This window comes from Anolis carolinensis, chromosome 1 (assembly GCF_035594765.1).
Source record: "Anolis carolinensis isolate JA03-04 chromosome 1, rAnoCar3.1.pri, whole genome shotgun sequence".
NCBI classification, from domain to species: Eukaryota; Metazoa; Chordata; class Lepidosauria; order Squamata; family Dactyloidae; genus Anolis; species Anolis carolinensis.
The window spans coordinates 158014825-158127137 of record NC_085841.1 but is presented as its reverse complement, the minus strand read 5'-3'; the positions used below and the strand labels follow the sequence as shown (position 1 = coordinate 158127137).

General features: G+C 40.9%; 3 protein-coding genes across 3 annotated transcripts; 1 reads left to right on the top strand and 2 right to left on the bottom strand.

Annotated features, from left to right (window-relative positions):
• Nucleotides 1-1270: 1270 nt before the first annotated feature.
• setdb2 (SET domain bifurcated histone lysine methyltransferase 2) lies at nt 1271-46848 on the top strand. Its single transcript, XM_062959871.1, has 24 exons — nt 1271-1468; nt 2455-2577; nt 3498-3563; nt 4107-4206; nt 5725-6285; nt 7347-7466; nt 8400-8569; nt 9484-9688; nt 11249-11345; nt 14244-14340; nt 17315-17616; nt 19398-19486; nt 21767-21881; nt 24724-24936; nt 32703-32819; nt 33962-34069; nt 36198-36331; nt 40754-40931; nt 41361-41433; nt 42202-42266; nt 42818-42884; nt 43646-43768; nt 44347-44418; nt 45397-46848. Exons 1-24 carry the CDS (start codon nt 1462-1464, stop codon nt 45534-45536), a joined length of 3342 nt encoding a protein of 1113 aa, XP_062815941.1. The 5' UTR covers nt 1271-1461; the 3' UTR covers nt 45537-46848.
• Nucleotides 46849-47809: 961 nt separating this feature from the next.
• On the bottom strand, nt 47810-88900 carry rcbtb1 (RCC1 and BTB domain containing protein 1). Its single transcript, XM_003215317.3, has 12 exons — nt 88749-88900; nt 81880-82082; nt 79328-79478; nt 75969-76135; nt 73418-73576; nt 67837-67944; nt 65824-65966; nt 57272-57462; nt 54665-54791; nt 52542-52693; nt 51170-51300; nt 47810-48959 (listed from the first exon to the last, which is right to left on the bottom strand). Exons 2-12 carry the CDS (start codon nt 82000-82002, stop codon nt 48819-48821), a joined length of 1593 nt encoding a protein of 530 aa, XP_003215365.1. The 5' UTR covers nt 82003-82082; nt 88749-88900; the 3' UTR covers nt 47810-48818.
• Nucleotides 88901-98719: 9819 nt separating this feature from the next.
• Nucleotides 98720-107056, bottom strand: ebpl (EBP like). Its single transcript, XM_003215352.4, has 4 exons — nt 106846-107056; nt 104861-104930; nt 100628-100766; nt 98720-99418 (listed from the first exon to the last, which is right to left on the bottom strand). Exons 1-4 carry the CDS (start codon nt 107023-107025, stop codon nt 99181-99183), a joined length of 627 nt encoding a protein of 208 aa, XP_003215400.3. The 5' UTR covers nt 107026-107056; the 3' UTR covers nt 98720-99180.
• Between the last annotated feature and the right edge of the window lie 5257 nt (nt 107057-112313).

The window sequence follows — 112313 nt, the reverse complement described above, 5'->3', positions numbered from 1 at the left end:
AATATTATTATTAATAATAAAACTTTATTTATATCCTGCCCTATCTCCCCAAGGGGACTCAGGCCGGTTTACAACAGATATCAGCAAACATTTAATGCCATGAGAAGCTGAACAATGACAAAAAATAACCAACCCCCAAAACCCAAAAATAAATTCACATCTACATCAAAAATAATAACACATTATACTGCAACATTACTAGTAATATTAAATGTAATATATAATATATAATTATCATATTATAATATATTATTATGCTGTACTATATTAGAATCATAGAATCACAGAGTTGGATGAGACCTCAGTGGGCCATCCAGTCCAACCCCCTGCCAAGAAGCAGGGAAATCTCATTCAAAGCATCCCACAAATGGCCACCCAGCCTCTGCTTAAAAGTCCTCGAAGGAGCCTCTACCACACTCTACAGCAGAGAGTTCCATTGCTGAACAGCTCGCACAGTGAGGAAGTTCTTCCTAATGTTCAGGTGGAATCTCCTTTCCTGCTGTTTGAAGCAGTTGTTCCGCATCCTAGTTTCCTGGGCTGCAGAAAACAAGCTCGCTTCCTCTTCCCTATGACTTCCCATCATGTCTCCTCTCAGCCTCTCTTATTATACCACAATATATTTAATACACTACCACTGCATTATACTATTACAGTAGAGTCTCGCTTATCCAACGTTCTGGATTATCCAACACATTTTTGAAGTCAATGTTTTCAATGTATTGTGATATTTTGGTGCTATATTCGTAAATACAGTAATTACTATATAGCATTACTGCATATTGAACTACTTTTTCTGTCAAATTTGTTGTATAACATGATGTTTTGGTGCTTAATTTGTAAAATCATAAACTAATTTGATGTTTAATAGGCTTTTCCTTAATGCCTCCTTATTATCCAACATATTCGCATATCCAACATTCTGCTGGCCCGTTTATGTTGGATAAGTGAGATTCTACTGTAGTATTATATATTTTACCATATCATAAGTTGTAGCATATCCAGTAAACAATATATTCTATTGCAACATGATTAATATTACTGCAAAATATTAATATTACAGAAAACTCACAGCAGCCCAATTACAGGCCAATCAAAATGCTATGGCATCCTGGCAGTTGTAGTTTGGGGAGGCCCAGCACTTTTTTTGGCACAGCAGGCCAAACACCCTAGCAACGACCATAAGTTCCCTGTGGCGTGTCGTCACTTCCGGCAAAAAAAAGCCTGCCTCCCAGGCGGTGATTTCCTCTTTCATTGCGACGTCGGCTGCCTTGAAACAGAACCCTAGGCTCTAGCTGAGGAACAAAGCCCGCTAATCCTGGGACGCATGCGCAGTAGGAAGCCGAGGAGGGCCGCGCCTGCGCAGTTGGGGTCGAGTTCGCCTTGGTCGGGCTGCTTGCTGTGGTGTCGCTGTCCCGAGACTAAACCGGGGTGAAAGGGAGGCCCACAGCCGGATGGGGCGCCATGGAAGGTAGCGTGAGCCGCGCCTACCGGATTCAAACTGCGTTACGTAGTAATGTAGATGGGGGTTGGGACTAAACTCTAGCTGAGGCTGAAGGCCCACTGTCCTGGAGAGGCTTTACTGCCATTGAGTTGCTGTGAGTTTTCCAGGCAGGATGGCCATGTGCCAGAAACAGTCTCACCTGACGTTTCGCCCACATCTGTGGCAGGCATCCTCAGAGATTGTGAGGTCTGTTGGAAACTCGGCAAGTGGGGTTCATATATCTGTGGAATGTTCTTGTCTGCCTGAGGCAGATGCGAATGTTGCAATTGGTCAGCTTGATTAGCATTGAATAACCTTGCAGCTTCAAAGCCTGGCTGCTTCCTGCCAGGGGGAATCCTTTGCTGGGAGGTGTTAGCTGGCCCTGATTGTTTCCTGTCAGGAATTCCCCTGTTTTCAGTGTTCTTTATTTAGTCCCGATTTTAGAGTTTTTTAATACTGTACTTGTATCCAGATTTTGTTCATTTTCATGGTTTTCCCCCTTCTGTTGAAATCGTCCACATGCCTGTGGATTTCAATGGCTTCTCTGTGTAGTCTGACATGATAGTTGTTAGAGTGGTCCAGCATTTCCGTATTCTCAAATCATATGCTGTGTCCAGGTTTGTTCATCAAATGCTCTGCTAAGGCTGACTTCTCTGCATGAGTTACTCAGCAGTGTGTTTCATGTTTCTTGATTCTTGTCTGGATTCATGTCTGGATTCGAGAGGAATTCCATACTGCAAATCCCATAATCCCTGGGCCATTCTCCCCCAAACCAGGTCATTGGGGGTCTGTGTGCCAAGTTTGGTCCAGGTCCACCATTCATGGGGCTTGCAGTGGTCTGTGGAAGTCAGAGCCCTGGTCAGAAAAATACATCGTTGCCCACATACAAAGAAACATACAAACATTGATTATTATTACTTTATATAGATATGTATTCTAATTTTAAAATGTCTAAATAATGTCTTTGAAAACAGTTGATGCAAAACTATTCTGGAGTCATTTGGATAGCAACACGGTGGATTTGATGTTTGAACGACTGCAAAGAGTGCTGTTGTCTCTGCAGCAGAAAATCAAGGATGGAACTGCAACCGAGGAAGGTTTGAAATTTTTATTAAAAAAAACAAACAAACAGTTGTTTTACCGCTGTTTGAACTGGATTATATGAATCTATACTGACATGTAATCCAGTTCAAAGCAGATAATCTGGATTTTATATGGCAGTGTAGAAGGGGCCTCTGTGTCTGTTACCCTTCCTGTATTCTTATCAGTTCAGGTGCAAACAGGACTCTCCTTCGTTTCTCACACTTTAGTTCCCATATAACAAATATCTAACAGAATAGTATACATATAAAGTTTTATGTCTCACTCTATGCCCCACAATCAACAGATCCATGCCCTTGATGGTGATATTTATGGCATGACTCCTAGGGGGTCATGACAAGCAGTGGGGCTGAAGTTAGTGTGGTGGAAAGGGCAAAAGCTACAAATGAAGGATCCAAAGATGCCGCCATCCTGACAAGACGTCGGGACAGAGGAGGGATCCATGCCTCCCCATCATCCACCATATTAGGGGCAGCTATAAAATATTGAGAAGAAGCTCTCAGCCATAGGGGATAATTGGCAGAAGGGGTTTTGAAGTTTCATAATCCTCCTTTACAAGGGGATGCATTTGGATCATAGAAAACGCTCTAGCCCCAAATAATTGCCGCTCAAAAAACTCTGGTTCTCTGGAAGATAAGAGAGTATGCAAATTGGGAAAACTTTGCAGTGTTTTGATACAGCTAGAATTTCCTTCTTGTAGAGACAGGAATTCATTTTGGTAAAAAAAATTATAGATCTGTGTATTGACTACTTGACCCATTTCAGATAGCTTTATATCAGATAGATTCTACTATATGTTAGGAACAGCAGCAGTACAAATGTGGAGTGTCTATTACCTCATAATAATATGTTAATCATTTTAAAATCTCTTTTTAATGTTGATTTTAAACATTATTTTGGACTGTCTTTTCAACAGAATGCTGCCAAGCTTTTGCATTTATACAACAAGTGGATATGACTGACATCTTACCTCTGACAAATGGTAGGAAAGAGTTTCTTTGCTCTGTATTGGGTGCCTGCTTGTCACTTTCTCTGTCAGAAGAAAACACAATGTATTAGGAAGAGTTACCATTCTCAAATATTGTAGTTGTACTTTTCTGATTTCTTTTCTGCAAGGGGACAACTACAGTTGAGCCAGACATAACATTATTTTTCATTTTTAGACTGTTCTATTAACTCTCACTGCCTGACTGAGAAGAATATTTTTCTTTCTTTCTGTTAGAGTCTGTACTCTTTGAGGGGATGGGGATTTTAACCTTTGGCTTTCTGTTTTTGGCATGCTTGCATACTTTTGCATACTTCCATTATAAACATTGTAAACATTCATGCTGCTAACAGCATATTGAAAGGAAAAGATTATTCTTTGGCAGGCAGTGAGAAGTACTCAAGCAATATTCCTGATTTAAGGTTCTTGTTTTATTTGTGTTCAAACATATTTGTAATAGCGTAGGATGTCTTATTGTGAGAGTTCTTAATTGTAATCTAACATTTCCCATGCTAAAGTTTGCATGTCTTCTCTTCAAAGTAAATGTTGCTTCTGATGAAGATATTCAGAATTGCGAACTTGATTTGCATTCTTCTCCCTCAAGTGGAGTTAGAGAAGATCCTGGAAATGTTTTTTCTTTGTGAGTATAAAATTATAAATATTATACTTTTATTCCTTAGCAGTTTAGACTCTTTATCTATAAAGTAGCACCAATAACATAAACTAGAGCTTTGTAGTTGGAGACTGACTGGCATTGCGAAGCCAGAAGATAGTTTTCCTCATCACCACATGCTCATCTGTCTGCTCTGCCCATTCGCTCTCCTCAGTGTGCCTTCCTGACTGAGCTGGTGAATCCCCTGTAGGTTATTGTTAACGCAGCACAAATGGGATGAAGCATGCATATTACCAATATTTCTGTTCAGGGACCCAATTAGGTTTTCCCCAGCTGTGTAGATAGATCCTGTCAGGGAGGCTTTTCCCCTGTTATATAAATTGGTCTGCCTTTTCCCCCCTCCCAAAAAAAACCCCTGGAAATGAATTTGGTGCATAGGAGGATCTGCATAGGAATAATAATAATAATGGTTTATTTATACCCTAACACCATCTCCCATAGGGACTTGAGCGGCTTACAAAATAGCACGTACTGGTGCCATACAAACATAAAATGCAATACATCAACATTACCATTAATGACAATATTTTAGCAAGGCTAGATGAAACTGTTCCCTTTCCTTCAACAGAATTATCTTGTTTTCACAGTTGTACAGTAGAGTCCCACTTATCCAACACTCGCTTATCCAACGTTCTGGATTATCCAATGCATTTTTGTAGTCAATGTTTTCAATACATTGTGATATTTTGGTGCTAAATTCGTAAATACAGTAATTACTACATAGTATTACTGTGTATTGAACTACTTTTTCTGTCAAATTTGTTGTATAACATGATGTTTTGGTGCTTAATTTGTAAAATCATAGCCTAATTTGATGTTTAATAAGCTTTTCCTTAATCCCTCCCAATTATCCAACATATTTGCTTATCCAACATTCTGCCGGCCCGTTTATGTTGGATAAGTGAGACTCTACTGTACTTATATCCATTGTAACACACATCTAGCTTTTCCAGTTCTTAGATCAGGTTCAGGATCAGAACCTTCTTGAAAAGCTCACTTGAGTTCATCGAAATATGGAGAAGGAATGGACCACTGGAATCAGTGAACAATTGTATTTTTAAATGCCGTTTTTCATTGCATAATAGTCGCCATTCTATAATAGTCACACCCCTATTTTTGGGGTCCCGCTTTTGGTATATTTGTTTTCCTCACAAAATAGTCACACCCTGCCCGTCTGCCTCTTGGAGCAGGTCCCTAGCTCTGAGCGCCAGGCATACAGGCGCATGAAGGCCTGAGAGGTAGGAGGCTTCTCTTGGCTGCTGCAACCTTCAGGAGGCTTTTTAGCTCTGGCCGACAGACCCACATGTTGGCAGGGAAGGTACCATGGGCCTCTAATTTTTCACCACATAATAGTCACACCATCCTCTTCGAAGGGGGGAAAAGGGCAAAACTGTGATTATTATGTGGTGAAATACTGTAAATCTAAGCAATTTATTAGGTGCCTGATCCTTTTGTTTTCTTCAACTCTTGCATGTGTGATTCCAGTGGAAGAATGGAGACAAATGAAGTGTTGTCTTCAAGGAGTAAAAGAATGCTAACCGGAAAGGCGTCAAAGGTTCCATATCAAGCTCATACCTGCTCAAAAAATTGTCTTGCCAAAAGGCCATGGAACTCATATAAGGGCGAGAACCCTCTTTGCCTGCCACTGCTGTGTCATTTCCAGAGGAGGCACGCAAAACCCGATGCTGTCTTCAAGTCGCATGATGTGATGTACAGAGCTCCTTGTGGAAAGACTCTGAGAAATTTCCAAGATGTGCAGAAATATTTGTTTCAAACAGAATGCAACTTTTTATTTTTAGATCACTTTTCCTTCAATACCTATGTGCAGGTGTTTAGAAACACACCTAGTCATCAATCGTGTGAATTTGATTTTGATATCAGTAAAGGTGTTGAGACGGTACCAGTTTCTTTCTGTAATGATATAGACCACAGTCAGCTGCCTTATTTTAAATATCGGAAGACTTCATGGCCACATGGATACTTCCTGAACAATTTCTCCAGCACTTTCCTTGACTCATGCAGCTGCACCGATGGCTGCATCGACAGGTAAGGATTTGGGATTTACCGGAGAGCATTTTAAAGTACGCTGAACTAGGTATTCATTCATTATTGAGCAGATCAGTATGAAGCTTTCCATCTGCAGATAAGCATCTTTGTACTGGCAAATGCAGACCATGTGCCTAATTTCTACCCATTAGAATTCCTGCATAGTTTTTATTTAATGCATTTTAGCTGTTTAAATTTTTATTATGGTTTCAATGTTTATTTAATATGTTTAATTTTTTTTACATTTTTTGGTTTTGCTATTATGAGTTTTGATTGAAGTTGTTTTATGTACTGTTTGATTTGGCTGTATTATTTTTATGGCATTAAATATTTGCCATTCTTGTTTAGAAACTGCCCTGAGTCCCTTAGGGGAGATAGAGCGGGCTATAAATAACATTATTTATTATTTATAATACTTGTAATTGAAATCGACAACTAAGACATGTCCTGGATCTGATCTAAAGGGTAATATCCCACTAGCATAGTTTCTGAACTAACTGTCTCTAGAAAATACTTTGTGAACATATGCAGAAATATCCCATCTTGTTTCCCCATGCAACAGGAAGACTTTGGTTTTAATCTTATTATTGATGCTAACTAAAGTGGATCCCTTGAATCAGTTTCTGATTACCTATTCAATCAATGATTTACTAGAGCTGTTTTAGTTTGGAGTAACTCATAGGATTCAGGCCTGTGTTTACTCTATGCAATCCTACCCTTCCTCTGCATGTGTGAATACAGCACAAGAGAGTGGAATGGAATTGTGAGTTTTGCTCAGTGGGAGGAGAGCCACAGTGCTTATCTGACTGGCTAAAATTCTTTGTAGAACAAGCAATAGATTCCATGGTGTTAAGAACCTGAAAACATCCTAATAGCTAAATTGAAAGTAAATCCATTGTGATTGTTCAGTTCACCAAAAATTCAACTTAATTGCCTGGGGAAATGTTTAAACAGCCTACTCAGTACAACTGAAAATTTTAAACCTGTGTCCATAGAGTAAATGAGCCACATTCCTTTATTGCATATTCTTATTCCCACTAGATCTGCTATATGCTTTCTAGGACAAAATGTGCCTGCCTGCGTCTTACTGAGAGAAAGTGCCATGAAGTGTCAGATTCTTCAGGAAAGGGAAAATTCATTGGCTATCGTTACAAAAGGCTGGATGAACCAGTTCCTAGCGGGTAAGGAAATTTAGGGTTTATTTTAGATTTAGGATTATTTATATTAGTTATTTCACTGGATTCATACGCTCTAGTAGTTGCCTGGTGTGGTGCTCTGCTTTATATTAGGTTATGGTATGAAATTGGGAGGTATGTAGTTTTTCAATTACAGCGAAACAGGTATATATCTGAAGGCAACAAATGTCATTAAATATGCAATTCTTGTGTGCTTCTGTTTTAAAAGATTTTATATAGTGAGACCCCATATCTATGAGGGGTATGTTCATGAAATCATAGAGGAAATGGGAAACTAGGGATAATAACAAACCCTATTGAAATGAACAGCTTCTGCTGGAAGGAATTTGCTAGGGCCAGCAAATATCTGTTTGCTGGAGGTGTCTACGGACGACGCTGGCTCTTCGGCTTAGAAATGGAGATGAGCACCAACCCCCAGAGTTGGTCACAACTGGACTTAACGTTAGGGGAAAACCTTTACCTCTACCTATGTACCAATCTCATTCTTGGCTCCAGTTTCATGTAATCTTAACACTTGAAACTTGATATGAATGCTAAGGAGATCCTGGGAGTATGCAGCTTGGGCTTCTTTTATCTGTTTGTAACATGCAGTACTAGGTGACAAATCTAACCAGCATAAAGGAAATAGCTTTCAAGCCTGAACTATTAACATCTCCAGAGTGCCTGCAGGGAGTATGAACAAAGGAAAGGTTGAGTAATCCATGCGGGGATGATACAGAAGAGGAATCCCTGTTTCCAGAGTTTACACTGGCCACATGAGAATTGTGTTCCAAGTCACGTAATGCAGCTTGGTTCTTCAGCTTTCTAGGTATAATCATGCAATCAGCCCTTTGCCCTGAACTATGTATGAATGAATATTCATTCTGTCTTGGTTCCCTAACTAGAAGGCACATTCATTGTCTCTTTACTTTTTTTCAGAATTTACGAGTGCAGCTTGTTGTGTACCTGTGACAAGAGCATGTGCCAGAACAGATTAGTGCAGCATGGTCTTCAAGAGCGGCTCCAGGTTTTCAACACCGAAAAGAAGGGCTGGGGGGTCCGTTGCCTTGATGATATTGACAAAGGGACGTTTGTTTGTACGTACTCAGGTAAAACAAAACTTGTCCAAAAAAGAATGGAAATCAGTATTTTAATTTAACAGGCAAAAGAAAAAACTACATAGCAGTTGCAGGATATAAACTGAAGAAAACGTTCAGGTTAGTTCATGTTCTCAGGGAGTGTGTTGATACCCATTGCTTATTCTGACATAGGCCTTTGTGTGACCAAATCCCAGACTGAAGACCAGATAATTGCTCTTTAAACTCAAAGATAGAAGTAAAGCTTGTACAGAAGTAATGCTTGTATAAAATATCTATACCTCAAATTTCTTGGAGACATTTTCTTGAATTGTTGATATATATTATTTAGCCTCCCTCCATGGTATTCAATACATCCTGAAAATTTACACGTTTTCATGAGACTGTTCATTCATTTTTTAATGTTTATTAATCTCTTTATTGTTTAATTTACAAAATTGTGTGAGTACTTTGGGCCCCCCAGGGCATGTAGAAATCACAATGTTATTTTTGGTGGCCAAGTTTCACTTTGAAATTGAGAGTCACTTAATCAGGCACTAGGCTGAAAGGCATTGCGTAGTATATCTTCAACATATTACAAGAATGTGCCCGTTTTTTTGTACTACTCCTAATCTTATGGTTATATTTCACTCTATTGCCCCATTTTTGCCTCCAGCCAGTTGGCTGTCAGCACTAGACTTCAGTAAATAGAAGGACTCATGATTCAGATTCAGATTTAATTTAAGAATTTCTTCAAACAGAATATAAGCATGCAAATGTGCTTTGTACAAGCAATGGGGACATGTCCTAATAGTAAATGCTGTTTATATCAGGAATGTGTTTTGTGTCCATGCTGCCCTTAGCATTGTCTGTTTCACTGCAGATATGTTGATTGTTTTGTAAAGCTACAGAAATACACTGTTTCAAAAATTATTGTTATATTCTAGGCAGACTGATGAACAGAAATGAATCTTGGCAAGTAAAGGATGGTGATGGAGATGATGATAAAGAGGAGGATGCAGAGAATAGTAACGGGAGCAACAACTTACTTTCAATTAAAATAGAAGCTGTCTGTTCTGATTCACAGACTGAACTTAACCAAACTGGGATGCAAAAATATTTGCATGTAAAACCTGAAGATCAGCCAGATATGTAAGTAAATGTTACAATTTTAAGATTTCTTCATTTGTGTGAAAACTTATTGTAACTGTTCAAGCTGTCTCTGAACCACTGAACAAAATAAAGTTAGAAAGAGTAGTGGAGCTTTGATCCTTGTGCAAAAAAGTATGCTGGGTCAAAGGGGCGCTCTTGTACTGGTTTCCCAATGCCAGTGATGCTATTTTTTGGTCCTTGGTTTACCACAATAGAAACCGAAGGTCTTGCCTAGCTCTTTGCTATTATTGGCTTAAGCAGATGTGTTATCATTACTTGAGTGAAAAAACATCATCTCTAAACCTGGATGTTTCCTGCTTACCATCTAGCAGTAAACATCTCAAAGTTACTTGAGAGAGTTTTAGTTGTTCCTGTAAGCTATGGATTATCTAAAATCAGAGAGATAATGTCTCCCTAGATATTTTTCCATTGTAATTCTCATAGTGCGTTATTGTGAGCTGCCCTGATTATGGCTGATGGGGATTGTAGCCAAAAAAGGACCAGAGTTGCCTACCCCTCATCCATGTCCATTCCAGATCTGTGTTACAACTCAGTTTCTTATGGGTTATCTTTAGCAGAAGAGGGATAATGGGAACATGACACAGTCCTTATTGTTCAGCAGTTTTTGATATCACTGACTATGGCATTTTATTGGATTGATCTGTTGAGTTTTAAGCTAGATTTTGGAGGCAGGGACTGGCAACTATTGGGGGTATTAGCCCTGCATTGGACTTTATTTATTTATTTATTTATCTATTTACAGCATTTATATTCCGCCCTTCTCACCCCGAAGGGGACTCAGGGCAGATCACATTACACATATAGGCAAACATTCAATGCCTTTTAACATAGAACAAAGACAAGACAAACATAGGCTCCGAGCGGGCCTCGAACTCATGACCTCCTGGTCACAGTGATTCATTGCAGCTAATTGCAGCTGGCTTGCTCTCCTGCCTGCGCCACAGCCCGGGCGCAGGCGGGATACCCCCCTCAGCATGCAACTTCCATTTCCAAAACTTAAACTTATTCTGAAAATTAAAACTTTTTATTGAATTGATCCTAATACTCCATTTTTTTCTGTATATGAGGTAACAGATAACAAATTTATTCAAAATGAAAACTAATATTAATGTGGCTGATAAACTTTGTCTCCAAATCAGGAATTGTGTTGCTAATTTCAGAAGTTTCTGTCTTACAAACGTTTTGTAAAATACTACATAAAGAATGTACTTTGTACTTTTGAAACCGAACAATCTGATAAGTGGGTTGTTGTATGTTTTCCGGGCTGTATGGCCATGTTCCAGAAGTATTCTCTCCTGACATTTCGCCCACATCTATGGCAGGCATCCTCAGAGGTACCGCACGCCTCTGAGGATGCCTGCCATAGATGTGGGCGAAACGTCAGGAGAGAATATTTCTGGAACATGGCCATACAGCCCGGAAAAAATACAACAATCCTGTGATCCCAGCCATGAAAGCCTTCGACAACACAATCTGTTAAGTATCTTTAAAAAACCTACTTCATGGTGTCTTTTTTAATATATTGTAATTTCTTATCAGAATTCAGAACTCCAGCTACAAAAAGCGTTGGCATAACCAAACTGTCAAAAGGCCAGAAACCAGAACATCTATTCTTCAGCGTCACCGGAGACAACTAGTAAACATTTCAGATTTATTTTTAAGTCTTTCCTGTGAACCTTTCACTGAATTCCAGAATGCTTGTCTAATTGTTTCAATTAATCTTGTTCTGATTTGGTATCAAGAAAGTTGGCAGGATAATGGGATCCGACACTAATAACAAATTATCATACCGTTCCTTTGACTCCCCCCATCTCCCCCATACGGGGTATACTCTAAGCAACACATGGGTCTCTCCTTCAGCAATAATAGAATCATAGAGTTGGAAGGGACCACATGGGCCATGTAGTCCAACCCCCTGCCATGCAGGAAAATCCACAATCAAAGCACCCTCAATAGCAGACTCCATAGCAGTTTCACTGCTGAACAGCTCTTAAAGACAGGAAGTTTTTCCTAATATTTAGGTGGAATTTCCTTTCCTGTCATTTGATAAAATGGAAAAGGGGGTGGCAGTGGCAAAGATCAAATCAAGCAGCGCCAATGAGATTTACTTTAGCATGGCTTTTTGTAGATATTGAATCTGCAGCTTTGTGGGCTAATATCCATGGAAGCTCATGCTATAATGAGTCAATTTGAAAATTGCTGCTTAATTTTTTCATCTTTTGCTACATTTTCTTTTCGTATAGGACATGCTAATACTGGGGCAAAATTAAGATCAGCTGATCATTTTAAAATTCTTTTATCACCTTTCAAGACAAATATTTTTTTAAACCTGTACATAAATAATTCTACTTATGTTCTTTTAAAACTGATCATATTTCCAAGTGATGCTATATCTATATATATAAAAGAGTGATGGCATCACGGCAATTCACAAAACAACAAAAGTACAGGCCCCCCAACCTCAAAATTTGACAACACAACCCATCATCCACGCCTCAAGGTTGATACAACAAAAAGAAAAGAAAAAGAAAGTCCTAATTAGAGGGAGAGCAATAATTTTTTTTATCCAATTGCTGCCAGTTTAGAGGGCTAATCTCTGCCCACTTGGTTGCCTAGCAACCAGCCAAGGGACAGCCAGGTTTCAGTTAGGGGACAGGCAGATTTAGGCCTCACTTAGACTTCTTCCACAGATTATCTAATTTGCACTGGATTATATGGCAGTGTAGACTCAAGGCCCTTCAACACAGCTATATAACCCATTTATAATCTTATATTATCTGCTTTACACTGGATTATCTTGACTCCACACTGCCATATAATCCACTTCAGTGTGCATTTTATACAACTGTGAAGAAGGGGCCTCAGATAATCCAGTTCTAAGCAGATAATTTAAGATTATCAATATACAGTAGAGTCTCACTTATCCAACGTAAACAGGCCGGCAGGATAAGTGAATATGTTGGATAATAAGAAGGGATTCAGGAAAAGCCAATTAAACATCAAATTAGGTAATCGTTTTACAAATTAAGCACCAAAACATCATGTTATACAACAAATTTGACAGAAAAAGTAGTTCCATGCGCAGTAATGCTATGTAGTATTTACAGTAGAGTCTCACTTATCCAACACTCACTTATCCAACGTTCTGGATTATCCAATGCATTTTTGTAGTCAATGCTTTCAATATATCGTGATATTTTGGTGCTAAATTCATAAATACAGTAATTACTATATAGCATTACTGTGTACTGAACTACTTTTTCTGACAAATTTGTTGTCTAACATGATGTTTTGGTGCTTCATTTGTAAAATCATAACTTAATTTGATGTTTAATAGGGTTATCCTTAATTCCTCATTATCCAACATATTCGCTTATCCAACGTTCTGCCGGCCCGTTTATGTTGGATAAGTGAGACTCTACTGTACTGTATTTACAAATTTACCACTAAAATATCACAATGAATTTAAAACACTGACTACAAAAACATTGATTATGAAAAGGCAGACGCGTTGGATAATCCAGAACATTGTATAAGCGAATGTTGGATAAGTGAGATTCTTCTTTAATATGAAATAATTACTGGGATAGAATAATGCAGAACAATATAATCTCTAAAACCAGGACAGTAAATAAACAGGGGAATTCCACACAGGAAACAATCAGGGCCAGCTAACACCTCCCAACAAAGTATTCCCATCATCAAAGTCTGGCAAATCCTGTTTTCTCAGGGCCACAGACAGTAGAAGCACATAAAATATTGCAAACAACACCACTCTGAAAACAAGGGAATTTCAGACAGGAACAATCAGGGCCAGCTAACACCTCCCAACAAAAAATTCACTCAGGGAGGAAACAGCCAGGCTTTAAAGCTGCAAGGCCATTACATCCTAATCATTTGCAGCATTCATACTTGCCTCCAACAAAAAAAAAAAAAACCAATCAGAAATATTGTATATTCACAACCTTTAGGAAATAATATCCCCTGATGGCGCAGCGTGTTAAAGCGCTGAGCTGCTGAACTTCTGGACCGAAAGGCCACTGGTTTGAATTGGGGAGCGGAGAGAGCCCCCACTGTTAGCCCCAGCTTCTGCCAACCCAGAACTTCAAAAACATGCAAATGTGAGTGCATCAATAGGTACTGCTCCGGCGGGAAGGTAACGCCGCTCCATGTAGTCATCCCACATGACCTTGGAGGAGTCTACGGACAACGCCGGCTCTTCGGCTTAGAAATGGAGATGAGCACCAACCTCCAGAGTAAGACACGACTGGACTTAATGTCTGGGGAAAACCTTTACCCTTGACCTTAACTACCACCAATTCCTCAATACTTTATTTCCCAGACCACCAGACTTCGCCACAGCAACGCGTGGCCGGGCACAGCTAGTTGTAATATAAAAGGCATTGGCTTGTTTACTCTCACTCTGCCACAGTAAACTCACAAGTTCAGTATACTCTCACGGAATTCAAGAAAAAACAAACCTGTCAGTATCTGTCAAAGCACAAATGTAGGTGATGAATCTTTTTCTTTGAAGGGTATTGCTGATGCCAGCTCAGATGAAGATGTGAGTGCTGAGTGCCAGAAACCAGTAAGGAGAGGAGTGACTGCTACAACCCCAAAAGGACATGAAAGTAATGTTGCCATTCTAAGTTTCGTACATAATTACGTAGCTTACAGAGGCTGCCAGCCTTTTTTTGATCCTCAAACAAATTTGAAATATGTCTAGGACACTACGGAAATGATTATAAGAAAATTTGTTTTTCCTGTAGCAAAGTTGGATGTAGACAGCTCCCTTCTTTCTTTCCCTGCCATCTTTTTTGTTTGTGTGGCTGCATCTTTCCATCTAGCTCCACCTCCACCCTTTCTTTTTCTTTCTCAGTCATTCCTCCTCACACCAGCACAGAGTTCTCTCTCCATTTCTTTCTAGCTTCCATCTCTTTCTCTTACTTCAATCTCCTAAGCCAGTGGTTCTCAACCTGGGGTCCCCATATGTTTTTGGCCTACAATTCCAAGAAATTCTAGCCAGTTTACCATCTGTTAGGATTTCTGGGATGTGTCAGAGTAAATCTCTCCACAACAATGGGACCATACTGCATTCCCAGCCGCAAACAGTGCTGCTATTGGCAAAAATACAGCTGAACATTGACAGCAGCACATCAGGTTCATCCTTCCCTAGGAATGCAGTATGGTCCCATTGTTATGGAGAGATTTACTCTGACTCAGATATTCGTAGTGTTTGGGCCTTATTGGTTCAGTATCAGCATCTGATATTTATGAATACTTTCCCAATCACTTAATTATTATTTTTCTATACTTCATTCATATCTATATATATAAAAGAGTGATGGCATCACGGCGATGGACAAAACAACAAATCTACAGCTCCCCCAAACTCTAAAATTGGCAACGCAATCCATCATCCCCGCCTCCAGTAAGATACAACATAATCAAACAAAAAACACAATCACAACACCAAAAAAACACAACAGGCAATCTGCGCACGCGCAGAAACACAGTCCTCCCAACTCTTTCCGCGCGCGCGCACACACACAGAACCGTTCCCCTCCCTCCCTCTCTTGCACCTCCTCCACCGCCGAAGCCAGGGACTCTGCAGGAGAAGGCACATCTCCGCCTCACGAGGCTGAGCTCCCCATCCTCGAATCGGGAGTTCTACTCCAAAACACTCGGAGGGCCTAAGCCGACCCTTCCCTGCCCTCACCTCTCGCCTGGAAAACAAAAAGGTCCCTCCCTCGGGACCTTCCTGGTTTTTGCCGCCAACACTGTCATTGCCGCGCCAGGCACTTCTGGGAAAGGGAGTCCTGCCTCTCTCCCTCTGTGTGGAGGGGCAGCCTTTCCCACCCCTTTCTCTTCCTCTCGGGCCTGCAGCGGCGGACGAGCACCACGTTGCCCGCCTTCCTGGCCCGGTTCCCCTCCTCCTCCTCGCCGCTGCTCAGGCCTCCTCCTGTCCTCCGCGGGAAGAACATGGAGGCCGGCATCGGGAAGCGCGGAGGCGGGGAGGAAGCCGCGACGCCCCAGGCCTGCGCCTCCACTGGAGCCCGCTCTTGCCTGGCCTACAACCCACCACCACACCGGCGCCACCTCCGGTAGGAGGGGAAGGGCCGGGATTGAGGGGCAAAGGGGAAGGGCAGACCTCACCCCGCCACGCCTCCCGCCTGGCCCCTGAGCACGTACAGAGCGCCTTCTCCTCTTCTCTTATTTACCCTTTTCCAGGGCCCGGGGGATGGCGCAAACGCCTTCCTTGCAAAATTATAAATATACAGTAGAATCTCACTTATCCAACATAAACATCCCAGCACAACATTGCATAACTGAATATGTTGGATAATAAGAACGGATTCAGGAAATCCCAAATAAACATCAAATTAGGGAATCATTATACAAATTAACCACCAAAACATCATGTTATACAACAAATTTGACAGAAAAAGTATCACAATTTAAAACACTGAATACACAAAAATTGACTACTAAAACGCAGACTACATTGGATAATCCAGAACATTGCATTACCAAATGTTGGATAACTGAGATTCTACTGTAAGATGAAATAATTACTGTGGTGCAGTAATACACAACAATATAATCTCTACAATCACAACACTAAATAAACAACACCACTCTGAAAACGGGAATTCCAGACAGGAAACAATCAGGGCCAGCTAACACCTCCCAACAAAGTATTCCCATCGCCAAAGTCTGGCAAATCCTCTGTTTTCTGAGGGTCACAGACAGTAGAAGCACATAAAATATCACACACAACACCACTCTGAAAACAAGGAAATTCCAGAGAGGAAACAATCACGGCCAGCTAACACCTCCCAACAAAAAATTCACTCAGGGAGGAAACAGCCAGGCTTTAAAGCTACAAGGTCATTACATGCTAATCATTTTTCCTAATTGCAGCATTCATACTTCCCTCCAACAGACAAAAACAATCAAAAATATTGTATATTCACAACCTTACGAAAATAATACCCCTGATGGTGCAGCGTGTTAAAGCGCTGAGCTGCTAAACTTCTGGACCGAAAGGTTGCAGGTTTGAATTCGAGGAACAGACAGAGCCCCCACTGTTAGCCCCAACTTCTCCCAACCCTAAAGTTCAAAAACATTCAAATGAGAGTAGATGAATAGGTACCACTCCAGCGGAAAGGTTACGGTACTCCATGCAGTCATACCACATGACCTTGGAGGAGTCTACGGACAACGCCAGCTCTTCAAGCTTACAAATAGAGATAACCACTAACCCCCAAAGTCGGACACGACTGGACTTAATGTCAGGGGAAAACGTTTACTCTTTACCTTAACTACCACCAATTCCTCAATACTTTATTTCCCATACCACCAGACTTCGCCACAGCAACGCGTGGCCGGGCACAGCTAGTTTACTATAAATAAGGAAGTGAAGGTGTGATTTTTTTAAGTCAGTGTGACTTCTGGAGGAGTTTGGCCTGCTATTAGTTTGTTTGTTTACTGTCTTTCCTGCATCCTAGCAAGGGACTCTATGCTAGGACATAAAATTCATCTAAGTAATTAGATGCATGGTGTTCATTGACCTCATACCATCTTGATATGTTTATTTAACAGATCTACATTTAGAGGTCGGAGAACTTGTGAATCCTGTACAGCCCAAAGTTAATACAGACCACCATGCAGGGAATCCTCTTTCCATTGCTGCTTTGAACAGCACACCACCTGTGCAGGATGAAAAGCAATGCAGAGACTTACTTTGGACTGGTAATGCATGCACAGAAGAGCTTGGGAGGGGCAAATGGGAATCTTTTCAAAATGAGGAAGCAATGGAAGATGATGAATCACAGCTAAAGGCCAAGGAGGTTCCTTATTTGCTGGATGCCACTAGAGAAGGCAATGTGGGCCGATTTCTTAATGTAAGTAATAGAGTTTAAAAATAGATAAATATTGATAAAAGTTGCAACATGACTTTCACGTCAGGTGTCAAGCTCTTGAACATATGCAGTCTTCAGTACTTGTATCCATTCTCCAGCATTGTGCTTATCCTGTTCCTTCTCTCCTTCTGTGGGTTGGTTTTTCAATTTTTATTGACTTTTGTTAACTTAAAATTTTAAACACAAATAATAGAAACAATTAAGTCAGACTTATGATGATGTCACATTAGCATTTTCAAGTGGAGGTGCCTACTTTCCTATCCTGTGGTTGCCTCTTGCAGAATTCTGGGAAATATAGTTTAGGGCGGAACCTTTGAAATTCTCAGCCAGAGAGGTCCTTGGCTCCTTAAACTACATTTCCACACAGCTAATGTGATAAGGTCATTAGCTGCATCTTAGTGCATGTAATTATGTACAGTAGAGTCTCGCTTATCCGACATAAACGGGCCAGCAGAACATTGGATAAGCAAAAATGCTGGATAATAAGGAGGGATTAGGGAAAAGCCTATTAAACATCAAATTACATTATGATTTTACAAATTAAGACCAAAACATCATGTTTTACAACAAATTGACAGAAAATGCAGTTCAGTACATGGTAACATTATGTAGTAATTACTGTATTTACGAATTTAGCATCAAAACATTGCAATGTATTGAAAACATTGACTACTAAAACTTTGACTACTAAAACATTAACCACAAATAAAGATAGAATTGCATAAAATGAACTTACAGTAACAACACTGTGAGAAGTTAAATCCGTAAAAAATTTAGTCTTTGATGCCTAGAGAAAGAGCTGTGGATCTGGGCAGGAGGCAGACTGCGTTGAATAATGCAGAACGTTGGATAAGTGAAGGTTGGATAAGCGAGACTCTACTGTATCTTCATAGCTCATTGTTATTTACCCAGTAGTTTTAGAAATATGTTAATGATCTAAAATGGATAAAATTTCTGTCAATTGAGTTCTGGCATACAAATAATAATTAGCGCTGCTGATTCTTATTTGAAAGCCTGGCCCCACAACCAAGTTTTAACCTTCCTACGGAAGGATAGGAGGGAGGGAGCCTCCCTGACTTCACTGGGGAGGGCGTTCCATAGGCGGGGAGCCACTACTGAAAAGGCCCTGTCTCTCGTCCCCATCAGCTGCACCTGTGAGGCTGACGGGACCGTGAGCAGGGCCTCATGATGATCTTAAGCTTCGAGATGGGTTGTAGCCTGTAAGAGTTATCATGGGAAAAAGGTGTCGCCACTAAAACTTTATCACTAATCCTTGTTTCCATGACAATGCACAATTTTCAAAATCCAAATGTTACAGGGACAGAAAGTGAGGTGAAATCTTCTGAACAGGGGCACAGACAGCAAAACAAACACTGCAGGGGTGTTAACCATATATATAGGGAGAGAGTTACACTTCAAAAATGTACCTATTCTGACTTACATACAAATTTAGTTTAAGAACAAACCTACAGAACCTATCTTGTTTATAACCCAGGAACTACTTGTATAGTATACTGACCTTACTTCTCAGTAATAGGCGTCACATTGACAAGCATATTCATATGCCAGACAGAAAAAAATACTCAGTGGTGGCTCATTCAGTAAGGGTGTGCATGTGTGGGTTGTGTGTAGCCTTGGAGCAAATTACAAGCCCAGAATATATGTCAGATCAAAATAGAATTATATAAATTTGGACAAGAAAGTGTGTCACAGGAAAATCAGGTCCTTCCATTTTAACTTTCCTGCATTTCTTTTGTTTATAGCACAGCTGCTCCCCAAATCTCTTTGTACAGAGTGTATTTGTAGAGACCCACAACAGAAATTTCCCATGGGTGGCTTTCTTCACAAACAGGTTTGAGATATTTTTATGCTGTATACTAGAAATAATCCCATGAGTTAAAGTATGTGACTAGTTAGAAATACTATAGAAAACCAAACACTGGCCCTATGGTCTTCTTATGCTGCAGAACGCAGCACACTGTTTAGTATTACTGCTCAACCATTTTGTTCTGTCCTTGGGACCATTAGAACGGCCTTGTTATCAAAGCTCCAGGGCAGTAATAATGTGCTACCAAGACTATAGAAAATGCTGATGTATCTATACAATTAGGGAGGTGAAGTCATGTGCCTGGCCAGTTGAAATACCTCCAAACTTTTCTGATTTTTAAGGGATTGCAGATAGTTTCTCTATCCTCCTGTGCATGATCCCCAGCAGGAAGAACTTGCCTGAATGAGATGAACCATAGACTTGTGGTTTCTTTCTTAATTTTGGTTAAGAGAACAAGTCATGGCAACAGCTGCTTAAAACATTTTCTTTCTAGTGCCAGTGGCATTTATCTTCCAAACGTATTTGAGTGCAAGTATTAATCATGCTTTTACTATCATAATTCTGGATAACCAACTGTTTTAAAATCTTCGTTATCTCTAAATTTGTGTACAAAAAATACCTTTTTAATATTATCATTTGTTTAATATAGAATGTATACTCTGTGCATGTTTTACTACCAGTATTTCATACATGATAAAGGAACTTATGTATTCAGAAAAAATATATATGACAAAATGTTCTCCATCCAGCTGGAAATGATCTCCAACTTTTATCTCACATATCAGCAGACAGAGACTGAAATATGATACTATTACAGTAGTAGTAGTAGTAATAATAATAATAATAATAATAATAATAATAATAATAACTTTATTTTTATACCCCGCCTCTATCTCCCCAAAGGGGACTCAGGGCGGCTTACATGGGGCCAAGCCCGAATAAAAACAATAGCAATATAAAACACAACAATAGACAAAAAACATGCACAATTATAAAAATTTAAACATTAGCCAGTAAAAACAAAGGACAAGAGCTAATAAAAACATGGATTAAAACGGAGAGGTTGTAAAAGTAGACTGGGTAACCTTCACTTATCCAACGTTCTGTATTATCCAACGCAATCCGCCTTTTAGTAGTCAATGTTTTTGTAGTCAATGTTTTCAATACATTGCGCTGTTTTGGTGCTAAATTCATAAATACAGTAATTACTACATAACGTTACCATGTATTAAACTGCTTTTTTTGTTAGTTTGTTGTAAATCATGATGTATTGGTGCTTAATTTGTAAAATCATAACGTAATTTGATGTTTAATAGGATTTTCCTTAATCCCTCCTTATTATCCAGCATTTTTGCTTATCCAATGTTCTGCCAGCCCGTTTATGTTGGATAAATGAGACTACTGTATTATTATTATTTATACACTGCCTTTCTCCCCATGGGAACTTAAAGCAGCGAACAATCCCACACTTAGTCAAATTTAAAAAGCGCAATACAAAAATGTTAAAACAATTAAATAATACAGTATGAATTAAGATAAAAAACAGATTAAAATATTAAACATACACTTTGAATAGCTTTTCACACTCAAAGTCCCCCTAAATCCATCCACACCTCCCCAAAGCCTGCTCCTTACCCTTCCCCAAATACCTGCTGGCAGAAGAAGGTCTTGATACCCTACAAGCCCTTCAGCCTCTTCTTTCTCCAAATGATATGTGTTTTGGTCATGTCGTAAAAGTGCTTCTGTGCATATAAATAATGTCTGTCCCCCATAATAGCGGTGGGGACCCTGGTGCCATGCAGGTGGGGTTTTTTTACAACAGACTCCACTAGCATAGTGAGAGGTGAGGGTTTAGGAGAGTTGGGCACCTTCTACACTCCTAGATAAATCCAGATTATTTGCTTTGAACTGTATTATATGGCAGTGTAGACTCATATAATCCAGTTCTAAGAAGATAATGTGGATTATCTGCTTTGATACTCTGGATTATATAACAGTGTAGAAAGGGCCTTGGATTCAAAATGCTAGGTTGCCTATTCCTGTCTTAGGCCCCTTCTACACTGCTAGATAATCCCGTTCAAAGCAGATTATCTCGTATATGGCAATGTAGAAGGGGCCTTAGATTAACTTCAGTTACTATCTACACCTGAGATGATGAAATGAGTTAATTGGGACTCTCTGAAAGTAAGGAATGAAACCTCTACTTTTGACATCCTTGCATTAAAATTGACTACACAAAAAGTAATTGCAGTTGGTCTTTAAGTATCACTATTTTATTAACTATGTGATTTATTTGCTTCCTAGGCATGTAAAAGCTGGAACTGAACTCACATGGGATTATGGTTATGAAGCTGGAAGTATGCCCGAAATAGAAACACCCTGTTACTGCAAGGCTCTGAAGTGCAGGAAAAAAATACTATAGAATCTCTTAGTCCAGATTCACAAGAAGTTCACATTCTGTGGGCCAGTTGACATGATCACATGTTTCTAGAGGTGATAGCATGTATCACATGGGAGCTTGGCTGTGATATCAAAAGGTCACATTTTATAAACTTCAGGAAGTTACTCTTAATTATACTTTTTAAAATAAAGGCACCTTATTCATATTACAAAAATGGCAGTGACTTGATTCACTTCTTCATGGACTGAAAGATTCCAACAAAAGACACAATCTCTTGAGAAGAGTGTTTAATTTTATATAACTGCTCACATACAAGCATTTTAAATTACTCTCTATAACATCACAGCTAGTTGCCTAATCCTGGCTCAAATATGTAGTCCATCTAAACTAACACAGATTGAGTGTCCTTTATCTGAAATGCTTGGGATTAGAATTGTCTTGGATTTCATTTTTGAATTTTGGAATACCCGAAATTGCACATCCATAGAGAATGAAGATGATATTGAAGTCTAAACAAAATACATTTATGTTTGGTATACATATGATATACATCTTATATACGTAGCTTAAATGTACAGGCAATCCCCAGGTTACAAACAAGATAGGTTCTTTTGGTTTGTTCTTAAGTTGAATGTGTATGTAAGTCCGAACAGGGACATTTTTAAGTGTAACTCCAACCGTGTGTGTGTGTGTAAGCTTTGGATTGCATAGGGAAGGTTTAACACCCCTGTAGCATTTTTTATTTTTGCTGTCTGTGCCCCTGTTCAGTAGATTTCACCTCCCTTTCTGTCCCTGTGATAATTGGATTTTACAGAATGTGGCTTGTTGTAGAAACAAGGATTGGTGAGAAAACTTCAGTGGAGACACCTTTTCCCTTTTGAGGGGTAGATTTCTCTCACTTCCTGTTGTCTCACCCCCTGTTCTTAACTATAAGTCATTTGTAAGTAGGATGTTTGTACAAAATTCCAGATGCTTGGCCTAACTCTTGATTGGCAGCTTTGGAACTCTAGCGGTTCAGACATGTTTCTTTCCTAACCCGACCCAGAGATCTGTAATAGCCTTCTATTCAAATATTCACTACACCTGATCTTTAAATTCTGAATGAGGCAAGATTAGGTTAGCATTTAAAAATATTGTGCAAGTACCTTCACTGCTGCCATATTACTCTCGCTGTTGAAATAATAGCTAGGGTTGCCAGTTTGCTGCTGAACCAGGCTTAACGTTCTGGCTAATAATCAGGAAAGCTTAAAATATGTTGTCAAAGGCTTTCATATGGCGGTGTGGGAGGGCTGTGAATCCACAGTGCCATGTAATCCAGTTCAATGTGGATTTTATACAGCTGTGGAGAAGAGGCCTCGCGGAGCTGGATTTTTCTCATGGAATGGCTGCCTTTTGCAGTTGAACCTGCAGCTGATTCGCCTACAACAACAGAGAAGATTTTCTTTGAACTATATGGCAATGTAGGCTCATAGAGAAGAGAATGATGCTGGAGAAAATGGACGGAAAAAGGGTCGGCCAAGGGCAAGATGGATGGATGGTATAGAATCAGAATCATAGAATCGTAGAGTTGGAAGAGACCTCACAGGCCGTCCAGTCCAACCCCCTGCAAGAAGCAGGAAATCGCATTCAAAGCACCCCCAACAGATGGCCATCCAGCCTCTGCTTAAAAGCCTCCAAAGAAGGAGCCTCCACCACACTCCAGGGCAGAGAGTTCCAGTGCCGAACAGCTCTCACAGTGAGAAAGTTTTTCCTGATGTTCAGGTGGAATCTCCTTTCCTGAAGTTTAAAGCCATTGTTCCATGTCCTAGTCTGCAGGGCAGCAGAAAACAAGCTTGCTCCCTCCTCCCTATGACTTCCTCTCACATATTTGTACATGACTATCATGTGTCTTCTCACCCTTCTCTTCTGCAAGCTAAACATGCCCAGCTCTTCATAGGGCTTGTTCTCCAGACCCTTAATCATTTTAGTCGCCCTCCTTGAAGTGACTGGCTTGACCTTGAAAGAGCTGGGGGCGGTGACAGCCAACAGGGAGCTCTGGTGTAGCCTAGTCCATGAGGTCACGAGGGGTCGGAAGCGACTGCACAAATAAACAACAGGCTCATATAATACGGTTCCAAGTAGATAATGTGGATTTTATTTATTTTTGTATTGGTCGCAACAGTAGCAAATTGAGAATACAGTTATATTCGAGCTATGGCTCGAGCTGTGGCGCAGGCTGGAGAGCAGCTGCAATTAATCACTGCAATGAATCACTCTGACCGGGAGGTCATGAGTTACGAGGTCATGGCCTGCTTGGAGCCATGTTTGTCTTGTCTTTGTTCTATGTTAAAAGGCATTGAATGTTTGCCTATATGTGTAATGTGATCCGCCCTGAGTCCCCTTCGGGGTGAGAAGGGCGGAATATAAATGCCATAAATAATAATAATAATAATAATAATAATAATAATAATAATAATAATAATAAGGTATGGAAAAAAACCAAGGTCAAAAAATTGCCCTTATATTAAATTTCTATTGACCAGAGTGCCTCTGGTGTCGCTGTAAGAAGATTCTCCATTGTGCATGTGGAATTATCATCTTTGATAATCTGGATTAGCAATGTAGAAGGGGCCCTTGACTCAAGTATTCCTAAGTATTCCTGCTTTAGACCCCTTCTGCACTGCTATATAATCCAGATTATCAAGACAGACAATCCAGATTGTTGTCTTTGAACTGGATTATATGAGTCTACACTGCCATGTAATGCAGTTCAAAGCAATTCAGATGGATTTTATCCGGCAGTAGAAGGGGCCGCAGAGTTTGAGTGCTTTGAATGTGATTTTCCTGCTTCTTGTCAGAATGGGGTTGGCCTGGATGGTCTCTTCCAACTCTAGGATTTTATGAGTCTGGCTGCTATTTGCATCACCAAAAGGGATGCTGGGGCTCCACTGGGAGCAATTCTGGTGGGGAGGAGCGTGGTGACGTCAGACGCAGGTCCCTTCTCCTGCCGCGCATGCGTGGTAAACCCGCGGACGTCATTAGTCCGGCGCGAAGATCCCTGGCTGCCGTTGAGCTTCTGCTTTCCAGGAAAACGGTAAGGCGTGAGGAGGGAAGGCGTTAAGGAGGGCAGCCGGGCAGCCTGGGTGCTGCTTCTGTTGTGAACAAGCCCCGCGAAAGGCCAGTGTGGTGCTAGCTCGGCCACGGAAACCCACTGGGTGGCCTCTGTCGGGTCACACTCTCTGAGCCTCGGAGGAAGGCAAAAGCCAAACGTCCTCTGAAAAAACCCGAGGGGGAAAAGGCCAGGAGCGAAGTCCCAAAAAGGAGTGTCTTCCTTCCAGGCCCGACTGAGGTGGAACAGGAAAGGCAGCGCGTCCAAGTTTCACTTTCGCTTCAGCCTCACTTTCCCCAAGTCTGAGGGCCCTTCCATACATAGAAGGAAATGGGTTCCCTGGAACTGCAAAGACAAGTATCCACTGTTATAGCAATACAGCAATTTTTGAATGTTATTAAGCCTAGATTTAGTTCAATGCATCAATATGAATACAAAAACATTGCTATACAGTAAAACAAAGGACTGTTACATTTACAGTTAAAAGAATAATTTTCTCAAAAGATGAATGGACTCCTCTTATATATAATTACTAGCTGTGCTCGGCCACGCGTTGCTGTGGCGAAGTATGGTGGTATGGGAAATAAAGTATTGAGGAATTGGTGGTAGTTAAGGTCAAGGGTAAAGGTTTTCCCCAGACATCAAGTCCAGTCGTGTCTTACTCTGGAGGTTGGTGCTCATCTCCATTTCTAAGCCGAAGAGCCGGCGTTGTCCGTAGACTCCTCCAAGGTCATGTGGGATGACTACATGGAGTGGCGTTACCTTCCCGCCGGAGCAGTACCTATTGATGCACTCACATTTGCATGTTTTTGAACTTCTGGGTTGGCAGAAGCTGGAGCTAACAGTGGGGGCTCTCTCCGCTCCCCCAATTCAAACCTGTGGCCTTTCGGTCCAGAAGTTCAGCAGCTCAGCGCTTTAACACGCTGCGCCATCAGGGGATATTATTTCCTAAAGGTTGTGAATATACAATATTTCTGATTGGTTTTTTTTGTTTGTTGGAGGCAAGTATGAATGCTGCAATTAGGAAAAATGATTAGGATGTAATGGCCTTGCAGCTTTAAAGCCTGGCTGTTTCCACCCTGAGTGAATTTTTTGTTGGGAGGTGTTAGCTGGCCCTGATTGTTTCCTGTCTGGAATTCCCTTGTTTTCAGAGTGGTGTTGTTTGCGATATTTTATGTGCTTCTACTGTCTGTGGCCCTGAGAAAACAGAGGATTTTCCAGACTTTGATGATGGAAATACTTTGTTGGGAGGTGTTAGCTGGCCCTGATTGTTTCCTGTCTGGAATACCCTTGTTTTCAGAGTGATGTTGTTTGCGATATTTTATGTGCTTCTACTGGCTGTGGCCCTGAGAAAACAGGATTTGCCAGACTTTGATGATGGGAATACTTTGTTGGGAGGTGTTAGCTGGCCCTGATTGTTTCCTGTGTGGAATTCCCCTGTTTATTTACTGTCCTGGTTTTAGAGATATTGTTCTGCATTATTCTATCCCAGTAATTATTTCATATTAAAGAAGAATCTCACTTATCCAACATTCGCTTATACAATGTTCTGGATTATCCAACGCAGTCTGCCTTTTCATAATCAATGTTTTTATAGTCAGTGTTTTAAATTCATTGTGATATTTTAGTGGTAAATTTGTAAATACAGTACAGTAGAGTCTCACTTATCCAACATAAACGGGCCGGCAGAACGTTGGATAAGCGAATATGTTGGATAATGAGGAATTAAGGATAACCCTATTAAACATCAAATTAAGTTATGATTTTAGAAATTAAGCACCAAAACATCATGTTAGACAACAAATTTGTCAGAAAAAGTAGTTCAGTACACAGTAATGCTATATAGTAATTACTGTATTTATGAATTTAGCACCAAAATATCACGATATATTGAAAGCATTGACTACAAAAACGCGTTGGATAATCCAGAACCTTGGATAAGCGAGGCTTGGATAAGTGAGACTCTACTGTAAATACTACATAGCATTACTGCGCATGGAACTACTTTTTCTGTCTAATTTGTTGTATAATAATGATGTTTTTGTGCTTAATTTGTATAACGATTACCTAATTTGATGTTTAATTGGCTTTTCCTGAATCCCTTCTTATTATCCAACATATTCACTTATCCTGCCGGCCTGTTTACGTTGGATAAGTGAGACTCTACTGTATATTTCTAATCTTATATTATCTGCTCAGAACTGGATTATCTGAGGCCCCTTCTTCACAGCTGTATAAAATGCATACTGAAGTGGATTATATGGTAGTGCGGAGTCAAGATAATCCAGTGCAAAGCAGATAATATAAGATTATAAATGGGTTATATAGCTGTGTGGAAGGGCCTTGAGTCTACACTGCCATATAATCCAGTGCAAATTAGATAATCTGTGGAAGAAGTCTAAGTGAGGCCTAAGGCTGCCTGTCCCCTAACTGAAACCTGGCTGTCCCTTGGTTGCTAGGCAACCAAGTGGGCAGAGATTAGCCCTCTAAACTGGCAGCAATTGGATAAAAAAAATTATTGCTCTCCCTCTAATTAGGACTTTCTTTTTCTTTTCTTTTTGTTGTATCAACCTTGAGGCGTGGATGATGGGTTGTGTTGTCAAATTTTGAGGTTGGGGGGCCTGTACTTTTGTTGTTTTGTGAATTGCCGTGATGCCATCACTCTTTTATATATATAGATAGATAGATTGTTCTTATTTCTTTACTGTGAATAAAGAGTCTACTATTCATAGTAAAGAAATAAGAACAATTATTATATATAAGAAGAGGATTCAGTAAAGAGCAATTATTGTTTACGAGAAGAGGGCTCAATTCATCTTTCGAGAGAAAAATATTCTTTTTACTGTGAATGCAACAGTCCTTTGTTTTATTGTATAGCAATACTTTTTTGTTTTTGTATTCATATCGATGCATTGAACTAAATATAGGTTTAATGGCCCTTCCACACAGCCATATAACCCAGAATATCAAGGCAGAAAATCCCACAATATCCACTTTGAATTGGGTTATCTGCGTCCACACTACCATATATTCCAGTTCAAAGCAGAAAATGTGGGATTTTATTCAGCTGTGTGGAAGGGGGCCCTGTCTTTTAATATAAGTTTCAATATGAAACCTGATAGCAGGTTTTGCAGAGTCTTTGTAGCCTCCCTAGCCTTCACCCAGAAAGTCAGTACCTGCTCCTCGCATCTTCACCCAAACTACTCTCCAGAGTCTCCAGGAACATTTCCTCCAAAGAAAGCTGCCACAAGCCAATTGACACCAAGGAAGGAGGAGATGGCCCCCAACCCGCTTCTGCATTTCTCATGAAATCAAGAGGGCAGGGCAATAACACTGTCTACTACTGGGTTATTGTGAGTTTTCTGGGCTGTATGGCCATGTTCCAGAAGCATTCTCTCCTGATGTTTCACCCACACCTATGGCAGGTATCCTCAGAAGTTGCGAGGATTTTAGGAGAAAACCATGAAAATGAGCAAAATCTGGCTACCAGTATTTTTAAAAATATATAAAATCAGGACAATAAATAAAAAACAACACTCTGTAAACAGGAATTCTAGACATGAAACAATCAGGGCCAGCTAACACCTCCTAACAAAGGATTCCCCCAGGCAGGAATTAGCCAGGCCCTGAGATGCAAGGCCATTTAGTGCTAATCAGGGTGATTAATTACAACATTCACACATGCCTCCAACAGACAAGAGTTCTTTCTCCCACCCTGGACCTTCTACAGATATATAAATCTTCCTTGCCTATTTTCCAATATACCTCACAACCTCTGAGGATGCCTGCCATAGAAACTTCAGGAGGGAATGTTTCTGGAACATGGCCATACAGCCCAGAAAACTCACAACAACCAAGTGATTCTGGACATGCAAGCCTTCGACAACACACTGTCTAATACTGTTTTTGTTCCTTCCATTTCCTTACTGATTCTGTCAGAAAATATGGGAAACGTTTAAATTCTACAGCACATTTTGCCCTAGTTTTAAAATGAATATCTCATCGAGTCTAAGCCACTTCATCATTGTGGCAATCGCAAAAACACTGTTTTTGGAGTATAACTACGACTTTCAAAGGCCCCTTCCACACAGCTGTATAAAATCCATATTGAACTGGATTTTATGACAGTGTGGACTTAGATAACCCAGTTCAAAGCAGATATTGTGGAAGATCTGCCTTGATAATTCTGGATAATATGGCTGTGTGGAAGGGCACAAAATATGTACCGCACAATCAAACAGGGTCCAGTACTGTTCAACATCTTTATTAATGGCTTGGATGAAGGTTTAGAGGGCGTGCTTATCAAGTCTGCAGATGACACCAAATTAGGAGGGATAGCTAATACTGCAGAGGACAGGATCAGAATTCAAAACTGCCTTAACAGATTAGAGAGCTGGGACAAAACCAACAAAATGAATTTCAGCAAGAACAAATGTAAGATACTATATGTAGGCAGAAAAAATGAAATGCAAAGATACAAAATGGGTGATGCCTGTCTTGACAACAGTCCATGTAAGAAAGATATTGAAACCTTCGTGGACAACAAATTGGACATGAGCCAACAATGTGATGCAGCAGCTAAAAAAGCCTATGGGATTTTAGGCTGCATCAAAAGGAGTATAGTTTCTAGATTGAGTGAAATCATTGTGCCTTTGTATTCAGCTTTGGTTAGACCTTACCTGGAATAATACCGTGTCCAATTATGGGCACCACAGTTTGAAACAGAGATATTGACAAGCTGGAAGGTCAACTTAATTGATCAAAGGTCTGGAGACCATGAATCCATATGAGGAGCATCTTAAAGAACTGGGTATGTTTAGCCTGCAGAAGAGAAGGTTGAGAGGAGATGTGATAGCCATGTATAAATATGTGAAAGAGTGTCATAAGGAAGAGGGAGGAAGCTTGTTTTCTGCTGCCCATGAAATTAGGATTCTGAGTAATGGGTTCAAATGACAGGAAATCCACCTGAACATTAGGAAGAACTTCCTGACTGTAACATCTGTTCAACAGTGGAACTCTCTGCCTTGGAGTGTAGTGAAAGCTTTTTCTATGGAGGCTTTTAAACAGGCTGGATGGCCATCTGTCAAGGATACTTTGTGCTTTCCTGCATGGCGGGGTTGGACTAGATGGCTCATGTGGTCTCTTCCAACTCTATGATTCTATGAAATAACAGTTTCAAACTTGGAACAGATTTCATTTCAAATTTTGTTACATAGTGTAATCCTTATCTTTACCCTCTTCCATGGGAGATCACAGCAATGTTCAAGGGGCTTGTCTCCTTTCATGCAGACCATTGAGCTTAACAGCCCAGTGTGAGGCTGAACCAGATTTCCTGCCTGACTCTCATACTCTGTTCTGAAGATAGCAATCTCATGCCCTCCAGATCACCCAGAGCCCCTTAGAATGGGCCTTGCTAGATAAGGCAATTTTAATTAAGAATTGAAACATAATTACAACTTGAGGTTCTAGGTTTCTCAGTTGTCCAGTCTGCCGTACTACTCTGAACATGTTCTGTCTGGTCTGACTCTTCCCCAAGCCCCTTCCCTGGTGCCTGTATTGACTGCAGCCTTGTAGTTATACAAATCCTGGCCTCTGGGGAAAAACAGATGTTCATTGAATCCAGCTTTATGTATGAGGTGGCCTTCAAGCTATAGGAAAGAGACACATATAGAGTTAAGCTGTTGCTACTATGTCACTTCCAACAGCAAAGGTGATAATGCTGAGATTATTGTGGAATATACAAACATTGGAATGTGCTTAAAAGCTCACTTGAATGAATGTCAAAATTGTGTTCTCTTCATGTATGTAAACACTCACACAGAAGCCTTATGGATATATAGTGTACTGTATGAACAACAATAATGTTTATTTCTTACCCACCTCGCCTCAGCTACATATTGTGTTTAATTCATTCTTTTGAGGAAGAGGGTTGATTTTTTGATCTTGACACTCTTTTGTTGTATCAACAGCAGGATTCCAGTGTCTTGGAAGAGTGATCTCTCCCAGCTCTCCTATAGAGGAGGAAAACAAAGTTCAAATTTTCTGTAGAGTGTGTGTTTTCTGCTAACGAATATTAGTCTCTTCTCAGTTTTTTTTGCTGCCTTACATATTATCTGACTATTGGCCCATGTGGCCCACACCTGGGCAGAAAAAGCCTTTATGAGGGGTCTGCTGCATGTTCTTATCTGATTTTTTGCTGAAGCTTAAAGAATGAAAAAAAAAATCCAAAAAAATACTCCCTTAGTGTTCTTTTCCACCATCATGGCCAGCCACTTTGGATAGCAACAACAACAACAACAACAACAATTTATTGATTAGCCAGTTGGCCTTATCAAGGACAGACAATACAAAAACAACATACAACATACATCTGGTTCACTTAAAATAAAATACAGATATACAGGTGTCTGCCTGCTTGGTGCCAATGTAGTTTAGCTAAAGATCAGTGCATCAGCTATCCTCGTCTCCCCTACACTGCACCCCAATCTGATCTATGTACTCTGATCTCCTTTTAGCAGCTTTAAACAAATACAGGGCCACTTTTGTTGTCAAAGTGGGGTTATAACCGGCCAACAAAAATGAAGTTTTGGCTTCGATAACCCAGCTTGTTTTATTACCAATAAAAGGCCATAAGTATTGTTTCCTTTCTTTTTTATATAGATTACAGTTGTGCAAAATGTGGTTCAAATTTTCAACTTCAGGGCTGCCACAAATACATAATCTTTCTTCATACGGGATATGATTGAATCTGCCGTGTCTCTCCATGGACTCAATTTGTTCGAATCTTGCCCTAGTGAAAGTGATTCTTAGGTGTCTTGGCATATCTGCTTTTAGGTACAATGGCCTCTGGAAATTACATTTAAAGCGCCCTAACCACTTCAGAGATCTTGTATTAGACAGGATGGCTATGTCTTTTTGGGCTTCAATATCTAGGATTCTTTGGATTACTGTCCTTTTTTCGGCATCCCTATTCTGGTCTGATGAAGTAATTTGTAATCCACAGGAGCAAAGAAACCTTGCTAGTTGTTCTGCCCAGGAGTCTTGGTTAAAGCCATTAGATTGTTCTAAGAAGCACAATTTTGGCAGTCTGTTATTTTCAAGATTTTTTATTTTAGACCAATAGCTAAAGGCCCTGATTTTGGCGAGACCTTCGATAGAATGTATTTCTAACTCTGCTCTAACTGCGGCAGCGGTGGTCTTAGCGTCAACGCCAAGTATCTGTCTTAGAAATTTTGATTGTGTTTGTTCTAGTATTGGTAGTTGGCTTAGGCCCCAGATTTCTGCTCCATATAGTATCATGGGGAGGATTTTTGCTTTATAAACTTTGATTATTGGAGTTAAAGAGCCAGGATATCTATGGGTTAGCAGTCTTGCCAGTGTGTTGGAGCGTGCCCTGGTTTTGATCGCACAAGATTGAGAATGTGCTAGCCAAGAGCCAGTCTCTGAATATACTAAGCCTAGATATGTAAAAGAGCTACTTTGGATAGCAAGTAACGGGCTTTTTGTGAAAGGAGAATTGCTGTTTTAAACTTAACTGGATGGCAGATTTTAGTCCCATGGGCTGATTTAAAACTGGTCTTTTAAATCCAATGCTTTGAAAGCAGTGTTAGGGCTTTCAAAGTTGTTTGTATTGTACATGTGAAGATCCTTTGCTTGAATATTGCTTTGATGCTTTTGACTACTTTTATCCTCCTTAAGACAAAGGATATAGTTTGTTTTGTATTGATCTTTAAAATATTTTTTAAATGCAGACCTTGATAATGGCAAAGATGGTAAGAAGACGATGTGCATTTTGCCCTGAAGATGAGGAATGTGCCATTATGTATGTTGCTGAAGGACAGGATCTTGCAGTCCATCAGGATTGTCTGGTGAGCTTTACAAAGACATTCTTGCTGTGTACAAAATGATTGACTAGAAAATGAAAGAAAGTGCAAAGAGTTCTTTCAAGAGAGATCAAAGCAATTACATTTTTTAGCTGTATGTGATGCTTTTCTCTATGGGATTTTATCACTAGTCAAAATATCTAAAAATTACATATCCAGTTTGTGGTCCTCTTAAAAACTAACAGATTTGTGCAAATGGGTGGCATTCAGAAACTTTTTACTGTTGCCAATTTTTGTGACCCAACATTGAGCTAAGAGGGGGCCCCATTTGGGGTCAAGAACAACAGTTCAAGAAACAATGGTCAACTAGACACAAATCTGTTAGCAGTGACATACAGTGTTTGCAGTGGACTTTGCAGAAAATGCTTTATCAAAGGCTCCAGAAATTAAAATAACACTTCCATTCATAACAGATCGATTTTACATTAACAAGAATCTTGATTGCACTCCCTGACATTAATGTCAAAATATTGCATACTTTTGGCAAAATTGTTACTGTTTTTGTTTCTTGTGTGCAGTGTTACTTTTGTGGGGTATTTGAGCTATTGTCTCTTGCCAGTTCAAAACATAGTGTCCCTCTCACACACCTGTAAATCCGTTGCTATATTAAAAAGTAATACATATAACACCATTTCCAAAACAAATTTATTGACACAAGCTACCTAGAAACTTTTATTTGCATATTAGGATAACTGCAGCAATGGAAGCACTAATGCACAAGTATAATAATGCATTAGTATAAAAGGTACTAATGCACCTTTTAATTCCTCCCACCCCATTTCTGTGAATTTCTTGGACTCCCTTTATGTTTGACCAATTCTAGCATTATTATTTTTATTAGCCTTTTGCTAGATGATACATGGCTTGGATTTTGGTTTTTAAAAAGGAAGACATAGGCCAGTTTTCTGTGGCATGGTTAGTGGTGACATTAATCTGATACTATTAACAATAACAACATGTAGATCATTGAATAATGTGATGAGGAGTTGAGTGTGTGTATATAAATCTTTCATAAAATGCTGAATTAAGTCTTCAGCTGGTGCTAGCTGGTGAGTTTTGTTGGTTTAATTTGTCATCTCCTAACTAAGACTTTTCTGTCTTATTTCGGCTTGTTTTTTCTTTTGCAGTTGTATTCCTCAGGATTTGTAGAGTCTGAAGAATACAGTTCGGACAATCTTGATATACGGTTCAAGGTGGCTTCAGTAGTGAATGAAATAAAGAGAGGGAGGAGGCTGGTGAGTTACCTGCTCTTCAGATTACAGGCAGTCCCCAATTTACAAACAAGATATGTTTTGTAGATTTGTTCTTAAGTTTAATTTGTCAGTTGGAACAGGTATATTTTTCAAATGAAAATGCAGCCAGTTGCCTGAAACAGCGAGCTAGCTTCACCACTCTCCAGCTGGCTGCCTCTGCCCCGTTCATATCTACGAGTTGTTCGTAAGTCAGATGTTCGTAACTCGGGGACTGCCTATATTGTACTTATCTATCTTTAATTTTTTTTAATCATTTTTATTTTACTAAATACATAATAGCACAATCTGTGAATAGGTAATAGACAGCTATTGCATATACACATTTTATAGAATGCACCATTTCTATATTATCTATTCATCTTTTTAGAATGTTGTTACTCATTTCACTTCCCCCCCCCCCTCCACCCCTGCCCCATATCCATACTACATTTCCCTGTATATCTTTAACTTTAACCATGAACACAGTGTTCTTAGTGTTGTCGAAGGCTTTCATGGCCGGGATCACAGGGTTGTTTTATGTCTTTCGGGCTGTGTTGCCATGTTCCAGAAGTATTCTCTCCTGACGTTTCGCCCACATCTAAGGCAGGCATCCTCAGAAGTTCCCATGCTTCACAACCTCTGAGGATGACTGCCATAGATGTGGGCGAAACGTCAGGAGAGAATTCTGGAACATGGCCACACAGCCTGAAAGACATACAACAATCCAGTTTTCTTAGTCTTTGTACAATATTGACATTTGCTTCACCACTTTCTAGCCATTCCATGTAAGTCAACTATTTCTCTTTAATATCTTCTGTTTTGTCCTCCTGCACATCTTCTCGAATTAGACGTGCTGTAATGACCGGTTGGACCTGATCCAATATTCCACATTTCATTTTTTTCATCTTTCCATCCCCATGGTAAAATCGTCACTCTGATAAATGTTGGTTTTTTGCATTAATCTTACTGTTCCCAAGTATTCCCATTAACGTAAAGTCCATATCTACTTGAATTGGTGTTTTAAATAATTTCTCCATTTTCTGTACTATTTTTTCCCAAAAAATTATTGTCTTTGCGCAGTCTCACCACATGTGGGCATACCACCCTTTATTTGTTCCACAATGCTGGCATGTTGAGCTTTTTTCTATTACCATATTTGATAAATTGGGCTGGACAAATACTGCACAGAGTTCCACTGCACATTGAATACTGAGAAATTTATTGTGGCCTAAGCCTGAGATTTTGACAGACACCACCACCCTCCTAAAACAAGAAAATAACCCTCTGTGATCTACCTGTAATTTGATTAAGTGCATATAGGTAATCAGGATGCCAGCCATAGTGCAGTGATTATCTATCCAAATCCAAACCACTGTTGATATTCTGGAACTCCTTTATGAACTAATAGACATTCCCAAATCAATTTAGCATGTTTGCATTGCTGTTTCCCTGGTAAACACTCATTCAGTGTAATTTGAGATGAAAAAAAGAAGCAAAGCTAGGCAACTTTTAGTTGGAAATATTACCAAGGCTTGATGCAGCAAGAAGGCCTATTGGTAGCTCATCTGAAATTGTGATATAAAGCATTTCAGATACATTGTTCAGTTGGTTTATTATTAGAACTCACCCATCAGCCATCAGTGCTTCAACAGCACCTTAGAAATAGTTGATTTAACAATCCCTGACCTCAGGCTTACATTCTACATAAAAGAGGACAGGCATAAATGTAAATCTGTACTTATTAGGTTGGAGTGAAATGGGGAAATCTTCACTAAACTGTAGTTTCATAGAAGTTTGTGACAAGCAGCAGTTAAACGGCCCTTTTATAATAGTTGGCTTAATTATCTGAGAAACAAGAGTGGAACACTTTGCCCCAATTGTCTCTCTGCTCAGTTGTGTTAAGTGGATTCATATCTCTGTTAAGCAAAATGAAATTAAGCTACAGGCTGCCATCATTTCCAAAATAAAAAAACAGGTTTAGTTTAATTAGGATCATAGCATTGGATTCAGTGTAAGGGGTGGGAAATGAGAAAGAAGTGAATGTGTCTAGTCTTTGGTTTCTGTTTCCTCCTCTGTGCTAAAAGCTGGTGGTGTTTCATCTAAACTAACCCAATATCTCTTTTTGTTACAGATGTGCTATTTCTGTCGCAAGAAAGGAGCCACAGTTGGCTGTGAGATAAAACACTGTCGCAGAGGCTATCATTATTTCTGTGCACTGTGTGATGATGCGGCAATAGAAACAGATGACGTGAAAGGCACTTACCGGTATTTAACAACATATTTCCTTAAGAAGCTTACTTGTTTTGTATGAGAAGCCTTGACTGATTGATTGATTGCCTTCTTTGCCATTCCCCCAGAACTAAGTCTCAAGAAAATTACAGAATCAAAACAAATACTGTAACATATAAATGTACAAAGTATTGTTATTAAAATTTAATTTTAATATAACAGGGATGGGAATTTGGAGAACTGCCTTTCATCTTGACATTCTCAGTCAAGAACTGAAGTGAGCCAGTCAGATAACCGAGCTGTTTCTGCCAAGGACAGTTACAGGAGTTGTATCTTTACTGAACCCAGTTTTAAGCCTTGTTTCTCTGGTAACCAGGGTGCTATAATTGTTGTAAGGAACCAAAAAGAATAGATTGTGAAATATGACACATTCACAAACTGTTATTGGCAGCTTTTTTCATTTATTTTCCAAAGCACCAATTGTTTCATTTTACATTTTTCCTGGACAAACCAGAGACAGATACAGACTATTGCTTTCTAGCATTCAAGTGCATATGCCAGGGGGAGAACTTACTATTTCGGAGTGACATATTGGCACACGAAGGCCACAGCAGGACTACCCTGTGCATCTTGTTGGATCAGGAGAAGGCAAATAAAATGTTTCAGCCTCTCCTCCTTACCCGCCTCTCCTTCTGGTTCAAGACAGATTACAGAATAATTAAAACACATAAACATTGTTGTTGGATTTTTTTGTGTCAGGAGTGACTTGAGAAACTGCAAGTCGCTTCTAGTGTGAGAGAATAGACCGTCTGCAAGGATGTTGCCCAGGGGATGCCTGGATGTTTTACCATCCTGTGGGACGCTTCTTTCATGCCCCTACATGGGAAGCTGGAGCTGACAGGTAGAAGCTCACCCACTTCCTGGATTCAAACCAGCAACCTTTCGGTCACCAGTCCTGCTTTTTGTGTGTGTGTGTGTGTGTGTGTGTGTGTCAGGAGCAACCGGAGTTGCTTCTGGAGTGAGAGAATTGGCCGTCTGCAAGGACGTTGCCCAGGGGACGCCCAGATGTTTTGATGTTTTACCATCCTTCTCTCATGTCCCCGCATGGAGCTGGAGCTGATAAAGGGAGCTCATCAGCGCTCTCCCCGGGTGGGATTCGAACCTGGCAGCCTTCAGGTCAGCAACCCAACCTTCAAGACACGAGGCTTTAATCCCCTAGGCCATCGGAGGTTCCACCAGTCCTGCTGGCATAAGGGTTTAACCCATTGTGCCACCAGGGGCTCCATAAACATTGCTAAAATACTAGAAATACACATATTAAAATGTATTTCTATGAAAGATGCATACTAAAACTTCTTTATATAAAATACGTATTAAAATACACAAAATGTAGATTAAACAAAGGACACGTGTTTAAAATTCATGTTTAAAAACAGTCTAGGTAGGTCTGTCCAAAGAAATAGGTCTTTAGATAATTTTTAAATTCCGACAGCTCATTTAGCTGTTGGAGCTCTTGTGGCAGGTCATTCCACAGTCATGGGACGGCTGATGAAAAGGTCCTCGGGGTACTGGTTGCCAGTTGGGTTCTGGCAGGCTGGAGTAACCACCCCCCCCAGAGGACCTCAGTGTTCAGGGTGGATTGTAGGGAAGAAGACGATCCTTTAGATAACCTGGACCCAAACCATGTAGGTCTTTAAAGGTCAAAACCAATACCTTGTACTTTGCCTGGAAACTAATTGGCAGCCAGTGGAGTAACTGTAGGATAGGTGTAATGTGCTCACTCCTAGATGTTCCTGTAACCAGTCTGGCTGCCATATTTTGAAGCAGCTGGAGTTTCCAAACTTGGTACAAAGGTAGCTCAATGTAAAGTGCATTGCAGAAGTCCAATCTTGAGGTTACCAGTGTGTGTGCTACCATCTTCAGGTCCTCCAGATTTAAGAAGGGATGCAGCTGGTGTATCAGCCGAAGCTGATAGTAAGCACTCCTGACCGTCGCATCTACCTGGGCCGACATTTGGAGAGACGGATCCAGGAGTACTCTCAAGCTTGAGAACACAGTCTTTCAGGGGAAATGTAACCCCATCCAGGACTGGTTGACACACCTCCATCCCCAGATTGATGGCAAGCACTTCTGTTTTGTCTGGATTCAGTTTCAGTTGGTTTTTCCTCATCCAGCCCATTACCTCCTCCAGGCCTTCATTCAGAGGAGACACGCTATCCTTAGTTGTAACTGTTTTTGAAGGCATGGAGAAATATATTTGGGTGTCAACAGCATACTGATAACACCCCGCCCCATGTCTACGGATCATCTCTCCCAATGGCTTCATGTAAATATTAAAAGCATTGGGGATAGAATAGCACCTTGTGGGATGCCACATAACTGCTCCTTTTTTGAGGAGCAGCTATCCCCAAGCACCACCATCTGGAACCTGCCTGAAAGGTACGACTGGAACCACTGCAGCACATTGCCTCCAATTCCCAGCCCCTCCAGGTATTCCAGAAGGATACCATGGTTGATGGTATCCACTGAGAGGTCTAGAAGCACCAACAGGGACATATTCCTCCTGTTTATGTTAAGACAGATATCATCCACTAAGGTGAACAGAGCAGTCTCAATTCTGTATCTTGCTCTGAAGCTGATTTGAAATGTGTCAAGGAAGTGTTTGTCATCCAAGACCCCTTGGAGTTGGAGGACAATTGCCTTCTCAATCACCTTGCCCAAAAAAGGTTGGACACTGGTCTGCAATTATTAAGGTCCAGGGTATCCAGAGACAGCTTTTTCAGCAGCAGTCTAACTACTGATTCTTTTAAACAGGAAAGAAAGTTTCCCTCCTTGGTAGGTAAAGGTAAAGGTTTCCCCTGACGTTAAGTCCAGTCATGTCTGACTCTGGGGGTTGGTGCTCATCTCCATTTCTAAGCCGAAGAGCCGGCATTGTCCGTAGACCCCTCCAAGGTCATGTGGCCGGCATGACTGCATGGAGCACCATTACCTTCCCGCCGGGGCGGTACCTATTGATCTAATCACATTGGCATGTTTTCGAACTGCTAGGTTGATAGAAGCTGGAGCAACAGCAGGTGCTCACTCCGCTCCTGGGATTTGAACCTGGGACCTTTTGATCTGCAAGTTCAGCTGCTCGGTGCTTTAACACACTTCGCCACCGGGGCTCATTTCCCTCCCTGAGAGATGCATTAATATTGTGTTGTATTTGAGATCAAATTGCATCTTCTCCCTGGACGACCAGCCAATATGGACAGGGATCAAGAAAGCAGGTTGCCCACATCAACAGTACTCACCAATTGAACCTGATCCAGTGTAATCCCACTTACAGAGTTGCTGGACATCTTGTCCTCTGCTCCAATGACTTCATCTAAGTCAGCACTTATGCAAACGATTTTATCTGCAAAACGGTTGTTAAAAGCATCACAGTGATCCACAGAAGATTCTGACAATGGGTTCGGAGGGCAAGGCACCTGAGTTAATCCTCTCACAACTCTGAACAGCTCAGCTGGATGTGAATCTGCAGACGCAATGTGTGCAGAGAAGAAAGCTTTCTTCATTGCACATATTGCCACCTTATAGGGATGACGGTGCCCTCTATATTGTGTCCTATCACATAAAAGTCGAGTTTTCCACCATCTGCACTTCAGTTTTCATCCTTCCCATTTCATTTCCCTGAGGGTCTCTGTATACCAGGGAGCCTGATTTGGATCGGATCAGATTGGACATTTGGGAGTGATTGTGTCAATAAATCTGGCTAGATTTTGATTCCATTTATTGATCAGAGATTCAATAGGATTGTCGGTAATGCCGGCCATAGAACCCTCAAAGGCCTCCTGGAATCTCAAATGATTCATTAGCTTTCAAGGGTGGGTCATTTTAATAGGTCCTCCATCCCTGCAGGGGTAGGTTGTAGCTGCAATACCAGCCCTCACCAGGAAATAATAGGATTTATACTTGCGCTAAATCTTCCCACAAAATAGGTGAGGAATTTTTCTCAGCCGTACCATTTTTTTTCAATTCCAACTTCAAATCCTATAGCAAATAGAAGGGAAAGAAAGGTTCCAACACACAGTAGAGCCACAGGCAACCTCAGGAGAAATCCAAGGTCTGAAGTTCATGAACTTGGCTCCTGAAGTAGAGTCCTCCTTCTATAGACTTTGAATGTTTTGTGAGTTATTGAGAGCTGGAATACATATTACAATGCAAACTCTAGTTAAGAGTGTCCCAACTTAAGAGTGTTTTGAATTGAGAGCTGTTGCTTAGCCCGGGTTTCACTTAGACATTTGAACGTTTTGAGTTAAAAGCTAATGGCAGAGGGAGCACAAGCATGGGGGCTTTAGAGCTTCAAGGGAGCAGCCGCCATGGTTGGTGCTCTTGTCCGCCTTGGGAGATTGCTGCCCACTTTGCTCTTGTCCACTTTTAGGTTAGTTATTTTTGTGTGGTTTTTCTTCTTGATAGGTTTGACTTAATGAAGAGAGAGCGAGGGGGGCTGGAATGCGTACAGTATGAAGAAAATGATGCTTCTGCCTCTTCACTTTGTGTTTTGTGCTTCCTTGTCACAACTTTGTGCTTCTACCATTTTAAAGTTGATCTTTCCCATGTGAATGTGTGTATATATATTGTTATTTATGAAGTACATTTTCTTATTTAAAAATATGTAACAAAAAATGGGGTGGGTGTGGGAGACCGGAACGAATTAATAGCATTTCAATGGGGAAATAAGCTTTGAGATAAGAGTGACAAATCAAATTATTTATTTCGGTCATAGACCAGCACAGGAGATAAGACTGTTTAAGTTAAGTGCTCAGCCATGGAACAAATTTAACTCTTAACTCAAGCTATTGCTGTATTGTTGGTGATCGCTGATCTCTGTACATATCAGTGTACGCTGTCCATACTGACACATGGTGCCAACTTCTTATGGGTCACATTCCCTTGTACTGTGCATCAGTATACATAGAACCCACATTTCATCTGAATCAGGTACTCTTTCCAGTGAATCATGTTGCTTTTACATTTGTTTTGCAAAGGATGAAAACCTCTGTATTAATACCAATAATAATTCTTTTCTCCCAACATTTCTGCATTAAGAGTGTTTTGTCCAAATCATGACCCTGCCAAGAAAAACAGTTTTTATGGTGAGTTTCTTCCATTGCTTTGTTATTTCTGTCAGTTTCTTCTGGAATTGGACGTTTAAAGTTGCAGTACTCGTTGGCAGAGAGACAGTGAGGTTATAATATCAGACTCTCCACTTAATGAGTGGACTCTGATTCAAAAAGGCAACCCTTTTGGTGTGACTGTCTGTCCCCTTCACTTCTTTTTAAATCATGAATGAGAAAAATGTGCCCTTGAAACAAATTTTGAAGTTCCCCTTATTTCAAACACCTGGCGCAAAAGGATCCATAGGCCCTCTGAAGCATATCACCTTTAGTTTTAAAAGGCTTCTTGTGGGCTTAAAACAGGTCAGAGATGGTTGTGAAATATTTTCGTCACCCCTACTGTCTTGGGGACTCTCTGTTCTGTTTGACCGAGTGGACTTCTTTCCCAAAGATCCTGCCTGCCCTGAGGATCGCTGCACACATTTAATTTAGGTACAGTAATCGAAAAGGAAGAGGTCTGTTTTATAATTAGCCGACGTTTCTGCAGTCTCATTTTTATGACAGTATGAGCTCACCAGATGACTTAGTTTCTTACCACTATACTTTTAATAAAGTTGAAAAGAAAAGAAAAATAATTGTAATGTGTCATTATCGATTTTATATTGGTATAACTGGATGGCCATGCCACAGAGTTGATGGCGTCCTAATCTGATCTATATAGATATAGATAAATAAATATTTATGTCAATTACTATTAAAGCAAATTGTATGATGAAGTGTAATTATTTACTCTGACTTGATTTCTAGATGAAGATAGTAAGAGGGGAAGGTCCCCAGTCCCCATGAAATCTTCATCGACTAGACAAAAAATGGTAATGAAGGTCTAAACCATTTTTCAGTGACCAAGTCTTCCAGTAAGGCACTTCCAAGACCCTTAAAAGGCCCTAGGCTGCACCGGTCTTACAACATCAGGCTGGTTTGGCTTCCCATGTGGCATTTGAACTCTTGTAAGGCAAAATACTGAATCTACAGGGTATCCAGAGCAGAGTTTGTTTTTGTGCTGTGCTACTTTCTGACTGTAACAATGTCATTGGTGCTATATAAAGTTCCACCTGGGGCCAGGAATAAGCTGAGTGCTTCTTTATTTGTGTCAGGGGTGACTTGAGAAACTGCAAGTCGCTTCTGGTGTGAGAGAATTGGCCATCTTCAAAGACGTTGCCCAGGGGATGCCCGAATGTTTGGATGTTTTACCATCCTTGTGGGAGGTTTCTCTCATGTCCCTGCATGAGGATTTGAAGCTGACAGAGGGAGCTCACTTTCCTCTCCCCATATTATGTGATGAAATACAGGCAAATCAAAATATTAATTAAATATAAGTTTAAAATCATTTCAGTACGGAAAATGTACAATTCTTTTTTGACAGAATAATAAAGAGACGGTTGTAGAAGAAAACCTACAAGCCCTCAGGAAAAGGCAGAACCAACATAAAGGTATGACTTTATGATATCTGAAAAATATTAAACAGTAGTGAAATTAAAGTTTTGTTGATATTAATGATGATAATCATCTTGGTGTCCCATGTTGGTTTAATTTCCTTCTACACTTTGATGCAAAGCCATTAAGACCTCATTTTACATAATTCTGCTTCATATTACTGGGTAGCTGTCAGAGTAACTGAGAATAGGCCTGTCATTATCGTTTTGACTGAAGTTGCATCTAATGGATTCCCAAGGGCTTAATAAAAGGGCTTGGTAACTGAAAGTTCCTCTTTGAGATATTGGTTTGCCTCTGGGATTTAGGAGGCCTTGGAAACAGCTAAACACGGTTCTGTATTTTGTATTTGCAGCTTTTATCCTGGACCTCCAACTAAAGGTTTATGCATTCTGTCATGGTATTCCCATGGTGGCCATCGCCTTTTCTTTCAAGAGATTGTTGTTAGACTTATTACAGACTCAAAACGTGTAACAGTTGAGTTGCTTCATTGCTTATTCAATGGCCTTTAAACTGAGTGATGAGCAAAAAGAAAGCAACTGTTCTTCAGTCTAGAGAAATGAGAATGTAGCCTGCCATAGGACTCTTGAGAAGTTGTCTATTAGCTCTTTAGACACAGATCTCCCTAAAATGTGCCTTGCATGATGTTTGTTAACCATCCATCAGTACTCATACTGGGAAGAGTTTTGCATTGCCAGAAGAAACTGAGTTAGGATATTATTTTTGTTAAGTGTCTTTCTCTCCAACTTTCACTCAACAGGAAAGATAGAATTTTTAAGAAAGTGTAAGCAGGCTGGGCTTCTTGATGAAATATTTGAGGAAATGTTAGACACACTTCATCTGGCGCAGGAAAAGCTAATGGATGACAACACTTCAGAAACAGGTACTGTGTGAAGTATAGATCCGCTGTAACTTTACATCTCATAGTCCGGGTCTTTTTAAAGAAAATGCCTTGTAAGGATATCATTTTCATGAGACAAACTCTTTACGCTCAAATCTCTTGTGCACTCTACAGTTTCTTGCTGAGTAAGTCTTGAAGGTGTATCACATATAGACACTTTCTCCTCCAGAAGTTAGACTGTTAATATCAAAGTGTACATTGTATCCCATCATTGCATTGCATTTCAGTAGCACAAGCTGGAAGAGAGGAAGTTCTAGAATGGGGTTCCTAGTTATCTAGCTACCTGCTGTCCTCTATTATTTTTACATTTAAGAAAACTGATAGCATGTATTAAAATCTTTCAGAAGTTTTTTCTGTGGCCTCAGTTTTAGACATTCTTGTTCACATAGGATTTTAAGCAACTGTAGCCCTGAGTTGTTACTATTTTATGTGTATATATTTTCTTGCATTTAGTTTAAATGGGTGATATTTTAATTACAAAAATAATGTGTATTTTGGGGGGTTGGGAGGGACAGTATACAAAACAAATACATTAATGTATTACTACTATCTGTTCTCAGAATATGAAGACACCGTAATGTCACTTTTTGATTGTGGCCTCTTTGAAAACATACTTACAGCTGCTCAGTCAGGTATGTATTGAAAGCATCTAACATGTTTGACACTTATATGTGTTTGACATAATGTTGTGTTGATCTTACACAGAATGTAGATCCTTTGAGCTTAACCCTCATGGCACTTGTCCAAGAGGGTTATCTTGCTTAGCATAACACTGATTTGGCCTCCTTAAGGGAATGTAGCCAAGTGCATAAACATTCCTCCCCCCACTCCTACCATAGCTCCTTCCTAGGGTCTATAATCCATCATCCAGCATTTTCCTGGTGTGAATTGTAATGTAATTTTTGACCATTGGCCTGGAATTATTGCTAGCATTTTAGGCGATTTTTAATTTGGTTTACTTTAGTGATTCATCTTTCTACAGGAGTGGTATCATTGACTAACATCCCCTGGCTCAGCCTCTCCAGACCTGTCTTTATTAGACATCCACTGCTTCAGGGGATTGAGGTCCATTCAGCTACTGAAGATGGAGGAGGTTTTCAGCCCTGTCTTGCCAGTCAGCCAGCTTCAATGGGGAATTGCAATAAAGTTGCTGTTTCTGGTTGTCATAGCCCAGGCATCATCAATCTGCAGCCCTCCAGCTATCTGAGCCTCCAACTCCCAGAATTCCTGACCACTGAACAAGCTTGGAGGTCCCAATACCTGGAGGGCTGCAGGTTGAATATGGCTGCCATTGTCTTCCTTGCTGGCTGGAGGAGGCATGGAGTGATGGGAGGCTGATCATGGGAAGGGATGGCAATGTTGCCATCCCATCCCATGAACAGCCTCCCATCATTCTCTGCAGTTGTTGTGTGTTAAGGCAGGGGAAGGAGGAGGAAGCTTTTGTTTTAGCGCAGTAGTACCATGATCATAAATATGTAGTATTACTGAATTTGGAAGCATTATGGATACATAATTCTAAGTTACTAATTCATAACTGCTGCAGAGGATGCCCAAGTTTCATAAACAACAAAATCACATTAAGATATTAAGTGTAAGTTTAATTTGTACAGGAACAGAAGAAAAAATTCAGGAGCTACTAAATACAAGAAAGAGATTGGATGCCCAGATTGGGATTCTTCAAGATTTGAAAGAAGTAGTACTTTCTTCTCCGGGAGACACAATCAGCATATCTAACAGTACCTCTGAATAACTCACATCTGAAGACTTGATTGTTCAGTTTTTATGTCTGATTTCTTGCATAAAATTGAATTTACAATAGATAGATTTGTTTTTATATGTCACTTTCTGTTACCTGTCCTTTTCTAGACACTTTATTCTACCCTTTTTGTTATAAAGATTGTTTGTGTTTGGACATGCTGATGTTGGTAAGTCCCCTCGTGTGGGTGGATGTCCGGCTGCAGGACCATGGTTGCACTTTCCTTCTATTTATACAAGGATTATTAGGAAGGAATTAGATAAGGTTGCCATGTTTTCCATGGCTTCATTTGCAGTTGGTGCTATTGACAAATCACTTCCAGAATCACTGTGAGGCCAGAGGGTTCTTCAGCAGTCTCTTCACTACATGAATTTTAAATGTCTAACTTATTTTAGTTCTAACTGCAGTGCTTTGTAATAATAAGCGGATTAAACCGCTAAGCTGCAGAATCTGTTGATCGGAAGATGGGTGGTTTGAATCCCCTGAGCTCCCGTTGTTAGCTCCAGCTTCTGCCAGCCTAGCAGTTCAAAAACATACAAGTGTGAGCAGACCACTTTGGTGGGAAGGTAATAGTGCTCCATGTACTCATAGTATTTGACCTATGAGGTGTCTACAGACAACAACGGTACTTCAGCGAGTCACGACTAGACTTAATGTCAAGGTTTATAGCCAACTATCATATACCCATGCATAAGACAATGAGTATATTTTGGGGCCAAAATGTTGGATTTTCGTATGATCTGTGGATAAGTTGAGAGTCATCCTGCAGGGAGGGGAAAACACTAATGCCATCTCATAACCAGCTGTCCCTGCCATTATTTCCCCATTTGCACATTAAAAACAGAAGTGGTCCTACTCTAAAGAGAGTAGCTTTGTTTAGGGTTTCCCTGGAACAGACTAAGTTTCTGTCTTTCATGATATTACTCAGAGAAGGGGATGGGTCCTTTTCTCATTAAAAGTTAAGACCCGGAACTGTGGATAAGTCAACCCAGATTTTATACATCTTTGCTTTACGTCCTAAGATATAAATAATTTTGTGCACCCTATATTTTCTACTTGCAGTTTTTACAGATTGGGTCTTGTGTGTGTGTGTGTGTGTTCATATTCATTCAGGTAGTTATGACTGTGCTTACGAGAGCAAGCATTAATTGCAGCAATCTCAAAATTAATCCTTATGTGAAAAGGTTAAGAATCAGAAATATACAGGCCTAAAGATTTTTTTGTGCTTTAAAGAATTGTCAAAATGCTTTACCTTTAACATTACAGAATTGTACATATCTGTTTAATAAATTTTTTAAGGAAAATACATCATGTTATATTATCAAGAATTGCTGTCTCCAGGACAATAATGAAGATGAGATTGTAGGCCATCTTTGATTCTGATACACAGGAACCACAAGGGCCCTTTGAAAGTCGGCTAATGTTACGCAGCTTGTCTGTTATGAAAACAAAGCTGGAAACCTAGCATAGGCAACACCAGAGGTGCAGGAGCTACATGGACTGTCAAAAATGGCAAAAGGCTAGCAATGGTTAAAGACCATTCCTGGTTGTTGTTGTTGTTGTTTTTGTTTTTGTTTTTTTGTTTTTTTTTGGGGGGGGGGGCTGCGTTAAATACTGCAAGCGTACCTATTAAGGCTGAATTACTGCTCCTGTGGGCTTCCAGAATAGGGAATTCACATTCTAAAGATTTGCATTTGGACAAAGATGGCATCCCTGGGGCCATGAAGTCCAGCTTTACATCTATTTGAATGGCTTGTGAAGTACCAAAAGTTCAAGTTGAAAACACTACACACTATAAGGGCCAATTTAGAGAAAGATCAATTTGAAAGAAGCCTTATTTTTGCAACTTGATGCATCCAGTTTGCAGGAAGCATCTGATGTCGAAAACCCATAAAGATAGCAAAGTCACGCATCATAGAGGTTGGAGCGACCCCAAGGGCTATTCCGTTCAACCCCATTCTGCCATAAAGGAACACACAATCAAAGCACTTGCAACAGATGACCATCCAGTCTTAATGAGGAGACTCCACTACACTCCCAGACAGCATATTCCACTGCTGAATAGCTCTTATCAGGATATTTTTCCTAATGTTTAAGAATTTCTTTCCTTGCATTTGAATCCAAGAAAAGGAAATATGGATCATAGCTATTAAACCAGAGTGATTACATTCTCCTAAAAATAAAGGAGCATACAGTCCTTAAAAGTCACATTTTGGTTAACTTTCTCAAATTCAGTCGTCCCATTTTAATACAGATAAAGCGAGAAATTAAAGTTTACTGTACAGTTTTATTACAATTAAAATGCACTGGTTACCAGATTTCTTACTAAAATCTTCATATTAACTAACCACTTTTCAGAAAAAAATCAAATAAACCAAGCAGTGTGAGAAGTATAGACAAAACAGCAACTCGCAATCCTAGTTGGAACACAGGCAGCCCTTTATATAAACCATGCTTCTCATAATTTGACACATTCTTTTAATTCATAAATTTAGAACACAATTTGTAAACACATTTTAATACATAATTTCTATAATTGCATAGAACATACATATACATAATTGCAATGTAAAATGGTTTTCCAATAATCGCGTTTGTTGAGTCCCCACCGCTACAACAGGGCAACAGTTCCTAATTTGATGAACTCTTAAAAGAGGTATAGGAACACTAACTTAATTCCAATTAGTTTATGAAATAATTCTCCCCTCTCTTTTTTGTATCATTTTCCCTCTCTTTTTAAGAAAGTTAAAATTATACAGACTCAAATACACTTAATTGTTTTATGAACCAATGAAGTCCTTTGCTATTCATTGGTCATAAATATTTCCATGGACTGAATACACAAAACAATACAGCATTTTCCCACTTCCACATCATTCAGTGTAGAGAAACATCTCAGTTCCAGCTATCTTAATAGTGCTCAAAAGGAGTAATTAGAGAGTTACCACAGTGGCCATCTCTAGTAAGTCAATAGGCCACAATTAGAGAAACAGCCTCTGGCAGCAGAACGTTATTCTTAGACTCCTTTTCCTCATCCCTTTCCTATTTCAGTCTTTTACATTTTCTCCCCCCAAAACTGCTCAAAACAAGAGAAGATCCACCTATGTAGAGCAACCCAAGCCAAATAAAGCACTCAGTGCTTGATCTGGAGTTCCTATACAGCCCAGCTGAAAAATGATTTTATACAACATGTAATGTATTTCACTGACAATCACGAAAGAGAAAGTGCATGAAATCACACCAGCAACCACAGTATCAATCAGACCTTAATATCCTTCAGTTCTTAAATGCTCCGTATTTACTGGCTTTAGCAATGAATTCCTTTAGCAGAGAACCATCCATTTGCCAAAAGGCTGCAGTCTGAGTGACTTCCGTCAAGTGATTGACACAAAACTTAAAGCAGAATTCTTCTAAATCCTAGACACAAAACAAAAAAAGCCTTCCATTAACTTCATTAGTAATAAAAACGGCCTTCTGTTGTTTTTAAAAAATAAAATTACTAATAGTGATGTGGTGTAGCTTCAGTATTTTATGACCGAACAGGTGGCCACCGACCTCCCACCACAGTCGTTCCTGAGCTTGAGCCTCCTACCAAGAAAGGCAAAGGGAGCAACTCTACAAGAACTATGACAGTTCATTGACCTGTACATAAACTTTCTCCCTTATGCTGGGAAAGGGAATTTGGAAAAGCTGTAGCTGAATTTTTGCCGCCTTCTGAGGATGTGCCCATCTAGATCGCCTTTGTTTCCAAATGTACTCCACCAATGTTATAAAATAGACATCATTTAAAAGATAGGTTTTCAAGATTAAGGAACTGATTTTAAGTATACAATAACTGCAATTCTTTAACAGATAACATAAATTAACTTTCCCCAAGCCTGAGGGTCCTTCCACATAGCTATATAACCCAGAATATCAAGGCAGATAATCCACAGTATCTGCTTTGAACTGGATTATCTGAGTCCACATTGCCATATAATCCAGTTCAATGTAAATGTCATATAACTCTGTGGAAGAAGCCTAACATGGCCCGGTAGTCTGATCCAAAATTATCTTACGTTCTTATGACTATACTGTGTCAATAAACAAAATACAGCACATATAAATATTGCAAGTGCTCTTTATTCCAAAAGGAAAAAAAATACAAAATCTGTGTCTCAGGATATGTACATTCATTTTGGCAAATCCAGAATGCAGTTGGGAAACTCATATTGCATGGAACAGGCACTTCTACTCTCTTCCCCATTTAAATACACACTGTTGCACAGTACAATTTCTTCAAAAGCCACATTAAGAGAGAAAAAACAGACTGAAAGATTCATTTCTTTTAAAAATTCAACTAATAAATCCTATTAGATGAATAATAAATCACAGTGCTACTCTTGAGTTTGAAAGGCGTACATATTTAATGCAATGGACAAATACAAGACTTAAGAGCACAGCCGGCAGAACATGTGCCTTCGCTAACTCCAGGCACAAGGAGGATTGCAATGACAAGGCAGGAAGGAGTTAAATACACACAAGGTAAGCACCAGTGTAAGGGTGCCCACATGTCTGCTGGGGCATTTCAGTCACCATTTAATTTACCAAAAGCCAGCTGAAGCCAAAAACATGGATACAGCTCAATCTGAAGTGAGTAAGCCTTGAGAAACAAACCTTCAGTTCAGAAATGGTGCTGAAATCTGAAAGAAGCTAGGAGTTTCTTACAGCTCTGCTTTATATGGAAAATCTATACAGTTGCAGAAAAGTCAACCTCCACTAGAGTCACAGGAATCACCACGCTCCATTGGCTAGTCCAGTGGCCATTCAAACATGGCACTTTTCTTGATACTTTTCTTGTCTTGATTGTAACTACCCCTTAATATTTTCTGCAGAATTAAACTATAATAATTTAATCTCCTCGATTTCTAGCCTCAATTGGGAAATAAAAAGATCTAGTGACATAGGGGGCGCTGTGCATCAACGCTATCTTGAGTTTTGTGTCAGCTGCAAACTTGATAAAGATTCCCTCTAACCTACCATCTAGGTCATTGGTTAAAATACTGACAAGTGTTGGCCTCAGGACAAAATCCTGTGGCACTTCATTCAAGACTTCCCTCCATTCCAAAATGCAGCCATTAATTATGATTTTCTGGACACATTTTGGATTGCAAGGCTTATCTCCAGCTAGCACGAGTGAGGGCAAGGCATCAGAAGACCCAAAACATGGAAGGCAGACATATATGATTATGCTACTTTAAAAGATGTATGTTCACACATGGGGGCAAGCTACTATCTGATCACCTAAATTAAATCTAGCAGCTGATCATCACAGCTATTATGATTATCAAAAGTTCAAGTGTGATAACATCCAGTCGTTACGATAGAAGAGATTCCCTGCTTGGAAACTCTGTGCTGAATACTTGCATAACCTGCATAACTTGCCATCTCAATGAAGTCATCTTTGCTTACCAAAGGATTTCTTTTTCTAAAAACCTGGTATTCTTCATGGCTCTACAAAAGAGATTACATGAACCCCATTTCTATTTATGGTGGAGGTTGTTCACTGGAGGTGGATGAGACAAAGCAGCTATTGTCATCCCTGGGGGCTCTATCACCCCAGTTAATATGTTCAAGTTCTAGTTTACCTCTGCATCATAGCGCACTGCTGCAGAGAGCAACGAGAAAGCATTTTCCACCGTGATCCCTCTTTTGATAAGATGCTGACACAGTTTTTTCAAACGGTTTTCACAGTACGACGTCGCCAAATCCAGAAGCCCTGAAATCACGATACCATATTAACATGTTACATTTCTCTGTCATCACAGAACCAAAGCAACATTCCTCTATACACTTGGATAGCATAGCAGGCATAGAAAACTGAACTGTAAGATTGCAATCTGAGGAGATGAAAACATCCCCTGGCCACAGATACACAATGCAGAACACAATTAAAAGGGCTCCACGTTTAGGAGGAGTTTCCAGGAGCAGAACAGGCATAGAGCCAGGGAGGGATGAGCATACAAACTCAGCAAAATCATAGAACTTTGGTGTACAGTGGAACCTTGACTTAAGAGTGTCACAAATTAAGAGCATTTTGAGTTAAGCACTGTCATTTGGTCCCAGTTTTGCTTTGACTTATAAGTAGCATTTTGAGTTAAGAGCTAGCACCAGAGGGAGCGCTAGCATGAGTGTACAGGGCTTTAGGGCTTTAAGGGAGCAACCTCCATGCCTCATGCCTCAGTGCCTTGTGCTCTTAATTTGCTTTGAGGAACTTTGAGTTAGTTGATTTTGTGTGGTTTTTATTCCTGATATGTTTGGCTTCATGAGGAGAGAGAGCAAAAGAAGGAGGCAGGCTGGAAAGGACAGGCTCATGTACAGTATGAAGAAAATGATGCTTCTGCCTCTTCACTTTGTGCTTCCTTGACACAGCTTTGTGCTTTTGCCATTTTAAAGTTGACCTTCTTTATTGTTCCATGTGAATGTGTATTCATACATTATTTGTTATTTATAAAGTATATTTTCTTATTTAAAAACATGTAACAAAAATGGAGGCAAAGGGGGCGGAACGGATTAATATTTCAATGGGAAAATCACTTTGAGATAAAAGCTATTTGAGTTAAGATATCAGTCATGGAACAATTAAATTCTTAACTCAATGTATCACTACTTCTCAAGCACAAAATTTTCCAGCCATTTTTGAAAAACTGACTACATGGGTCAAACCAGGTCATTTGAAGCAAGTTCCTCTGCTTCCATTAGCTATTGTCAGTTCATTATGGGTCAGGACTAAAATCAGACAGGGCAAGGCAGACAAGAAGGGCACCAAGAACTGCTACAGTACTTGTAGGATGCACCCCACCTTCTCCCATTAGCCCAGTAAAATAAGGATTCGGGAGTTGTGAAGTGTACCAAGGACAGAGTGTCACTAGGGATACGTCTGTTACCTCTTTCTTTTAAATTATCCAGGGCATCCTATCCCCCCATCTTGCATAATATTGCCCAAGGCCCCAGTGCTACCTATGGCATCTTCAGGCGGCAGATCAACGCTGTCTGTATACAAGTACTCAAGAAAAGCACGGTATACCGGGTAGGAAAACTGGTCTATTTCTATAACTTCCTTCATGTCCTCATTCCAGTACGACTGAAACATAGTGCGGAAGTGTTCGCATCTGCAACAGAAAGTATAAAGAATTCTTTTTAAGGTGCTTTCCTTCAGGTTCTGTTCAGCATAAGATCTGGAGCCAGAATCCTGCAGGTACTCCCAATAGGAGCACAACAATGGAATCCATTTCTCAATGGTGAGCCAATGTTTATCTAAACCCCACTGATTCAATAGGCCTATTCTAATTGAAACTATTAACAGGATTCATTCCAGAAGCAGCAATTAACTATTCTTCAAGACTTGCTATTCTCCATCCCTGAACCCATTCCTTCCCAGAATGTTTGAAACAGGATTAGAACATGTATGACAGTGGGTTGTACTCACTAGAGGGAGTATGCAAGCATAAAGGAGACCCCCCCCCCCCCCCCCGGTTACCATCCCAGAAACGCTACTGCTCCTGAGGACTGGAGGATCCTCCAAAACTATATGGCATAGGGTGCTAAGAGAGGCAGGAGAAGAGGCAATATATATATATATTGCATGGATAATATGTGTTTTCCATTCACCCAAAGGCACTGAAAAGTCAACCCAATAATTTATTTCCAAACACTGGATCTAATAGGGTTTTTTTTCACTTTTGTAGAAGATGGCAACTACAGAAGGTCCAAATCTGAAGTCAGGACTTTGCACAGGTTGCAGCAGATTGAAAAAAAATCCTACTCTAAGCAACACAACTGGGAGTTTTCAACCCCACACCCTGTTTCTTTTCCCTCTCGCTTTATATGTTTGTGGGAAGAGATGGGGGCCTACTGCCCCCAAAAGACGCAACTGCCAAATCTGAAATCCTTTAGGAATAGAAAAACAGTAACTTTCAGTAGAAAAAAGTCACAGACCAGAAAAAGTCCTTGCGGATCAGTATGTGGCCTATGGCCTGCTCTCCTATGCTCTCCTCCTTCCTTGTGTAACCTCTTCACATCTGGCCCAGAGGCTTGGGAGACCATCTGGAAGAAATCTGGGTGCCTTCAGAAAGTTGAATTTGTATGTAAGTAGGAACAAGTACAGTGTTCCCTCGCTACTTCGTGGTTCACTTTTTGCTCCATCGCTGTTCCACAGGGGTTTTTTGTGGTACAAGGCACTCTCAGAATGCCTTGGACCTTAATGCTATCCAATCAAAAGTGGTATCCATCTATCAAACTAACCAATTAAACAACATAAAGCAACTCACGGAGGACTAGGCCGCAGCAGCGCCTGCCTTTCGCACATGTGCTCTCACCCCCGCCCCCTCTTCCGGGAAGGCTTCACTGGGCCTGGGAGTTGCAGGTTTACAGCCTTCTCTGCCAAATTGCTGTCTGCCTCACCAAACTAAACCAACTACAGTGCAAAACAGGCTTGAGAAGGAGAGAAAGGCCACCTAACTACTAAATATAAGGTATAAATATTAAAATAAATATAGTGTCCCTACTTTGTGGATTTTCACTTATTGTGGGTGGTCCTGGAACGTAACCCCTGGGATAAGTGAGGAAACACTGTACACTATTCTGGATCACATAGGGAAGGGTGAACACTCCTGTGGTGTTTGTTTTGCTGCCTGTGCCCCTGTTGAAAAGATTTCACCTCGCTTTCTGTCCCTGTGATAACTGGATTTTGAAAATTTTGGCTTGTTATGGAAACAAGAATTGGTGATAAAGCTTCACTGAAGACTCCTTTCCCCAATGATAACTCTTCCAGGGGTGAATTTCCCTTCTGAGAGGTAGATTTCTCTCACTTCTTGTTGTTTCACCTGTTCTTAACTAGGAATTGTTTGTAAGTTGGATGTTTGTAACTTAAGGATTGCCTGTATTTTAATGCAACAAAAAACTACAGGCCAATACATTTCCTATCAGACTAATTGGTACCCTTCTAAATGTATTCAACTCTATGCAAGTTTGTTAAATAACATATAGCGTGAAAAGAATGGCTTTAAGAAGGATCAATAACCAAATCAATGAGTTACTTCAAAGATTAAATTGTCTCTTTGGTTTTTTAACACAAATATTACCTGATTTTCAAGACAGCTTTATGCACATAGATGAACTTTCCATCTACTCTAAATTTTAAATCTGAAGTTTCGGGGCTATCAAATTCTCTTTTGAGAGATTCTGTCACCGTTAAGAAGTCTTCATGCTCTGCAAAGATGAAACATCAGAACATTAAAACAGTGCATAGTTTATACTGTAACAACTTATATACATACTATAGTTTATACTATAACAACTATGTGCAATGACAACTGGAATGGCTCCGAATTACAATCTTGCACTGCGTGATTTTAATAATTGGTGTAATGTTTAGATGTTTTAATTCTTTAGTTTTAATGTAAATGTTTATTTTAATTGTATGTTGTTTCTATGGCATTGAATTGTTGCCTATGTGTAATGCCGCGCTGAGTCCCCTTCGGGGTGAGAAGGGCGGGTATAAATATGGTAAATAAATAAATAAACTTATCTTGGGCTAAGCTATCGAGACAAAAATCTACAAATACTGTCACTGAGCTCACTGAAAATAGGTGCAACATAAGCAAGAAACAAGTTATGTTCTTTTGCCCACTCCAGTTATTCCTTTGTTTCTGAGCATTTGCCTTAGTGACCAGGAGTAGTAGGATTCCACACTATCGGATGGATTTGGGCGATGGTATAAGCCAATAGCATAATATTATAGGACATGCAGCCCTATTGCTTCTGCTTGCAACTAGGGTGAAGCGCCATCAAAGCCTTTCTACAATCCCCACAACCATCCGTTTTTTACTCAAAATGGCCTTCAGAGAGGGCATGGGCTACTTCCACATCAGAAGTGATGTCTCATTCTCTTTCTGCTTTCTTTGGGGCTTAAAACAACCATGTAGCTTCACTCAAAGATTTGTTTATTGTGTCATCCAAAAGATGGAAGAGAAACAAAGCAGAGCAAATAAAACATTAACATTTAAATGCAACACACAAACAATGAAATAAAGTTTAATGAAAGGGTCATTTGCTGCTGCTGCTGCTGTAAGAAGGAGCAAGAAGTTACACTGCACTCAACACAGTGTTCATAAGCAGTGATTTGGGGTCTCAATAAATCCTGTTAGGCATCTAAAGCCAATTTGAGATTAATCATCCCTACAATCCAATCAATGAGGCGGGGGTGAGTGGGCTAGCACCAGTGTTGTTTGTTTTAATCCCTTTTTACTTGCTCTCAGAGCTTGCTTCTTTTCCCTCTCTGTGCTTGCCCAATATTTTAGGATTCTCAAATATACAAGATGCAGGGAGGTGGGGTTGCTGCTTTTAACAACTGAGATGCAGAGTGGCACCAGTTTTGGATGCTGAAGATGGAATGGGCTACAATCAACTGGGAGCCCATGTTCTAAAAATAGTATTCCTCTGTTATCTAACTGTGCTAATGATAATAGCAGAACTTACTGTGGAGGCTAGTGTGATGTCTCAGAGACCCTTGAGTCATGACCCCGCAGCCATTATAGATCAGACTGAAGAGGATATGGGTTTTTTTCCAACTCAGCAAGATTCTGCTCCCTTCCAGATGTTCCCTGTTGACAGCTTGGGTCCAAAGCTAATTACAAAAGCCCTTAAAACAGAGCCTGGTTCCCTGGAAAGTGTTCTTTTTGATAGAAATTTGTTTCTCAAAACACACCGCTCTGAGAAGGAGATTCGGAGACGAAGCGCGAGATTAGCGGAGAGAGAGGACGCTAATTAAACCGTTTCCCTTGGGAGTTTTCAGGGAGGGTTGCATCTGGAAAAGTTGTTGTCTTCAGTCCGTTTCCCTTGGGAAAATGTGAACTCAGGCACCTGGTTTGGGGAAGATTTGAAGTTCCATAAAAGTTCTGGGCACAGGCTAGCCATCGCAGTGTCAACGTGTCAGTTGGAAAGTTAACATCGACTCTAGTTCCTGCGGCGCGCTACTCTTGAGTAGACCAGACGTTGCGTCTCGTCTCCCTGCCAAGACTGGACTGCGTTTCAGTTCCAACACGACCAACTTGCCTTGCCTTGCTGCCTTGCCTTGCCTTGTTTTCCTGCCTTGGACATTGAACTTGGAACTCCCTTGAGAGACCTTGCTTTATTCCCCACTCAAACTGCCTGGAAGTTTGAGTGTGTTTCGGTTATTGGATTTAAAGACTTGATCTCTAATACTGGACATTAAACTTTATATTACTGGACTATATTTGACCTTTCCTAAAAGGACTATTGCTGAACTATATACTCTGCTTATTTTTGTTTGAATCTTTTATTGCTTTAATAAAGATATTAGATTGTTTATTGGCCTCCGTGTTGGTTTCCAGTGCTCACGCAGCTTAGAGGCGTCACAGCTAGTTTCATAAAGCTGCGATTTTAATGCAGAGAAAAGAAAATCAAAGGAAAACATGTAGAATGCAACAGCAATAAAAAGAAGCACAGTTGTACACTATATACAAGACCCAGCTTCTGAAAATATTGGAACTGATAGTTTTGTCAAACTTTTGGCAAGCACTCCCATACTGCAACTGTGCAAACTCACAACGTGCTTCAGAATAAGAAATGCAATTCCTGTCTTGCTGAATGGCAATTTCCACCATCAGTCACAAAGGGTCAGGCCAGCAAGGGTTGACCAGGCTGGTTTTATAGCTGAAAGTACTTACCTACTGAGAGGAGACGCCACATCACGGCAGGAGTAGAAAAGCATGCAAAGACATCATCTGTGCAAGAAAAGTGGGTCACATGTGGGAGAACCACCGACTGCCCCCGGCACTGACCCCACATGTAGACTAGGCCACTCTGTGTCTTGGCAGCAGAAGTGTGAGCAGAGTGGCAAGCAGCAATCTCTACAACCCTGAAAGAGAATTACAAATCAGTTCACCCATGGTGCTAATCGTTTGAAGCACAGAAAAACAGTTAATGCTCAGCATGTACCAGAAAAATGACAAAAAATGTCATAATCCTAGACTAGTAGGGCATGTTTGCTTTGTTGTGACACACAGTAGTTCAGTGCAGTGATACCTTAAGAGTTTAATTAGTTCTGTCACAAAGCTTTTAACTCAAAATGGACTTATCTCAAAGCAATTTTTCCAACTGAAATTCATTGAAATGCTATTAATAAATTCTGGGCCCCGTACCCCATTTTTAACGTGTTTTTAAATGAGGTAATGTATTTTATAAATAACAAATAATGTATAACTGCACATTCACATGGAAAAAGATAAACTTTCAAATAGTAGAAGCACAAAGTTATGGCAAAAAAGCACAAAACACAAAGTGAAGAGGCATAAGCATAATTTTCTTCATACTGTACTCATTCCTGTCTCCCCCCCCCCACACCATCTCTTTCTCTCTCTCTCTCTCTCTCTCTCTCTCTCACACACACACACACACACACACACACACACTCCCTCTCTCTTCATGAAGTCAAACATACCAGGAATAAAAACCACACAAAATCAACTAACCTAAAGTTCCTCAAAGCGGACAAGAGCAAAGTGGACAACAATCTCACAAAGTAGACAAGAGCACGAGGCATGGAGGCTGCTCCCTTGAAGCCCTAAAGCCTTGTACTCTCATGCTAGTGCTCCCTCTAGCTCTCAACTCAAAATGCTGCTCTTATATTAAAGCAAAACCTGGGCCAAGCAACAGCTCTTAACTCAAACGCTCTGAAGTTAGGATGCTCTTAAGTACAGGTTCCACTGTACTATAATCGCCACAATTTTATTGCTTGAAAAAGAAGAGATTTGTTAACACGTTTATTTTAAAATTAATCATATTCCAAAAATATACTGACCTCCAGCAGGTGACAGCCAATAAGTGACGGAAGACAGTACTCTAACAGAGATACTACATCTACATATGCTTTTGTTTGAGAGAGGACCAGTACTGTCTACATTTTTCCTCTGGATTTTGTGCCCACTGTGGGAAATAACCTTCAGCATGTGTATTAGATGTCAAAGAACCATTTTAATATTTGTTTAAGATGTGTCAAGGAAGAAAAGACGGGGGTGGGGGAGGGTGAAGATTAATTGCCAAAGCAGTGAAATAGATCCAAAAATTATGCCCATGCTTATGAATTACAATGGAAGATATGGAAAGAATTCATATAGCGGGTCCTAAACAAACTCATGTGGACTATAAGAGAGATGCTGTTTCAGGATTTGCTCATTAGCAACCTACAAGATCTCTGCATACTGATAATGCAGACTGACATGGTTATATTTTTGGATAGAGTAAAATGAAACAGAAAGAGAAAGAGGGAGGAAGGGAGGGGAGGGGGAGGGGAGGGAGAGATAGCAGCTCGTAGAGATCATACAATTAAATATACAGGGGATTTCCTTGAACATAGAACAAGAATTACAATAGTATCTGAACAACTGAAAGACTGCTGCAATGAATTAAAGCTTTGTGTGTCCAACAATAGCCCAGCAAACTCACAAGGCAAAGAGGAATGTCAAGTGAAAAAGACGAAACAAGGAAGAAAAGCTGGATGGAAAGAAAAATATTGAAATAAGGAAAACATTGCTGATAAGGAAAGAACTGGACAACCCATCTGTATGAACCAAGGATAGTGTGTTAATATTCCTGTACTGTCAGGGTGGATGGTCTCTACATTCTGGTTGACTATACTATCCCTACCTTTGAAAAAAATCTTGTGACTGTATAGTTGGCATGTGTTTTTGAAATCCAAAAAAATACTCATTAGCACATGAGGGGTACCAGAGGTGAAAGAGAGATTCAGCCTCAAAAGGAGGGTACTTTTGGATATTGTAGTTTGATAGCACTTTCTGAGTATACTTTGAATCATGGAAAGTTGTCATGAGGAAGGCTATTTACGATTATACCATGTAAAATCTTCATTAAAATATTTTAAATATTAAATATTATTTTTTTAAAATATTTTTCAAAGAAAAAAAAATCACATGCCTTTCTGTGGGTAGTGAATAATAGTAATAGTATTAACCAGGGGTTCTCGAACTTTTTCTGCCATGGAACCCTTTTGGAAGCAACAGTTTTTCATGGAGTCCCAAAAAATATATAACGTATATATATCAGACATGGGGCTAACATTTTGACCAACATAAACTAAACAGTATTTCAGTGGAAAACCTCAGGGCAATCCAGTACAACCCCTTCTGCCATGCAGGAAAAGCACAAAGCACCCCATAACAGATGGCCATCCAGCCATTATAATAATAAATAATAATAATAATAATAATAATAATAATAATAATAGGAGCATCCCTAGGGACCATGCAAGAAAAGCACAAGCAAAGCACCCTCAATTCAGCCTTTCTAACAACAACAGTAGTGACCATCCAGTACAGGTGGTGCAGGAAAAGCATGATCAAAACACCTCCTGAACGATGGGGAGGGAAATAGGGTTTTGGGGGTGAGGTAGGTGAGGAAAAAAGGTTTTTGGGGTGAGGGAGGCGAGGGGGAATGGGAGGAGCAGGAAAGGGGAGGGAAAGCTTGGCGGAGGAGGAGGAGGGCGGAAGAGGAGGAGGAGGGGGGAGGAGAGAACCACAGAGCCCCTCAGTATGCTTCATGGAGCCTCAAGGGCCCGGTGGAGCACACTTTGAGAACCACTAGTATTAACAATAGTAATAATATTACTATATTTATTTACACCCATTTGGACCTAAAGCAGCTAAAAAGGTAAAAAGCAAAGCAACTGCAAGCATACAAAAGGTCAATATTAACAGAATGAAACTAATTTGATTATTAAAACAATTCAGTTAAAATACAAGTATAAACAGTCACAGACAATTCAACTAAAGTAATACATCCTTGTTTGTTTCTCTTTTAAAAGCCTGTCCAAATGAAAAGGTTTTAGCCTGCTAACAGAACAGGGAGCGGGTCATTCTGGATTCCCAGGCAAAGAGTTCCAGAGCCCTGGGGAAGCCACTGAGAATGCCTTCTTGTTCCCACCAACAGCACTCGCGATGGAAGTGGAAACAAGAGAAGGGCTTCTTCTGAGGCTCTTAGGCCCGGGTAGGTTCATACAGGGAGATACGATCTGCCAAACAGCCTGGATCAGAGCCAAATAGGGCTTTATAGGTCATAATCAGCACTTTGAATTGGAGCTGCTGCAACAGGAGAGTAATGCGATCCCTGTAGCCAGCCCCAATTAACAGTGTGGCTGAACTTTGGACCAGCTGTAATTTCCGAACACTCTTCAAAGGCAGCCCCACATAGAGCGCATTACAGTAATCCAGACAGGATGAAACTAAGGCATGTATAACCGTAACTAGATCTGGCTTCTCAAGTATTGGGCACAGTTGGTGCACAAGTTTTAAATGAGCGAAGTCACTTTTAGCCACAGCAGAAACCTGGATCTCCAGGTTGAAAGCTAAATCTAGTACACCCAAACTGTGGACCTGTGTAACCCCATCTAGTACAAGCTGGATCCCTTTTCCCTGATCTGCCTTCCAATTAATGCGGAGCACTTATTTCTGGTCTGCATTAAATTTCAACTTGTATTCAACTAATCCATTACTCATAACAGACACTGGTTAGGACTAGGATAACCCCCTTGGCTTGAAGTGGAAAGAAGTAGTAGAATTGGGTGTCATCTGCATACTGATGGCACTGCATCCCAAAACTGCAGAGAATCTCTCCTAGTAGTGTCAAGCATATGGCAAAACAGAGCTCTGAGCGATGCAAACCATATTAGCATGGAATTCCTTTACCAACCCCAAGAATGAGCCCTTAGGTTAACCTCAGTAAAATAAAATTATAAGTAAGACAGGCCTTCATAACTCCATAAGAACCCTTCACAGACTGCTCTGGATAATCTTTCCAAGGCAGCATTACCCTCCACATATAATAATAATAATAATAATAATAATAATAATAATAATAATAATAATAAAATAACTCTACTTTTGTATCCCGCCTCCATCTCCTTGAAGGGCCTCGTGGCGGCTCACATGGGGACAAGCCCAACAATAAAAGTTAAAAACACAGATCCATAAAATTAAAACATTGTAACAATATAAAACAACATAGAACACAACTCCTGGGTAGTATAAGGACAATCAGGGATAAGGGTGGAGGAGCAATCTGAATAAAACACTAAAATCCTAAAAGGTGAGGAACAGTGATAAAGTGCAGTAAGAATTGTAAACAGGCTGAGTATCTGGTGGGACTACTTACTCAAAGGCGCACCAGAACATCTACATTTTAAGGTATCAAAAGCACCTAAAAAAACTCAATGTATGAAAAATCACAGAAGACACAACAGGATAATTCCCCTCTTCCATTCTTAGCGCTGAGTTGACCAAAGTACTCCTATCCCAAACTAGGATGTGACTATAACAACAGATCTAAATATTGAGAGATCACCTAGAAATTACGTATATCCACCCCTCCAATATTTTGTCCAAGAATGACAAATTATAAACTAGCCAGTAATCATTTTAAGCTGTTTGTTTAAGCACAATTCTTTAAGATAGTTCAAAAACAGTCTCTTCCTTATGAGGGCTGCTGGAACCAATGAATTTCTGAGAGAGGCATTAATCATGTTTGATCCGTATATCCAACGCAATCCTACCTGATGTACATGTAGTATGTCACAGTTCTTCAGCCAAAATTCCCACATTCTTAGTAGGCATAGGAACTTGGCTAACCATGTCCTAATTCCATCCACCTCTGACTAAAACCTCTGGCACCCCAATACAGGCATAACTCAGTTTACAAAGCCTCTGGCCAGTCTTTTTAGACACACACTACCAGTTCACAATTCCTCTTCTTGCCCTCTGTTCAATTAGAACTGTTTTGTTTGTTTGTTGGGGTGACTGGTTAGCAACATTGGCAATAGAGGGTGTTGAAGAAGCACAGGAGAACACAGACGTTCAGTGTTGAGCTGCACCAGCATGGCTGCAGGAAACAATGCAATAAAGTTTGACCCTAGTTGACTTTACTTCAGTGTTATGTACAAACCTTCCAACTTCAAACCAAATAGCATCTAACACCAGGATCCCTGGATGAGTATGCATGTAAAACAAAACATAGAAAAAAGCGGGTAGCAGACAAGCCTGCATCATTAGATACAATCAGCATGTTTTTAAAAAATATGATCACTACATGGAAAATCATAAGAGTGGGTTGACCTGTTTCATTTTGTTTGCATGTATTATTACTTTCAAATAAAAGGTTTGCTGTAACTATTGAAATGCTGTTTTGTGTGGTGTGGGTGTCCACTCTCTCCTCTTCCCATGTTATTTCTGCCTCTGACACCACATTTTCTGTTAAACGTAATGCTCAGGAACAAATAGACCTTTGCTTACTGGGGTACATCTTGTCTACAGATTAAGAGAAACCCTTTCCTGGGGGCCCTTCTGCTCCCACAAAACTGATGTGGTGTACTAGGTGCTTTTCCCATATGTACTGCCAATCAAAATCTTTATTACGGTCATAAACCAGCATAAGTAGGGTACAGTCTCATAGAAGCATGTACATAAAATCTAAAACGCTAAAAAAGAAGGTATGTTGAGGGGTAAAACACAAAACTCTTTAGATATTGGACAAAAAAGGGATGGAGAGGGAGAGAGGAGGGAGGGAGATTGATGGATGAGTATGAGCATTCAGGGCACAAGTCTGGGGGAATGGGGTGAAAATAACTGATTTACATTTCAGTTAGCTGATAGTTGGATTGTTAGCTGTTGGATCCAGTCATCAATCAATGAATTTTAAGTGCTGCTGCACAAAATTTGGCGGTATTGTAGGCAATAACTGGGTTGGTATCTAAGAGCAACAGGGTGGTGTAAAATTGTCCTTTACGGCCTGGGTAATTATATAGCAAAGGCAGGATAAGTCTGAATCTAATGTCCCTGTAGAAGAGGCACTGGAGGAGCACATGCTCTGTTGTTTCTATTTGACCTGAGTCGCAGGGGCAGTCTCTCTCTGGGTAGGGGGTCTTCCAGTATCAGCCCTCAAGTACAGCTGATGGAAGGGCATGACAGTGAGCCAAGGTGAAGGCTCCCTTAGGTCAGATGCTATTTTTATCAATACAGAAAGCCTAGGACTACATCATTTTTTCTGCCACATCACGCTGTTGATATGGTTTACTAGGTTCTTTTCCCACATGTACTTTTGTGTGTGTGTGTGTCAGGAGCAACTTGAGAAACTGCAAGTTGCTTCTGGTGTGAGAGAATTGGCTGGTTGCAAAGACGTTGCCCAGGGGATGCCCAGATGTTTTACCATCCTGTGGGAGGCTTCTCTCATGGCACTGCATGGGAAGCTGGATCTGACAGATGGGAGCTCACCCCGTTCCCTGGATTCAAACCGCCAACCTTTTGGTCAGTAGTCCTGCCAGCACAATGGTTTAACCCATTGCACCACCAGGGGCTCCACATGTACTGTTGACAAGTCAGATGTCACTCATCCTCTATCTGGACATCTGATATTTTTTCCTGCCTAAATGTAGGATGTTTCCTCCATTTTTGAAATTTTGTTATTTCTATTCCAGCAATTCAACCTGTTAACATTGTTTTGAATCCTGAATACATCTTCTGAACTATTAGCTAGCTACCCCTTCTTATCTTCAAATAGAAAGCTTGCTCACAATAAGAAAACAATAAAGCCCACAGAAGAGGTGTCAGACAATGAACAACACTTTCTAATGACCAATTTTTTATTACGTGATGCCTAAATTCTATGTAGAAAGTCTAACAATACACATCTGCCGAGTCCTAATGCGTGTGTCCCTATATGTCAACAGGCACCGAGACAACAGTTCTTCATACCAGTAGACCTATATCCATACCAGCCAAAATGTGACGGTATCTCTGCCCCACTGCCTTCCCAGAAACATGTATTGGGTACTTTTCAGGCTGGATCTCCATTGCCATATAATCCAGATTATCAAATCAGACAATCCACAATATCTTCTTTGAACTGTATTATACGAGTCTCCACTGCTATATAATCCAGTTCAAAGTAAATAATCTGGATTTTTATATGGCACTGTAGATGGGGCCTTAGTAGCTCTTCCATATTTTGAATTCCCTTGCCTAGAGAAGCTAGGACCACTTCCTTTAATCATTTCTTACCTTTAATCATCTTTATAATATTTAAAATTATTACCAAAACTAATAATATTCCACCTTTCTCCCCCCACCAAGCACAGCCCAGAAGAAGCGGAAGAATAGAAGTAAGGAAGACAATTGGATGAAAAGAAAGAGCTTGTTAACTGGAAACTATGACAAAGAAAAAGTGAGCAATTATTTTAGCTGTTGTTGTCCAGGAAGAAAGTGACTGATGGCGGAGTGCCAGTAAGTTTTAAATCTGAAAATTTTCTGTTGCTTTTTAATTCAATGGAGTTCCAAAGCATGTTTGACAACCATTTGTTACTTCAGCACTTTAGTTCATTCTTGAAGAAACTATATTATCTTTCCTCACATCACTATTTCAGCTCAACTATCTTTAGTTACTAGATTATTTTTCACTATTGATATAACAAGCAGAAACATCTATACTTTAAAAAACTTTGGACTAAACAATAATAATTATTATAAAACTTTATTTATACTCTGCCACCATCTACCCGAAGGGACTCGGGGTGGTTCACAAATGCACTCCAAGTTGCCACACATAAAATAGAATTACATAACATAAAAACAAAACACAAAATTTGACTGGATACAAAATGAACGGACATCACATGATAAAAAAAATTAAATTTAAAATTCATAAAGCGCAGTAGTACCTGCGGGTAACTGGGCTTACTTTCAGTGGTTAATTTTAATACTCTGATTTGAAATCTTTACTTAGAAGTTATTTAAAATAGAATATTTACATTTGCCTTGCTTAGGTTTTAAGTGGGAAAGGCAGGTTCCAAGAACATCAATATTTCAAAATACGTACATAGAGCTCTGAACTTCATAACAGAATTTCTCAGATTAAATGCTTTAGAAAATATTGGTATGCATTTGATAATTGTATTCTATTTGCATTGTGTTCTCTTGCATGTTTCCAGATTAATTTGATAAAAGAATGCATTTCTAGCAGTGGAATGTTTTTTGAGGAAAAACATTGGAACAGGAAATCCCTCAATCTTCTTCACTAGCTGAAGAGAGAATTGGAGGGAAAGATGAAAGGAGAGAAAAGGATCATTGTATCCATTGCTCCAGAGCTTCCAGACAGAAAGTGAACAGATGAAACACCCCTGCCACCCAGCTCCCCAAGGGTTAGTTGCAACAGCATTTACCTCTCCTTTTCCATCAGGATCTGCCCGGGGCTTAGCTGGTTGCTTTTGTTGCCAGTCCCAAGCTGCCCGTAAGTGTTAGCGCCCCAGGAATACATTAAGCCCTCATCGGTTAGTGCTAATGTGTGTGCATAGCCACAGGCAATCTGCAAGTACGTTTACAAAGAAAGGAAGAGTTAACATTCTTAACAATCAAAGATACCAATGGGTGCAAGAACTCATTCAAGATACCACTGTTTTATATATGTTATTAGTTGCAGCCTGGAATTGAGAATTGCAGTTATATACCGACTTTCCCCCGAAATGGGGTGGAATAATTTAAAAACCCAGTTAAAACATTAATTTATAAAAATTTAAAAATAATACATTTACAAAATTAATAGTTGCCATATTATATACACTTGTGTATGTAAATTAAAATGTTTATTCCCAAAAAATGACACACACCCCTCACAAATATAGGTAAACTTAGACGTGGGTCAATATGATAACTGTCCCAACACCATGCTGTTTCTGGCCTTTTTGTATCATTGGGCTACTTTGCCTGGTTTGGACCAGAATGAAGCAGAAGCTGATTTTGCTCTTTGCTGTCTCTCCAGTAGCTGTGTTGGAGCTTTCCTGCCTTGTGTGTGTGTGGGGGGGGGGGGCGGGGGCGGCAGAGGTTGCTTGGCTGTTGCATGGAGAAGTAACAAGAAGCTGCCATCACTGCTATTCTCCCATCCAGGCATTGCAAAAAGCTGCCAGACAAAGTAGAAGGAATTGGTGCTTCTTTTAGATTTGTAAAGTGGCAAAAGCCTTTTTAAATGCTTGGGCAGGAAAATAGCTGCAGCTGTCAGGGTTGGCTTGCTCCCTGAGATGGCATTGCCACTTTCGTTTCTCCATAGAATGAATTCAAGGAACACCTGTGCTGAGCTTCAAAGATTTAACCTTGATTTATCCACAGGTCATCTCAAAATTCATAATTTTGGTCACAAAACTTGCTCTCAATTTATATATGAATCTATACGCTAATCTCAAATCAATGTAATCTTCTACTTTTTAAGACATATATGCCTGGCTCTTAGTTATACTAACAGTAATATCTACTCTTATTTTATTCTAACTCAACTGTAAACAAAGCATATACAATACATAAAAATGCCTGTCAGACCATGAGCTCCTGTCCAGGAGCATAACAAATGCGTCACATTAAAATGCTACGCAATCTCTTTTTCTTTAACTGTCCCATGCTTATTTGGGGGGGGGGGGGGTCAAAGTTCTCATTTGTCGTGATGCAAGAGTGGGAGGCAGTTTTTTGAAGGCAGAAAGATAAATATTTTATGTCCATGAGAGGTTTCACCATACAACCTCATGTCGTCCTCACTGACTCCCGAGTAGCTGGCTTCACCTGCTTGTTTCCTCCTCAGCAGGCAGTCTTCCTAACCCAGTAGGATTGCTCCTACAGCTATTGCTTATATCAGGTGGGCAAAAGGTGATAAGGGAAAGGTGATATTCAAGCAGAGTGATGTTCTGAACTAGGTGCAGCCACAGGACCAATCCTATAACCACTATCTGGGCCAAGGAGGCTTTTCTCACCATGAAAGGGAGATAGATGGCTCTCTGGTGTTTGAAGATAACATGTTTTTCCAGCCGTGTTCCTATGCATCTTTTTTCAACTGGGAAGGAACTAGGGCATATGGAAGAATCCCTGGTAGGTGAGAGGATCTCCAAAAGGGGAAGAAGCCAACAACCATGGTATCCATGCACCCCCCCCCCCCCACACACACACACACCTCTACCCATCCAGGAGGAAAAGACTGAGCCTTCAGTTCTATACGAATCGCAAAACAGAGAGAGTACTGCTGGCACTCCTGGACATTGTCAATTCCTAAAGGGCCCTGGGAAAACATGCCAGGAAAACCAAAATCTAGAATAATTTTGTCGGCAGTCTTAATACACACAGCACAGAGATTCAATAGGAGTCATAATAAACTTTGTCTTTAAGCAACACATGCTGCCATATCTCTATATACTGACCTGCATGATACAAACACCTTGGAGAGCAGCCACTCGGCATGGTGTTAACTGGTTGCCATTATTTCCAAGACCCAGTTGCCCATTGCCATTGTAACCCCAGCCATAAACCTTGAAGGAAGAAGAACAGTTAGTCTTGCTGAGAGAGAAAGTAAAACAGATGAGAATTTCAGTAACAGGAGCTCCATCATCATCGGCTATCACTCATGGTCTAGTATGATTGCTTTCCAAGTGTAGGATCTTGTCAGTGGGTCCATGGGTGATTGTAGAGATGTATTCTGGATCTGCACGTTCTTTCACAGTGAGGACATTGATTTCCAAATGGAAAGAGGTCCCAACAAGGGTTGGCTTGACGTGCTTTCTTCCTCTTGACACGTTTCTCCCTTTTACCCTCCATTTGTGCCTCTTCGAATTCCACAGAACTGCTGGTCACAGTTGATCTTCAGTTAGAGCGCTCAAGGGCCAGGGCTTCCCAGTTCTCAGTGTCTATGCCACAGTTTTAAAGGTTAGCTTTAAGCTCATCTTTAAATCTCTTTTCCTGTCCACCAAAATTCCATTTTCCGCTCTTGAGTTGAGAGTAGAGACTGCTTTGGGAGACACTGATTAGGCATTCGGACAACGTGGCCAGTCCAGCGAAGTTTATGGCAGATTATCATCGCTTCAATGCAGGTGGTCTTTGCTTCTTCTAGGATGCAGAAATTTGTCCACCTGTCTTTCCAAGAAATTTGCAGGATTTTTTGGAGGTAACACTGATGGAATCATTCTAGAAGTTGAGTGTGATATCTGTAGACAGTTCATGTTTATAACAGCTTTATAAACAAGCATCTTGGTATTCCTACGAATGTCCGAATCCTCAGATACTCTCCGTTTCATTTGGAGAAAAAGCTGCACAGCAGCTCCAACCCAGATCCAGCTGGGCAATTGTATCTGGAGGCGTACATGATTCCAACTCCTAATTTAAGGCAGACAAATCTGGTCTAGGGATGCACTTTTTTCTGTTGAAAATACAGTGCACCAGTGTCTGTAACTGCACCTTGATTTGGAAATCTCAGTGGGTGATATCATTTAGGGATGGAAAAATTCATATGTACAAAACTTCCTGCTCCCCCTCTTCCTTCTGAAAATACAATATGCTTGCATCTTTAACAACAGATTGATACAGATACACCAGTGTGTGATATCCTTTTAAAAAGGGAGAGAAGAATTATTTTCTCTCTCCTCTACATACCAAGTTGCTCTAGTGCAGTGGTTCTCAACCTGTGGGTCCCCAAATGTTTTGGTCTTCAACCCCCAGAAATCCTAACAGCTGGTAAGTTGGCTACGATTTCTGGGAGTTGTAGGTCAAAATACCTGGGGACCCACTGGTTGAGAACCACTGCTTTAGTGCAAGAGTTCTTAGCCCTGACTTCCATGCTTTTTGCCAGTGACAATTTTTCAGCTCCCATAAAAACACATGCGGAAAATAGGGGAAAAAAATCTCAAATGGGGGAATCTATCTTGCCTCTTTTCTCAGGCACTGGGGATCATTTTCAGTATAAAAAGAGGAAATGTACTATTAAAAAGAGAAGGCTTATATATGTGTGCATAATAATTTATATTTAATATAAATGCAGTTCATAATCTACAAAGAAATGCAACGCATCTCACCTTAGTGGGAAAGAACGTTACCATAAGTGGCAGATCTTCATTAAACTGAAAAGTGGCATGTTAATAAAGGCAACTCAAAAAGGCATCTAAACTGAATCACATACACACATTCGGACATGTTAATCTAGAATATCAGTATGCAAGGGGCTCTTGTAGGAAACTAATAGGGAGAGGTGACAAACTTCTCCCAATTACTTGGGTCTTCTTTCCACCGAAAAACAGCAATAGGGGGAGATATGCCTAATTAAATGCACAATTCCAGAGGTTAGCCGGGAGAGACAAGGAACTATTTTTGAACAAGCAATGCATAGAAGTGGAAGAAGACAATAGGATAGGAAGGACAAGAGATTTCTTCCAGAAAATCAGAAACATTGGAGGCAAATTTCAGGCAAAAATGGGCATGATTAAAAACAAAGATGGCAAGGACCTAACAGAAGCTGAAGAGATCAAGAATAGGTGGCGAGAATATACAGAAGATCTGTATAGGAAGGATAATAATATAGAGGATAGCTTTGACGGTGTGGTGAGTGAATTAGAACCAGATATCCTGAGGAGTGAGGTTGAATGGGCCTTAAGAAGTATTGCTAAGAACAAGGCAGCAGGAGATGACGGGATCCCAGCTGAGCTGTTTAAAAGCTTGGAAGTTGATGCTGTCAAGGTGATGCATGCCATATGCCAGCAAATATGGAAAACACAAGATTGGCCATCACATTGGAAAAAATCAATTTATATCCCCATACCAAAAAAGGGAAATGCTAAAGAATGCTCAAACTTCCGTGCAGTGGCACTTATTTCCCATGCCAGTAAGGTAATGCTCAAGATCCTGCAAGGCAGACTCCAGCAATACATGGAGCGAGAACTGCCAGATGTCCAAGCTGGGTTCAGAAAAGGCAGAGGAACAAGAGACCAAATTGCCAATATCCGCTGGATAATGGAGGAAGCCAGGGAGTTTCAGAAAAACATCTACTTCTGCTTTATTGACTCTTCTAAAGCCTTCGACTGTGTGGATCATAATAAACTATGGCATGTTCTTGGTAGTATGGGGATACCAAGTCACCTTGTCTGTCTCCTGAGAAATCTGTATAAAGACCAAGTAGCCACAGTAAGAACAGACCAGGGAACAACAGACTGCTTCAAGATTGGGGAAGGAGTACGGCAGGGCTGCATACTTTCACCCTCCCTATTCAACTTGTACGCAGAACACATCATGCAACATGTGGGGCTTGAGGAATCCAAGGCCGGAGTGAAAATTGCTGGAAGAAACATTAACAACCTTAGGTATGCAGATGATACCACTCTGATGGCCGAAAGTGAGGAAGAGCTGAGGAGCCTTATCACCAAGGTGAAAGAAGAAAGTGCAAAAGCTGGGCTGCAGTTAAACGTCAAGAAAACCAAGATCATGGCAACTACACCTATTGATAACTGGCAAATAGGAGAAAACGTGGAGGCAGTGACAGACTTTATATTTCTAGGCGCGAAGACCACTGCAGATGCAGATTGCAGCCAGGAAATCAGAAGACGTTTACTTCTTGAGAGGAGAGCAATGGTCAACCTTGACAAAATAGTGAAGAGCAGAGACATCACACTGGCAACGAAGGTCCGCATAGTCAAAACAATGGTATTCCCCATAGTAACCTATGGATGCGAGAGCTGGACCATAAGGAAGGCTGAACGAAGGAAGATAGATGCTTTTGAACTCTGGTGCTGAAGGAAAATCCTGAGAGTGCCTTGGACCGCAAGAAGATCCAACCAGTCCATCATCCAGGAAATAATGCCCGGCTGCTCACTGGAGGGAAGGATATTAGAGGCAAAGCTGAAGCATTTTGGCCACATCATGAGAAGACAGGAAAGCTTGGAAAAGATCACGATGCTGGGGAAAATGGAAGGAAAAAGGAAGAGAGGCCTACCAAGGGCAAGATGGATGAACGGTATCCTTGAAGGAACTGGGGGCGGCAACAGCCAACAGGGAGCTCTGGCGTGGACTGGTCCATGAGATCACAAAGAGTCGGAGACAACTAAACGACTGAGCAGCAGCAGCAGCTCTGGAAACTAAAGCCAAGCAGGTCCCTAGGATATAACATGAGCCTTGGATTCTCCCAATTCAAAAAAATCAAAACAGGCTGTATCTCTGAAATACCATTCTCTGCTCCTGAAACAGTACAGAACCCGTGTTTAATTGGAATCATTTAATTGGAGAAGGGAGGCGAGGAACAGGCAGTGTATACTTGGAGGTTTTACTTTATTTCCAATCTTATATTTTGATTGTTGGAATTCATTGTCATTTATTGTATTTTCTCACTCATTTCTGCTAAATCTAAGACCATCACAGACAAATATCCCTTTTCAAGGAAATACAGATTTATTCCTAAGTCTTTTTTTATGGAAAATGGGTGCCATTCCATAAAAACAATTCATAAATTGTAGATTTTACTTTATCTGAGACTGAAAATACTGTTTGTACCCAAAACAAAAAGACAATTGCAAAGAAAAGGTATCTGGAAGTATAGTTTTGAGTTGGCAAACATTACCCTGATGATACCTGTAAAGAACAAGTGCTATTGTTAGTTGTTTGAAGATAGCTTTAATCCATGACGACCCTATGACTGAGAGATTTCTAAGAGTCCAGCTCATCAAGTGCTCTGATCTTACAAGTTCAGATTCATGGCTTCCTTGACTGGTTGATTCAATCCATCCATAATATGCTCTTCCTCTTTTCACGCTCCCTTCAAATTTCCTGAGAATTAGTACTTTTTTTCTAACGTGATATGCGTTCTCATGATAAACTCAAAATGTGAAGACTTCAGCTGTCATTTAATCTTCTTGAGTGTATTTAGAATTAATTTGATCTTTAGTCCATATGTTTGCAATTTTAATTGTTCATTGTATCTGTAGAATTTTTGTCCTGCCACATGTTTCAAATGAATCGATTCTCTTCCTGTCAGTTCTTTTACTGTTCAAACAGAGAATGGAAATGCTGTGCCATGATTTGGCTTTAAGGAGCTTATCTACGTAGTTACTGATCTAAGCCTCCTGCTGACCTCTTCAATTATAGGTGACATTTTTATTTGACAACTGACCAATGATTTAAAAGATCCACAATGATCTTGATGTCTTCATCACTCACCTTAAATTAGTTAAATCTTAAGTGGCGATTGTTTTTGTTTTCTTAAAATCCAGCTGTTTTTGCACTTCTGAGTGTTTGCTAGTTTCAACTAGTAATATGGTGTCAGTTGTACGTCTTACTGATGTTTCTTCCTCTAGTTTTAACACTCCTTTCTCTAATTTAAATCCTGCTAAGATACATTCTCTATATACAATACAAACAAGAATGATAAAATATACCTTTGTCTGTCTCTCAGCAGAATGAAATGAACAAAATCTTAAGAATTGTCTCCCCTTCACCCATGAAACCTTGCATGCCACTCAAGGTGTTCCTCAACCCTTGAGTAGGTTTTATATCGAGAATGCAGAGTGAGAAAGGATAAGGCCACTTCCCCTGTCCCATTTTCCCATCATGCCACTGGAAGGGCACCAAAGAGATGGCAAGCTCTATATTTTCATTCTAAAGCCCCCAGGATGCTCTCAGAAAGATTTTCTAAACCCTTGAAGGTATGTAATATTTCATAATTGAACATAAGCCATCTAAAATGAAGTGTCCATAGTTGTATAGTTTAAAACAGAATCAGCCCCACAGTTTAACTAGAGCAGTTGTGTCAAACGTGTGGCCCTCCAGGTGTTTTAGACTTCCCAGAATTCCTGGCCACTGGACAAGCTGGCTACAGCTTCTGGGAGTTGGAGGCCCAAACACCTGGAGAGTCCCAAGTTTGACACCTCTGAACAAGAGTGTCTGGCATGTCTTCTGAATACAGATTTGTTCTGTAGTTTAGCATTTCTACAAGAAGCTGAGTCCAAAGTAGGAGAATCACAGAATACTTACCTCACCATTATCTACTATGGCTACAGAAGAGGTCTGGCCACATGCAATGCTGACCACAATTTTAGTTTGTAAACAATTGGAAACTTTACGAGGAGTTGGTTGATTTGCTGTTGATCCAGACCCAACTTGGCCACAATTGTTATAGCCCCAAGCGTATACCTTTTCAAAAAAAAGTGAAACAACACCATGGGATTATAAGAAAAATGTTCCTTCAGAAGCAAAATAAATGATTATCCCCAAGTTTCTAAAGCGTCTAAAAATTGTGCAGCATGGGAATGGATTACCTGGATGGCTATTGATGTACCTGGCTTACAAGAGAGTGCAACATTAATATTGCATGTTTCATTTTCCATACTACAGATATACATTTCTTTTCAAAATGCTACAGCATTTTGATGCTGCAGTGATGACACAAGAAGACGACTCTGGGTGGCCAACACCACATCATAGTACCAACTACAATGATTATTTATTTACTTTTATCCCGCTTTTCTCTCACAAATTGGACTCAAAGCGGCGTACGTAAGTCCGCAACTGGTACATAATACAAAAGCCCCATCCCACAACCCGCAATATGAACAATAAAACACACATTGTGAACAATAAAACACCCAAATTATAAAAATATAAATAAGCATAAAAACACATATATCATTGTCAGTTTCTACACCTCCGGAGGTTATCCTAACATTAAAACATAAGATGAACAATTCAGAGCCCCATAATTCTGCCTATATGAGCCTTGAGGCCTTATCTGACCAAAGTGACTAGTCTTGTGTGTAATCGGGGAAGGCCTGCTTCCATAAAAAGTTTTTCACTTGGGAGCGAAAGGCCAATAATGAGGGGGCTGACTATACCTCTTTGGGGAAGGAGTTCCTCAAATAAATATTCTATACTAGATGAAATCTTGGTTAAGACATATGCACTAGAATCCCTTGTCATTATTTTTACTTAACATAACAGTGTGTGTGTGTGTGTGTGTGTGTGTGTGTGTGTGTGTGTATATATATATATATAGAGAGAGAGAGAGAGAGAGAGAGAGAGAGAGAGAGAGAGCGCTAAGTAGCAGAGGTACTAACAAATTCCTGCTAAGGAACTGCAAAGATGGCTAACAGAACACAAGCAAGCATGCGTGATGTGCACCTAGCATTGTTATGCATTGTGCATTGGGCTCTTGATCAGCTCTGCTACGTCATAACATAACAGCAGCCCGCTTCAGGGATCCCATAATTTTTGACACCTTGGCTTTCTACAACCACTCTTTCATCAATTCTAAATTACTAGTATGAACTTTATATTCAATACATGGTCCACTCTTTTAACCACACACTAAATTAATGAGTTCTGGTTATGTACTATAATTTAACAGGGTGAAAAGAGTAGCTCAGAGGCAACAGGTGCTCATGGCTTGCGCATGAAACTGTTAAGAGCTTTATCCACCTCCTAATGACTTCTTATTCTCAAGATGAAGAGCCTCCAAATCAGATATGCAAGAAGCACCTGGGCTGCAGTAGGAAGTCCATCCAATTGCCTACTTCTCAGCTTGGCCCAAAGGACTGAGGATGTAGAAGACAAGTGGTGACATTGAGGCAACAGCAGCAGCCACATTAAGGGGGGTGGGAAAGGAGTAAGTACCCCCTTCTGCAATCTCTTTTCATCTGCCTTCTAGAGGCACAAATATATTCACATACAAGGTGGACTCACCTCCCCTTTCCCCTCCCCCAGCTTTTCCTCTGTTTTCCCCTTCCTTTAGCAGAGTTAGCTAGGAGGCTCCCCTTGCTTTAAATTACTTCCTAATGTCCCAAGCACTTCCAGGTACAGCTGGGTAAAATGACTCCACAGATTAGGGAAAAGAGAACCACAGGTTCAACCTTTCAATGAAAGTGTCCAAATCCCTAACCTGCTGAATAGGCTTGCGCTGGAAACGGGGATTGTGAAACTGCCCAGTTCTAATCCCTGCAAATATGACTTCACGGATGATTCTAGATTCTAGTCTCTCCTCAAAAAAGCTATAGCACATTCATGCTGTAGAGGTCTGAGAAACATTATATCCAATATTCTCAAGTTTCAATTGTCAATCTCTACAATTTGGCTTTATATAACATGTACAACTCCTTAGTACTTGAAGAAATTGAAAATGATATGTAATATGTTGCTGTTGCAAGATATTCAGATAGCAGCTTCTCTTGAAGTTAGGATGTAATTATTTGAAAACCAAATTGTTTAGAAGGAGTTTCATATCGCCTTCCACCTAATTTTTAATCTACCCTTGACCTACACATCCTTTTGCATATTTACATGTAGCAGGTTAAAGGTTCTATTTAAAAAGAGACTTTCATGGCCACGATGCTAGCCTGTTCCTTCTGTAAATGCAATAACTACATCATAAAGCACGCTATTTGCTAAGATAAGATTTCAAGCAGGAACACTATAGAAATACAAGTCAATTAATGGCAGCTAATCAATCACAATTCAAGGACATTTAAGCATGTAAGAAGAATACTTCTCAATAGCAAATGTATTAGCAACTAGATGAAGAAAGATTACTTACATCACCATCAGAGGACAGTGCTAAAGAATGATGGGATCCACAAGCCACTTCAATCACTTTCTTGATTAATAAATTGGTACAAACTTGAATAGGCGTGACACCCTGATTGGTGGTCCCATTTCCAAGTTGACTATATCCGTTATGTCCCCATGCATAAACCTCACCATCTATGGAAAATAAAGAACCAAATTCCTGCATAATAGTATTGACAAATTGTGATAATTAAGTGACATTTTCAATTCCAACTAACAGAAGCAGAAGAAAAAAATATATAAGACCTAAATACAAGTTACTAAATTTGAACTTGCAATAGTTCTGCCTACTCCCATAGGATAATAGTGGTTTTTATTAGATGCAGAGACCACTGGGACTGGCATACACTAACTAGCAAAAAATGCACTTAGCAAAACACAAGCAACTTACTACTAAACATAACATATCCCTATAGTCCAAAGATTCAAAAATACTCCATAAAATATCCTTCAATATACAGTCCAACCTCAGCACAGATCACCGAGTGCCTTAAATATTTTGAAACCATGTTGATGTTCCAAATAGAAACAATATAATGTGGTTAATACTGCTATGGCTGGCAAAACCAGCAGTTATCTCAGGTCCTTCTACACTGCGATATAATTCAGATGATCAAAGCAGATAATCCAAGTTATCTGCATTAAACTGGATTATATGAGTCTATAATGCCATATAATTCAGTTCAAAGCAGATAATCTGGATTTTATATGGAAGTGTACTAGGAGCCTCAGTGAGAGAGTAGAAACTCTATACACAATTTCAGTCATTTACCAAGGCATTGCACTAAAAAAGAAAACAATCATTCTATCATTATAATCAACAACAACACTTCCTTTTCCTCATAATTGGCTCAAGGTTTCTTACAAATTTAAATGATTGCAATATACTTAAAACATGCAAAAAGGCAATACTCAAATGAATTAAACAATTGGGATCAAGGTTTCTTACAAATTTAAATGATTGCAATATAATTAAAAATATGCAAAAAAGCAATACTCAAATGAATTAAACTATTGACCATAGTAAGCAATTAAAAATATATTCAGACCTCCACATTTGTAGGTTTGACTTTTGTGGATCTTATAATTCACAGATTTGATATAACTGCTCTTCCTAGGAATTTCTAGGTCCTCCAGGGACATTTTATAGCCAACTTCCAGCAGAAGCTGGCATAGTGTCATGTCTAAAGAACAAGATTTCAAGAGAGAATTCTCTCAGGTAAAAAAAATGGTTTGTGCTCTAACCCTAACAACTGTGGACTATATAAGAGCTAAGGGGGGGTCATGAAGAGACTTCCATCTTGTCTCTTTGCATCGGCTGAGGCCCCTCCCACCATCTCCAACTGATGCTCGGGTGCCAGAGCTAAGAGGGGGCCATGAAGAGACTTCCATCTTGTCTTTTTACATCAGCTGAGGCCCCTCCCACCATCTCCAACTGACGCTCGGGTGCCAGAGCTAAGAGGGGGCCATGAAGAGACTTCCATCTTGTCTTTTTACATCAGCTAGAGGCCCCTATCCGCAATAACATGCTATGCTAGTTTTATATCTGGAGCAGAATGAAGAAGGCGGGGCCGGGAAGACATCTTTCCACCATGTCTCCTGTATCAATTTAATGATATAATGATATATAATAATATTATACTACACTAATATTATAATACATTGTATATACATGTAATATTAATAATAATATTATGATGTAATACAATGTAATAATAATTATAATTGACTATTATAATTGTATATTTATATTACATGCAATATTACTAATAATATTGTGATATAGTTGTATAATATAATGTATATATATATTCTTGTAAACCGCCCTGAGTCCCCTTCGGGGTGAGAAGGGCGGTATATAAATGTCGCAAATAAATAATAAATAAATATAAAGGAAATAAAGTTGATTTTAAAAAAAGAAAAGAATATGTGCTCACAGATAAATGCCTCCAGCTCTAGAAGCTTGTTTGAATAAATAAAACTTCACCTGCTGATGAAAGGACAAGGAGGGAGCCCATTCCAGCTTTTGGGGGGAAGGATTCCAAAATCTTAGGCAGCCACTCTTTTTTTGTGTCAGGAGTGATTTGAGAAACTTCTCAAGTCGCTTCTGGTGTGAGAGAATTGGCCATCTGCAAGGAGGTTACCCAGGGGATGCCCAGCAAACCACTGAAAAGGCCCTCTGTCATGTAGCCACCAAACACACTGAAGGCCTCTCCTGCAGGTCTCGGGGTCCAGACATGTTCATAAGGGAAGATGCATAGCCTAAACCATATAGGATCTTATAGATCACAACCAGCACGTTCCACATAGCTGTATAAAATCTATATATAATCCAGTTCAGATAACTCAGATAACTCAGTTCAAAGCAGATAATTGTGGATTATCTGCCTTGATATTTTGGGTTATATGGATGTGGAAGGAACTTGAATTGTGCTTGGTAATGAACCAGCAGCTAATGAAGCTGTTAGAACAGAGGACTTAACACTCTGGTTTGCATATTTTATCTTGGGCCACTTCTATATTACCATATAATCCAGAATATCACAGCAGATAATCCCCATTATCTGCTTTGAACTGGATTATATGAGTCTACACTGCCATATAATCCAGTTCAAATCAAATAATCTGGATTTTATGTGGCAGTGTAGAAGGGGCCTTGGAAACTTCTTGATATATCTTATATAAGCTGAAGTTTCCAAATGCTCTTCAAAAGCAGCTGCAATGTTCATGTCAATTGGAACTGAACAGCAAAAGTGGATTTATTTTGAAGACACAAAGCAGGATTGAACAAAGTTTCTCTGTGGGAAGTGACATTCCCTTTTGAGCTATATTTTGGGAGGCACTGAAAGTAGTGGGGCAAGGAGGTATATGGTAAATAAAGTAAGACCCATCTACACTGCCATATAAAATCCAGATTATCTGCTTTGAACTGGATTATATGACAGTGTAGACTCATAAAATCCAGATTATCTGCTTTGATAATCTGGATTATATGGCAGTGTAGAAGGGGCTTTAGAGTCTGTCCATCTTCTCTTTCTCCTTCAATGCAGAGGACACCTGAAATTAGACAGAAAGCCAAATCAGGTATACATGCGGCTCTGCAGCTACAGGGAGCCCATGCAGGTTTAGCATAAGAGGCTGGCAATGCCCTTTTCTGTTCTTCAGAGTTGTATTTGTACCAAGCAAAGAAATATAACAGAGCAACCACAATCAGACAATTCCTCACAGACACATTTCCAAAACAGAAGCAAGTCACTCAAGTCCTCTTTGTAATGAAACCTCCCTTATGTTTATTAGTGAATTGCTCAAAAACAAAAGATCGCCTACCTTCTGTGCTGAGTACCACATGAGGCCCACTCCCATAACTCAGACTGCGAATCCGCTTTCCAGATAAGCTTTCAAGCTTCTTTGGTACAATGGTGCTTTGGTTATCTCCAGTTCCCAGGCAATTGCTACAGTTTAGCCCAAATACAAAAACCTGAAAGAAAGCCGACATTTTAATGCTTTTATTTATGACAATGACCATCAAGATGAAAGTCAACCAAGTTCTGTTAAAGATTGTGCATGCATATGTGTGAACACACATTAGAAAGAGAAAAATAAATAAATTTAGGAAATGAATAGGATGTTTAGTTTTCAGTTACAGTGTCCTTTTGAGGGAATAAAGTGTTAGATAGCTAGGCCCTGCTTTACTTTCCTATCTAGAAAGGTGGGTCTTTAAACAAAGTCTTTTATAATTTTTAAAGCTTGACTCTGCTCTGTATTGCTGAAATTGCTAGTTCAAGAAGTTTCTGATCTGCTAAACTGTGGCTATTGCTATTGTTGTTTTACATCTTCAAATGCTTTTCCCCCTTTGAAATTGCCCCAACACCAACTGGGTATTTATTTTTATACCCCACCCCATCTTCCCGGAGGGGACTCGGAGCGGCTTACAAGTAGTCCATTAATAGCGGACACTGACTTTTGAGATCTCAAACAGTTTAGGGTAAAATTATCATGTTATTTATCTATTAGCTATTAATTATTTTTATAGTTTGCTTATTTAGTATTTTAATGCAGGGTGTATCTATAAGGATTTCACTTTTGAAAACAGGCTTGTAACATACATTTTAGGGATTTTCCACTGGACTTAAGAAAGGCCAAGCTAGTACAAGTGCTAAAATGCAGGCAATACTGTCACCTTACCATGATTGCCCACAAACCAGTAAAAGATCTTACATTTCTTCTACCATCTTCCTAATATGATCATTTCTCATTTCTTAAATATTTACATACTATTTTAAACATAACAGTTTTCCCCATGTTATGCTTAGTAATCTTTCTGCCTTGTGATTCCTTCTCAGAAAAGTGTATGGACTTACAGCCCATTCCTAAATATTCTAGGTATACAGTCTATGACCCTCCAGTTGTTTTAGATCTCAACTCTCTTCATGTCAAACTGTAAAGAATTATAGGTGGTAAAGCTTCACACATCTGGAAGGTAAGAGTTCTATATCACTGCTACAGATATTTACAACTGAGTATAATGGCATTACAGTAGAGTCTCACTTATCCAACATAAACGGGCCAGCAGAACGTTGGATAAACGAATATGTTGGATAATAAGGAGGGATCATGGAAAAGTCTATTAAACATCAAATTAGGTTATGATTTTACAAATTAAGCACCAAAACATCATGTTATACAACAAATCTGACAGAAAAGGCAGTTCAATACGCCGTAATGCAATGTAGTAATTACTGTATTTACAAATGTAGCACCAAAATATCATGATGTATTGAAAACATTGACTACAAAAATGCGTTGGATAATCCAGAATATTGGATAAGCGAATGTTGGATAAGTGAGACTCTACTGTATTTGGGATTAAATATTCACAGCAATACAGCTTTAGGTGTCTGTTCAGAAGTTCACCCCATTGAATTTAGTGGGACTAAAGGTGTACAACTTAAATTTCACTAGTTGAGTAAATGATGTTCGTGTGTACAGAAATAAATAAGTAGAAACCAGTTAATTGTGTAATAGTGCTAGAGAGATGTAACAGTCCAACATAGAAGATATATGGACAGAGTTGTTTCATTATGCGTTAAGAATTTATCTGGATATCAATTTCTATAATTGATTTCATCATTTTATCAACACCCCCAGTATGAACATGATCTATGTTACTATGTTACTTCTGCTTTATGGGCAGGACAATCTTTTTCATTAAGACAGTTCAACTACAGTAGAACCCCGGTTATCCGATTTAAACGGGCAGACCGAAACTCAGATACCCGGTTTAATCGGATAACCCGATCTGTAGGCCCAGGCGCCTAGATGAGGGAGGAAATTTCTCCCTACGGGAGGTGCTTGGACCCAGGGAAGCGTGAGGCATGCCACTGCCTAGTGACAGGCTTTGCGCTTCTCTAAAGGCCCAAGCGCCGGCCGAAGGGAGAAGTTTCCTCCCTTCGGCCGGTGCTTGGACCCAGGGAAGCGTGAGGCGTGCCGCTGCCTAGCAACACGCTTTGTGCTTCTCTAAAGGCCTAAGCGCCGGCAGAAGGGGGGAAACTTCTCCCTTCAGCCCAGAGAAGCAGGCCACGATCACGAGAGGAGAGGAAGAGGGAGGAAGAAGCGCCCACCTCTTCCTCTCCTCTCGTGCAAAGGAGCTCCTTCTCGTGAGAGGAGAGGGAGAGGCCAGAGCGCTCGTGGCCTACTTCCCTGGCCCAAGCTACTTCCACAAGCGCTGCTGCCTAGCGGCGCTCGTGGGCTCCTTCTGAAGGAGGGGAGGGGTGCCCCAGCGGCCCCTCAGATAATGCAGCAGGTCAGTTAACCGGGGCTCGGTTAACCGGAGTTTTACTGTACTAAAATAAACTAATGTGGTTGCCTTAGATTCTTACCTCATCATTGTGGGTTATATATATAGCTTCATTGGCAGAAGTTCCAAAGACACATGCTTTCCGGATAGTTGCTATTTCTTGAGGTGAAAGTAATGTAAATATTGGCCACTTTCCTACATCCATCTTGATACTTGCTGATCTTCATAACAGACTTCAATGTGCTGGTGTTTTTTCAAACAATTAAAATAAATTCATGGAATCATCTGCAACAAGATTTTCAAAAAGGTGTAATACATCCTCTTATCAAGGTCCCAGACATGATCTGGCTGATTGCACCATTGTACTCGCCAGTCTAGATGATCCCAGCACATATTTGAATTGAGTGAGGAAACCAATGAGGAGGGACGCAGAATTCAGGCGGACACACACAAGACAGGCCTTTAAGCTTTTTACACAGACACACTTCCCCGTTCTTTCTATTTATCATTAGGCCATGAAATCTTATACCTTGTATAGCACTTTCCTAGCTGTTCTCCTTTTTGCTCACTGTAATTATGTTGACTGTTAAATTGAAAGCATACTAACCCCAGTGTTTTGGCTCAGAAGGTCCTAGCCTGAACAAAAGCCTGTAGCTATTTTCTACCCCAGCCTCATTTAGGCATGCCTAAACTATTTTCTTCTCATGTCCCTGATATATTCTACAGTATTTGACTCAAAAGCCTCAGAAACACCATCATCAACTTGCCTCCAGGATTTGGTTGAAAAGCTGCACTTGCCCTCATCTTGTTACTGAACATCTAGAGTCTGGTTCTGGAAGAATCTGTCTTTTTTTTCTACAGTCCAATCTTTTCCCAAAATATTATCTATCTGTAATAATATAAGGCCTTCCTTTCAACACCACTATCTCATCTGTACACTAAGACTCCTCTGTCCCGTCAGTCCTGAATGCAAAACTGGCAACACTAGGTAGAAAACCATCTTTGTGGGGCCAATTGCTTTCAACGATCTACCAATCTAAATGTGTTTTCAGAGTCTCACTACTACATTTCCCCACAACACTGGCATCAACTAAACCATCAGTCCTGAGTCTATCCCCGTTCCCTTGACCAGATATATAATCTTTGCAGCCTTGTACCAGCAGTGAATTCATCATACAGTTTGCATGCCTATCACCAATGCAGTTGCTTATGTCTGATTAAATAGCTCCCAATTTATAAATAACTTTCAGGGTAAAATAAGAAAACAGTGAAGCAAACTTAAGCATGCTATTTCCTTAATTACCTAACCACAACCAAGCTGAAGGTTCAACCTTTTGGGGAAAATTATTCTTTATATTAACAAAAACCTTTGATAGTTACAGAAAAATGTTAACTATGACTTGCAAGCAAATAGAATGTTTATAATTTAACATCTGGATAGTTGCATAATACAGATGTAATTACCTTAGAGGTAGGTCTATCAAGGAGCTTTAGATGGAATGGATATTGTAGTATTATAATTAATTCAATAATTATTTTGTGGGACATGCCTTAATGAGGATATGAAATAGATATAAACTCAGATTGTGCCTGAAAACACCTTTATGGGTCGCAGCGCGTGAAGCTTTTTATAGCAGAGAAACAATTAGTAAAGAAAGATGGCTGGTTTACAAAGACCTCCTGGAGATCAGTCAAAGGGAATATAAAACAAAAACAAGGAAACAGTTAACAATGACATTTCAATGGTATTCTTTCTTACAGTTATTGCAAAGACTTAAAATAGTTAAAAAGAGCTAAGGTTTTGCACAAAACAAGTCAGAATTTAAAATGCAATTGTGTACATATAATGAACATGTAATTGCCAAAATATATAATGACTAAATTTGAAATGAAAGGAGAGCAAGTTAAACTCCTAGGCATAATGGAATTGTCGTGGAAACTGATGAACTTAGTAGAAATTGAAAAATTGTCTGATTTAATTAACTCTTGGTCTGTGACCGAAACAATTAAATTCATTCATCCATTCTGATTTAATTAGAGAAAGTTCATTAGAAACATTTCTCAAAATCTGGAAACTCCTTATAGACTTTTTTTCACAAAAAGAAAGACGGGAGGAAAATGAGTTGGTAATGTTTAGTTCTTATGATTAGGAAAAAGACTATTGAATAGAGTACAGCCTTAGTATTAGCTAGCATTCAGTTCCCATGGATACCAAAATCTGTGAATGCTAGAGCCCTATTATATTCAATGCCATAGTAAAATGGTGTCAGTTATATAAAAGTGCAAAATCAAGGTTGTTTTTTGCATTTCTGATATATTTAATATATTGAATCAATGGAGACAGAAAGCCAACTGTATGTTGTAATTTTAAAGAGAGGTAAGAATATCTATTTGCATATATTGTACAACCACAGAAAGGAAGATTAGAAGTCATTTCTATATTTTCCTTTTCTTCTTTAATTTGATCTGTATTTTTCATTTTCTTGGATTTTAGTTTTTGATATTTTTTCTTCTTCCTTTTTATTTAATTTTATCATACCATCACATGCAATTATCCCAGAAGTGGGTGTGTCAAGGAATATTTTAACAGTGATACCTACTAATATAATGAGCAGCATGCGCAGGGTTTATAATTCCCATCAATTCCTTTATTAGTAACTAGCTGTGCCCGGCCACGCATTGCTGTGGTGAAGTATGAGGCCCCTTGTACACAGCTGGATAAAATGCACACTGAAGTGGATTATCTGGCAGTGTTGAGTCAAGATAATCCAGTTCAAAGCAGATAATATAAGATTCTAAATGGGTTATACAGATGTGTGGAAGGGCCTTGAGTCTACTCTGCCATATAATCCAGTTCAAATCAGATAATCTGTATTTTATAGGCAGTGTGGAAGAGGCCTAAGTGAGGCCTAACTCTGCCTGTCCCCTGGGCTGAGTGGGTTGCTAGGAGACCAAGTGGGCGGAGCTTAGACTTCTAACTGGCAGCACTTGGATAAAAACAATTATTCCTCTCCCTCTAATTAGGACTTTATTTTTCTTTTCTTTTTGTTGTATGAACGTAGAGGCATGGATGAGGGGTTGTGCTGCCAAGTTTAGTGTTTCTGGGATGTGCAGTTTTGTTGTTTTGTCCTAGGCTGAAATTTTATTACCCTTTTATATATATAGATAGGAGCCAGCATTGTATAGTTGTTAAAGCATTAGATTACTAGGGCTCACACCCCTACTTAGCCGTGGAGATCTACTGGATGGCCCTAGGCAAGACACTTTCTTCCTGCCTCAGATGAAGGCAAAAGCAACTCATCAAATCATCCCAATAAAACCAGGTGAAAGGTTCATCCTACTTTTTAAATGCAATTTTAATTGCATTTTTATTTTATTTTATTTGTATTTTAAATTTTACACCATGATGCAAATATTTAATTTGGTTACACGCGCGCGCGCGCACACACACACACACACACATATATATATTAGTTGCCTTATTTTTTCATTCTATTGTATTGTGTCATTTCATTATTAGCTGGCCTGAGTCCCTATGGGGAGAAAGGTGGGATACAAATAAAGTAAATCCTCCTTCCCCCCCCCCCCCTTGGGTATTCATTAGCTGGGAATGACATAAGGACACACAACAACATATAGCTGTTTACTACTACAAAAGTGGGTACTGATGAGCACATATTTCTTCAGAGGAAAGGCAAAATAAGGGAGTCTCACATAATGGTCTTTCCTGAATGCTTGAAGCTCTACAGAGGCCCAAACACCTAGTTTCTCAGCACATTCCCACACCAACAACGTAGAAAGAGAGTTTGCACGCAGCCTGTAAGTATATTAACCCCGGGGCCCCTTTGATCCCTTCCTTGCCACTAGGATGCCATGGTCTGAGAGAACAACCAAGAAAACACACAGCAGGAATGCAGATTTCTCCTTTCACAGCTTTGTACCTTCTTGAAACTGGAATCCCTGCCCAGTGCGCTGTAAATTTGGGCTTGCTTGAGAAAAGGAACAGGCCTGTTGCCCTTACTGACCTACATTTCTCCACCATGAAAGAAGGACACAAACTGAAGGCACGGGGAAAGCACCCAAAGCCTGGTAAGGAAGGCTATATCTTTCCTTTTAAGGTCACGCCTTCCTGTACTTCCTGCAACGAGGATGAAAACAACAACTTCACACTAGATCAGACATCCAAGCACAGTAGGTTGTTAGAAATTGTGGAAGTTGAAGTCCAAAACACCTGGAGGGCTGAAGTTTGCCCCTACCTGTTATACACTCTCACACACATATATACATACACACACAGAGAATCTGTGTACACGATAACCTAATATAACAAGTATCCACGTATGTATTGCTGACCTATTAACAAATTAATTAACTCTGAGATATGTAAATGGATGGATATTATTAAAACTAAGGAAAAATAGAGTATGTATAAGTAAACTGATAAAATAATTATAGAACCACTTACAATGCAGGCTGGAAGGAGAAGAAAAGAAAAAGATGGGACAATATAAGAAGGTTTTTAATGAGCTTTTTAAGGCTGCAAATCCCACATCCTTCGAGGGACTTTCTCCTTGACTGAAATCAAACAGTGTTGGATGACATCTTGGATAAAACTGGTGTTGTTCTTGACCATAATCTAGTTTCAGGTCTGGCTATGGAACAGAGACAACTTTGGTCGCCTTGGTAGATGACTTACGAAGATAGCTAGGCAGGGGAAGTATGTCCCTGTTGGTTCTCCTGGATCTCTCAATAGTTTTCAATACCATTGACTATGGTATCTTTCTGCATCATCTCGCTGGGATGGGAGTGAGAGGCACTCTCTTACTATGGCTCTAGTCTTTCCTGGAGGGCCGTTCCCAGAAGATGGTGCTGGGGCACTTCTGTTCGAACTTCCAGCCATTGATATGTGGGCTTCCTCAGGGTTCCATTCTGTCCCCCATGTTGTTTAATATATACATGAAACCCCTGGGAGCGGTCACCCAGAGTTTTGGAGTGTTGTGCCACCTGTATGCGGATGACCCCCAGCTCTACTATTCCTTTCCACCTAATGCCAAGGAAGCTGTCCTGAACCTAAACCAATGTCTTATCAGTAATGGACTGGATGAGGGCAAACAAACTGAAACTTAATCCAGACAAGACAGAGGTACTTCTTCCTGGTCAGTCAGAAGGCAGACCAGGGAATAAGGATTCAGCCTGTGCTGGATGGGGCTCACACTCTCCCAGAAGACACAGGTCCGCAGTTTGGGGGTCCTCCTGGTCTCGGCGCTGAACCTGGAACCTCAGGTGTCAGTGATGGCCAGGAGAGCCTTTGCACAATTAAAACTTGTGTGCACACTGCGCCCATACCTTGAGAAGCCAAATCTGGCCATGGCAGTCCATGTCCAAATTACATCCCAATTAGATTACTGCAATGCATTCTACGTGAGACTGCCTTTGAAACTTCAGTTGGTCCAAAGATCAAAAACTGTTATGTCTTGATATAATAGTTGAGTTAAAGTGTAACTTTAGTGTGTTGCCTAACTTGGTGGTAATGTCTCATTACTGTTTGATGTTGATGTTTAATGTATTATTTTCAATTTATGGTATGTCTTGCTTATTAGTTGTTTGTATTATACAGCATCGAATACTAAGAGCTAGTGTGGATAAGCATCTTTAAGGTTGCCTCCCTAGTGTATCATTGGTTGCTAACTGACCTCTCTTAGCTATTTGACTGTTCACAGTCAAAGTATGAGCTGGGGGAATATTCATTTATTTCAAATATAAAACTATATATTAACATTTTAATACTGATATTTATAACCCATCTTGTGGCCGGGATGGTAAACTCGGTTTGTATAGTTGTTTTAATTATAATGTATTACTGTGTTTTATTGTTATATCATTTCAATTGTGTTCTATATGAACCCCTGTTTATTGTAATTTTGTCACTCTGTGTTTTTATTGATTTTGGTTAAATACTGTGTATATTTTATGTATTTCACTTTTCACTGTGTTGCCATGTAAGCTGCCTCGAGTCCTTTTGGGGAGATAGGGTGGGATACAAATGAAGTTATTACAGGTTGGGTCATCAAGTGCTCTGCTATGAACCAACCTGGACACAGAATATTATTTGAGAACACAGAAATGCTGGACCACTCTAACAACCATCATGTCAGACTACACAGAGAAGCCACTGAAATCCACAAGAATGGGGACAATGTCAACAGAAAGGGGGAAACCATGGAAATGAACAAAATCTGGCTACCAGTATTGAAAAACTCTAAAATCAGGCCAGTAAATAAAGAATACTGTATTTTGAAAACAGGGGAATTCTAGACAGGAAACAATCCGGGCCAGACAACACCTCTCAACAAAGGATTCCCCCAGGCAGGATTCGAAACTGCAAGGCTTTTCAATGTTAAGCAAGGTGATTAATTGAAACATTCACACTTGCCTCAAGCAGACAAGAGTTATTTCTCCCACCCTGGGCATTCCACAGATATATAAACCCCACTTGCATCGTTTTCCAACAGACCTCACAACCTCTGAGGATGCCTGCCATAGATGCAGGCGAAACGTCAGGAGAGAATGCTTCTGGAACATGGTCGTATAGCCCGGAAAACTCACAGCAACATTTTGTAAAGTATACTTCTGGCTAGAATGAACGAGACAGAGTTCGCATTCCATTGCAAATCCTTTCTGGGCATCTCAACCAGGGCTTGAGTAGAGCTCTTGAAAGAGGAATCACTAAATACAGCAACAGGATGGCAGGAGTGTCCCCACAGGCTCACTGATTCACAAGCCATGCCCAAGCCAGGCCTACCTTCCCATGCACCAAGCGCACTCCAGGCCTCAACAATCTCCACACACACACGCAGACATGCAGGCACGTCCCCTCCCCGTGTGCAACTGCCCCGTGTGCAACTGCATGGCAGGTACAAACCCCGCAGGAGGAGAAGGGAGGGGACTCACCCCGCCATCATCCGCTTCTTCTGTTCCTCTGAGGAAGGAAGCGCCACAGCATCGCCTTCCAGAAGGTAGGACCCAACCTCCTCTGGGCGCAGGCGCAGTCAGGACAGCATTGATAAGCCCCTCTCTCCGCCCCGCCCCCTCCCCACCCGCGAGGCGCGAGCTGGCCGCGCTCTTCTCGGATTGGCTGCTTCGCTGCCAGAGAAGCGGAGCTCGCGGGAGGGAGCGTTTCCTGCTCCCTTTGAAATGTATCCTAGAGCAGCTAAGCCAGGCGTGGGCGGACTCCGGCCCTCCAGGGGGTTTGGGCTTCAATGTAGTATTATACTGTTTGAAAAAGGCTTTCGCTGCGTTCAGCGAAGGGCAAGAGGGATCCTCTCACCTCTGCAGGAGTCTACCGTAGACCATGCTGCTGTGGACAAGGCTACACAGGGACCCCCAAACACAGCATTGCCCACACACGAATCAAGGAACATGAAAGGCCCTGCAGACTGATTCAGCCAGAGAAGTCAGCCATAGCAGAGCACTTGATGAACCAACCTGAACACAGCATACCCTGTTTCCCCTAAAATAAGACATCCCCAAAAAATAAGACCTAGTAGAGGTTTTGCTGAATTGCTAAATATAAGGCCTCCCCCGAAAGTAAGACCTAGCCAAGTTTTTGTTTGGAAGCATGCCCGCCAAACAGAACACCAGAGCATGCAAGATTGGGAAATGTACGTACCATAGAGTGTTGTACATGGAAATAATGGTAGTAACAAGAAATTCTTGATAGGATTCACAGTTTGGTTATGCTGGTTTGTGATGACAACTACTGTACAGTATATAATAAATGTTCATTTTTTGGTTCAACAATAAATGTGAATTCTTCTTCATGGAAAAATAAGACATCCCCTGAAAATAAGACCTATCGCATCTTTGGGAGCAAAAATTAATATAAGACACTGTCTTATTTTCGGGGAAACACGGTATTATCTGAGAACACTGAAAATGCTGGACCACTTTCACAACCACTTACTACACAGGGGGCTTCTCTGTGCCAAGTTTGGTCCAGGTCCACTGTCGGTGGGGGTCACTTTCTCTGGATGCAGGTGAACTATAATTCCCCTTTTTCCAAACTTCTCTAGTATGTTCAATTGGTCACGGGAGTTCTCTGTGCCAAGTTTGGTCCCGGTCCATCATTGGTGGGGTCCAGAGTCCTCTTTGATTGCAGATGAACTATACACCCCAGTACCTACAACTTCCAAATGTCCAGGCCAATTCCCCTCAGTCAGAACCCACCAGTATTCAAATGTGGGCATATTGGGTATGCATGCCAAGTTTGGTCCAGATCCATCATTGTTTGGGTTCATAGTGTGTCCTGGGTGTAAGTAAACTACAACCCCTATCACGGCCTCCAGTATTTTTGGATGGTTATGAGGGTTCTGTGTGCCAAGTTAGTTCCAGGCCCATCATTAGTGGGGTCCAGAGTGTTCTTTGATTCCAGATGAACTATAAATCCTAGTACCTACAACAGCTACAAATCAAGGTGAATTCCCCACAAACATCTCCAGTATTTTTCTTGGTCATGGAGGTTCTGTGTACCAAATGTGGTCTAGGTCCATTGGCAGCGGGGGTCACGGTGCTCTGTCTTGATGCAGGGTAAACTACGATTTCCATCATGTGGAGTCAGTCCCCCAAACTCCTCCAGTATGTTTAGTTGCTACTCAGTTCTGCTCTGTTTGTTATGCAGATAGAGTTGAAAAGATAATGAAAGGGTTAAGGGAGAGGCAGTGGGCGGGGTCATGCAAAATTCACACCAATAGAGAGAGAAGGAACCCTGGGAGCTGTCTTTGGTGGAGGAGAAACAGACAATGGTCCCCAAATGAAAGCCTTCACTTGGGCAATGGGCAGTACGGTGTTTATGGAGGACATTGGCAGGACTCTTGGACATGTTCATGGCGCTCGCTATAACCTGCAAGCAATGTCAGTAGACGGAGGGCCATGGGTGGCTCCTGCTTATTGGGAACTATAGCTGTTTGTGGAGATGGGACTCTGTCTGTGTGAACAGACACCCCTGCCGCATACACACACACAAATTTTCACTTTTATTATGTGTATAGATAGATAGATCTAGATAGATAGATAATCTCTTATGGAGGTAATTCTCCATCCTTTAAAAATCCTTTTTCAATCAATTTTCTGCAAACTTCATCAAAATCATTTTTTCCATATTCCTCTTTTAACTTTTAAATTGCATGTCAACTTATCATTTATTGCCAATTTCCATAATTCCAGAATACACATATGTGGTGGAAATGTAAATATGTAAGTAAATTTAGGGACAAAGTATTTATAGAAATCGAAGATATTGTGAAGATAAAATTGGAAAGAATTCCTAGTACTGCTTTATTATCATTGTATAATACTAAACAGTTGAAAAAGATAAAATATATGTAATATTCAACCTTATTAATTGTAGCAAGATTACTTATAGCAAGAAATTGGAAAAGAGAAATAAACATACACATTGAAGAGTGGTATAAGTATCATGAATACCTTTTAAAACAAAGTATCATTTTATTGCAATTTCCAGTGTGAGGGTATATCAGAACCTTTACAGAACATTAGACATACTGATTCTATGTAACTACATTGGATTTGTGATTTTATGTAAATACACTGGCTGACAAACAAAGGGGGTTTACGTTTTTAATCAGCATTTACACACATGTGCATGCATTCATCCTCATGCATCCAAATCTTACCATATCCTTTTCTCCCTCCTTGGAGAAACACCTGCTTAGGCCAGACACTGCTTGCCTGCAGCCTGACAACACGTAGTCCCAAAATGTCAAAATGCATCCTCTTTCCCTAAGAACAATGCCAAGAATCAAGCCTGTTTCCATACAGCAGAACCTGGCTCCCTGCAACACATATCATGACTCCAAAATGCACCCCATCCTCTTCCCTTGAGAAAAGGAGTGCAAAGTGACCAGACTGCTGCCTAGCAGATCTGACACTCCCATACATGATCTCCATTGAGCATGTCGGGTGAACAGCTCCGCTGTCTGTCACACCTTTTGGATTGTAATAAGGTCACTTATGTCAGCTCACCACAGCCGCTCCTGAATGAACACACGAGACTCTCTGTGATATCACCAGAAACTTTACTGCAGGAAACATAACATCCGAAAAGCCAAGAATGGGAGACTCCGGCCAACCCTCCTTTATATACCCTCCCCCTCATTTGAAAAGTCTCTTCCCGCTCAGTAAAACCCCGCGCAAATTCCCCGCCAAGTCCAGCAGCCGTTTCTTCTCCGAGTCCTGAGACGCAGGTGTCTTATCAATGTCAGTGACCCTGAAACTCAGAGCCACATACAGGCTCTAGTAGCAGGGTTCTGACATGGCGTCCTCCTCCCCTTCGTCCTGGAAGGAAAAGATTAAACACAACTATTGTTCTCCGCTGTCCAGAGTTCCTTTATACTTTTTTAACAGGCTGCAATGGAATACCGGGTGTACCTTTCCTAGGTCCTTGGGTAGCCTCAGCTCATAGGTCACTTCGTTTATTCTTTTCGCTACCCTGAACGGCCCTATATAGCGTGGAGCCAATTTCTTAGATGGGAACCCCAATTTCAGGTTTTTTGTGCTCAACCAAACCAGATCTCCTTCGCCCAATTTGTCCCCCTCTCGGCGTCTACGATCTGCAAAGAGCTTGTACTTCTTTTGTGTTTCCCTCAATGCCTCCACCACGGTCTGCCACCCTTGCTTAATTTTGGCCGGCCATTCCTTGTCGGTCTGGCCCTCTCCTTCCTTCCACTCGGGTAGCCTGGGGAAAGGTGCCACCTCCTGTCCGTATACTATTTCGAATGGGGCACGACCTGTGGCCGAATGTACGGCCCCGTTAAAAGCCATCTCAGCAAACGGAAGAAGGTCCGCCCAATCGTCCTGTCTATAATTGGTGTACATCCTCAAGAATTGGCACAGTGTCTGTTGGGTACGTTCGACCCCCCCGTTGGTCGCGGGATGAAAAGCCGAGCTCAGATTCCTTTCCGCTCCTAACAGCTGTAAGAATTTTCCCCAAAATTTTGCAGTGAATTGGACTCCCCGGTCGCTAATTATTTTGTCGGGGCACCCATGTAGGCGATATACATGCTTCACATACAAATCAGCGAGCTTTTCAGCCGAGGGGAGTTTTGGCAGGGCCACAAAGTGTGCCTGTTTTGAGAATAGGTCCAATATTGTCCAAATGTATCTGTGGCCTCTGCTGGGGGGTAGTTCGCCTACAAAATCCATTGCCACACATTCCCATGGCCTCATGGGCTCCACCACCTTCTGCAATAGCCCCTGGGGCTTCCCAGGCGGTGTCTTGCCCTCTGCACATAATTCACACTGCGTGACGTACCCCCTGGCGTCTTTCCTCATTCCGGGCCACCAGCATTGTTTGGCCAACAGTTTAATAGTCCTGGTGGGGCCTAGATGACCTGCACCCTTGTTATCGTGGCATTTCCTTAACATTTCTTGTCTTAAACATTCAGGAATATACAATTTCTTATTAACAAACACCAAATCCCCACACAGTTCTCCCTGTTCTTTGTTCGTTTGTAACCATTTGTCCATTCCATATGCTCGCTTCAACTCTTCCTCCCATATTTCTCCTCCCCCCGTGGAAATGGCAGTGCGTTTGTTTTCTTTGGCTGCTTGTGCTCGAGTCAGTACTGCCAGGCCCCATTGCTTATCTAGGAAAAGGCTCCCCTCAGATTCCTGAATTCCTCCCCCGTGCTGAGGCATCCGAGAGAGAGCGTCAGCGAGTATGTTGTGTTTCCCCTGGAAGAACTTGAGTCTGAAATCAAAACGGCTGAAATATTGGGCCCATCTAATCTGCTTCGCTGATAGTTTACGAGGGGATCTCAGATACTGTAAATTTCTATGATCAGTCCACACCTCAAACGGTGTTCCACTTCCTTCCAGAAAGTGTCTCCAGCACTCTAGTGCTTTCAGAATCGCTAAGGCTTCTCTCTCCCAAATCGGCCAGTTTTTTTCTGTATCGCTAAACTTTTTCGACAGATAGCCACATGGCTTCAGGTTCCCCCCCTCGTCTTTCTGCAGCAGAACTGCCCCATATGCCCGGTCTGACGCATCGCAATGTAGTACAAAGGCCTTAGACATATCAGGGTGCTGTAGGACAGGCTCCTCAGTAAAACGCTTTTTTAGGGCTTCGAAAGCTTCCTGGCATTCTATTGTCCAGGTCAGTTTGGCCCCTGGGGCCTTCACTTTGGCTGTTTCTCCCCTGCCTTTAGTCTTTAACAAATCCGTTAATGGCAAAGTGAGGCGCGCAAAGTCCTTGATAAATGTTCTATAGAAGTTTGCGAACCCCAGGAAGGATTGCAGCTGCTTCCGTGTTCTGGGGGCTTCCCACCCCCTTACGTCTTCCACCTTCGCAGGGTCCATCGCCACTCCCTGGGAGGAAATCCTATACCCCAGAAAGTCTATCTGGTCTTTATTGAACTCGCACTTGGCAAGCTTCGCATACAGCTTCGCTTCCCTCAACTTTTGTAGGACTTCCCTGACTAGTTCTACGTGTTGCTCCTTGGTCCGAGACATTATCAATATGTCATCTAAAAAAATAAAGACTCCCTTGTACAATAATGGATGCAACACTTCGTTGATTAGTTGCATGAACGCGGCCCCTCCCCCGCATAAACCGAATGGGAGCACACAATAATTGAATAATCCGAAGGCGCAGGAGAAGGCCGTCTTCCACCTGTCCTCTGGTTTGATCTGCAATTTATGGTAAGCCTCAATTAAATCCAATTTAGTGAATATCTGTCCCTCCGATAACTGGGCGATCAAGTCCTTCACTAAGGGTAGAGGGTATTTATTTACAGTACTGATTGCATTCAGGCCCCTGTAGTCAATGCAGAGCCTCAGCGTTTGGTCCTTTTTCCGCCTAAACAACACAGGTGCCCCTAAAGGGGAGTTCGAAGGTTCTATGAAACCTCTCGCTAGGTTTTTATCAATGTACTTTCTCAGTTCCTCCTTTTCCCTAGCCGACATCGGGTATATCTTTGCCTTGGGAAGCTCTGCTCCTGGGACTAGCTCTATTTTCACTTCAACTCTCCGCTTCGGTGGGAAATTGTCTGCTTCCTTCTCGTCAAACACGTCCACAAAATCCCGATACTCTGGGGGTAATTTATCTGCCAGTTCTGCTATTCTGATAGAGTCTTCCTCCCCCCTTTTCCCCGGCTCCCTCTCAACTTCCTGGCTCCCTTCTTCCAAACTCATCCCGAAAATCATGCTCTTATCCTCCCAGTTGATTTGCGGGTTGGCCTGCCCCAGCCACGGCATGCCTAGTATAACATTATAGCTGGCTATTTTTGATATCACAAATGACACCTTTCCTTCCCAACTCCCTATCTTACACTTTACTTCTTCGGCACTGTACCTAGCTAACGATCCTGATGCTGTGGATCCGTCCAACTGCGAAAATGCTATTGGGGATTCTAGGTTCGTTCTTTCGCATCCTAATCCCTCGGCTAATTCAGGGGAAATGATGTTCCTGGAACATCCACAATCCACAAACGCTTTGCAGGTTGCTTGTTTGCTGCCATTTTCAAGCTGAATGGGGACCACTATCATAGCTTTGTCCTGACTTACCAACCCCCCCGAATGGTGCCTCATCGGTGTTTCTTCCTCGGCGCGTTTTCCTGCCACGGCTCTTGGTTTGGGCTGGCCTCCGCTTTCCCCTTTTCTCTGCCAGCACTCGGCAGCTCTGTGGCCCAACCGGCCGCACACAAAGCAGCCACTCCTGCTGGCGCTCACGTTCCCTGTCGGCTCCGCTCTCCTCCCGGCTGGGGCTGATCCCTCCTTCCGGCTCCCCTCTTTCATCTGCGGCCGTTGCTGTAGCCCTCCTCGGTGCCTCCTCGCCTGGGCCAGCGATGTCTCGACGCGCCCCGCCAGCTGAATCCATCCGCGCAGTGTGTCAGGCTCATCACGATGCACCGCCCAGGAGAGGATCTCCCGCCTGAGCCCCTCTTTGAAGAGTTCCATCTTTGTCACTGCAGACCATTCCGGCACCTTTTTGGCGAGGCATTGGAATTCCTCCGCATACTCAGATACCGACCTCTGCCCCTGGGAGACGGTCTTCAACTTCTCCCTCGCCCGGATCTGCTCCAATGGATCTCGGAAACGGGTCTCCAGGGCCCCCATAAAGCGTCGGACTGACCCCAGACATGGGTCGCGCCGCGCGTGTAGCTGAACGTACCAGCTAGCTGCTCCCCTCTTCAGCACTGCGCCAATGGCCCGTATCCGGCTGGATTCCATTCTAAAAGTGTGAGCATTGTCCTCCATATAGCCCCTCACCGTGGTAAGGAAAAAATCCAGTTCAGAGGACTCTCCCCCAAACTCGATCCTTAGTTCCTCTCGTCTCGGTAGGGGTCCCTGTGGTGGCAATCCCCAATTCTCCGCCCGTCGCAAGCCCCCTTGCGGACCAGTGGGCCCCGCTGCTGTTTCTCTTGGCCCTGTGCCACGCCCGGCATTCGCCAGGGGCACTAGGGTCTCAGCTGGGAGCGTAGCCGGGATTCTCGGAGGCTTTTCCCCTTCGTCGTCACTCTCCTCCACCCGCGTCAGGCTTGTTTGGGTCTTGGGCCGGGCGCCGGGCTCCTTTCGCATTTCCCTTCCCTTCGGTGCTGGGAGGTCTGCAAAGCCCTGGCTGCTTCCCACGCTCACGTCCCACATTGAGCCAGCCCGAAGTTCCCTTCCTCTCTCTGGCTCCGCCAAAAACGCTAGGCGCTCCATCGCCCTCGACATTACTGCCAGGGTGGTCTCCATCGCCGACATCCTCTCCTCCAGAAACACCATCCTTTGTGGGCCTGGGGAAGGTGAACCTTCCTCTCCTCCGGTGCTGTCTCCCCGCACCACTCCACGCCTCTGGGTTACCCCATTTGGCTGGGCATAAGCGGTGGATGACGCCAGGGCCGCCAGTTGGTGGAACTCAGCGTCCGGCTCGGGAGTGGCCCTTCCCGACCTTCCTCCTCCTGCGCCCAAGAGTTCTTCATCCTCCACTTGCATGTTACACCTCACCGCTACGGCGGGATGGTGTCTATATTCTTGGCTTAGTGTCAGCTCACCACAGCCGCTCCTGAATGAACACACGAGACTCTCTGTGATATCACCAGAAACTTTACTGCAGGAAACATAACATCCGAAAAGCCAAGAATGGGAGACTCCGGCCAACCCTCCTTTATATACCCTCCCCCTCATTTGAAAAGTCTCTTCCCGCTCAGTAAAACCCCGCGCAAATTCCCCGCCAAGTCCAGCAGCCGTTTCTTCTCCGAGTCCTGAGACGCAGGTGTCTTATCAATGTCAGTGACCCTGAAACTCAGAGCCACATACAGGCTCTAGTAGCAGGGTTCTGACACACTTATATAGCAATATTTTGCTGATGTTGTCCCAAAAAGCTGTAAAGTAATGATAGACATCTCCCATCCTTACAGGTGTTGATTCCATCTGTTTCCTGGAAGATGTTGACTCTTCTTGATTCTCAAGGAACTCTGTGTTGACTTCCTTCTTAATGTAAGAAATCTTGAAAACATTTCCTTAACTTAAAAGAGCCATTGTATCTGATTAATGTAAACAAGTTGTTTTACCCCAAAAAATCATCAAGTCAGCCAATGTTGACAGTTAATCATTTGTCACAGTTCTCATTAACAACGTTTAATTGCAGTTCAGCAAGCAGGCAGTTTGTCATTGCAGGTCTTAATCTTAGAATTGTGTCTTCAGCCAAATTAGGTCCCAGCCATACACCTTTCATACAATTAATTCAAACTATACATATTAAATCCACATTTATCAAATCCGCACATCATATTTCATCATGACATACGGAATTATGAAAATTGGCAATAAATGTAAGTCATTTGTAATTCAGATGTTTGTAACTTGGAAACGGCCTGTATTTTGGTTTTGTTTTCCAAAATTAGCAGATAGAACTACATTCTTGGTTCATCTTCTACCCCTCACCTCACAGTTTTGGTCAGTTTCGTTTTGTGGAAGCAAAGAGATAGGGGGGTTCCTTCAAAAGTCCATTCAATGCTGCTGCACTGACAGAAATTTCTAACTGGAGAATTTTGTCTGTCTCCTGGAGTCTGTTCTTTTAAGGCATAAGTCTGCCAAACTGAAACAGAGTTGGGCAAAAATGCTCTGTTGAACCACAACTATCATCATCTGATGGCACCATAGCTAATGATGAAAAGGTGGAAATCTCACCTGGAAGGCTACAACCTGCCCACTTCTGGTTTAAAGCAAAGGCAGGAAGTATTGCTGTATATGCATGTACTTGACTAAGTTTCTGTGGGATCACCACTTGTGTGTGTGTGTGTTAAGGGGAAAACACCTGGTCAATCACAATTCATAGTTAGGTAATTAAAACAGTCAAGGATAACAAGCTTGAACCACTCCCTGAATGGGGTATAACTTGGGGAATGTCTGTAATGCTTTTTGGGACTTACTGAATCGCTTGCTTCAGAACTTACTCGGAGTAAGTTCCTGGCTGAGAGCCTACTATGTTTGTCTCCTTGCACCATTGAAGAAGAAATTTCAAAAGAAGATGCATGAATTTAATGCAAAGAACTTTATGTGAGTTTGTTGCTCCAGATGGACTGAGTTATTTTGAAGCTGGAGGTTTTGTATTTTTGAAGCAGCTTGTTTAATTTTCTCCTTGACTTTGCTACTTAAGAGTAAACTTTGATTTTTCCATTTTCTTGGCTTGTATTTGCTCATTGTGGATGCACAAAAGGGCTGGATAAGTCTGGACAGGACTGCACGCAGTTTGTTTTTCCACAAACCCGTAACAGGAAGGATATCCAAGTATAGTGGGGCTCCAGACTGCCATAAACCTTAATCAGCACAGCCAGTGCAAAAGGATAATGGGAAGTGCAGTTGAATAGTAGCCGGAGAATTAAAGTTGAATTAAGACAGAAACTGTATGAAGACAAATGTATAATCACAAAAAGTTTTTAATTCGAAGACAAAAGTTTAAAAAAATTAAAAAAAAACTATCACCACAAATTCTTTATTAAAGAATACAATTATATAAAAATTAGTTTGTTACAAACAGAAAACTTTTACAATGCACTTTTTATATTTGAGCTCTAAAATATCCTGTCAAACATTAATGCAGGAAAGTAGCTCCATTCAGATCAGTGATTTGTGAGTAACTGGCTACAGAGTCACTGAAAAGTCTTTATAAGATACGTATACTGGTAATTGTTTTATTAACGTTCATTCTCATTTCATTATTTAAGCAGAGGTAGAAATATTGTCAGCTTTGCCTTGTAGTCTTCATCTAAGAAAAACAACTTTTCGTTTTGCTCTTCTGCTCCTAGAAGTAGCTTTCTATATTGGTGAGATTCAAGGTCAAGCCACAGTTAATTTGAATCTGGCAGTTCTAATGTCTTCATTATTTGTATTTTTTCCAATTAGATCGCTCATTGTGCATTTTTCTGAGGGCTACCCAAGACTGTAGCAGTAGACATCCAGGGATAATGACCCATATGCCATTAAAAAAGCCTAAATAGACCCACAGATACATCCAGGAACTGGTGTTCAGGTTGGGACTCCCTGTGAGCCACTCTGGACAAAAGGTCATCCATCCTCCATATAATTCACAAACACAAAGCGTAATCTGCACAAAGTGTCTGCAATAAAAATAAAATTGTATGTATGATACACATACATTGTTTCATCCACTGTTAAAATAACCTGAATGTTTATGAGCTTATTAAGCTATATGTCCTTTATCATTAATATCAGAACTGTGGAAAGGTCTCGGGGGGGGGGGGTAATGAAGTAATAAGTAATATTAATTTGAAACATGTTTCAAGCTTTCAGAAAGAAGTCAGTTTTTAACTATCATGATTGCTGAATTATCTTAGGGAGAAAAGGCAGCTGTTTTTTGTGTAACTGTTGTATTTTGAGTAAAGCTACAAAAAAGGGAAAATAAAAGCAAATGCCTAGATCAATGATCAGAACCTTCTATGCAAAAAAACCAAAACATTTTGAGAAGAGTTTTACCCTACAGAGCAGCATGAAAGTCACTGAAGAAAAATAACAGGCAAAATGTGAATATATATATATATACACACACACATGGAAGAGTACTGAGTCCCCTTGAGGAGATAAGGCGGGCTACAAATACAGTTGTTGTTGTTATATTATTATTATTATTATTATTATTATTACTACTACTACTACTACTACAAGAAGGAAAATGAGGACACGCTCTGATGCCTAGATTTACAATAAAGTTATTATTTTTAGAAAGTTTCCAAAGTGCAGCCAACAACTACTTCAAAGAAGAAGGAACTGAGCAGGAGAGGAGGGAACATGTTTCCTGGCCTGTGTGCCTGGAGAGAGGATAATGGCTTCCTAATGTAAGCACAATGCATCTGAAGCAGTGGTTCTCAACCTGTGGGTCCCCAGATGTTTTGGCCTTCAACTCCCAGGAGTCCTAACAGCTGGTAAACTGGCTGGGATTTCTGGGAGTTGTAGGCCAAAACACCTGGGGACCCACAGGTTGAGAACCACTTATCTAAGGCCATGCAATAGTTCATGCAGAAGCTTAGCACATTCTGCAGTGTGATCTCCACTAAATTAAAGGTTTGTAATTACCATTTTTTAAAAGTTCTGGCAGGAGAATTAGGCACTATTAATTCTTCACAGTTAAATAAAGGCCATCACTTGTTTCATATGGCTTCTGCTATTTGTATCCTGAAATTAAATAATATATTTTGATGTCATCTGAATTCATAATGTTATTACCTGGATACACAAGAATTCAGAAAATCTATCACAGAAGCATGTGTTTTATTGCAGCAAATTGGTTTCATTTCTTTACAAAAACTTACCGGTAATGCTTCTGTTTGAGAATGGCATAAATGAGAATCAATGTTAAAAGCCCATCCAGAAAAACAGTTAGTATCTCCACTGAGACAATAGTGGGATCAGAGTGTAGCCACCTTGCATCTGCTTTGCCATATTCCTTCCCTGTAAAAAATTAAATATATCATTAACTTATGCTATATAATTACTGGAATAGCATACATTAAAAACCAGGAGCTAGAACCAATGTTGATAGAACTTACTAGCCACCAATTCTGTAGACTTCAACTCTCAATGCAACCCTTCAAGGTGGGACTAACATTGGATTTATCACCAGGTAGGAACAGGCAAATAGAGAGACAGAGAGTCAGAGAGAGACAGAAAGAAACAGGAAATGCTCTCCTCCTGATCTAGATCACAGTGTTGGGCAAGTGAGGAGTAAAAGGTTTTACTTCATACTCATCATCATCATCATTGGCGATCTATTTTCTTGTTTATTCAGGTAAAGCATTTTTATTTTACTATCTTGGACTTCTGGGAGTTGTAGGCCTAAACACCTGGTGACCCATTGTCTTAAGGGTCTTCCTTCCAAGTGCATCTCCCTCTCTTATAGACTGTTGGTGGAGACATCTGAAGTAGAAGACTCTAGAAAGTTTTCTGTTGTGTGTTGCAAATGCTTAGGGATAGTATGCTTAACATTCAAGTCTTCTGTAACAACAATGAGGAAAATAATTTTACAGCAGGAAAAAAACAGATATAAACAATGCATAAATACTTATAGTGCATTTTAATACAGCCACACATAACAGAATGCTCACACACTGATTGCAGATTAAACTTTGAGCAAAGACTGTAGGTGTAGACCAGTGGTTCTCAACCTGGGGTCCCCAGATCTTTTTGGCCTTCAACTCCCAGAAATTCTAACAGCTGGCAAACTGGCTGGGATTTCTGGGAGTTGTAGGCCAAAAATATCTGGGGACCCCAAGTTGAGAACCACTAGTGTAGACTCTTGTCATACTGCACAACTGAGCAAGGACACTGAAGACACAGGGCCTCCCAGCTGATTTCCGTCCACTACCTACTACACACAATGCACACCGGTTGCCACCTGCAGGTATCCTAAGGGATAGTGTCCCACTGCGGGAGAATAGATTGTGCAAGAAAATAAATTAAAATTTTAGGTTGGGGGGGCAGGAAACCATTTAGTGGGTTTGATGGTTTCCAGGCCTTGAGATTTTAGAACCAAAACCTGAGACCTCCGATAGTCCCTAATGATGTAATCAAGCATGATATAGTAGATGGGAATAACTGTTGTTTAGAACGCTGCTTCTGAAACGGTAGGTCCGGATCCCAAATGGAGCCCCTTTAGCTCAACATTGGGATCATGAAAAACATGGCAGCAGTAAAAGGTTTCTGAATACCGCCTATTTACACAAATCTGTTAGCAGCCACGTGCAGTGCTTACAGTAGACTCAGCAAAAAATGCTTCAGCTGCACTCCACTAAAAGGAAAATCAGCAAGCTTTCTAAATGCTGATTTAGTATCGGTATTTTTATACCTTTTTATATACCTAGAGTCACATAAAAAGTTCTTGGGTGGCCACATAATTTCATTCTTTTACAATCCATTTGTAGAATTGTCTCTCACCTGCACAGCAGCAATAACTATAGTAATAGTACGGTTAAGCATCAAAATTTGAAGAGGAAACGATGACAATGACAAAGAACAAGTCAATTATATTTACATTTATTCAGCAAAAAAAAACCCTGTTCATTTTAATGGTACTTGCAACTTTAAAGTGCTGAGAATCTAAAACATCCCAGTCATGGCTTCAAGGATTTTTGGAGGTGGGGAGAGCAAAGAAGAAATAACTAGAGACCAGAGCCGGTCCAACAATGAGGTGAATTAAGCGGTCGCTTCGGGCGCAAAACATACGGGGGCGCAGTCAAGACTGCTTTTTCTGTTGATTTGTTGTAAAACATGATGTTTTGGTGCTTAATTTGTAAAATCTTAATGTAATTTGATGTTTAATAAGCTTTTCCTTAATCCCTCCTTATTATCCAACATTTTCACTTATCCAATGCTTTTATTTTTCAGTGATTGGTTTGGGGGGGGGGGGGCAAAATTCTGTTCGCCTACACTTGAAAAATACCTAGGGCCGGCTCTGCTAGAGACAGAAAGATGATAAATGCTGGTAGATTTAGAAATAAAAGGAGAAAAAGAGGAAGGAGATGAATATAGCCAGGAGAATTTTGGAGCAGTGATAGAAGGAAAAAGAGGACAAAGGAGAAGAATCAAGGAACGAGACAGAAGAGGAGTGTGTGAGAAAGCGTGTATGTCCCGAGAAGGTTCCCAGTCACCTAATCTTTAGTGAGATCTTTGGCAATGCCTATTGGTATCAACACAATTTCTACTGTCATAGAACAGAGTCTGCAATGGTCCTGCTCAGGATTTCACTGGGACCACTGAATTTATCATGAAGATTGCAATGCTCAGAGCATATTTTTTTGGCTCAGAGTGATCCTGAAATGACACAACATCCTGACAGCATCACTGAAACAGAAAGATAGCAATTGATTTTGCTTTTAAAGAAATAAGAAGCCTCCTACCAAATATTATTTTTGAACTTGCCCTTTTTCCTAACTAAACCCTTCCCCACTCCAAGCCCATTCAGAGAAAAGGGTCTGGATATTTTGTTTAAATCCACTTTAAATAATTAAAGCTTACATTGTTTTTATAATATTTTTTTAATTTGGGTATTTAATTATTAAAATTATTATAAAATATAAGCTATCATGGGCCAGGTTATCTTCATCACACACTGTGCATCTGATTAAAATGTTCTGATCAGGAGGAAAGCATTAGCAGTAATGAAGCGTTAAGTATGAGAGTGGGTCAAAAAGCTTTGCCTCCTGAGTCATAAAAACATTATGAATGTTCATATAACAGCAGAAGTTACTACAAATCATGGCCTGAACTATCCTGTACACAAAACTACTGTTCACCATCAATTTGTACACATTTTGGAAAAATGCAGAGTTTTGCTTCTTGACCCATGATTTGAAGCTGTGTTAACGTCATTCAAGTCATTGAATCTGAAACCACGTAGGTTGCCTTTCAGAGGTCCAAAAAGACAACCTACATGATTTCAGATTCAATGACTTGAATGACGTTAACACAGCTTTAAAATCATGAGTCACGAAGCAAAACTCTGAAATGTAGCCTGAAGCATTTGCTGTTGGCAGTTTTCCTGCTTAACTTCCAAGATCAGATGAGATCTGGTACCAAATTTAGAGCATTTAGGCTAGAAGCAAAAGAGTCAAACGTGTATAGATAGTTAAAATGCAGAAATTAATTGTAGTATAGTGTATATTAAAAAATGGAAATGTAAAATGAATCAATTAGTGATGGAATTGGTGGAATTAGCTGTAGCTATTGGAGATTATCATTAGGTATGCACTGAAAGGTAAACTTTTCACATTGGAGACTCCCTCCCTACAATTATGTTTAATGAGGTAATGAGTCACCCTATTAAAAAAAACAAGAACCCAGTATATAAGCTGCTAATCCTTAATTACATTATATAACAAAACCTGGAAAAAAATATTCCTGGTTTGAAAGTATTCTTCCTGTTTAATCGCGCAATACTTGCTTTGAAAGTTAATTGTTATACTCCAGAAACGTTTTATGTGGCTGCCACAAACTGGGTTGAATTGGTCGAGACTATGAGATACTCATTGAAAAACTATAGCAAAATGTGATGCAGGATGTCCCGCAAAAACAAAGTTTTTACATTTCCATGTTTTTTATGACAGAACCAATTAGGAAATGACATTTATAACCCAGGAACAAAAATCGTGTTATATGTGTTACTAGACTTGAAAGGTGTTGTCCTCATTAGAGTTAAGATGATATTTGAACACATAAAGGTTAAGCTTTAATAATAACTTGGGCCCCATCTGCAATGCCATATAAAATCCAGATGATTTGCTTTGAACTGGTTTACCTGGCAGTATAGACTCATATAATCCACTTCAAAGCAGACAATGTGGATTATCTGATCTGATAATTTGGATTATATGAGAGTTTAGAAGGGGCCTTGGAGATTTTGCTGAAGCCACATTTTCTGCCAGTGTGCTTAATGCTGCCGGGCATTGAAAGAAATAACATTTAAAAAAGCATTTATGAATTTTAGAACTAATGAAGAATATTGTAACAGATTTCCATAAGAGTTTCTTTTATTTATATGATATACTTACACAATAAGGCAATTATATTGTCTGATTTTGCAACACTTCTCCCCAGGGACAGGTACACAAACGAACCTTCCTGTGAGTCAAAGCAAATAACCCATAGAACGTTACTTACTCGTGACATGCTTGCACAACACAGATATGAGAAAGATGGAGGGCATCACATTTCCTTTTGGGAGAGGTTAAGCACTTTATCAGTGTGCATCCATTTTTTGCTCTTTCACACTCTTCCTCACATAAAAATATCACATTCCCGGATATACCTGTTTCTTCTTTATCTCCTTAAGGGATTTTCTGTGATTCAAAAAATGGATCATGGGAAGGAAGGGCTATGAATGTTATTTGAAGCTTCTGCAATATTACTGTGTAGGCTCACATATAAATTGACTTCATGTATAAGTTGAGGGCAAGTCTGGGGCAAAAATATGGATTTTGGTATGACTGATGGCTAAGCTGAGGATCATTTTATGGAGAAGGTAAAGCAGCAGCAGCAGTATCTCAGGACAACCTGGCTGCCACCATCATTTCCCCGATCAGGCATTCAGAAAAGTCAAAAGCAGGACAGACTAAGCTTTCACTTGTTGCCATTTACTCAGAGAAACAAATGGTTCCTTTTTGTTATAAGAGTTAGAATAATAGTTGGAAGAGACCACATGGGCCATCCAGTCCAACCCCCTTCTGCCATGAAGGAAAAGCACAATCAAAGCACCCCCAACAGATGGCCATCCAGCCTGTTTCAAAGCTTCCAAGGAAGGAGCCTCCACTATTCTCCGAGGCAGAGAGTTCCACTGTTTTTTAAAATAATTTATTTTAATATTATAATACACCTACAATACACATATATAAACATGTACACATACACCCACCATCCAAGCTACAGCCAAGGTGGTGGGTGCACTGGGGGGTGGGATGAGGGGTAACTACAATGTGGGAGCTCCACTGCTGAATAGCTTGTACAGTCAGGAAGTTCTTCCTCGTGTTCAGGTGGAATCTCCTTTCCTGTCATTTGACCCCACTGCTCCAAGTCCTAGTTTCCAGGGCAGCAGAAAACAAGCCTGCCCCCCTTCCTTATGGCATTCTTTATATATATTCATACATGGCTATCATGTTTCCTCTCAACGTTCTCTTTAGCTAAGGCTTCATTCTTGGCAGAGCTGTCAGTGTCTTGTCTGTTTAAAGCAAGTGTGAATGTTTCAATTGGCCACCTGGATTAGCATTGAATGCTTTGCAGTTTCAAAGCCTGGCTGCTTCCTGCCTGGGGGGATCCTTTGTTAGGAGTTAACTGGCCCTGATTGATTCATGTCTGGAATTCCTCTGTTTTCTGACTGTTGTTCTTTATTTATTTACTGTCTTGATTTTGGAATTTTTAATACTGGTAGCCAGATTTCGTTCATTTTCATGGTTTCCTCCTTTCTGTTGAAACTGTCCCCATGCTTGTGGATTTCGATGGCTTCTCTGTGTGGTCTGACATGGTGGTTGTCTGCGTGGTCCAGCATTTATATGATAATATGCTGTGTCCAGGTTGGTTTATCAAGTGCTCTACTATCGCTGACTTCTCTGGTTTCAGCTTCAATACCAGGCTTTGAAGCTGAAAGGCCATTCAATGCTAATCAAGGCGGCCAATTGCAACATTCACACTTGCCTCAAACAGAAAAGAGTTCTCTGGAGGTTTTTACGCAGAGGCTGGACGGCCATCTGTCGGGGGTGCTTTGAATGCCATTTTCCTGCTTCTTGGCAGAATGAGGTTGGCCTGGATGGCCCACGAGGTCTCTTCCAACTCTAGGATTCTACTGTAAGTCCCAAACACCTGGACGAGGAGGACAAGCGTTGGGAATCCCCGAGAGAGAAAGAGCAGGGGTTTCCGACTCTGAAAAGGTCTTCCGAGAGATTTGGACTCCAACTCCCAGAAGCCTCCGCTGCCTTGGCGCATGGCCGGGATGCTGGGGGCTGAAGTCCGGGCCTTCCCCCCTCCCGCCTTCGTTCACTCTCACCAGGGCAGCGTGGACGAGGGCGTCCCAGCAGAGCCAGCGGAGCAGCCAGCGGTCCGCGCGGGAGGCGCCGCATTGCCGGCCCAGGCGCCCGCCCAGCGCCCAGCTCAGCGCCACCAGCACCCCGCACACACACAGCGAGGCCGCCGTCGCCGCCGCTTCCCCGGCATCTTCTTGCGACATGGCTGAAGGAGGGAGGGAGGGGGCGGGCTCTGTTGCTAGGCAACCCCGAGGAGGGGCGGCGCCTGTGAGGAAGAGGCGCGTGCAGAGAAAAAGAAACAAGCTCAGTGGCATCATGCCAGTTCAACACTATTGCAATAGGTTGACTCAAAGGCTCTCCTTCAATTGACTCATAACCGCAGGCATCTTCCTCTTTCTGGGAATAAAAGATCATGTCCCCAAGAGTGCTATATATTTGGAACTTCAGGGCAGATCACTTTGGAGGGCCAAGATCTATCCCTGAGTTGTCTATCTATATATACTGTATATAAGAAGGTAATGGAATCACGGCCTAGGACTAAACTAAACTAAACGCCCTAAACCACGAAACTTGGCAACACAACCCACCATCCTTGCCCCTAGGTTCCGACAACAAAAAGAAAAGAAAAATAAAGTCCTAATTAGAGGGAGATGAATAATTGTTTTTATCCAATTGCTGCCAGTTAGAAGGCTAAGCTCCGCCCACTTGATCTGCTGCCAGTTAGAAGGCTAAGCTCCGCCCACTTGGTCTCTTAGCAACCCACTCAGCCTAAGGCCTCTTCAATCAGGCTTCTTCCCCACTGCCTATAAAATACAGATTATCTTATTTGAACTGGATTATATGGCGGTGTAGACTCAAGGCCCTTCCACACAGCTATATAACCCATTTATAATCTTACATTATCTGCTTTGAACTGGATTATCTTGAGTCCACACTGCCATATAATCCACTTCAATGTGCATTTTATACAACTGTGTAGAAGGGGCCTCATATAATCCAGTTCTAAGCAGATAATATAAGATTATAAATATACAGTAAAGTCTCACTTATCCAACATAAACAGGCCGGTAGAACGTTGGATAAGTGAATATGCTGGATAATAAGAGATTCAGGAAAAGCCAATTAAACATCAAATTAGATAATCATTATACAAATTAAGCACCAAAACATCATGTTATACAACAAATTTGACAGAAAAAGTAGTTCAATGAGCAGTAATGCTATGTAGTAATTACTGTATTTGCAAATTTACCACCAAAATATCACAATGAATTTAAAACACTGACTATAAAAACACTGACTACTAAAAGGCAGACTGTGTTGCATAATCCAGAACATTGGATAAGCGAATGTTGGATAAGTGAGATTCTACTGTAATATGAAATAATTACTGTGGTATAATAATACAGAACAATATAATCTCTAAAACCAGGACAGTAAATAATGAGCAACACTCTGAAAGCAGGGAAATTGGGAATTCCAGAAAGGAAACAATCAGGGCCAGCTAACACCTCCCAAGAAAGCATTCTTCCAGAAAGGAAGCTGAGAAGGGACTGAAGCAGTGTGTATTGCTAAGGTCGTTATTATTACTATCATTACTATTATTACTATTATTATTATTATTATTATTATTATTATTATTATTATTGTGTTGCTGTGAACTGTGAAAATGAACACAATCTGCCTCCAAGTATTCAAAAACACTAAAATCAGAATATATAAAAATTACTGTGGTATAATAAAACAGAACAATACAATCTCTAAAATCAGAACACTAAATAAAGACCAACACTCTGAAAACGGGAATTCCAGACAGGAAACAGTCAGGGCCAGCTAACACCTCCCAACAAAGGATTCCCATCACCAAATTCTGGCAAATTCTCTGTTTTCTGAGGGCCACAGCCTCTTTTTTTGAAATGTGTGTGTTCAAGTACTGCATATGGGGACTTCTTCATCTACACAGACAGAAGCACATAAAATATTGCAAAGAACAAGGGAATTCCAGACAGGAAACAATCAGGGCCAGCTAACACCTCCCAATAAAAAAATCCCTCAGGGAGGAACCAGCCAGGCTTTAAAGCTGCAAGGCCATTACATGCTAATCATTTAGCCTAATTGCAGCATTCATACTTGCCTCCAACAGACAAAAAAAAGAGAACAGAAATATTGTATATTGACAACCTTTAGGAAATAATATCCCCTGATGGTGCAGCGTGTTAAAGCGCTGAGCTGCTGAACTTGTGGACTGAAAGGTCGCCGGTTTGAATTGGGGGAGCGGAGTGAGCCCCCACTGTTAGCCCCAGCTTCTGCCAACCCTGAAGTTCGAAAACATGCAAATGTGAGTAGATCAATAGGTACTGCTCTGGTGGGAAGGTAACGACGCTCCATGCAGTCATCCCACATGGCCTTGGAGGAGTCTATGGACAACGCCAGCTCTTCAGTTTAGAAATGGAGATAAGCACCAACCCCCAAAGTCAGATACGACTGGACTTAATGTCAGGGGGAAACCTTTACCCTTTATCTTAACTACCAACAATTCCTCAATACTTTATTTCCCATAACACCATACTTCGCCACAGCAACGCGTGGCACAGCTAGTTTTCCATAAGACGTTTTTCCCTAGGGCGGTGGTTATCAGCCTTCCTAATGCCACAACCCCTTAATACAGTTCTTCATGTTGTGGTGATCCCCAAACATAAAATGATTTTTGTTGCTACTCCATAACTGTGATTTTGCTACTGTTATGAATCGGAATGTAAATATTTAATATGCAGGATGTATTTTTATTCACTGGACCAAATTTGGCATAAATACCTGATACACCCCAATTTGAATACTGGTAAGGTTTGGGGGGTTGATTTTGCCATTTGGGAGTTGCAGTTGCTGGGATTTATCGTTCATCTATGGTGGCGCAGCGGATTAAACCACTGAGTTGCTGAGCTTTCTGACCGCAAGGTTGTCTGTCCGAATCCGGGGAGCAGAATGAGCTCCCGCGGTTAGCTCCAGCTTCTGCCAACCTAGCAGTTCGAAAATATGCAAATGTGAGTAGATCAATAGGTACCGCTCCAGCAGGAAGGTAATGGCACTCCATGCAGTCATGCTGGCCACATGACCTTGGAGGTGTCTATGGACAACACTGGCTCTTCAGCTTAGAAATGGAGCTGAGTATCACCCCCAGAGTTGCACACGACTGGACTTAACATCGGGGGAAACCTTTTCCTCTACTACAATCAAAGAGCATTCTGAACACTAACGATGGAATTAAACAAAACTTGGCACACAGAACTCCCTTGACCAACAGAAAATACTGGGTTTGATGTCGTTGAAGTTGAATTTTGGAGTTGTAGTTCACCTACATCCAGAGAGCACTGTGGATTCAAACAACGATGGATCTGTACCAAACTTGGCACAAAGACTCAATATGCCCAAATTTGAACACTGGTGGAGTTTGGGGAAAATAGACCTTGACATTTGGGAGTTGTAGTTGCTGGGATTTATAGTTCATTTACAATCAAAGAGCCTTTTGAACCCCACCAATGATAGAATTGGGCCAAATTTCCCACACAAAACCCCATGACCAACAGAAAATACTGGTCTTGGCAACCTCTCTGACACCCTCCTCGTGACTGTCCCTTCACCGTTTCGCTCATGGCATCACTGAGGTGCTCAAGCTCCAGCACCGCACCAAGGTAAAGATCTGTTGCAGGAGGATTTGACTGTGGATCATAATAAATTGTGGCAAGTTCTTGGTGGTATGAGGATACCAAGTCACCTTGTCTGTCTCCTGAGGAATCTGTGTAATGACCAAGTAGCATCAGTAAAAACAGACCACGGAACAACAGACTGGTTCAAGATTGGGAAAGAAGTACGGCAGGGCTGTATACTATCACTCTACCAAGGCTGGAGTTAAAATTGCTGGAAGAAACATTAACAACCTTCGATATGCAGATGATACCACTCTGATGGCTGAAAGTGAGGAGGAGCTGACGAGCCTTATCGCCAAGGTGAAAGAAGAAAGCACAAAAGCCGGGCTGCAGTTAAACATCAAGAAAACCAAGATTATGGCAACCAGACTGATTGATAACTGGCAAATAGAGGGAGAAAATGTGGAGGCAGTGACAGACTTCATATTTCTAGGCATGAAGATCACTGCAGATGCAGACTGCAGCCAGGAAATCAGAAGACGTTTACTTCTTGGGAGGAGAGCAATGGCCAACCTTGACAAAATAGTGAAGAGCAGAGACATCACACTGGCAACGAAGGTCCACATAGTCAAAGCAATGGTATTCCCCATAGTAACCAATGGATGCGAGAGCTGGACCATAAGGATGGCTGAGCGAAGGAAGATAGACGCTTTTGAACTCTGGTGCTGGAGGAAAATCCTGAGAGTGCCTTGGACCGCAAAAAGATCCAACCAGTCCATATTCTAGGAAATAATGCCCGGCTGCTCACTGGAGGGAAGGATATTAAAGGCAAATATGAAATACTTTGGCGACATAATGAGAAGACAAGAACGCTTGGAGAAGATAATGATGCTGAGGAAAATGGAAGGAAAAAAAGACCAGCGACTGGCTTGGCCTTGAAGGAACTGGGGGTGGCGACAGGCGACAAGGAGCTCTAGCCTGGGCTGGTCCATGAGGTCACAAAGTCAGATGCGACTGAATGAATAAACAATTGCTTTGGTTCTGATGTTATTGGCCATTTTGTAGCCACAGTGAAGTATTCAATGGATTCACAGTACAAAGGTCTTGTACTGAGAGTGCTGCAGATACTTGGATTGATTCAAATAATGAGGAAGAGGCAAAGGAGTAATTGATGGCAAGGGCACCAACACATGTCTCTTTTAGATGATATACCCAGCTCCTGAGGTAGGAAAGATTTTTCTGTTCTGTCCGCACAGTACATCAAGGAAAAGTGAGGCCATTTGGTATTTGCTGCTGCATCTGCCAGCTAAAGCACTGGAGAAGGATTTGCAAATATATTAGTGGTTATATCTAAGGCTGGGCAAAGCCTTCTGGCTTCATCCTTGTAATCTTCACCTGGCAAAGGTCAAATATAATACTATCGGGGGGGGGGGGGCAGTGCATTACAACAGGCACATTTGCTGAATGCCATTTTCAAGGTCCTGAGAACAAAATGTAATATGGTGAAAACAAAATCTCAAAGCAGAACCCCACCCCCCCCACACACATATGTTGGGGTTTCTGTTTTGAGATTATGTATGTAACGGCGCTCCATGCAGTCATGCCGGCCACATGACCTGGAGATGTGTATGGACAACGCCGGCTCTTCGGCTTAGAAATAGAGATGAGCACCAACCCCCAGAGTCGGTCATGACTGGACTTAACGTCAGGGGAAAACCTTTACCTTTTTATGTATCTGATGTCACCAATGTGGCAGTCAAAAAGGAGCTGAGCAGGAACAACTAGAACCCATCCTGAGGCCCCTTTTACACTGCCAAAAATCCAGATTATTAAATCAGATAATCCAC

Coding starts and splice junctions, on each gene's coding strand:
- rcbtb1 (XM_003215317.3), bottom strand. CDS start 82,002: ATGGATGTAGGAAAGTGGCCAATATTTACATTACTTTCACCTCAAGAA. Junction 73,577..75,968: donor CACTGTCCTCTGATGGTGAT/GTAAGTAATCTT, acceptor TTTTTTGAAAAG/GTATACGCTTGGGGCTATAA. Junction 65,967..67,836: donor AAGGTGTTTGTATCATGCAG/GTCAGTATATAG, acceptor ACGTACTTGCAG/ATTGCCTGTGGCTATGCACA.
- ebpl (XM_003215352.4), bottom strand. CDS start 107,025: ATGTCGCAAGAAGATGCCGGGGAAGCGGCGGCGACGGCGGCCTCGCTG. Junction 104,931..106,845: donor CCCTCGTCCACGCTGCCCTG/GTGAGAGTGAAC, acceptor TTTGACTCACAG/GAAGGTTCGTTTGTGTACCT. Junction 99,419..100,627: donor CTCAAACAGAAGCATTACCG/GTAAGTTTTTGT, acceptor TTTTTATTGCAG/ACACTTTGTGCAGATTACGC.
- setdb2 (XM_062959871.1), top strand. Junction 4,207..5,724: donor CCTGGAAATGTTTTTTCTTT/GTGAGTATAAAA, acceptor GTGTGATTCCAG/TGGAAGAATGGAGACAAATG. Junction 36,332..40,753: donor GACGTGAAAGGCACTTACCG/GTATTTAACAAC, acceptor TCTTCTTGATAG/GTTTGACTTAATGAAGAGAG.